General features: G+C 38.3%; 2 protein-coding genes and 1 long non-coding RNA gene across 4 annotated transcripts; all 3 read right to left on the bottom strand.

Annotated features, from left to right (window-relative positions):
* Window positions 1-40,774: 40,774 nt before the first annotated feature.
* LOC307157842 lies at window positions 40,775-42,573 on the bottom strand. Its single transcript, XR_013821099.1, has 3 exons — window positions 42,506-42,573; window positions 40,964-41,052; window positions 40,775-40,861 (listed from the first exon to the last, which is right to left on the bottom strand). It is a non-coding gene; the product is annotated as an uncharacterized lncRNA (long non-coding RNA).
* Window positions 42,574-75,408: 32,835 nt separating this feature from the next.
* LOC307156781 (membrane-spanning 4-domains subfamily A member 12-like) lies at window positions 75,409-131,234 on the bottom strand. 2 transcript variants are annotated; one of them, XM_079868320.1, is made up of 7 exons: window positions 131,176-131,234; window positions 130,441-130,621; window positions 78,085-78,207; window positions 77,924-77,980; window positions 77,167-77,283; window positions 76,717-76,854; window positions 75,409-76,519 (listed from the first exon to the last, which is right to left on the bottom strand). In XM_079868320.1, exons 2-7 carry the CDS (start codon window positions 130,606-130,608, stop codon window positions 76,511-76,513), a joined length of 612 nt encoding a protein of 203 aa, XP_079724446.1. In that variant the 5' UTR covers window positions 130,609-130,621; window positions 131,176-131,234; the 3' UTR covers window positions 75,409-76,510. The 2 variants fall into 2 exon arrangements, with proteins under 2 accessions (XP_079724446.1, XP_079724445.1); XM_079868319.1 differs by lacking the exons at window positions 130,441-130,621; window positions 131,176-131,234 and adding exons at window positions 78,404-78,584; window positions 79,206-79,280.
* Window positions 128,565-129,942, bottom strand: LOC307156782 (uncharacterized protein). Its single transcript, XM_079868321.1, has 4 exons — window positions 129,912-129,942; window positions 129,102-129,290; window positions 128,852-128,989; window positions 128,565-128,661 (listed from the first exon to the last, which is right to left on the bottom strand). The coding sequence occupies exons 2-4, from the start codon at window positions 129,270-129,272 to the stop codon at window positions 128,653-128,655; spliced, it is 318 nt and encodes a 105-aa protein (XP_079724447.1). The 5' UTR covers window positions 129,273-129,290; window positions 129,912-129,942; the 3' UTR covers window positions 128,565-128,652.
* Window positions 131,235-144,179: the final 12,945 nt, after the last annotated feature.

Here is a 144,179-nt window from a genome sequence, read left to right as displayed (position 1 = left end):
TTCTGTCCCAAAATGATGGTGTGACGTATCCTCCTGCTTTTTTAAAAGGGTATATACAAATCCTTGTTCTTTCCTAGTGGGTGTAAAGTGTATCACGTAGACTACACCACTGGTATATACATATATATAGGACTAGTTGGACCCGATAATTCCTTACACAGGGTGGCCATGGGAAATTAGTTTTCCTAATAAAAGACTTTAGAAGTATTAAATTGTCTTAAATTCAGATTCGATGGGTCTTAAATATTTTTGGTCACATTACCGCAAAAATTTCTCCAGTCTGACGGACCCAATGACTGTTTACGATCATTGGACAGACTGAAGATTTTTTTTTCTTCTCGCGCTGCGGTAGTTACTGCGTCATCAGAGAGAGTTGAGGTACCAGGTCGAATGGTAATGTTAGCTGTAATGGGTAAATGCAAGTTTAACGAGAAATGGCTCGAGAATGACGAGTTCTCGTGGTGGTTAAAGCCGGTGCCTGGAAATGTATACGAGGCAAACTGCGCCGTTTGTCGAAGATGTTTTAAACTGGGTACAATGGGAATCAAGGTATTTGAAAATTCATTTTCTCCTTCAAAATAACTGTATTTCTCTAGCTCTTTGGCTGCTATCAGTTTTGATTTCTTGGGGGCTGTTTACACCTGGCCACCTGGCCACTTCATGTTTTCTGTGATGGGATAGCTATCGGATCGTGAAGAGACCAGGTGTAAATGTCCTCCAAAACGCATTCGAGACAGATTTGAATCCGATCGCTCAAACCACTTCAGGAGGAGGTCTGGGCCGCATTCCAGACGAAACTGGACAAGTGTAAATGTATCTGGTTGTTGAAACCACATATGTAAATTGTACTCCTCCCAAAAATGGAGCCAAATAACAGAGCCTGTTATAGGCTATAATGTCATGTTATAGCTAGATATGACGACGCTACTGCAATACGCATCGCCGCAGATGAGCAGCTGAGCATCTATTCATTAAGCCAACGTGCAAACTATCGCAAATCAAAGTGAAAGTCGCAGACGCTTAACACACAATCATCATCATTAAAGTAAAGAAACGAAATGATCTTACCAGGGCTGTTGCCGCCCTCTCTTATTGCGGTTTTTTTATTTTTAAATTTTAGCTGATGATCAATAAAATGCAGCTCATATCTGTTGCTTTCGGTGACGTGCACTCCATTAAATCTGCATATAGCGCGGGAATTGAAGAACGGATTTAAATCCGTTTAGCAAAAACACATTTATGTGACCAGGTGTAAATGGAATCGTTTTGATAAATCAGATAGCTATCTGATCTGAGAAAACGCATGAAGAGGCCAGGTGTAAACAACCCCTTGGATATTGTCTGCTTTGCTGATATGAAAAGCTCACTGTATATTGTAATAATAAATAGCATATGTGACAGTAATGATATTTTGTGATATGTGATGATTTATATATATATATATGGGGGTGCATCAAATTTGAATGGGAAATTTTAATTTCAAAATATCAATTTGGCTGGCATTGCATTTTGTTCCAATTAACATAAAAATTACTTTTGCAAAGTTTTGAGGAATTCCATTGAGATTTAGGGGTGCCACCTAACATATGAACTTTGGCGAAATTTCGACAAATGTGCAATTTTGCCAAAAGGTTGACCTGGAAATGTTGAGTACAGTGAACTTTTATACAGTAACATGTTCTATAGGGTTATCAAAGTAAAAGTTGTTTGTTTGCCCTTTGGGCAACTTGGGCATTTCTCAGAATTCAACTTTCTAGATTCTTCATTCATTTGTCCTATAGACAAAATGATTGGAGGTCAATGGGACATGTTCACGTGGCCTTACCCTGAATTTTGTGCAGCAATTTTGTGCAGCAGTGATGGATGTCGGACACACATATAAAGTTTAATTGACTTTATTGTTAAACAAAAGGGGCGATACTGGTTTGTTAAAAGAACAAAGAACTCTCTAGTGGCTAACTCACTGGCAACTAACAGGGCCTAATGGTAAGAGCTGACACTAACTAAACTTCAAACTTAATTGCTCAGTCTGTGCCAGAGTCTGCTCCACTGAGCAACATCACCAGGGAGAAAGAGAGAGGAAATGGAACCTGAACTCTGAACCTAGCCAGTGCGTCTCCCCCCAGATATGTCTCCCCACCCGCCACCCAAGAGTAACCGTCCTATTCAGGTATTAGCTTGCGTTTGCAGCGGCGAAGGTTTGGCTGTTGGTTGCAGTCATGTTCAACTGCTTGCAGTACATTCTGCAGGTGCTGCTCCTTCCTTGCCACTGCGACGAAGTCGGATGTGAGCTTGACGCCACGCTCGGCACAGTCATTGACCACGTTCATTGCACGTACATTGACCTCACTTTTTTTGAACGCAGCATTGGTCGCCCATTCCTTCACATCAAGAGACATAAATTCTGGATCAACGTGCAGCTGGTGCATCCCAAACCAGCAATCCTTATTGATGAGGTCAGCCAAGCTGGTGGTAGGCAAGAGGGTGGGGAAGTTTGGCTTGCCAAAGCGCTGCTCAGGGATGTGCATGGGGAGATCAGCGGGCTTGTGCTCCAAGATTGCTCTGATAAGTGCACGCTTGTCATCATTGGGCACCTTGCTGCTGAAGAGAGCCAGGGGTAGCATCTCACCTGTCAGGTACCAGTGATGCCTCTCCAGCGCCTTGATCACTGATGCTGCAATGTCCTCATCTACAGCCTTGTGTGCCTGCAGGAGGTGGTAGAGTGTCAGGTCATTCCAGACTGCATCTACAGCTTTTTCGCAGGTCAACCACCACTTTGCATAGATGTGTGTAATGAAAATGGCAAATGCCCGAATCTTCAGCACCTGCTGTCGTGTGGTGATTGTGCCCTGGGGAAGCAACGCATGTGCTGCTCCATCAAAGCCAGCTTGAGAGTATAGAGCAGCTTGGCCATCCATCGTGCCTTGTGGAGCGCTCCCGGTCATTGGAAGTTCACTGCAGTCTGCTCTTCACCATCTGCATCCAGAAACACAAGACACAGCTGCACAAACTCATGGTAGTCACCTCGCTTATGGTCAGTGACTTCTTTTGCGCACCTGACAAGTTCAGCACGTAAATTGCCCAGGAGTGGTTGCTCGGTGTTGTCAGGAGTGTAGCGGGACCATTGGCTGCTGGATTCTTGTGGTAACAGGTTCCATTTCTCTCTCAGACGTGTGAACAAGGTAACCTCTGGCGAGCGTGATGACTCCACCTTCAGGTCTGTGAAAACCTGGTTCAGGAGGACCTCACCAATGTGGTGCCGGCACCCAGACCAAAGCAGTGGTCGGCCCAGTGAGAGCTGTATGGCAATGCAGGCTGCTGTGAGATGGCCGGTGTTTGACGTAGTGGTGTCAAATGCCATGTTGACAACCTGGTCAGTGCAGCACCAGTCCTGCAGCAACTTGCATGTTAACCGGGAATCACTCCAGGTTACGCATTAGTCTGCTTCTTATACGCCGGGACACTAGGGGTGGGGATCTCTAGGCACCTCACGATTCGATTCGATTACGATTCAAAGGATAACGATTATCGATTATTAACGATTTTTTTTTTTTTTTTACTCACTTGGGACTTTTAAAGCAAAGTATTTATGATGACCCATAACGAACTTACTTCCATCTTCCTATATTATTTTATTATTAAAACAAATGGAAGTAATTTGGCAAATCAACTGTAAGGTTACATTTGCCAGCATATGTCCCAACATTGCAAAGAACCAACAGGAAAATAAAAGTGTGCCTGTACTAGCAGCGTACTTGTAGTAAATTAATACAAACTTCAGCATATTCTGAATCTCTAGCATTTAATAATAGACTTCTAACCAACATCCTCTTGTTATTTCCAATGAGCAATATAATACTTCAGACAAAAAACATTTTGCTGTAGCAAATTCACAAACAGTTTTTGTTCAAAAATATAGAATTATGTACCAGCAGCTTTCATGCTTGTGGACTTATGCATATTATGAATAATTAGTAACATACAAAGTCCCTCTTATACACAACTAAATAATAAAGAGTTATGACTTGAAATGTTTGCTGTATACCACAATCAAAAACAGCTTATACAAAAAAGTGAATGAACATCTGCAGAGAGCACAGTCAAAATGTAACTTTTTGTGACTGGCATTGCACATATTGCGGGGCAGTATAACGTACGTATAACAGATCGGTTTACAGTATATTGATGTGAAAACTAAACAATACAGAAAGCAGCTCTCATACAAAAAATACTAAATAGGTAACAATGAAATTGCCAATTTTCCATACGTTAGCTTTTAACGAAGAGGGTGCCGTTCGAGTTTGGCGCTCAGCCATCATGCGTCTGTTATGTGCGCGACTCTGTTATGTGCATGCCACAGACTGTCCGTGCACTGCACGTCCGCTTTAGTTCCGCCTTTTGCGTTCCGTCAATATTACGTTATTAGAAAAAAATGTGTTTTTTTTAGAAAATCGATTTTTGACATTTGTGAATCGATTCAGAATCGTCCACATCCGCATCGCGATGCATCTAAGAATCGATTTTTTCCCCCACCCCTACGGGACACCAAGCAGTTTCAGCCGCTCTGCATCTCCAACTACCACTGTAAGATGCTCCTCCAACTGGCAGCCTGTTGCATTGGTGACATCTTCAACCTTGTAGCCAGTGACACGACACTTGGTCGGCTAAGGATGTCATGTGGAATGAAGACATTTGTTTCAGTCTTCTTATGCTTGTGGGATGGTTCGCCCTCAGATGGTGGATAGACTGTGTTAGTATCTTCCTCTGACTCCTCATCACTCTCCGACTCCAAGCTGGACATTGCCGTCATCTCCTCCAGCTCCTTTTCACAGCGGGACTGCCTGGCTGCTGCGGCAGCTTGACGCTCCTCTCGCCGCTTCACCTTGAGCTGCAGCTTTTTGTCCAATACACCAAATGTGGCCACTCTGTCAGTCTTCATGCTGGCCAAGAAAGCTAGGTCTTCTGGGTTATCAATCAGCTTTTCAACATTTGGAGGCCACAGCGGAAATGTGGCATCAAGTCTACACTCCATTTTCTCCAATTGTTTCGCTGTAGTCTCACTGGAGCGCTTGGCCTGGGAGATTTTCCGCAGCTTGTTGTTAATATTGACTAAGTCTACCATCTTGTGGTACGCACGCTTGTCGCTCACCATTGGGATGTTGGCTTTCTTGTAAAATGGCCGCACCTGCTCCAGGACAACCTTGGCTGCCTCGACAGATATGATAGTAATATGTAATAAAACATACTCAACACAGAAAGATCACCTCAAACAGAAAGATCACCTAAGTTTTCTTGAGCTGTAGTATTGTTTACCTCAGATCTCCATGGCGACCATTGAGCACTGTTAACCACTTTATCCAACAAAAACAGATGTGCGGTGGCACCCCTAAATCATCACATACTGGTTGTTTCTACATATATTGGAACACTTTTAGCACCCAGCCATATCAAAATTCAAGAATTGTGTTTTTTGATGCACCCTATATATTAGGGGTGTAACAATACATTGATATGGATCGATGCATCGATCAAATGTCTAACGATACGATGCATCCAATCATTATTTGGACAATCTAGATGGCAGTTATAGGTTTGGTATTTTATTCATGATCGTATAACATTTATATTCTGGATATACAAAAAATAGAAACTATTGATGATTTATGTACTAAAGTCTAAACTGAATCAAACATATACAGATCTGGCCTTTAAAAACGCGCGTTTTCTCCCGCGGCATTCGGCAATTCGTCTCGTAGAGTCTCGCAGAATTCTGCAAGTGCTTTCGGGGGGCGCTACTTACAAATTCCCTCAATGTGTTTCGCTTCACAGAATATCCACCAGGTGGCGCATAAAAAACAACTTTACGTTAGATTTTTTCTTTTACTTCATTACGTCACGATTGTGAGAAAACATCCACAATAAAATATAAATTATAAATAGTAATAGACACAAATATTTACAGTAGGCTACTGTATTATACAGACATTTGAAAATATTTGTAAATGCAAAAGGTTCATTAAGACAAGAAGGGGTATTGGACAACGTTTACGAATTTTGATATGCTTTGTCATTGCTGTGGTTTCCAGGAGATGAGTGCATGCAGAATATTTAACATTGCTTTTATTAAAACAGCAAAGTGACGTTCTTGCCAGTAGCGCATAACTTTTTTGTACAACTATTAAGATGATTGTGCATGCAATGCGCATTTATATAAGTGCAACAGAGAATTTAGTGTGAGCATAATACACGTGACTCTGCCTGTAAAAACCCAGCAGTATTTTTTATATATATACACAAAATCATCCTAACATAATGCAATTAAATAATGCGACTTACCCAGATTCTTAATTCGTGAAAATATTTCTTGTGTGATTGTTCTTGTGCAGATATTTCTTGTGAGGTAATGTTGCAGCTCAACGCGTAGCATTTATATTTTGGGCGCATCTGATTTGCCATTACATTATTAATAAATATTTTAATTGAACTGTCTTAATGCATTAAGCATAAAGATTTTTCCACGTTAGTCTCAGAATGTCCGGGGTTGGTTTGAGGTCTTGCCGACAGTTTGTAAATCTTCTAAATATTCATATTCACAAATTCCATACAAAGGGTGATCAACAGTTATGACTTCTAAAATAAAATAAAAATGACCAGATAAGAGGTATCTGATTGACAGTTTGACAGATGTTGTTTTAAAAAAATAATTACAACATTATGGGGAAGTGGTATTAAATATTCGGTAACACATAGCCTAATACAATTATTTTAAGTATGCATTTTGTTCAGTTTTGCTTTTACAAAATGTTCCCTGTTTTTTATATAATTAATTTAATCTGAGATGTGCGTTATATCGCTTTTTGATCATTATTTGTGTTGTCGAATTTTGACACAGTTTCATTACTTGTTCATAATAATTTGATTCATAATTATGTCGTTTTTTTCTAAAAGTAAAAGTAAAAAAACTAAAAGTTTTTCTAAAAGCAATATTCTAAAGAGATACAAAGACAGTGTACGTGTACCCACCAGATTTCGCCATGAGTCATTTTGTACCCACCACTTTTAACTTCCGTTGACCGTTTTCAGTGGTTATGAGGAGCAATATGAGAGAAAATTTTTGTAATCATTGTCTGACACAACAAAAAAAAAATATAATATTCATTTTATTTTAATTTTCGTGTTCGCATTTATGAGGGAAAAAACAACGTGTCAGTTAACGGTTATGGACGTGAGCGCTCTAAAAGCGGCACTAAAAGACTGCTTTAAAACTTTCACAGAGACCTTAAACAGAACAGCTGCCTTTCTTTAAATCGAATTTCGTTTTGTATTAATTATGTCTTAATTTTAATCAATGTTTCGTGAACCAATTGCCTGGATTTAAGAAGTAAATATAGCAGACAATCACGACACCGGCGCCGGCGATATCTCATAAATGAACCGAAACTCAGCGTGTAATGCACATTCACATTTACAGTGTATTTAGACACATTTAGACGCATTCATAATCATTACTTTTACCGGTTCTTTGTGGCAAGCTTTATGCGTGCGGTCGTGCGCTTGAGTGCGGCTATATTATAGTAAATGCTCATTACTTAAAACAAAGCATAAGCCTCTTCCTGGCATGCAATGGAATCTACAATGTCAGTTGGTTATATCAACATATGTCAAATTAAGTTACGCGATATCAACAAATTAAGCTATAAACATTAATTTGAAATAACTTAAAGCGTATGTATAGTATATTTGCTTAAATAGCATTTAAACAAAGGAACTGCAAGGGATTAAAACCCCGCCCACACGCTGGTGAAAACTGGAAAAACCGGTTTTCTTTTGATTCCCTGAGAGGAGATCGATTAGCATTGGGGGTTGAATCGGCAGACCTGGGGGGTGGGTGGTTGTAATTTCTTGACTCTGTGCAATTGGTAGCAGCTAAAACAAGCAGCTAAAACAAAGACTGTGCAATTAATTACATTTTGGAAATAACTTTCTTCATGTCGTTTTATTTATACACTGTAAAACTTTTTTTTTTTTTTTTTTTTTTGAATTTGTAAATATTAAATATGTTTTACAAACAATTGGTTTACAAACTCTTGGAGGTTTGTGGTTACCATCATTCAGAAGAGTGGTGCTTGTGTTTAGACTTGTGTTTTACGTGATTAAATCAGGAAGATTACATTGGTTTCTGTCCACACGGAGATGCATTTAAGACGATTTAATCAGGAAATGGAGGCACCGGCGCGATATAACTTGCATTGCTCGTGAACTGAGCTCGTCTCATAAATGAACCGAAACTCTGAAATGTATCTAGAAAGCTTGAAATGTCCACTTTTAAACAAAACAATTCAAAACGAAAAGAAACAGACAACTCTCTTTTGTAAGTGTGCATTTCTCTCTATAGGCACGTTCACAATATCTGCGAAGATGACGAGTCAGCATTGTCAACATCTTTGACTGACACATAAAACACTAGTTGATTAGTAAACAATTAAAATGTCTCCTTGCTATATTTGACACATGATTACTTTTGCCAGTTCTTTGTGGCAAGCTTTATGCATCCGTTAACTATCGAATATCGTGACTCATATTTTGTACCAGACCATTTATGGTTGTTCATATTGTTCAACAAAGTTCTTGATAAAAAAAAGAAAAGAAAAAAAAGAAGCTACTGTGCCTAATATTATTGTTGTATAGCGCGCAAGGTTTATGCGCATGCTTTAAGTCTTCTCCGTTTTTAGTGTATGTCTGTGGCAGAATTACAGTGCCTGGTCTGGTATGTATACTAGGCTACATCGTTTTGAGTCGGTTTCAGTGGTTTAGTGTGTACGCAGATATTTCTTGAGACGACGCCATGTTTTTATGTTTTTATGCACTTTTACTCTTTTAGTTTTGTTGCAATTTCACCAAAAGCTTATAATTAGGAAATACACACAACACGCTAAACTTGTATTCTCTATATGTTAAAAATGTTGTAAAAAATACGTATTATTCTTATATAATAAGAATAACAATATGATACATTTATATTGCACTCGAAATGATTTAGATATGGAAAGAGGAATTCTTCTCAACTACCACCAATAAAGTTTTAAAATTCTTCTTTAGAAAATATTATATTTTGATGATTCTGCAAGTTCAGCAGACAGTGAGGTTCGGGTTTGTTCCGATCAGAGCTCGTGAGTGGAGAGCGCATTTCTGAATATTCCGCTCCGCTCGTTCATTCCGCTCAGGGTCCACGGCCTCGCTCAACACAGATGTCCTGTTGCCTGGTTCGAAAATATGTGGAATACGGGCTGCTTTCGACTAAAAGTTTTTTTTTTTGTAGTCGACTAGTATACTAGGCTAGTTGTTCATTTAAGTAATTCGTGGACAAATCGCCCCTTTATATTAATTTAATTAGCCTACTTATGGATCATGAGCGTTTACGTAATATAGCCGCACTCAAGCGCACGACCGCACGCATAAAGCTTGCCACAAAGAACCGGTAAAAGTAATGATTATGAATGCGTCTAAATGTGTCTAAATACACTGTAAATGTGAATGTGCATTACACGCTGAGTTTCGGTTCATTTATGAGATATCGCCCGGCGCCTCCAATGTCGTGATTGTCTGCTATTTACTTCTTAAATCCAGGCAATTGGTTCACGAAACATTGATTAAAATTAAGATATAATTAATACAAAACGAAATTCAATTTAAAGAAAGGCAGCTGTTCTGTTTGAGGTCTCTGTGAAAGTTTTAAAGCAGACTTTTATTGCCGCTTTTAGAGCGCTCACGTCCATAACCGTTAACTGACACGTTGTTTTTTCCCTCATAAATGCGAACACGAAAATTAAAATAAAATGAATATTATATATTTTTTTGTTGTGTCAGACAATGATTACAAAATTTTTCTCTCATATTGCTCCTCATAACCACTGAAAACGGTCAACGGAAGTTAAAAGTGGTGGGTACAAAATGACTCATGACGAAATCTGGTGGGTACACGTACAATGTCTTTGTATCTCTTTAGAATATTGCTTTTAGAAAAAACTTTGTTTTTTTTACTTTTAGAAAAAAATGACATAATTATGAATCAAATTATTATGAACAAATAATGAAACTGTGTCAAAATTCGACAACACAAAGAATGATCAAAAAGCGATATAACGCACATCTCAGATTAAATTAATTAAGCTCCTCATAACCACTGAAAACGGTAAAAAAAAAATCGAACCAAAAGTCAAATTAATATGGACTGAAGTTAAAAGTGGTGGGTACAAAATGACTCATGACGAAATCTGGTGGGTGCGTACCCACCGTCCCCACCGAAATCGACGCCTATAAGGGAAACATGATAGTATAAAAAGTACTGTGTGTAATGCAGAAAAGCGCATTACAACCATGTTAAAACTATTTAAAACGTTAAGATGCAAAAATGAACTAAATGTAAAATTAGATAATGATATTGCGCAAATGATCTCGGTCTCTTTAAAGGTCTTCGCAAATTATTGTGTTATAAGACTCAGTTATCATAGCCTACATCACGTCTCTTCTACTGTAAGTACACAGGAAAAAAAAATAAGACAAATGATGCGCGTTTGAGTCGGATTTTTATGAAGAATATGTGACTGTTTATGTAACTGGCAAAAGAAAACATTGTATTCGTCATACTTCGTCAACTCAGTATGGCCACATGAAACACGACTGCCATCTACAGGTTTTAGTATTTCCTGCGTCCAACACCTAATCCCCCATCTGCACGATCCCGCAGAATTTCGGAAGTGCTTGTGGCATTCTTTTCTCTGAGACGCGCATTTTTAAAGGCCACATCTGTATGTCACTGTGTGACAAAAACTAGAGAAAAGACCAAAGTCCTTGTGAATGCAGTGTTGTTGTGGAGACCTCCAGTGGACACCCGTCTCTATTGCACTGCGAATCTGTTGCCATGGCAGCAAGGCCAATTGCCCGATTGACAGCAGGTGTGGAGTAATTACAGAGAGTGTTGTGAGAGGGACACATATTCAGATGGGGCTTTAAAAATAGAGAGGAAGCAGACTGTCGTGTGGTTCTCCTCCCATGAGATACTGTGTTTGTCGGCGGGCTGTTTTGTATTTGAGGCTGGGCTGTGAAGCGGGCGAAGATTGAAGCTGAGAAGTGGAAAGAAGAGAGTGAAGTATTTATCAACGAAAACCCAAGGAATATCGTCAGCAGTGGGGAAGACGTAAAGTGATGAGTATCGGATTCGTTGTTTATATGCACTAACACTGAAGTGGTTTTGAGAGTTTGGAAAGTGTGTGGCACGAGTGAACTAGTACACCGAGTGAATTGTTGATCTGTCTCCAACTTTTGTCCGCTCCTCGCTGAATGTGACGATCGCTGCACCCGTTTTCTGCTGTCTCTGGAGAGAAGCTGAGCCCTTGTGAGAGACTAGAGTCGATCTGGTGGGAGAAAGACCGGTGGGTGAGTGCTGGCCCGAATGCACGGTGTGCGAGTGGAATGCAGTGCCTGAAGTGACGATTCACACGGTTTGTGTTATGGAGTGAAGTTCATCGTGTGGAGAAGTAATAGTAGTCTGCTGTGCACTCTCTCCTTACAGTCTTTCACTCGCCGTCTCCAAGGGAGGTTTTGATATATCAAGCGCCCAACTTACCATTTTGAGATAGCCCGGCTCTGTTAATGCTGAATGTTTTATATGCTGTTGAACTGTTAAACCCTGCTACATTGTTACAGTATACAGCTGAAGTGGAGTGTCTCGCTTAAAGCATCCTCCCCGCCTGGTGGTCTCCACACGCTCCTAACGAAAGCCGCTGCCCTGTTCAGAGCGAGAGAAGGTATTGCAGCTGAATGTTTCATCTACGATTGAACTGTTAAACCCTGCTACATTGTTACAGTGTACAGCTGAAGTGGAGTGTCTCGCTTAAAGCATCCTCCCCGCCTGGTGGTCTCCACACGCTCCTAACGAAAGCCGCTGCCCTGTTCAGAACGAGAGAAGGTATTGCAGCTGAATGTTTCATCTACGGTTGAACTGTTAAACCCTGCTACATTGTTACAGTGTACAGCTGAAGCGGAGCGTCTCGCTTAAAGCAGGGGTTCTCAAACTATGTGGAGATAGGGACCCCTCATAGGGCAGAAAAAATTCCAAGGACCCCCTCATAACCGCAACACAAATGTAATAGCTAAATCGTGTGTGTGTGTGTGTGTGTGTGTGTGTGTGTAAGGACTGATTTTCCTGCTAAAACAAAACGCACCCTGCAATAAAGCCATAAAATGCACCCTGGACAGCAGATAGCAAAGACAGAGCACAGAACCTTGTCCTGCCCAAACTTATCTCCTTGTCCCTTTGTTTGACTTCAACTCATCCCCCCTCTCCCTCCTCTTCTCCCTCCTCAAGTCACTGAAAGTTAAATTAAGAATGTCTATATATCGCATATGGTGTATCTTGTGAATGTGTTGTTTTTCCTTTTCATGTTTGGTATCATTTTAAGTGTCTCAGTGCGATTGGTAAAATGGTCTTAATTTCATTGCAGTCATTGGTTTAATGAGAAAGATTGAGAACTTAGGAGAATCTTGTTTCTCCTCTCTGGCTGATATCTCTTTACAATATCTCAAGAAACCAGGTGCTACCCCCCTGGGGTACATGGATTGGCCCAAACAACTCTAAACAACATTTGTATAACCCCCTTCTGTTCTGGTCTGGTATTTAAGGTGAGGGGACAGAGCAATCTTTGGGAATCTTTTACCAGGATCATCCCCCACACAGTAATGCATGTCAGTATTTTCCTGTTGGAAAATCCTGACACATTACTGTGTGTCTTTGTCAGGAGAACATTGCTTACTTTTAGAGTCCTCTTTGAGTAAATGATGTCATGTATTTTCTGAATTGGCTTTTAATCATTTACTTCTGTAATTGGCATGATACATTTTTACCTGACAAATAAATGTTACATCTTGATTTATTCTGAAGTATTCTGAAATCATTATTTTAATATATTAAGGAGGCTGGTGCTACCGCAAATCTTAGTTAAGGTAGGTCAAACTAAAGGCACATGTATGAACGGAGCAGTAGGCACGTCATCTTAAGACCTTGTGATTTCTGTCTATCACTGGTTTAGCAAGTTGTATGGAAGTGGCTAAATAAAACTACACTCTCTAGTTCGAGTGAGCAGTAGGCAACCGACTTTAGGGGTATTAGCAAACCCTACATCCTCTGACTGAAATCAGAATTAACTGGTTTGTGTCCGTGAGAAACACGATTTGGCCGACGTGATCTCTAAGCGGCATTCGGGTCCATAATGAATTAATAACTGAAAGTATGGGATACTCAGAGTAATCAAAGATCTAAATTAATTCATAATCAATATTTATGATTATTTTCTAATCAGAAATACGATCTAAATTTGATTATCATTTGAAATTGGAGTCAGATTACGCATAGAGCTAAAGTAATACTAAAACTAAGTTCCAATAAATTAAGTGAACTTCACTGGATAGCTGAAAAGACATACACGCTTTAAACCTTCGCCAGGCCGTTGGATTCCGTCGTTGGGCCAATGGATGGTCCTTACAGTGTGTGTGTGTGTGTGTGTGTGTGAGATAGAGAGAGAGAGAGAGAGAGAGAGAGAGAGAGAAAGATGGGAAAGGTGCAGGGGCGGCGCCAGGGGCGTTTCTATGTTTTAAAAAAATCAGGGGCTGAGCCCGAAACATCAGGGGCAGGGGCAGGGGCAGGGGCTGGGGCTGGGGGTGGGTTACAAGATAACATGATTCGATAGAGAGAATAATGTATATAGTAGGTCTATATGCAGTGGGCAGCCACACCAGCCCACATTACCTCACAGACACATACGCGAATTCAAATGTGAGGTAGTTAGTGGGGTTTGGGGGCATGCTCCCCCGAGAAAATTTTGATTTCTCGGACCTACATATGTGCATTTTAAGGTGTTTGAAGGCCAAAAAAATTGGATAACAATAGCTTTAAAAGCATGTCAGTGGGCAGTAGCATAAATTATTTGTCAAGCAGATAACAGATTCTTAAACATGAGAATGAGAATAAATGTTGAAATGAATGATCCTGATCCACAGTACAAAATGTAAATGCAGAATGTTTCTGCTTATTGTTGACAACATATTCCAAACAGGAATGGCCTTAAATGAGAAATATTTTAAGGATTATTTTGCAGATGTTACATTTCAATCAAACACCAGTGCAATCTTTTGTTTGTTTATTTTATAAATATATATTTATACTTATATTTTGCTTATAGTTTCTGTAATTAGCAAAGAACATCTGTGTTAAATGTGAATACATTGTAATAATGTTAATCAAGCTGACTAAATCACGACTGTGCAGCAGTTCACACTCACAATAAAAATACAATATAATTTAAAACAAAGACAAGCTCATTATACAAAGGAAATATTACAGATCTAGACAAATTGGGTTGCTTATAGTTAAAAGAATGTAAAGAACGATCATTTAGGCTAGATGTATTTTTCACGTTTTTGGTCACAAAATAGTTTTTTTATGACACGAGTCAGTTTTGATGACTTTGCAATATTGATAAAATGTTAGAATATTAATAATGAAAAATGACGCAGTTTTAATCTCCCTTTTGGTTATTTCAATTCTTAATTGACGACAGAACACAACGTTACATGCTCGTTGTAGTTTCTTTTGCGTGATACAGGGCGCGCTGCATTTGCGCTTGAAATTGAAGAGTGCACGCTGCGAGCACACGGCTGATACGACAGGAAAGTTTTACTGACATATAGCCTGACAACATCTGGTCTGACAGAGGACTGTGCGGCGGTGCTGACTGCGTTATTTATTCTTTTTTTTTTAATTGCTGTGAGATTGTTTGCTGTTGCGCAAATCCTGGAGATATTCTAGGATAGGCTGAAATCACTCACTTGGTGCGTCTGAGACAGATTTCAACAATCACTAGTCAGAGACAGCAGCAAAGCCAAAGCACAATGAAATAAGGCAACTTATGATTTCGGGGGTTTACATAGGCTATTGTCCAGTTTCATTTTTGTCAGTCAACTTTTCAAAAAAAGTCGGCTAAGGTTCGGGGCTACACTCAAAACATTCGGGGCTGAAGCTCCGGCAAAATCATTAACGCATGTGCTGAGGGGGTGCTAGATCATTGACAGGATATATATATATATATATATATAAACTATTAAAGGAGAACTCCGGTCAATTTTAACATTGAGCTCATTTTTTTGTACATTTGGAGTGCTGTCAATACAGAGAACAATGACAAAAATCGGTGTTGCCTACACAGAGTTATTCTATTTTTAAAATTTGCACCCTGTTAACTTCAATGTGGCAAGTACTAAACCTGCTTTTAGCCTCTTAACATCCTTGATGTGTCATTACAAGTGCACAGAAAATGTGAGTGATTCCTTCTGAGTGAACACGAGTGAGTCTGACTGCAGTAGATGTGAAAGAAATGTATAAAAATGTTATTTAAGCCAGCGCAAATACCTTTGTTTACATCCTGTTTTTCGGTTGAAGTCCAAAGTAGTCGATTGCAGAGTTCACACGCATAGGTTTAATACCTATGATCACGCGCGTGAACTCGGCAATCGACTACTCTGTCTGTAGAATAAAGGGGAGAGAAAAGTCAGGAGCATTTAAGAGCGGACCGCCACACAGAGCAGCCTTTATCTGAGTGAAAGCCTGCTGACACTGCTCCGTCCACTGGACCATATCTGGTGCCTCCTTTTTAGTTAAATCAGTCAGCGGGCTGGCGGTGTCCGAAAAATTAGGTACAAACCTTCTATAATAACCCGCCAGCCCCAGCTAACCTCCTTTTTGGTCTTGGGTCTTGGGTGCTGGGTTTTGGACAAGTCGCAACTGCTGCTGTCTTGTCAATTTGTGGACGCACCTGTCCATGACCCAAGTGAAAGCCCAGATATTTTACTTCCACCCGCCCAATTGCACACTTCTTCGGATTGGCCGTGAGCCCAGCTCTTCTCAGGGTCTTCAGGACAGCTCGCAAATGCTGCATATGTCGCTGCCAATCACCACTATAGATGATGATATCATCCAGGTATGCAGCGGCATATGCAGCATGCGGCCGGAGAATTCTGTCCATCAGACGCTGAAAGGTTGCCGGAGCCCCGAACAATCCGAACGGAAGAGTAACAAATTGGTGTGATCCGAACGGCGTTGTGAAAGCTGTTTTTTCTTTGGTCATGGGAGACAAGGGGATCTGCCAATAACCCTTAGTTAAGTCCAGTGTCGAATAAAAATGAGCAGTACCTAGTCGATCAAGCAATTCGTCAACCCTAGGCATTGGATATGCGTCGAATTTCGACACAGCATTCACTTTTCTGTAATCCACACAGAACCGTACTGAGCCGTCCGTTTTAGGAACTAAAACTATCGGGCTCGCCCAGTCACTGTTGGATTCTTCTATCACTCCCATTTCTAGCATCGCTTCTAATTCAGTTTGAACTACTTTTTTCTTGTGTTCTGGTAATCTATACGGCCGGCTGCGAACAACCACGCCCGGCTCCGTCTCAACATGGTGCTGAATGAGATTCGTTCGACCAGGCAGGGGCGAAAACACATCAGCAAAATCTGCTTGTATTGATTTTATATCAGTGAGCTGCAAGGGCGAGAGGTGGTCTCCTCCAGGGGCCAGAGCGAGAGATTGAGATTTTGAACTCACTTCTGGACCGAGATCCTCCTCCCCACTCACTACCGTTGCCAGCATCACTGATTCTGCCTCAGACCATTTTTTTAGCAGGTTGAGGTGATATATTTGATGTGCTCCGCCCCTATCCGTTCGAGCTACCTCATAGTTGAGATCACCAACTCGCCGTGTGACCTCGAAGGGTCCTTGCCACTTCGCGAGTAATTTTGAACTAGAAGTAGGGAGTAATACAAGCACTTTATCTCCCGGTGAAAATTGACGCAGTCTAAGACCCCCTGTTGTACAACCGACTCTGTTTGTCCTGTGCCTGCAACAAATTCTCCATTGATAGCCGCCCCAAAGTGTGGAGTTTTGTTCTCAGGTCCATGACATATTGAATTTCGTTTTTGCTATTAGAAGGTCCGTCCTCCCAAGTCTCTCTAAGGACATCTAACACCCCACGGGGCTGACGTCCATAGAGAAGCTCGAAGGGGGAAAACCCCGTGGAGGCTTGCGGGACCTCCCGTACAGCGAACAAGAGGGGTTCTAGCCACTTATCCCAATTTTTGGCGTCTTCATGTACAAACTTACGAATCATTGATTTTAACGTGCGGTTAAACCGTTCGACCAAGCTGTCCGTTTGTGGGTGATAGACGCTGGTTCGAATCGATTTAATAACTCATAAAGCTTGCGAATAGTACGTGACATAAACGCCGTGCCCTGATCGGTGAGAATTTCTTTCGGAATTCCCACCCGGGAGATTAGTTGAAACAATGCGCTCGCCACACTCTTAGCGGAAATAGTGCGGAGCGGCACTGCTTCAGGATACCGCGTTGCATAATCCACCATGACCAATGCAAAGCGATGTCCTCGCGCTGACCGTTCTAATGGCCCGATGAGGTCCATACCAATTCGCTCGAAGGGGACCTGCATTAATGGTAGGGGGCACAATGGTGCTTTTGGGGTGGCCGGTGGATTCACCAACTGACATTCACGACAAGACGCGCACCACCTGCGCACATTCTCGTGAATGCCCGGCCAAAAGAACCGGGCCATGAGACGGTTTAGTGTAGCTGTTTGTCCTAAATGCCCAGCCATTGGATTACAATGAGCCGCCTGGAAAAGCATTTCCCGACGGCTTTTAGGTATCAGTAACTGGGTTGTATCTTGCTTTGTCTGGGCGTCTTGGGTCACCCGATACAACTTATCTTTTAAAATTGAAAAATAAGGATAGGAGAGCGGTTGATCAGGATGAAGAAGCTGACCGTCGATAGAACGAACCTGATCAAAGGCATTTTTCAGCGTTTCATCCTGGGACTGTTCCAGGGGAAAATCATCATGCTCAGGGAGGATGTTTTGCTCCAGAGCACTCTGTTCCCCCGAAACAGGCTCCAGAGGTTCCGGCTCAGCTTCTCCCAACTGTGCAACCGCTATTCTACTCTCATCTCTTTTCCCCCAAGAGGCATCCGAACATAAATACCCCAATAATTTATTAAATGAGGGCCAATTAGTACCCTAAATTATCGGATGCCGGAGGTGCGGATTAACTGCCACCTCTATTCTATGCTTTTCTCCCCTGAATTGAATATCCACAGGCAAAATAGGATAATTCACCGCTTCCCCGTGCACACACCGAACCTTAACCATGCGGCTATTATCCAATGCTCTAGGTTGAATCAGGCTTTGATGAATGGAGGATTAGTTACATCCTGAATCCACCAAAGCCTGATATGTACCCCCCTTGATACTCACTGGTATTTGATATAGGCCAGCTTGATCGAGGGCAGCCTGTGGCGCGTCGGGGACCCGGATCAATGTCCCCACCTCCATCACCGGACATCGGTCAATGAAATGTCCTGGGTCCCCACAGCGCCAACAGGCCGGCCCAGACTTTACCGCCGCCCTGGCGGCAGGAAGCGGGTCAAGCGATTGGCGTGGAGAGAGCGGTGATGGACTTGGCGGTGTGAAGAATCCCGTGGTCGAGCTCCCTCCCCTGGGAGGAGCCCTGGGTGCAGCTGTTGGCTCCGCCGAATAGCCCGTTCTCCACCTGGGCGCTGGCTTCGGCGGGAGCCCTCTACGGGACCTAGGAAGGGGAACAGGTTTGGAGAGATAGGGGGAAGGGGGAGAGAGAGAGAGATGCAGATGGTAATGGGTCGCCGACCCCTGGGCATGCCACCATCTGGTCCTCTGCCAGCTGGATGGCCTGGTTCAGCGACGTCGGGCGGTGGCACTGGACCCACTGCGCAGTCTTCCTAGGCAGCCTGGCCACGAACTGCTCCAGTACCACACGATCGATCACATTCTCGACGTCGCTTCTGTCAGCCATCAACCATTTGCGGCAGGAGTGCCGGAGCTGTTGTGCCATCACGAAGGGTCGGCCGGACTCTTCCAGGGTGAGGGTCCTGAACCGCTGTCGATGTTGCTCTGGGGTCCGACCGACCCGCTGGAGGATGGCACGCTTGAGGTCCCGGTAGACCAGGAGATTTTGGACTGGCAGTTGGTGGGCGGCTATCTGCGCTTCTCCTGATAGCAGAGGAATAAACCGCATTGGCCAGTCCTCGGTGGGCCATCCCCGATCCTCTGCCGATTTCTCGAATAAATCCAAGACGTGTTACAGACAAGCGAGACAAGTGACGTGCCCCCACGGAAGAAAATTTAGAAAAATAACCCCTGAAATGATGACTTCTTTATTGAATATTGTGGAAACTAATTGATACATTTAGATAAATATATTTCATACATTGTAGCATATTATAATACAACTTATTAGGCCTATATATTTATAGAACAGCAAAGTAGGCCTAATCAATATACAAGACTGAACCACATAGATGTGAAATATAAAGGCTATCATGATCATTTTGCCAGCAATGAACCATGGATTTGTTTACTTTATAATACGTTTTATTTTTAACTTAAACAAATACAACATATAACATTCAAAACTCATCGGCTTAGACTGCATTTGAAGAAAAATAAACACAACAGTATTCCCTCACGCATTCCAGCCATGGGTAGTCATTTTCCCATTCAATTCTATATTTTTGTGCTCTTTTCTTTATCGCCGGCTGCTCGGAGGTAGTCATTTTTACATTTCCCGCTGTTGTCACTTGTCGTCATCGTTGCTACGATACGTGACTCACAATGACTGAAACGACCAATTAAAAGAGCATTCTCTGATGATGTTCAAAGATGTTAAAAACGCTACGCTGATCATAGACAAACAGAGGGAGAAATTAGTATCTACCGCACCGTCGTTTGTTTTTTTCCCCTTATATATTAGAAGCTATGTGTCTGTAATGGATTTGCACTGAATTGATTATCAAAAATACGGAACAAAGTGCGTTCCGTATCAGTTCAATACGGAACAAGACTTTTATGTGTCAAATACGGAACGATTCCGTATTATACGGAACGGTTGGCAACACTACCCACAGTTTATTTTGAGAAATGCTTCTCCATTTCTTCAATCATACAGTCAATAATTGGGTAGTAAATGTGGCTTCCTCACGGTCCATCTCCACATGCTGTCCAACTGTAGATGTTTTGACACAACCCTGCAATGTTAGATAGCTCTGTCATTTTGCTTTGGGAGTGGCATGTCTGAGGAAATGCTGCAATTGTCACGTTTTGATAATCTCATTTGTTGATTAGTTGATTAGCAAGCTCGACATGTTCAATTGAATATTGATTTAGAATGTAACGAGAGGAAAATTTCAGAAGCAAACAAAGCCAATTCTCAGAACAATTCCTAAGCATGAGCGCATGGGGAACTGGGTTATTAAACAAAACAAACACAAACTAACTATTTACAGGCTATTTTTATCTATCTATTTGTTTTGTTTTTTAAATTATATTTTATTGATTGTTCTTTTACAATTGTATATGGTCAATATAACGGAACATTACTACGAGTTGGCAGTGAGTTGATGTCTGTGGTTTCATCACTGTAAAGACAGAAACGTTTTTTTTGTTTTTTTTTCAGATCACCTGTGGCCCTGCATTACATCAAGCATGCTCTCTAGTAACTCATTCTGAATGTTTTTTTTTTTTTTTTTTAAGATGATACATGATACAAAGTCTTGTATTAGTCTTGTAACAAATACTCACTTACTGTTTCTGTATGTAATAAGCAGACAGGAGCTGAGTCCATATGCGTCTTTATTTAGCGTACGCCATAACACAACTGCCCTTTGCCCGCTCAGCCCTACGCAAATCCACACGGTTGCGCCTGTATAATGTGCCATCCACATCCACTACGTAAGACCGCGGATTCACTTTCCCAGACACTGGCCTCTCCGCCACCGTCCGTGCGATCTCCCGGCAGTGGTTTCATTCTGATGTGTTCGCCGACATTAAGCTCTGGGAGGTCTCTCGCTCTCGCATCGTAATGGAATTTTGCCATCCGCCGTTTCCACCTGAGTTTCTCCGGAACTCCTTCAACCACCTTGGGGTAAAGCAAGCTGTTTGTCATGGGAAGTCCCGTCCTAAGTCTGTGGGACATGAGTCGCTGTGCCGGACTGCTGTCCAATCCCTCCGTGGGCGTGTTTCGCCAGTGTAGCACTGCTAACCATGGATCTGTTCCGTCGAGTTTAGCCCTCTTACAGAGTGATTAACAATCTTCACTGCAGATTCGGCCTTTCCGTTAGATTTTGGGTGCTGGGGTGAAGATGTAACATGTATGATCCCCCACTGGGCAGCAAATTTTCTGAACTGTTCACAAGCAAATTGCGGCCCGTTGTCTGTAATCACTTGATCTGGCTGGCCGCAACGCGCAAACTGCACTTTGCAACGTGTAATGACTGTGTCCGCCGTCAGATCTGGCAACTGATCAATTTCCCAGTAATCTGAGTAGTGGTCCACTATGATCAGAAATTCTCTGCCACCGTACGCATACAAGTCCATACTAACCATTTGCCAGGGACGCACAGGGATTTCGTGGGACATCATCATTTCCTTTTGCTGATTGTGCGCATACTCGTTACACGCAGGACAGTTAGCCACGTAATCATTTATCTCTCCTCTCATGTTGGGCCAGAACAGCGTTTCCCTCGCTTGTCTGTAACAGGCTTCTCCTCCAATATGCGTGGCGTGAATGCGATTGAGCATTGCTGCTCTCAATGCCTTTGGTATAATGGCACACTGACCTCTATAAAGCACACCATTCTGAATGTTCAGTTCATCTCTGAATGGCCAATACTCGCGCACCGAGAGTGATACGTTTTCTTTACGCTCAGGCCAGCCAGCTAACACGATCTTTGCCAGCTCCTGCAATGCGTTGTCAGCTCTGGTCTCAGTTACGATTTGGCGGAGACTGACGTCTGTCACGTTGAGGTGTAGGGCTTGGTCTATGAATGAGAGCACGCCCTCGGCGCTGTCCATGGTACTCACAGTATGTTGTTGTGGTCCGGGATCGTTGGACGCATGTTTGTCGAGCGCTGCCCTGCTCAGCGTATCACTTATAAACATCTCTGGACCAGGTTTGTACATGACATTGAGGTTGTAGTTTTGAAGCTGTAACAACATACTTTGGAGGCGTTTGGGAGCACTCAAAATTGGCTTCTTGAAGATTGTCACAAGGGGTTTATGGTAGGTTTCAGCAGTTATTGTCTCTATGCCGTACAGGTAGTGATGGAACCTCTGACATGCGAACACGATACTCAAGCATTCCTTCTCAATTTGGGCATAATTTTGTTCAGTTCTCGTAAGCGCCCGAGAGGCGAAAGCCACAGGTTGTCCTTGCTGCAACAGACAGCAGCCCAAACCGTTCTTGCTGGCGTCGCTTTGAATTGTCACCGGCTTGTGTATGTCGTAATATTTCAAAACGGGCGTGTTCGTAACCATACGTTTTATTTCTTGAACCGCCTCGTCGTGTTTAGGGAGCCAATGCCACGCTTCCTCTTTGTCCAGAAGCCTGCGAAGCGGCTCGCATACCTCTGAGAGCCGTGGGAGAAACCTGGCCAGATACGTTACGAATCCAATGAAACGCTGAACTGCTTTTACATCCTGTGGTGTCTTCATTGCCAGGACTGCTTTCGTCTTTTCTGGGTCAATTCGTAATCCTTCCGCTGATAGTATGTGCCCATGAAAATGTACCGCTTTGAGTTTGAATTGCACCTTTTTTTCGCTCAGCCGGAGTTTCACAGCTCTGCATCGCTCCATCAGAGCGCGGAGATTTCTGTCGTGATCGAACTCGGCCTCTGCCTCTGCAATTGTCATTAAGCTGCTTTCATTATCCAGTTTGCAGTGTAGAAATGCATCTCGAACGTCCACCAGCGTGAACAGACGTGCTTTGGGTAGCTTATACAGAACGTCTTCCAGTGTTGGCATATGGTAGTGCGATCTTTGCAGTGCTTGATTAAGGTGTTTTGGATCTATGCATATTCCTACTTTGTCTGGCTTGGCTATAACTACCATGTTGCTGATCCATGGTGTGGGTTCCGTGACATTTGTGATGTGTCCGTCTCTCATGTATTTATTCAGCTGTTCTTTAACTCTGGCTTTCAAGGTCACTGGCACGTTCCGTGGTGCGCATTGCACAGGCGACACGCTGCTATTGAGCACAAAGCAGACCTCTCCTGGGACTGACTCGACTGGGTCTTTAAACACGTCTTTGAAATTGTTAGTTAACCGTTGCTTTGTGAGAGGCATGTCGGAGTATGCAATCAGTCTATGAAGCTCTTCTGGGATGGTAAATTTCATGAGTCCCAGCCGCTCACGTGTCACCCGAGAGTAACGGCTCTTGATCGGCTTCAACCACTTCAAAAACTAGCTTGTGTTTGGTGCTCTTTATAGTGCATTCTGTGTGAAATCGCCCCAGGGAAAGCATTGTGGCACCAGAATACAATTTGAGACTTGTTGTGCTCGGATGCAGGGGGCTTTCTGGATCCAGTTTCTCTTTGGTTATCCGGCTCATAACGTTACAAGTTGCTCCCGTATCTAGCTGACAGGCCTGCTTTCTTTTATTAAGTGTCAGGTTAACGAACCATCTTGGACCTGGGGACTTTACTGTGTCAATGCATTCCTCAGCCGCAAACAGTCGACCCTCGCTGTAGGGCCCTTGCTCATCCTGACCATCATCCATCAATACATTCACTCTGTCTGACCTGTCGGCTCTCTGACGGGCTCTACAAACCTTAGCGAAATGATTCAATACACCACATGATCGACAAGTCTTTCCATATGCGGGACACTGATCTCTGCGTTTCTTGTGACCACCCCCACAATACTTGCAGTTCACAGTTCTAAGCATTTGCTCCTTACTCACTTCACCGTCCCTACGTTTCAGTCTTTGTGCTTGTGCAATATTCACAGTGTCACTGACTGTGTTGTCCATAGCTTTTACACGTTGTTCCGTCGCTTCTGCCAGTCGGCATATTTCGACAGACTGTGACAAAGTCAGCTGACGTTCACGCAACAAGCGCCGCCTGGTGTTTTCATTGTCAATGCCCAGGACAAGTCTATCACGAATCATTTCGTCTTTGAGCTCCCTGTATTCACAGGTTGATGCTCGTTCCCGCAGCCTCGTGAGAAAACTGTCTATAGGCTCGTCCACCTCCTGCTTGCAACAACCGAACATGTACCTTTCGTAGATCACATTTTTCGCAGGCTTGAAGTAGTCCCCCAACGCATCCAGTATGGCTTTCGGGTCCTTCGTTTGTTCCTCGCTCAACACAATGTTATGACTGTAGATATGCCGACATTCATTACCCATTAATCGCCACAGTGCAGCCACTCTCACCTCTTTGGGCTTCTCGATAAGCCCAGTAGCTAGTTCATAGTCCTCGAATTCCGCCCTGAAATTGTCCCAATTTTTGGATATGTCCCCTGACATCCGCATGCCCTCAGGGGCAGGAATACTGTTTAAAGCCATGTTCAGGATCGAGTGTGCACTTCTAACACCATGTTTCTGTATGTAATAAGCAGACAGGAGCTGAGTCCATACAGATGTGGCCTTTAAAAACGCGCGTTTTCTCCCGCGGCATTCGGCAATTCATCTCGCTGAGTCTCGCAGAATTCTGCAAGTGCTTTCGGGGGGCGCTACTTACAAATTCCCTCAATGTGTTTTGCTTCACAGAATATCCACCAGGTGGCGCATAAAAAAACAACACACTCAAATCCTTACAAGATTTCTCTTAAAACACTCAAAGGGGTAATGGACAACGTTTACGAATTTTTATATATGCTTTGTCATCGCTGTGGTTTCCAGGAGATGAGTGCATGTAAAATATTTAACATTGCTTTTATTAAAACAGCAAAGTGACGTTCTTGCCAGCGCATAACTTTTTTGTAGGCTACAGCTATTAAGATGATTGTGCGTGCAATGCGCATTTATATAAGTGCAACAGAGAATTTAGTGTGAGCATAATACACGTGACTGCCTGTAAAAACCCAGCAGTATTTTATTTTATTTTATACACAAAATCATTCTAACATAATGAAAGGCTTAAATAATGCGACTTACCCAGATTCTTAATTCGTGCAGATATTTCTTGTGTGATTGTTCTTGTGCAGATATTTCTTGTGAGGTAATGTTGCAGCACAACGCGTTGCATTTATATTTTGGGCGCATCTGATTGCCATTACATTTTTTATAAATATTTTAATTGAACTGTCTTAATGCATTAAGCATAAAGCTTTTTCCACGTTAGTCTCAGAATGTCCGGGGTTGGCTTGAGGTCTTGCCGACAGGTTGTAAATCTTTTAAATATTCATATTCACAAAATCCATATAAAGGGTGATCAACAGTTATGACTTCTAAAATAAAATAAAAATGACCAGATAAGAGGTATCTGATTGACAGTTTGACAGATGTTGTTTTTAAAATTAATTATATCATTATGGGGAAGTGGTATTAAACATTTGGTAAAACATAATACAATTATTTTAATTACGCATTTTGTTCGGTTTTGCTTTTACAAAATGTTCCCTGTTTTTTATACAATTAATTTAACCTGAGATGTGCGTTATATCGCCTTGAATTTTGACAGTTTCATTGTTTGTTCTAGCCTGGCTAACGTCAGACCAAGTCTCATTGAGACTTGGTCTGGGAACTACGTGTGCATTTTCTCGTATTTGAGGCGTGGTTTACGAATGCCCAGAGACGTTTATTGGGCGCTATGAATGTCTATCAAATGCGCCTGTATGTAGCTCATAGCCAATCGCTTCAATTATACCAGATGACGTATGTAGAGTGAGAGAAATTTGACGAGGAAAAAGACGATGGGTCAAAGATTTATTTGTACACGATGGCGTTTAGCGAATATTACCGTTTGTGCAAGATAAACATGAGGGTAGAAGGTAAGGTCGAGTCTGATATAAACAAACTGCTTCGGTGTCGTCATCATCTTGCTGCTCCCTCCCCGTTCTGTGATTGGTTCCCTTTTTCAGGGGAAAATTTGTTCCATGGTGTCCAGACTGCCTAGCAGCGTGAATGAAATCGCGCTGCGAGCAAGGCAGTATGGGGAAACCCAGGCTATGTTTGTTCATAATAATTTGATTCATAATTGTCATTTTTTCTAAAAGTAGCAATATTTTAAAGAGATAAAAAGACAGAGAAATGACAGAGAAATTATGTTAGTCTGGTCACATATGGCCAGATCAATTAATCTATTGCAGAAATACAAGACAAAGTACCCACCATGGGTGCGTTTCCGAAAGCATCGTTGGCCAACTATGGTCGCAAGTTCATCGCAATGTCCATTGAACTCTATTGGTAACGACGGAACTTGCGACCATAGTTGGCCAACGATGCTTTCGGGAAACGCACCCCAGATTTCCTCATGAGTCATTTTGTACCCACCACTTAACTTCCATCCATATTAATTTGACTTTTGGTTCGATTTTTTTAACCGTTTTCAGTGGTTATGTCGAGCAATATGAGAGAGAAATTTGGTAATCATTGTCTGACCCAACAAAAAAAACATTATACTATTAATTTTATTTTATTTTTCGTGTCGGCATTTATGAGGGAAAAAACAACGTATCAGTTCTCGGTTATGGACGTGAGCGCTCTGAAAGCGGCACTAACTGACTGCTTTAAAACTTTCACAGAGACCTCAAACAGAACAGCTGCCTTTCTTTAAATTGAATTTCGTTTTGTATTAATTATATTATCATTATCCTGTAGGCTATAAGTAATTCAATTAATATAAAGCGGCGATTTGTCCACAAATGACTTAAATTAACAACTAGCCTACTAGTCGACTAGGAAAAAAACCTTTATTCCACATATTTTCGAACCAGGCAACAGGACATCTGGGTTGAGCGAGCGACCCTGCGGAATGAACGAGCGACCCTGCGGAATGAACGAGCGGAGCGGAATATTCAGAAATGCGTTCTCTACTCACGAGCTCTGGGGTGCGTTTCCCGAAAGCATCGTTGGCCAACTATGGTCGCAAGTTCATCGCAATGTCCATTGAACTCTATTGGTAACGACGGAACTTGCGACCATAGTTGGCCAACGATGGCCCACCCAAAACTTAAAAAAATAAAATAAAAACTTTTACTATATTCTAATTTTGTCAATAATTATAAAAAAAAAATCGCCAATAAGCTCATAATTTGTGCTAAAATAGTGTTTAGTTTTAAAAACCATTTAAAAAAGCTGGTTATATTTTGATGTTTCTGCGCAAGTTCAGCAGACGGTGAGGTTCGGGTTTGTTCCGATGGGAACAAATAATTAATTTGTTAATTATTTAATTAATAAAGTAGATTTACTTTATTAATTAAAGCAGCACTGTCCTGGTACAGCATAATATTTTTTTTCCATTTCAATGAGATCCAAATAATCAAATTAATAATAAAAATAAAAAAAAACTTTAATTATTTTTTTATGTAGGAGTTAAATTTTTTATGTTAAAAATTGGAGTAGGATTTACTTAAATAAAAGCTAGGAAACAATTTTCACTCAGAAAATGCTAGTTAATTGAAACAAAATTATCAGCAGCTTTAACTTTATTACTTTTTTTATTCTTATTCACTCTTTGTTTTAGCGATGTTTATATATACTATATTTTTGCATTTTGTTAAACTGTCCTGCACTAAAAAGAAACCAATGTAATCTTCCTGATTTAATCACGTAAAACACAAGTCTAAACACAAGCACCACTCTTCTGAATGATGCTAACTTTACTTACAAATTCAAAAAAATATTTTTTACAGTGTATAAATAAAACGACATGAAGGAAGTTAATTCCAAAATGTAATTTCACAGTCTTTGTTTTAGCTGCTTGTTTTAGCTGCCACAGAGTCAAGAAAGTACAAACCCCCCAACCCCCCAGTCTGCCAATTCTTTGCCAACCCCCAATGCTAATCGATCTCCTCTCAGGGAATCAAAAGAAAACCGGTTTTTCCAGTTTTCACCAGCGTGTGGGCGGGGTTTTAATCCCTTGCAATTCCTTTGTTTAAATGCTATTTAAGCAAATATACTACATACGCTTTAAGTTATTTCAAATTAATGTTTATAACTTATAAAAATAAGTTGATATCGCGTAACTTAATTTGACATGTTGATATAACCAACTGCCATTATTATTATGGATGAATTAAATTTATTTACAGCACATGCTGTTTTATTGATCATTGGAAACTCTGCTGTTTGCTTGCACTTATGCTTAGTTTCATACCATGTAAAGGGAAACATGATAATATAAAAAGTACTGTACAGTAATGCAGAAAAGCGCATCACAACCATGTTAAAGCTATTAAAAACGTTCAGATGCAAAAAGGAACTAAATGTAAAATTAGATAAACTAGTTAATGATATTGTGCAAATGCTCTCGGTCTCTTTAAAGGTATTCGCGAATTATTGTGTTATAAGACTCAGTTTGAGCAGAAATGAGTGAGAAACACCCATGAAACACCTCATATGTGCTGTAAGTAAGGGTCTTTCCTTGCCATTAAATGCTTGGATAACAAGAATACGTTTCCTTCCATTAATAATAATAATAATGTCTAGTGCGGTACGTGGCTGTAGCAGCGTTTCCATTACAGATTTGCGCAAATGTTTTGCACTAATATCTAAATATCGATAAAAAAACTATTGCGAAATGACGGCGTTTCCATTAACCGATGTTATGCGACTAAAACATCCTTTTTTATGGACTAAAAAGTCATTAAAAAAATCACGGCAACGGACGTTGGTTATAATATCACAGCCACCGCATTTTAAAACCGCGGTTCCTTTTTCGATTTTTCATTTTTTCCAAAAAACGAAAAACAAGAATTCAGTTTGATTTTTCGTTCTGAGGTAGAAAAATGTATAAACAGCTGGAATATTCGATTTCTACACGTGGGCGGGAATGAACCGTTTTCTCATTTTTCTACTTTGAATATTAAATTAAAAACGACTGAACGAATGATACACGGATTCATAGGCTAATTATTGTTTCTTTTATGAATTTAATAAAGAATTCTGTCTCGTATTCTGTCCAAACGATCCATGTAGGCTACTTTTGAGTCCATTTGTTTTTCCTTTTTTAACCCCTAATTGAAAAACGAAAAATGAATGGTTGTTGTCTTTTTAAAACGCAAAGTTGAACACCAAAATTTTAATTTGAACTGGCTACACCAACTGCTGCGCAAAAAAGTAAATATCGACGAATTTTCAGATTTTTGTTTATGACTTTTTGCCCCTTTATTAAACATTTAAAATATTCACAAATTAATATGGAAAATATGTCGATTTTACTGGTTTCTAAGGCCAAATTAGAAATGATTGTCTTTCCCGCAGTGCTGAATGAGAAGAGCAATTAATATTATTAATAAACTATTGTTTTCTAAGTGTCGGCTAAAATCACATCTCCATCTCCGCTGTTAAGCAGATGCACTTTTAGAGAGAAATACACCTTTCATACGCATTACATAATGAGAAGGTATTAGCTTTCGATTCGAATTTGTTCGTTTTAAACTGGACATTTCAAGCTTTAGCCTACATAGGCTATATTTTGTTTCAGTTCTCGCGCTCCAGTTTACGGAGATCATGAAAGTGCGTCTGATTGTTTCTTTTATTTAACAAAAGCACAGCGTTTTCTTGTTATTGTGAGTTTACACAAATAAAAGTAGTTGAGAATAATGTATTTTCTGTATGACCAGAAATGATAGAGTATTTTAAGTTGTCTCCACTGTTGATAGGAAAATGCAAGTGTTCGTGCCCGCGCCTCCGTGCCATGCAGTGCGCGCTCCGCTTTGTTCCTTTTTTGCATAAAAGCGTCTTCTAAATATAGCCTTTTAAATGTTATAATAAAATAATATAAAATTATTATTATTTGTGTAGCTATATGTGACCGGAGCAGTATCTTTGGTGATGCAACTCAATTCAGATAGCCTGACTACGCCACCTTGGGAATTACACCCAAGGAAATATAAAAAAGGAACCCAGGTTCGGTGGTGCAGAGAAAAGTCAGAGTCGTGTAATTCAGCAAACAAATAAATAATTTTATTTGTGAGGAAAATACTCTACTGGCATCATTTATTCATAGTGTAAGTCACTGACAAGTTTATTATAAGAATAGGATATATCAGTTGTTAGAAGAACATTCCTCTCCACATAGCTGATTCAAACACGGAGTCACATTAAACAAACATCACAAAAGAAATTCCCCACAAAATAAAACAAGAAAATAATTAATACAAAAAAAAAAAGAATATAAACGGCAAGGCTAAAGTTTACTTTAGGGGTGGCAAGCTAGCTGTAAACGATTGTGCTTTCAACCATTTATGTGTGCACGGCAAACCAAATAAGTCGAGGTGCTCAAACCCTGGTACTCCAACCTCACAACAAATGTGTTCACCCAGGTGACTAGCCTCCCCCTCGGTACACTCAGCCTTGACTCAAACCAAAAGAAAACAGAAATTAGTGGGTGCAATACATACAACAATCACAATCACATCAGACACAAATATGATGGACCAAATCAGTTGGTGCACGGATAATATTACATCCTACCTCGTCGAGGACCACGAAATACTCAACAGGACTGGTGTTAAATAGACACTACACGCTGATATACAATTGCACCACACGGCCACTATGGCCCAACTCACACTGGTCGAACCAACGTCATTAACAAAATAACCCAAACCATAAAATAAAAACAAAACACACAGAAACTGATATCAAGTCACGAAAAACAAAGGAAATAACCTAATCATGAAAAACAGCAGCACGACCTGAGTTAATCACGTGGTATGCGGGAGACACACGAGAATCACACACATCTCACGAACCACACATAACGTTATCACGAAGTCAGGATGCACTCACGAATGTCCAGCTTAAAGCCCTCAATGAGCACTTGACGCAACTCCCAGGGAACGCCGCTGAGACGGCAACAGCCATCACTCAACTAACGTGACACCAATAACGAGAAGAGGGGCGGGTATGACAAAGCCTACGTTCAAGGGCTTCCAATCTACGCACTTAAATACACCGGCACTGATTACCTCATCCTCCCACTCCCATATAAGGGTAATGACGCAAAGAAAAGGAAAGGGGAAATCCCCTACTGCTACATATACATGGACTTCAAACACACCGCGTCTTCTAAGTGAAGTGACTGTAAATGCCCAAAAACTGTTTCATTGCAGTTTTGCGAAATATTCCTTTTTCGAATTGCCTAAAAAACCACCTCATGAGAGCGTAAACACTTTGTGATAAATGGGAGTTTTTGCGAAATTGGCGTGTTTCCATTAAGCGTATTTTCAATTCGCAATTTCAATTTGCGCAATTTGAAGGGTAATGGAAACGCGGCTTGTGGTATATAAAACGTCCGTTGCCATGATTTTTGGAATGACTTATCGTGAAAGGAAAAAAATGACGCTGTAGTCGCATAACATCAGTTAATGGAAACGCCGTCATTTCGCAATAGTTTTTTATCGATAGGCCTATTTAAAAAATAAAAAAAAATAAAAAGTTTTGCACAAATCTGTAATGGAAACGCGCCTAGTATGGCCTACATGAAACATGACTGCCATCTACAGGTTTTAGTAATTCCTGCGTCCAACACCTAATCCCCCTTCTGTAGGATCCTGCAGAATTTCGGAAGTGCTCGTGGCATTCTTCTCTCTGAGACGCGCATTTTTAAAGGCCACATCTGTATGCGTCTTTATTTAGCGTACGCCATAACACAACTGCCCGCAAACTGGGACCAACAACGTCACAACAGGATACAAACCCATATATGGTATTTCCCTGTAACACTTACCACGCATAACTATAATTATAGGTACCCTTAAAAACAGTGGTGTGTTCAAGATGTTCCTGCATGATAGTGTCAAGGGAAGCAACAAGATCCACAAGACCTCTAAAATCACTTGGATTGTCTGAGGTTTCTGTCTCATCATGCCCTCTAAGATTTCACGCACACCAATGCTGTAGCTCTTATCTAACTGTGCTGGTATATTAGCTTGTCCAAGCATGGCTAGTTTCATTACACAGCTAAGATGGGCTTTGCTAGATTAGTGTTTTTTTTGCCTTTTCAGAGAAGCGCTTTAAATCACACACACCTACGCTACTCCACACATCCCCCGTCCTACTGTTAAAAAAAACAAAAAACGGAAAAGCAAGCATGGGAAACAGAAAACTTTATTCTGTTTAGCACAACCAGACAGCAAAGACTTTTTGTCGTACCATGACCTGGAAAAAGTCCTCTTGAACAACTCACTATTGTGCTTTCTTTGTTGTGAACTGATAATCTCTCAAAAGATTTCTGTAACAGAAACTCGGGATGATATGTGCCACTCGCCATCTTCACAGTCTGATGCGTTTGCTTAACTGACACAGACTCATACGCTTTGCTGAAGCGTAAAAACAGGGATATGTTATAAAACACCATACAAATCATATTTGCCCATATGGCTCTCAATTACAGCATGCTGCATTTCCATTTTTCTCCACAGATTTACATTGGAAAAATGCGAGGCGCTGTTGAAATTGTGAGGGCTCCGAGACCTGCTTCCCCTGCTTTGTGCGAGAAATGCGCTTTATTTCAACATATCCACCTTAAAGCAAAGCACATCTGATGCACATTTATTTGATCTTCATTTTCTAGAACTTCATTTTCGAGAGTTTAAGAACCTTGCTGTATTTTTGTGCAATTAATTAAGTGAAAGTACACCTTACTTACCTTACTCTTAGTCCCACAAAAGTGACTTGAATGCACCTGCCGTTGTAAACACGACTTCCCACCTCGTAAATATGAACTTTCAAGGAGGACTTGAAAGCACCAATTTATTCAACCGATTCGCCCAAAAAGCTGAATCATTTAGTAACAAAAGACTGCTTTCTTTGAAACTATTTTCGTTGTTCAAATAGAACAAAAACAGTCAAGGTGTAACTTAATATTAACTACTTGTTTATTTAATTAAAATCAATGTAACATTTGCAATCATGACAATATTTGTCAAAACAGCTCCATTGGTCGTGTTATATTCCTTAACTATATCATGTTATAAATAAAACTCAACATTTTGCTGAGGCACAACTCTGCAGTACTGATTAGACTTGTCACATTTAATGTTGCTCTATGCAGTGTAAGGACCTGACTGGTTTCTTTTCAAATCTAAAAACCCATTTGAAAGAGGCACAGCAGTAACTTGTCCAACAATGCAAAAAGGCACGTCACAGATACTCATTCTCATCTTCGTTTTCATGGACTCTTAGTTTGTTTTCATTAATCACATGTGTTCCTTTGTTTGAATTTCCAGCCACTCATCAGTTTCCATGGACACTAAACATTATCACAGCTGTTTGTCATTTAGTTAATCATGTGTATTTAGTTCCTCTTGTTCAGTGTTAGTCCGATCACAGTTGTGTTGTGTGTTGCCCAGCCTATTAATTGTATTAGTATTTTTTTTTTTTATTAAACTTCATATTGGAAACATATTCTTCTTCATGGTATTTTATTTTATTTTATTAAACTTCATATTGGGAACATATTCTTCTTCATGGTCGTCTTCTGTTTGCCAGCAACCACATTCGTGACAGCACACTGTCAAGCGTTATCAAGATGTCATAAAGTAAAGACAGAGCACAGTCTAATTGAATTATTGTTCAGGGAACAAGTGAGAGGCAAGGAAACACTCAGGAGTCTATGATCCACTCTGAGGACAGGTGTGAAAATACTATAGATGAGATTTGCCCTGAACATGTAGATGACGTTTCTACAAAATCTGGCCCTGTTTTATCTTAAATTGCAGGTAAAGTTGTTGCTTACTACATCTGTTAAGCATTCATTGAAGGACTACAGGAAATCAGGTATTCTACTTGGAGTCCCTAAGACAGACATAGAAAGAGTGGTAGATGAGATTAAAGTGGATGAACTTTTGCACACTTGCAACACTAAGATTTTGAAAACAGATCAGAGGAAAACAGTTTCAACAAAGCTTCAACTACACTGTTCCCATTTGTTTAGGGAACAGTGAAGCAGGAAATTGTTTTGCCTCATGATCGATCAACCACTGACCATATACAACTTGTTCGCCTTTGCAGAGAACAAGATTTTAAGTTCTTTGGACAAGACTTGATGATGGGACAATTGCTAAAGGATCTCAAAGACCTCGAGGTGAAGATAGGGAAAGCAATTGTGTGTGCCACTGCCAGAGATAATCTAGGCTCACATTCTATTGGGGTTTTTGTTGAAAATTTCAGCAACAGTTCCTTCTTTTGCAGATTCTGTGCAATTGATAGACCAACATTTGTGGCAGACCCACTTGCCAAGCAGGATTGTGCAGTCATATAACGGTAATGTCCAAGCAGATGATTTGCACTAGAAAAAACAAGGGTGAAATATGATTTTCTGTTCAATGAGTTATCACATTACCATGTCTGCCAGCCTGGCTTGTCTCCATGCATTTGGCATTATCTTTTTGTATGTGTAACTGAATAGAAGGATAAATCAATTCAGGTACCTAGGCAATGATGCACATGATAAGCAATGTGAGATACATCCTGGGAGTGATATTCTTTGAGGGCATGCTGATCAGAACTGGTGTTTCCTGAGATTGCTGCTAGTGTTAATAGTTGATAAAATAAGAGACCCAGCTGATAATGATGTGTGGTAACTTGTTCTGCAACATATGGTAGAGTTAATTTGTGCACCTGCCATATCTTCTGGACAGATCACCTACTTAAAGGTAATAAGGACTACAGTCTAGAGTGACTGGAACTGTCTTGGCTGGCTCTGGAGTGACTAAAGCTGACTTAACAGACAACTAGAGTTAACTTGAGTGACTCAAGGATAATTAGAGCAGACTTGACAGACTCTTGGACTCATTAAACTTTCAACTGTCCTGTGCATATGTGTTTGTGCTGTATGGTATTATTAATAATCCATAAATCACAGTTATTAGTTATGTGGAGACACATTTAGATGTGTTTTTACTAGCCTAGTCCCAGACTAACATGATGGTGCCGCAGTGTTCGGACGCCGTCCAGGTCGCTCCGCTAAGATTTTGCTTTTACTTACTATTTTACTCTCTTTTTCTTCCTCTTTTTACACGCATAACGTCTGCACTGATTAGAACTTTACAAGTTCAATAAAAACATTGTCATTTTTTTGTCAGAAAACAAATTCCATCTGCATTACAAAGGAGGTATTATAATCTGCTGAACATTATTTTGTTACACTCATCAAAATGGAAGTTTGTCAGTGACAGCTTGTAGTTAAATGACTATCCTAAAAGACATTTTCAATTACTAAAATGTGAATGTAATTATTTAAAAACTGAAATAAGACAGTACCTTCATGATGGTAGGAGGTACAGTCTTGTGACCTTGTGAAACCCTGAAATCATGGTGCTTCTGCTGTGGAATACTTGTATACGGTGTATAGCAGTCACAGACGATGCAGGTGTACTGCTTAGGCAAACAGTCTTTGCACTTGACCACTGCCTTCTTTGCCTTACACTCCGAACGCAACTGTAGCTTGATATGCTCGGTTGCAAGTGTAATGGAGGCCAGCTAGCAAGAGCTGTGCAGGTAAACCTCACTCTCCTGATCTCAAGAGGCGCACTAGCGACTGACGCTAGAGGCTGCAGCCTTTAGCATTCTTGTTAGCGCACCTGACTCCCATGCCGAGGCGCAGATTCGAATCCTGTTTGCACCAGGTTGAATAGAACTGGAGGGATAAACAAGCCTGTTGCTAATTTAACCCATATGAAAAAAAACCTGTATGGTTCATATATAGCAACCATATAGCTTCTTTACTTAAATCGGCCAGAATTACCTTCTGTGTTTCATGCAAGTAAATACATGTCCTATACAAAATCAGACCGATATGGCCACTTTCATACTAAAAAGCACACATAGGATTTTTTTGTGTCACATATGAATACTGTAAAAAGTCTTAAGTCTGGAACACACCAAGCCGACGCCGACGAACTAGCACTGATGAAAGCCAACTGTGTTGTCGCCTCGCATCGGGGTAAAAAGCATCACTTGAACACACCGAGAGAACTACTGCCGACTGTTAGCTAGAATGCGCATTCTGCGCTTGAGTGTAAATGAGACAACTGTCTATTTCTGCAGATATATTCATCTATATTCGTCATTCAAAAAGGGAAACCGACTGAGAACACACTGAGCACACTTAGTCGGCTGACGCACAAAAACTGCCTTACATGACAACAATATGCAACTGTGTATGGTATTAGTAGAAAATAAATAGTAGAAAAAAAATTGTGTCATTTGTTTATATGTATTTCATACAGATTTTATGTTTTTTATAGGGAAATGGTGTGTCTGCTTGTAAAGCTTTGTTTCCACCTAATTCCTGATACTACAGCAATAATATTACTATGTCTCTACATATAATTATCATACATGATTTCAGTAAATATTACAATATCTCTGCAATAATCAAATTGTACAGTAATACTCTGTGGCAATCCCTTTCCACCTTCCATTGATGTTGACAAACACTGAGGCTTCAGGGCCATCTTCACTTCATTTATCAGATTTGGTAGATCTAGCAACAAAAATATAACAAAATAAGAAATGATAAAGCTTATTATATCCCTATGTGTATATGGTCATGCAAGCTGATGAATTCAATGACAATGATGCGTTTTACAAAGCCATGTCATACCAAATGTTACAGAGGTTGAATAAGTATATATTTATATATATTAGGGGTGTAACGATACACATATTCGTATTGAACCGTTCGGTACAAGGCTTTAGGTTCGTTACGCATTACAAACCGAACGGTTCTTTGGACCATTTTTCCTGCCGACCAAAATTACGTTATTTCAAATGTAGGCGCGTGCGGCAAGCGTGCTCATAATGTAAGAGACGCTGGCGCGACCACAACATTGCCCAACATCAAATGACAAGTTGCAATGAAAGCGGAACGAGACTGCGCTACTCCTTATTTTGTGCGTCATCAGTTTGGACCAATGCAGCGCGAGCCGATCTTGATCAAGCGACACTGTTACTACCATAGACTGTAAAAAATATGGACAAAGCGTCTGTGACGTCACCCATAGACTTTCTGAAGAACGGGTTTGAAGCCGTTTATGGGGGGTATGGGCGGCGCCATCTTGGAAAATCCTAACCCCGCCCACCTTCTAACGCAACGCACGTCACTCAGCTCGCTCTGCTACTCCGGTTATTTCTGTGTATATTTTAGGCAACGAAATATGTTATAAAACACCATACTAACTCTTTTCGTTTTCATTTAAAGAAATCTTAAACATTATAGCCACACAAATGTGGTTCAGGCAACGCGTATTGATTATATTCACTGCACATAACGTTTGCCTATTTATGAAAAAAACTAAATATAAAACACAAACCTGCCTCTTTTCATTTTAAATATAATATAAACATAAACATTTTATGGTCCAGGCAATATGTGCATTTTTACTAAACAACAGATTTTGCAGTAAACAACATTACAGATCATCTTCGTTGTATTAAAATTTAAAATGACAAAACTCAACCCAGTCTCTTTTTGTTAAATTTCAGTTTTATCAATATTAGCCATTATAAAAGTATAAGTAAAAGGTATAAGAAGCTATACAAATAAAGCAAACAATTCAGTCAAACATACAAAGTCAGTGCTCTAGTCTAACCATACAACGGTAAAGTTAAATTTATGAAACTTCCCCTCAGCCAAAACGATTGCCCAGGGAAAAAATTATAGATTCACGAGACCAAAAAACGCCCATTAGATATACACAAGACGAATTATATCTCATGTTTAACCACTACAGAGACGCCAGAGTCCGCGGCATTGGCGGCAAACCTAGCCGAGGAAAGGCTGCTCCAGGCGGGGTACATGAACGCCGAGCGCCCGGTCATCGCTGGATCAACTGGATAAAATTTTCATAAATCTTTAAATAAACCACAGATTTGAGCTTTAAACAACTACATTCTCGCCTGAAAAACTCTTAAAACTACATTTCATGATACAGAAACAGTAGTATTATATGTCAACTGTATTAAAAAATGGCGCTTCTTATGTTGTCATTCTCCGTGGCGCTGCCTTGTCAGCTGTCAATCAAGCTGTCAATCAAAGTTAACCACGCCCTTATTGTCATACATTTTATATCTAAATACGATCTAAACTAACGAGTTAGAAAAAAATTCACCCCCCTCACAGTTGTCAGGCACTCGGAAGCTATCGAAAAATACAATAAAAGTCCATGGGACCAACCTGTAAAAACATGAATTCATGCTGTGAAAATGGACATTTTAACATGGGGGCTATGGACATTTGCTCCCTTTTGGGACCTCCCTCTAGCGGATTTTCGATGTATTGCAGTTTTTCGCACTTCCGGGTAGGCTTCATTTTTCAGATCAGAATGTTGCCGCTTGGTTACTACACAGCGCTAAGAGATCCAGTACAGAACGCATGTGAATTCACCACTTAAGTAATGACATCGCTGCGAGATATAGTGAGAAGCATTCACATTTCTCCGTTATTAACGGATTAAACAGCGCTGACGTGGAAACCAGGAAGAAACATTGTGCTTTCGTGTAATGTCGGTTTTATTTCGACATTATGAATAAAATTGCTGCCCTCAAATGTAAATCTGAAATAATATAAACCTTTGTTTATTACTACTACAATATATTTTTTATAAGGAGCTGTTTTTGTTTTATATGCTCCTAAGAAGAGTCAAGTATAGCTCCATCATTGCTCAAAGTAAAAAATTATCATACTTTATGATGTTAGTTTTAATGAAAAAAATTAAAATCAAGGAAATTTCTCTGGCATTAGGCTACTTTCTTTTTGCTGTTTCGAAAACGTACCGAACCGTGACACCAGTGTATCGTATCGAACCGAACCGTGAATTTTGTGAACCGTTACACCCCTAATATATATATATATATATATATATATATAAATAATTACTCCAATAAAAATATATATATATATATATACCCAGCTAGCAAAAAATGTGCGGGCCGAAAGCGTCGAGCGCTCGGTTTTAACGCGGCCCGATTAAGGCTAAAGAGACTCGGCCGAGCGCTCGGTTTTAATGCGGCCCGATTGCGGAAACCCGAGTGAGAGGACGTAAGCTCGCCTCCAATCCCGTTCCTCATTTGGGCTTATTTGAACTTTGAACTATGATTTCCATTCATATCAGGTTAATACTAAAATTGCTTAGCAGCCGTTATTTATGCAAGATAAACAGAAAGTAAAACAGCACAAGGAAGACAGGTTTCATGTTTAATGCATTTTTTATTGGACCACACTACAAAAATAGGATAAACACACTTTTTAATAACAGATTTGAATAGAATAGAAATAATATCACAGCATTAATGTAGAATCAAGGAGTTCAAAACCATTTTCCAATATCAACATTTTTAACTTTGAAACATTTAATTCTGGCCCACTGCGTGTCTACGCACACACACTTTTTAATAACAGATTTGAATTGAAAAGAATAGAATAGAACAGAATAGAATAGAAATAATATCACAGCATTAATGTAGAATCAAGGAGTTCAAATACCATTTTCCAATATCAACATTTTTAACTTTGAAACATTTAATTCTGGCCCACCGCGTTTTTGAGTTGTCTACGTTGTCTGCCTGTTCGCCCTCTGGCTTCGGCCACCATCCCTATCAGAGGCTAAGCCACAGACACCTGGTGATGCGCAGCTCTGTTTCCTCTTCTGTAGAATGTTTGGTCAGGGCATTGCGGCGGACTGCATCTGAGAAAAACACAAGATAGAAGAGGGCAGCATGACCACGTGATGTTACTCAGCAACCACCAAAACTTAATTTGGATGCAGGGCTCTACACTTACATTTCTTTTTAATTTAAAAAGTTTAGGAGCACAGTCAAAAATTTAGGAGCACCTTCTGATCAATGACAAATTAACCTACCCATTATAAGGCGATATTTGATAAAAATTACTTGCCGGGGCATTTTTTTTTTAAAAAGCGCATATTCTTAACTAAATCACAGCCTTTGTGATTTCATGATAGCACTATGCTATATTATGATTGTAAATGGTTTTAAATAGATCGCGTAGCCTTAGAAAACGGTGTGAAATAATGTTATTCATGGATTCTCGTCTGTGGAATGCGCCACTTCCAGTATTTTGCCGGTTACTCAACACGGGTAAATTGCAATTGAGGATTTTTTTAAATCGAGTGCTCGACTTTAATCGAGGAATCGTTACAGCCCTAGTTTCAATGGAGGGTGCACCCATAGAACCTGATCAGGTCAGTCGCACTGGTGCTCCTAAATACTTTGTCACTGTCACAGCCAGTAAATAAATAAATAAATAAATAAATAAATAGGTTACACTGTAGAGCCCTGGGATGTAACCACAGTGCAGTTATCCAGCACTGACACTCACCCAGAACCACACTTTTAATGAGTCTCGCCAGCGAAGTGTTCATTGCTCTTTTCAGGACCCACCCCACAGTGTCTTTAAGAGTCATGCCTCCAACCATTCCAAGGAGAACAGTCTGAAACAAAGACATGTAGGCTACCTCATTAGTTATTTAAGGAATATAGCATGAGTGAGAGTAGGGACTGACTTTTAGGAATGATCTGATTAATGCATAATTTAACTCACCAAATTCTTCTTCTCCTCTGGATTCTTTAACGTCTCCTCCAAACATTGTAGCTCCTCAATAGTTGAAAGTGGGAGCCCAAAATGTGTTGGGTCTGGAATGAAGTCTGGAACTGCTGGAGATTTGTAGGAGCTGCATCAGGATGAGCAACTGCTGCTCTCTGATAGAATCAAGCTGGATGAGGATCTCCTTAGCAATTGCTATAAGACACAAGAAAAAGCAGGCATAACAGATTAGTAGCAAAACATTGTCCGTAGATATGTCAGAGTAAACCGAGAGAGATCACTTTGTAGAATTCCTACCTGTAGGCACAGCCTCCCGAGAAGACCTGTTTTTTGTGTCTTCCATGGTGTTGCTTTCCATGGTTGTGTTGACATTTCTGCCTTTATAACTGAGGGGATTATAATCAGAGGAAGGTTAAGTTTAAAATAAAAATGTTGAATGTAATATATTTTTCTCCTGGTCCTTATTTTAAATAGGTCATAAAAAATATCAATATTATCGACCGATATGAAACGCTTACATCATGATACAGTTTTCAGTCATATCGCCCAGCCCTAGGGTAGCTAATAAACTTTTCAAACCTGCCTGTACAGACCGCATTTAGCCAAAGGTAATGTTGATGTTAGCTATAAAGTGCGATTTCAGTTTGCGCCATAAAAGTACAACTAGAGGCCAATTCACACCGCAGACAAACGCCAGCAAACACCAACAAAAAAAAGTCACCAACAAAAGTTGGTCGTTGTATTCAGAATGTTATGAAAAATAAGTGTCCTGTTCACACTGCCCCAACAGACACAGACAAACTCAAGCACCCACGGAAAAACACGAGATATTCATTCATTTTAACCAATACAAGTAAAAGATTGCAGCTTTCAGACACAACTTTCTTCTCGTTTTATATTTTGTTAAATGTCGAGAGTGCATCTGTTACAGGCTCCTGTGCAAAAGGCCATTAAATGCACTTCACGACGTCATACACAGCGTCCACAAAATGGCGGACGGTCTGCACATAGATCTTAACAACCCAGAACATTAATACACAAAATATTTGCAGCATGAACATATGTTGTATCATAGCTGTAAAACCAGGAGCAAACGTGTCAGCGTAATCATAATCCCCAGCAACTGTGAGGTCGCCGGCGCAGCTGCTCCTCTACCGTTATAAGAGTCCTCAGTTCATTTTCATAATAAGAGTCCCGATCTCACTCAGCAACAGACATGACCCAGCTTTCAGCAGACCAAAGTCCCAAATCATTCCTCTATTTACATAAGTAAAATAAATATTTTCTTACAGGATCAAAATGTGCACATACTTTAGGACAAAACGTGTTTGTTGGTGTTAGTCTGTGCGGTATGAATTGGCCTTAAGCCAGCTAACATTTGTTCCACTTTATTTTCTTCCACAGATCAAAGACTGTGCTCGTAAATATTATTCACGTAAATTGCATTCAATAAAAATGGTGTCTAGCCTAGCAACTAATTCTTTGCCAACTAGCAGAACGAAAATATGAGCTGCTAGCGCAAAAACAGCGCAGCTAACGTTAGTCAATGTTAGCTTCGTTCGCGCCAGTAGCTTTCATATTACCCCCATTTGCACTACTTTACTCAGACAAAAATTTGCTATTGTTGTCCTAATTAATAGAATTCGAGTTCTGAATTCTTTCTTTTCGTTTCATATAGGGAAGCACTGTCAAATGAACATGAACAAGGTTTAAACGGATCGATAATAATCAACATTTAATCAGCAACAGTTCGAAATATGTAGGTCGACGTAACTCGATTGAAACTATGCTCAGCGTGAAATGTTGATGCTTTTTAAGGAAATTGAACACAAGACTTACCTCAAGTTCACTGTAATGACGCAGGATCGAAAAGGGATGATTTTAAGTCAGGCGTTGAGTTTTATCTCACCGAAAGTTGTGCACACGTCTTGCGTGCTGACGCTTGCTGCAGCAACTGTTGAAATCGGCTTCATACCGGTAAACGCATCTGAGCCGAGCGCCCAGAGTTTAACCGTCACTGCTGGTAAACATTTGAAATAGCCAGTAAAATGAATTTTAGACTCAGTGTTAATTTTAGACTACCCAACTACTCAGCCGATGCACGACTGCAATCACCGTGACTGTGCGAGTGATGTCAAGCGCCCATGCATGTTTAAAATACACGTAAAGAATCTTCATGACAACTAAATATTTTTGCTATGGTTATAAATATTAAAAATTGCTCTGTGCAAAATGACTCTATTATTATTATTATTATTTACCGCAGATATTTTGTTTTGGACAACGACATTCGACGAGTATAACATCCTAAGATACAGTCAGGAATTTACGTCAATTTTAAAATAATTTTTATGTTAATTATTGCTACATTAAAACCATCCTTGATTTAACCTAAGCCGAGTCATTTCCAGAAGTGGTCCAGATCATACAGCAGAGCCGAGTTACCAGTTACGGTGAACATGAATCGGCCCAGTGCTTTACAGCCGTAACAAAAATGCATGTGCCAGAGCGAGCTGCGGGCCACAATCGGCCCGGTTAACACACGCCGATGCCGAGTCTGAGCCGCAGGCGCCGCGGGGCAGCCGAGCTCGGGCCGATTATACATGCTATCTGGGTATATCGTCGCTGTCCGATGAAAACCGCGTATGTCCATTTTGCCGATTTTGAGATTTTTCGACGGATAGAATGTGCAAGTTCATTTCTGTATACAGTATGCTCCACATATCTAAATGACCAATGAAAAGTTGTGAAATCATGTCATCTGATTTTCACGTATATCCATTTGGTGTCAAAGCTGTCAATCACGCTGCGTATCTCCCGCCCTGTGGAGGCATCTCGCGGTCTAAGTGTCTCTGGAAGCTCAGCATTGGATAACCAAATAACTCTGTGAGGTAAAGTATCAGCAAACGTTTGTTTTTGACAACTGTTCAAGTTTATTATATATTCGCAATATATTCACAACTGTTATTTACCGGTAAATGGTCTAGACTAAGTAATTGTCACTGTTTATTGTGGAGATGTTAACGCACGGGTCTGTTATCTTAAGCAATACTTTTAAGGTAGTCTAATATTTGTCTGACTAATAAATTACTGACACAGTAAAGGGTAGATTTAAATAAAGAATAACGAATTTTAAATAAATAAAAACAAAATTTAAATAAAGAAAAATGACATTTAAATAAATAAAAAACGAAAATTAAATAAAGAAAAAAACGAAATTTAAATAAAGAAAAACGAAATTAAGTTAAATTAAAAACGAGATTAATTTAGATTGATAACGGGTAAAAAGGCTAATAGCCTACATGTTGGGTCCGTGTACTTTTTCGTTCATTCATTATTCTATTTAGGAATGAAAGATGAAATTTAAAAAAAAGGGTGCAGCTTGTTTTTTTGTTTAAAAGAAAAAAACAGAAATGGCTGTATTTTTTGTACATAGCATAGCCTACTTTGTTATGATTTTAGTATTATAATGATTAATAAATGCAGCACAATTATCCATGAACTTGATTTGTAGCCTTTCAACTTGTGTGTGCAAAATGCAGAATTAAATGAATGTGCAGCAATTTGTACAAATAGAGTCTGTAGGTCTACTATATTGTTGAAAGTATGAAAAGTGAACAGCACGAGTAATAGGATGCAAAATTTGAGATGGGTCAGACATGATTTTGACCACTTCATTAAGTTTTGTAGAAAGCCTTTCTTTAAAGTGAATTTCATTTTGTATAAATTGTATCTTAATTTTAATCAATTTTTCATCAACCAATTGCCTTGATTGGATTTAATAAATAAGAAGGAAATATATAGCAGACAATATAATCATGGAGGCGCCCACGCGGTCACTTGCATTGCACGTTAACTGGAGCTCATCTCATCCTAACTTAACGAAACTCAGTGTATGCCTCACACAGACATGAGAAAGAAATCAAATACACACAGCTTGAAAAGTATTTAAACAAAATAATTCAAAACGAAAAGAAAAAGGCTACTCTCTGATTATGTGATCATAGCCTAGCCTATTTTGTGAATTGTTCATTTCCGGTTGGCACACATTTTGCTTGCCCTTACAAAAGTGCCGCTCTAGGCAATTGCCTAGTTCGCCTATATGGACGCGCTGGCCCTGGGGTCAGCAATGAGTGTATTGATTCATTGTCCCTTCATAGTTTGCAAGAGACATTTAATAAACTGAGCGTATTTAATAAACTGAGACGTAGGCTATTTAATAAACGGAGCGTAGCCTATTCATCTGTCAATATGAAACACGACTTGGCCATTCTAATTAATGATCGGAAGAACGCATATCGACCACTGTTACTGTAAAATATGCACGTATGTCCATTTAAACTCGATTTTGGTCAAATGTGGATTATATCATTACACTGGCAACAATATGGTTACATTTAAAGATGCCGTACCAAGTATGACAATGCTACGTTCAACTGCTTTTGAAATTACGGTGTTTTTTTCACTTCCTGAAAAGTAACCGTTTTGGACATACGTGAGTTTCATTGGGCAGCGACGATATATATATATAAATATATAGGCCTATATATATATATATATATATATATATAACATACTATTTTTGTCAAAAATAAAGTCATCAACTAAGATGTTAGCTGTTCCAGTGTTGGCTATATTCAAACTAATGAATATATATGATAAAATGTAGGCCTATAATCATTTTTTTACAAAGAAAGAGTAAAGAGTTTACACTTGAAATATTGTTGAAATTGTAATTATTGTTGTAATTGTAACCTTTTTAATAAAATAGCAAAATAAATTTACAAGATAGATGTAAGCAAAATCTTAAATGGTCAATATAAGTCTTCTTCTAAATATATCTTTTTTCCTTGCATTCATTCTTGTGGCTGAAGTGTCACACCTGAATGAATGGCTCATTATGCAGAGTCATTACGCATACTGGGTGGGACATTGTATTCTCAGGTGTAAACCACTCCTCGTTCACGCCCCCCTCGCATATTGGCTTTCCAAGCAAAACCTGTCTTATAAAACAATACATTGATTTAAATTGTGTGTGAACGATTAGGCAGGATGATTTTCACATCATTTTGAAGCCAGAACTCGAAGCGACAACATTGATTAGTCAAAAGTCTTGTGGACACATATTTAGTATGAGTTTTGTGGTCTTATTTCAGCAACTTTCATTTTTATTTTTTTCAATAACCACACATAAACATTATTCTCTTAAAAATTCAAACATATACATGCATGTTGCTTGCATATTATGGTAGCCCTGTTTGTGCTATATTGAGTGAATTTACACCTCTGCCATTAACATGTTTATAAATAACTGAAAAAAGCACAAATGTCAGAGCATGTCAGAACACCTCCAGGGCCCAGAAAACCCCTCAGACCCCAGAGGGTTAAACTTGTCGTCAATGTCCAGACTTTAGATAAGCTGAACTGATGATGGTGATGAGATGAGTATAAATCCACAAAGTTATTTGAGAGCGTGGTAATACCCAGATCCCTACTTCTCGCTTCCCGGAGATGTGTAGTGGATCATCCAAACGATGCTCATATAATGACCATAGTGAAATACAACAACAAGAGTGGTATGGTCCAATAGTGATATAAGTGAACTGATATATATAATGAAAAGTCCTTTCTACAAAATAAAGCAAAATAGCTAACAAGACTAGACGCTAACAAGACTAGACTAGCAGCAAGACTTGACGACAGAGCGCACAAGAACAAGCGAATACCTATTCCGTGCGCTCACAACAGATGACAGACACACAGCAGGGCTGTCACTTTACGTTCGAAAATCGATTGCACAACTGATTGGACCAACCAACACAAGTTTCGAAAACGAAAATAGGGAATCGATTTTAACGGCCTTCTCTCGGAGCGCGTCCAGCTCGTCACGATACACCCGCAGCGAACACGCGTCACACAGTAACTGCAGGCTCTGACAAACACACATAACAGCAAACTACAGCCTACTTCTGCATAATGTTTCTCTTTTTACTACAAAAATGTGAATTCTGCCGGTATTCAGACAGTCTCATGCATACAGATACAGATTCGGGCTACGGTCTACAATCGCCTACGTAGGCGAAATTTGTTTGACATTTCTAATAGTAAACACAGCCATGTTGAAGCCTGCAGTAATGTTTTTCATTGATGTTATGGCAGTCCACTCTGCTTATTGTTTTTCGAGAATGTTGCACTCCTGTTTGTCATTGTGCACGAAACTTCACGCCAATAAATCATCAGAAATATTGCTGACTTGTGCGTGTATCAAGCGCCCTCTTTACGTTTGTCCTTTACCTACCTCAAGTTAATTGAGACAATTAATTAATCAGAATTGATCATTATGAGTTAGTATTAATATTTGTTTGTCCTTTACCTACCTCAAGTTAATTGAGACAATTAATTATTCAGAATTGATCATTATGAGTTAGTATTAATATTTATCCTTTGAGCTAATTTGTTACATTGGCGTTTAAAATGGAAATGTCTTTAGACATGGATAATCGATTTTACAATCGATTCAATGAACACTTATGTATCAAAAATCGAACAGGATTTTTTCACATTTAGTGACAGCCCTAACACACAGAGCATGAATGTCCGAATCCTGACACAGAACCGAAACCAAACTAGACCGAAATGCCAGGATCAGAACACCACACTCCGATGGAGAGGAGGAGCGCTGACACTAAAACCCTGCCCTCTGTTCAATTTTCCGTTTCACTTGGAAATACGTCACAACACTGGAGAAAAGTCATTTGCAACTTCCGGTTCACGCAGACTTTAAAGGGGACATATCATGCTAAATCCACTTTTTTAGCCCTTAAATGCATTTTGTTGTATATTTTTAGTGTTTAGAAGTATAGAAAATTTGAAATTAGTCTCTTCAGGTGTTTCGTTGATATCTTTATATTCTGTTTTGGCCTTATTTTTCAACCTGTTCCGATTTTTCTATTCTCTATGACGTTTTGTGAACAATTACGTCACAGTATTTGCAGCGGAACTGCCAAATTAGGACATCGACTACCGGCTCAACACTTCGAGCAATCCGCCATTGTTATTTCTCGCTTACGATTTTGTAGTCCAAGCTCAAAGATGCAGAACTTACGAGAGGGTAAGTCAAAATGTTCGGTTGTTGGATGTAGTAACCCACACGCTTCATTACACCGTTTCCCAGCATCAGAACCTCTTCGAAGTGCCTGGTTGAGTTTTATTTTTAACGGAAATGTACCCGTAAAGTTATTTTTGTGTGCGTGAACGCGAAGCACTTCCAGGATAACTACTTCAGCAACAACAGGGTTTTTCCTGCATTGAACTTGTTTTAGCGCCCGCCAGAGCGATTTTTTTTGTCCTCTCTCTCTCTCTCTCTCTCTCTCTCTCTCTCTCTCTCTCTCTCTCTCTCTCTCTCTCTCTCTCTTCTGAGCCAGGCGAAAGTGTAAACAAGACTTCACCGTCTCCAAACTAGGCGCTGTCTTGCTTTCTCTCCCTCGCACATATTAATAAAAATAAATCGACACGGTGGTATAAGGTCGGAATACCAAAGTTTCATGTGGAGCATTCGGAGATATTTTTTCCTGAATTACCGTGTGAATTGTGCTAATTAAGTTGCCTTATCTTTTCTGAAAAGCGTTCCGGGCATTAAGGCGAGACACGGCAGGCAAAAAAATCGATTTTTCATGCAGTGGTCAGTTTTGAGATTTTGGGCTAGTTTACTCCTTCAATATGTGTTCTTTCAAACTGCTATAAATAAAACTTTGAAAATATACATTAAGATGTTTATTTTATTACATTTTGTTGACTTGCAGCAGTACGTTTCCCCCGAATTTACCAGGAAGTTAGCATTCCAACGCGTCATGCTGAGATCCGTCTGTTCACTGAAGTCTGTCATGACTAGGGATGGGTATCGTTAAGGTTTTAACGGTATTACTACTCTTACCGATACTCCTTATCGATCCGGTACTTTAACGGTATTCTTATCGGTTCTTTTTGTTATATTAAAAAAAGGAAAAAAAAATAATCTAGAACATAATTAATATTGCTTTATATTTTGAAATGTTAAATAAATATCTATAGCAAAAGAAAAAGCAATGCTTTAACAAAACAAATAAAACATGTATGTTATGCAGAAGGGTGCAAGCTTTTGTGTTTTATATTCAGACGACATAGGACACCAAAAACACAGTACAAACACATGGTCAAACAAAAAAAAAAAGTATACAATAAAACAGATATACAAATTATATACCCAGTGCTTTAATTTCAGTAATGTCTACTGACATTACTGTTCAGGAGTAATATGGGCTAAAAAGACATCTAATAAAGTCAGCTGTAAAATAACACTGCATAGTTTATCATAGATAGATTAAAGCTTATAAAAGCCAAAATTATTCATTCAAGAGCTGCGACTGATTTTCTCTTTGCCTTTTGTTGTTTGATTCACATTAATGGAGCAATCGTCAGCAGGATTATTAGACTGCTGCCTCTTTAAGACCAAATGCAGATCTAATCATTATTACGCATCATATTTTCTCCCAACTATTTACGTCCATTTAAGACATAAACTGTATTTAAGTGAATAAACTGTTTAAGTGAATCTCCAAGACGGCTATTTTGACATATTTGTGTGTATATTTAATCGTTTAGATGCGCACACGAAGCCCAAAATATACGTTGCTTGTCTCGTTGCGGTGCGTTTCGGAGCGCGCGCCGCATTTGGAACAGCGTCTATTGATTTTAATATCAAACGCGTCCCACAGTTTAGCAACAGTATAGACTACATTTTACAACAATCACGATCGTGCAGATTCTGACGTTACGTTTGGGTTTTAGGGAGAAATGACAGCGCACCGCCGTGAAGTTAAGGAAGTTGCGCTGGAGAGAATGTGGCTTTAGTTTTTAATGGTTATATCTCAAATATCTTCTTTTTATAATCATTGAAAGCCAAAATCTAAATCTAAAATAAAATTAGTTTAATATCAAAGATCTAAAGTGTAACCGTTTGAATGTTTAGTTCTGTCCTCATCGTCACTCATTAAGCAGGGCTGTTGTGTTGTGCGCGCCGTGGCTCCGCGTGAAAGATCGCTCTCTCTCTCTTCAGCAAAAATGCATCACAGACAAATGGTTCAATATTATTATGTATAAAAGTGGCTGGCGAGATTAAATTTGCAAGATAATAATTTCTTAATAGCAATAATAAATAGCGTGTGTAGCCTACTTAATTTCTCCATTACCGACAGCAGAACCGATAACGTCCGAGCTTATCGATCCAGCGGTCTTTCATAATTCAGCACCGGGGCCCGTTTAATACTGGGTTTCGGTACCCATCCCTAGTCATGACCGGCATCGCTGTAAAGCTCTGAATCTCATGCACAACGCTATGTAACCCAAATATGGGCATTTCCTTTCTATCAGTCACAAATCGTTAATGTCCAAAGGGGGGTTTAAAGCTAATGACGAAAACTCATTGGCTACAGCTGGTTTCTGCTAACGTGATTCGCTCAGACGCATCACGTGGCATACTCTGACACTTCTGTGTTTACCTCAGCGCGGGACCTCCGAAAATGCCGGTAACACCGCAACTTTCAAAGAAAAAAAAAGCAGCAATTGCGCTTTGCAAGATGTGTGAAGGGAAAACAATCCGATGTATTAGCTGAAAAACCATCAGGAAGCAGTACATCTGACCGTAAGCTGTCGTTAGGGGGGTTTAATGACAGTGCCGCTGACTGTGCAACACAGCAGTGGCTGATTATGCATGTCGCACGTCTGAATGAATGAATAATTTATCTCTTGTGCCCTAATTGTGCTGCATCAGATCTAATTATTAACATTGATCCAGTGAACCATGGATTTTGTAGCAGTCTGCTTCTAGAGTGCAGTAATTGCAAAGGAGAGAGTGGGTATAGGCGAAGCGTCTACACATGCACACGGCTGCATAGCGAGACGAGAGGTGATGTCGCGTTTGACGTGAATGTCCGCATGGTGCTTTTGGCACATGAATTAGGGATGGGATATGCTGCACTGAGGAAGGTCAGCAAGGTGTTGGGGATCCCTTCCCTTCACCTGAAAACATACCAGAGGCATGACAAGAGAGTGACAGGTAGGCTTTGGAAACAGGGATGGGACAGGGATGTTGATTTTGGATGTCTAATGACCTGTAACATTTATCATAGTGTTGGTGTAACAGTGAACATATTTTCATGGATGGAACAAAGATGGATTCGTAACAGTAGAATAAAATGAGAGAGAGAGAGAGAGAGAGAGAGACACACACACACACACACACTCACACACACACACATTAACAGTAGGCTGTATCACACACACGCACAATTATGGATCTGTTGTAATAGTAAAACATTATAGGAAGGCTACATATTCTTTATAGTAATTTTATTTTATTTTAGCTTGTCCAATTGGCTGCTATAACTGCATGGTCTACTCCCTGGTTCTTTCCAAAAGAAATTGGGATTTTGCCACTCAAGTGTTTCAATAAACTCAACAAAAAAGGAGCAGTTCTTGACACAACATGCATTTTTATTTTAGTGGCGGAAATTGACAGAGGATTGGAGTCACTGCACAAGACTAGGGAGCAGATCCGGCAGGATGTTGATCCAGAGTTAGCTGAGTTGCTGAGGGAGGATGCTGATGCTGTAATTAACATTGGTGTCTCTTTTGATGGCACCTGGCAAAAAAGAGGCTTCACTTCCCATTATGGCATTGGCATTTGCATTGATATTCTAACAGGACTGGTCATTGACTTTGAGGTATTATCCTCTTACTGTCATGCATGTGTCCTAAAGCAAAGTGCCAAGAATGAGGGGAAGATTACTGTGGAGGAATTTGACAGCTGGAGGGAGACGCACACTGACTGTGCAAAGAATTTCACAGGGTCTAGTAAGGCAATGGAGCAGGAGGCAGCAACGAGGATGTGGGGTAGATCAGTCAGTCGCCACCAGCTGCGGTACACTGAGATGCTCTCAGATGGGGATAGCTCAGCTTTTAAGGAAGTACTGTCACTGAACCCATACCCTGGGCATGAGGTTGTAAAGCTTGAATGCATAAACCATGCTCACAAGCGAATGGGCACAGCGCTCAGAAAATTTTGTGCTGAGCGCAAATTGGGAGGCAAGGGTTTGGGGAAACTGACCGCAAATAAATGCAAAACACTGCAAAATTATTACAGGGGGGCATTTTTTAATAACCAGGGTTCACTGGATACAATGAAAGCAGAGATATGGGCAGGCCTTCTCCACTGCATGTCAACAGACGAAACACCATTGCATACTAGGTGCAATCCATCTTGGTGTTGGTATCGGAGGGCAGAAGACAAAGATGAGACCCCTGAAAGCCACACTCGACATGCTGCAAATTACCTATCCCATGAGGTGGGCCAGAAACTTCTCCCCATCTATCACCGCATGTCAAGCGACAGCTTGCTGCAAAGAATGCAGCATGGTGGCACGCAAAATGCAAACGAGTGCCTTAATTCAGTGATATGGGCTCGCTGCCCAAAAACTGTTTTTGTGGGCAAGAACAGGGTCGAGGCAGCGGCAAGCATGGCCATCTCCTCTTTTAATGAGGGTGCCTCAGCTATGCTTAATGTGATGGCAAACTTATGGCTGGAGAGCACACTTATTACTGTGAACACCATCAAGCAGGCAGACCTGCTCAGGGTGTCCAAAGCAAACGCCATTCAGTCCGCAAGTGCAAAACGCAAACGAAAACTTGTGAGCACAGACAAGAAAGTGAAAAGGCACCAGCAAGAGATGTCAGAGGGACCTACATATGGTGCTGGAATGGATAATTAGAGTTTATGAAGCTGTGACAGCTACTGTTGGTCTTGTTCTGTGTACATACAACTGTCTAGCATGGGTTTTGTTGGCAACTTTGTGCATGATACGCCAATGTTAATTAATTGAGTTACTGCAGTTGTAGGCCATATATGTCTGCCATGTTATTAAATAATCAGTTTTCATGAGCTTGTAATATTATATATTATTATTACTAAGGGCCTGAGAATTTATTCTGTTTTTGAGCAATTTTTTCCAATAGAAATGTATTAAATTCCCCTATTTAAATCTTTAAATGCCGTTTTCTCAAAATCAGTTTTTTGTCATTCTTCAGTATAAACATCTCAGCCTATGTAGCACCTGTGTACACCAAACTTTCCAGTTATACACTTAGCAGTATTCTGAAGATATTTTCAGAGGGATTTGTTAATAAATCATTCCTGGCCTGATTTATGTGATATTTTAATTAAAAAAATATGGCGAAAATCGATTTTTTAAGGCTATGGACAGTATATTTTGATTTCCAAGGTAATGAAAGCATATATCCTGAAATCCCTCTGAGTTTTTATTTTCATCTTGTGTGTAAACAAAATGAAAAAAGAATTTTGCACTTGGCTTTATCATATGTTCAGATCTATCTACGGAAAATATATGCAAAATCACGCATATTTAATTAGATAATGCCTAATTTGCATAATTAAACATACAAATTTCAAAAACTTGTAATACATTTTTTTTATATACTTGTATAAGTAATCAACTGAGGAAGTTTCTTGGTGATATCTATTATTTTAAAATTTTACCCTATTCACCTGTAGTGTCTCGCCTTAAGCTGACATAAAACATAACTTTAATAAAACTAAAAAACTATCCAATGATGAAATGTTTTCTGTGTTGACACAAATCTTGGATGTCCAAAAGTTTCTGTGCCGCTAGATAATCGTATCTCTGCTATCAAACTACAAAAATGGCCGAACGGGGTGGAGTTGAATCGGGTGTCTCCTCTACAACCTGGAGAGGGGGCGGGGTATGACGTGTCTCATTTGCATTTAAAAAGACCGCACCAAAACAAGTTGCTCTCAGACGCACATCAGAAAAGGGTTAGAAAAGGGGCCTGTGGAGCTATAATAATGAGGAATTCAGACCCAAGCATTGCAGTTCTGCTTTATATAGACCACAAATGTATGATTTATATGTAAAAAGGAATGATTTAAAAGCATGATATGACTCCTTTAATGTGAAGAAAAAGTCATTTAGTACATCTGGGATGGCATGAAGGTGAGTAAAGGATGAGAGAATTTTCATTTTTTGGTTGGAGTATCTGTTTAGACTTGTGTATACTTCATTACAATGTACACAGTCATTGCTTTTTTACATTTACTGTAACAAGAACTGTTCAAATGATCATTGCATAATTTAAAATATATATGAATTTTACAAGAATTTTGTATATTATGTACTTGTGCATTTTTAGTACTATATGTGTATTATAAGAATACTGAGGTCGGACTGTCACAACATCCAAGACTTTCACTTTCATACTTATGTATAGTGACAATAAAGAATATAATGAAATATCCTTGAAGGTGAAGAATAACAAATTTTAAGAATCTATTTCAAATATGTTTTAGATCTGCTGATCCTACTCCCTTACATAACATCACATAAGAAAACTAAGAGTTGAACTGTGTGTGAATGTTACATAGTCTTAGTTCATGTGTTGTTTATACCATTTGGGGGGTACCATTATCTCAGTTGGGGGTAATTGCCTCTATTGTCTTTAGATGATTAGATTCAGTAGTCATCCCTAAAGGCTGTGTGTAAGTTCAGCACCTTTAAGGACAGCCCACTGAAATGCCTATAAAGAAACCATGTAAAGTTACGTTAGTTAGATTTTGGAAGAACTGCAGCAACGTCAACGCAAAGTCCTCAATAAAGAATAACTTCTTGAACGTGATCCCAATTTCTCCTGGTTCTTGCTTCGATGAAGAAAAAGTTTCTAACAATTTGATGCCGTGTGACCCGGATGGAGAAAAAGGAAACTCAAAGAACTTCAAGCTCAAAGATCTGAATCTTGAAACTTCAAGCTCAACAAAAGATCTGACAAAGATTGCCAGACTGAATCTTTCCAGCTTCCTCCAGATTGAAAACTTCAAGCTCCAAAAAGATCTCAAAGCCTGACTGAGTTCCAGACTGAATCTTGAAACTTCAAGCTCAAAGATCTCAACAAAGTTGACTGAGTTCCAGACGAATGTTTTCTGTACAACCAACGATTTGGTGAGTTTCACTCTATTCAAAGAACCGATGCAGACCAGTGCAACTTTGTTTTCCTCTGCGCCGACAGAGAAGAAGTTAACAAACAGCTGCAGGGTTTTGTTAACTAAGTTATCCTCTAAAGTTGTCTTTTAGAGAGGAAATTTATCCTCTGTTTTTCAGGCAGGGAAGATTTGCGTAAAGTGCTAGTAATTTGTGTTATCCTTTGCTCTGGGCAAGGAAGGTTAACCCTCTGGGGTCTGCGGTGTTTTCTGGGCCCTGGAGGTGTTCTGACATGCTCTGACATTTGTGCTTATTTCTGTTACTTGTGACATTTTCATGGCTAAAGTCTAATTACACTGTATTCAGCACAAACTCTGCTACAATAATATATCAGCAGAATGTGTGTAAAAGTTTGTAGTTTTGAGATAATGACATTTATGCGTGGTTTGTGAAAATACAAAAAAAAAATTCTCACTGAAATAAGGTCATGAAACCCATACTGATTATTTCTTCACAAGACTTTTGAAAATTGTATGACGTAGCCTAGAATATTTGCTCTAAAACTATGTGAAAATCACCCTGACTGCTCATTCAGATAAGACAATATATTGATTTAAAATTTTTACGACATGTTTTGTGCGACAAAGCTTTACGGGAGCTCATTAATATGTAAGCTTTTCACACCTGAGAAAGACAAAGACCCTCCCCTAACGGCCCTATTAGGAGCTATCAGGCCCTATCATTCTGAGCAACCTTGCACAAAGAATGAGGAGATTTAAAAAATAATGGCTTTTAGATTGTTTGATTTATTTACAACACAACATAATCCAAAGATACACAACAAATGACAAATAAGCACTCATTGAAACCAATGATCCAAAGACAGAGACCTTTGTGCCATTCCTAAAATCATTGTACATACCTTTCATTTCCAACACTGCATGAAAAGACTCAAATCCGGCAAAATACGGGCATGGTAAACTCCTGTGTAATTTGATGTTTGCCAGATGTATGTGGGAAAAAGCGAATCAGAGTAACATGGAACAGTATATTTCCAGATAAACCCGGAAACCTCACATATGCGGACATATACAGGAATCCGTGAAATTTCACGGACATATACAGCTGAAACACTGCTGGGTGTGAGAGGACTGACAACTGTTAGGTGTGAAGACCTTTCATATGTTAATGACTGACACTAACACAGTGCTGGCTGTTCTCAGAGGGAGGGGTGGCCAGGGAGGACTTCAGGGTTATATTATCTCTGGACTACTAGGTTAGGCTACAGCAAACAAGCTTTTTGTACAGAAAAATAAATAAATTCTTAAGGCCCTGAAACACAAAACCGACGTCAAAGAACTAGCAATGACTAAAGCCGACTCTAGGGTTGGCTCACGTCGCCTGTGTCAGGGCCTTAAAACCACTGAATGAAAAAGAGTCTCTTAATCAAATATTTTTTATAAAAACAGGACAAAATAAACACCCAGTCTGAACATATACGTTCACAAAAACATCTGAATATTTAATGAAATAAACAAAGGAATTTAATTGGTGCTGGAAAAAATTAATCGCATCCAAAATAAAAGTTTGTGTTTGCATAATATATGTGTGTGTACTGTGTATAAGTATTTTGTATGTATAAATGCACACATATGCATGTTTTTATTTAAGAAATATTTGCATGTATATACTGTATATACATTTATACATAATTTATATTATATATAAATATAAATAATTTATATATAAATAAATACAAAATCTTAAATATATACATGCATATGTGTGTATTTATATATACAAAATAATTATACACAGTACACGCACATATATTATGCAAACACAAACTTTTATTTTGGATGCGATTAATCACGATTAATTTTTTCCCAGCCATAAATTTAATGGAACAAATAAAGAAAAATAAACCAAACATTTCAGAATATCTCAAATTTTATTGTGAAGTTTTACAAATTGCAGACAACAACATTTGTCACCTTTTTCACAATTGGCTTTTAGCTTGCTTAGTTGGGGACATTTAATTTAATATTCAACAATATTATTGATCTGCCTGCGTTGACACTATTATATGAGATCTGAACTGAGCTGGACGATGATATCACGGTTTTCTCCAAAGTGGCTATATATATATATATATATACTAGGGCTGTCAATCGATAAAAATTTTTTATCGCGATTAATCGCATATTGTCATGAGTTAACTCACGATTAATCGCATTTAATCGCACATTTTTGTAATTGTTCTAAATGTACCTTAAATTAATAATTTTCAAGTTTGTAATACTCTAATCAACGTGGGCATGGATAAATATAGATGCTTAATGCAAATGTATGTTTATTATTGAAACCATAGTCAATATAGAGCATAAGGACGAGACATGTTTCAAAGGTCACAGATGTTCTTCAAAGAACTTGTTCATGTCTATTAGACACGTAGAAAGAACAAAAAAATGCCAGGTTACCATTACTTCTCTTTCTTTGCACTGAGCAATTTACTAACACAAACATGTTTAGATTTTTGCATGACAGGGCAGCTCTTCTGAAAATACTAAATGTACATTTATTATTTATTAGCCTATTACATTGTAGTTTGTCTCTCTCTGTGCCCATTTTGATGAAGCTAAATTCTCAATAAAACTGTTTTCATTGGTATATTTTACTGTTTCTGTTGTCAAACAACGGAATGAATTTGAAATGGTGACTGAAACGTGACCCATTAAGACATAACCAGCTCGCCCTTCCAAGATGTTAAGTTAATCTGCACAAAAATTCTGATAATCGAGCCGTCGTCTGGTGAAATCAAATTCACATAAGATAAAGACAATATCTGTGCTCTGATTTCGGCTATACTTGTAAAAATAGAAAAGCAACATACAGTAGCTGCTGTTTGTGTTTCAGTAGGTTGAAGGGGGGTGCTGCGGGGGCTGCAGTCCCCTCGTCATAGCATCAGCACCCCCAAGTGGGGGGCTGTGAACTAACATAATATTGTACTTTAAAAACGTGAAATAAAAATAAATAAATGGACAGCGTTAACTAACTCTCTTATGCCTAATGAAGTGAGTGTTCAAGCTACGGAGAAAATGAAATAAAGTTTTAATTTGTCATGCTTTGTTCCGATCAGAGCACGTGAGCGGAGAGCGCATTTCTGAATATTCCGCTCGCTCGCTCATTCCGCTCAGGGTCGCTCGCTCAACCCAGAATGGTTCAAAAATACGTGGAATAAGGGCTGCCTCCGACTAAAGTTTTTTTTCTAGTCGACTAGTAGTTGTTTATTTAAGTCATTAGTGTACAAATCGCCCCTTTATATTAATTTTATTACTTAAATAGTCTATATACACAGGATAATGAGCGTGTAGCCTGTACATAATATAGCCGCACTCAAGCGCACGGCCACATGCATAAAGATTGCCACAAAGAACCGGCAAAATTATGAATGTGTCAAAAATAGCAAGGAGACATTTAATTGTTTATTAATAAACTGGTGTTTTCTGTGATGCTGCAAAGATGGAGTTGGCGATGCAGACTCGCCATGAACGCCAGAGAGAAATGCATGTGAAATACACATTCCATTTGGATTATATAATCAGAGAATAGCCTATTTCTTTTCGTTTTGAATATTTTCGTTTAAAAGTAGACTTTTCAAGCTTTCTATAATAGATAGCCTATATTTCTAAAATCTGTGATGCACAAGCTGAGTTTCGGCGCCCTCCAGTTCACGTGCAATGCAAGTGATCGTGTCGGCGCCTTATTACATTGTCTGCTATATATTTGCGTCTTATTTATTAAATAGCCTACAGGCAATTGGTTGATAAAACATTGATCAAAATTAAGATACAATTTATACAAAACGAAAATCTTTTAAAAATAGTCTTTCTACAAAACAAAACTCAATGAAGCGGTAAAAATCATGTCTTACCCACTCCATGTCTCCAGATATATTGCACATCTCATGATGTATCTTTATCTTTCTCATGCTGCATATGCTCACTTTCATAATCAACATTGATTAAATTAAAAAATAGCATTATCCTTTTATATTTAAACATAAATATGAAACTAAATGTTTTCTTTAATGGCTACAACACATATACAGTACAGAGAAATTTCATGTCTTGTCGTTGGCCACAACATAATGACGTCACATATTTTCCAACCCAGCCCCCAGCCCGCAGCCCCCCCTCCATGAAACAGCTTCCAGCGCGCCTGGCAACATAATATCTGTGCTTAAAGGAGAACTCCGGTCAATTTTAACATTGAGCTAATTTTTTTGTACATTTGGAGTGCTGTCAATACAGAGAACAACGACACAAATCGGTGTTGCCTACACCGAGTTATTCTATTTTTAAAATTTGCACCCTGTTGACTTCAATGGGGCAAGTACTAAACCTGCTTTTAGCCTCTTAACATCCTTGATGTGTCATTACAAGTGCACAGAAAATGTGAATGATTCCTTCTGAGTGAACACGAGTGAGTCTGACTGCAGTAGATGTGAAAGAAATGTATAAAAATGATGTTATTTAAGCCAGCGCAAATACCTTTGTTTACATCCTGTTTTTCGGTTGAAGTCCAAAGTAGTCGATTGCCGAGTTCACGCGCGTGATCATAGGTATTAAACCTATGCATGTGAACTCTGCAATCGACTACTTTGGACTTCAACCGAAAAACAGGATGTAAACAAAGGTATTTGCGCTGGCTTAAATAACATCATTTTTATACATTTCTTTCACATCTACTGCAGTCAGACTCACTCGTGTTCACTCAGAAGGAATCACTCACATTTTCTGTGCACTTGTAATGACACATCAAGGATGTTAAGAGGCTAAAAGCAGGTTTAGTACTTGCCCCATTGAAGTCAACAGGGTGCAAATTTTAAAAATAGAATAACTCGGTGTAGGCAACACCGATTTTTGTCGTTGTTCTCTGTATTGACAGCACTCCAAATGTACAAAAAAATGAGCTCAATGTTAAAATTGACCGGAGTTCTCCTTTAACTGAGTTAAAGCGCTGCTCCTCCGCGTGAGACGCAGAGAGAGAGAAAGCGAGCGAGCGAGAGAGAGAGGGGCGCGCGCGTGCTGAGAGAGCAGTACCGGCGGTACCGGTAGATTCTCAGAAACTAAATAAGGTTTGGGCGCTTTGTTGAAGGGAAAAAATCGCTAAAGGGGTCTGCAATGTCGCTAAGTTAGCAACACTGTGTATCTCCATTTCTCCAACTAGGGGTTGGGCCACGGGTCAAACAGAAAATACGCGCTGCGTTAATCGCACGTTAAAAAAATTAGTGCCGTTAATATGATTTTGCGTTAACGCGTTATTAACGCGCTAACTTTGACAGCCCTAATATATACACATTTAAATGTATTTATTTATTTATACAACAAAATGAATCACCACTGAACTGACTTAAGCTGGACTGTGAAGCTATTTTCTTCTAGAAACAAACTTTCTTGCATTATTTTCCTGTTATCTCTGTAAAGCTACTTTGAAACAATCTGTATTGTAAAAAGCGCTGTATAAATAAAGGTGACTTGATATTTATTAAAAAGGTAGAAGGAACCTGAGCTTTTCTACTCCACTGAATTGAAGACCGAGGTCACTACAGTTAAAATCTCTTGCTGAGTTAATCCACCTTTAAACTATTAATGTCTATGAACAAATATGTATTTTTATGTTTGTGTGCCTCAGCATTTCTGAGTGAACACCGCTGGTTTACTCACTATTTTAAAGTGTACTGTCGATCACGTGATATGACGTCATGACGTGCAGCCCTTACTGACGTTACCTGAAAAATCTATCCAAGATGGCTACCCTCTCGAGCTATGTGGTATCAAGCATGAAACAACTTGTAAGTAAACCAAAACACTTCAAAACTACTTTGCTTGTTGTAATATTGTAAGAATATCATATTACACGTGATATTTGACTGTTAGACGAGGCTATTTTTAAGTTGCAAGCGCGGTGCCGCGGGCGCGATTGCCGTCAGTCCGCCTGCTAGTTACAGAATATCCTGTGTAAGTTACTGTTAATGTCGTGGCAGGGCAATAATGTTAACGTTAGTCAATAACTCTTTTCAGCAAGCGATAGTCCTTCTGTTTTTGAGTGTGTTGCTGCTGTTTGTGTTAAGCACCCTGCTCTGGCAAGTTCAATGTGATGTTATTCCTACATGCACCCAAATGAGCTAGTGGCTAACGTTAGCAGTTATGTTAACTTTTACTCAAACAAAGTTAAGGTTATGGACATAATAGTTACCGAATGAACTATGCAAGTTTTTATTAAACCTTTACAAACGTCTTTTTTATTATAGGTTTAAGTGGAAGGAGTGCAGTGAGCATCCCCAAAATCAAGGTGACTCAAATGTTAATTTAGGCTGTAACTATTTTTCACCATTTCTTTTATTTGGAGCCTAATTCATTAGCATCAATCAAACGTCTCTTAAAAATTAAATCTCTTGCTGTCTGTTTTTGTGTGCATGTGCAGACCTACATTGTCACCAGAGAGCAACTTTATTGGTAAGTTACATTCAGTTGAAATTTTGTATCATTAATTTGTAAAGAGGTTGATTGCATAATTTGACTGGTTTCATATTGATTGTTTTATCTGTGCAGGTGAAGGACTTCTTGGGGAAATGGCCGGCTCTTCAGATTGAATCACAGGTAAAACAGACTCACTTCTCTTTTCTGCCACTCTTCACACATATTTCTATGCCAAATTTTTAATATGTATCACATTCAAATGGAACAGCAAATGCCACTATTCACTGTGTGTAATAACTATCACTTTGCATGTGACCATGTTGCTCAACAATGTATTTTAAAGGAGCTGTATGTAAGAAATGTATTTCAATTAATCATAAAATGGCCCTGATATGTCACTAGACATTAAGAAATCATGTTCATTTCAAATATTTATATCACTGACAACAGTAGTACGGCCAGGATATTGTCATTTAAAAAGTGAAGTTGCAGCCCTCAACTGATGTTGATGTTGATATTTTAGTGTCTGTGTTTATCCCGAGGTTTTCCTGCAGCCTGCCGGATCCAGGCCGTATCCAGATCTGACGAAGGACCTTCGCCTGGACCGATGACAACGCAGTGCTGAAGTGCCAACTAGTCTCTCCCTATGGAGGATCCCACTACCACTCTACAGATAAGGCGTTGTCGGGAAAATTCGTCTCGCGGTCCTACCCCAAAGCAACAAATAAAATAAAATTCCTTATCAAAATTTATAAGGAAAGACAAGTACTTTGTTTAGGCTTGGCTTGTAGGGAATTCCAAACCTGCGTATATTCAAACGCACATAACTATAGAACCCATTCTAAATGCGCATGTGAACGCCATCAGTGTTTCTCACAGGTTCGCGTTTAAAGTCTGTGTAGAGAGAATGGTGTCGTCTTAGCGGCCCCTAATTTAATAACAAATGATCATTGCGACGGAAGCAAATCAATTAAAACTAACTTTAGATGGAAATAACTTAACTCTGCTGTAAAGCCGAAACAATCTCTGTTACCTTAAATTATACGCTTATCTCTGTAAAGCTGCTTTGAGACAATCTACATTGTTAAAAGCGCTATATAAATGAAGATGACTTGACTTGACTAGATGTTGTCATGTTGTGTTTTGGCCTGATGCCCCACCCTCCACCTATCTACCAATCACAAAGTCAGTTGTGTTTCAGCATTCGGGTTGCCAGCTCTGCTCTAGTTACCACAGCTGCAGCTACAAACGTGTCAGCCTACGTTCCTGCTGGATCCTGCAGCCTATCTGGCAACCTCGAGTCAGGGGGGAGGGGGAAGGGGAGGGGATACACGCTCTACAGTAATTTGAAAGTGATTGCAGTACCAGTTTTGGCCACAATCTTACATACGGTTCCTTTAACTGAACATGTTGCATCACAAATGTGTTTTCTGTTGCAAATCGAGTATTAGTCTTTTTATATAATTATTTTTGTTTGTTTTTGTAGCTTTGTGCTGAGTTCCAACGCATCACAAACGTCAACATACGGAACCAGTTCTATGCTGTGCTTGACCAACATACACCTGCACTGGTGGCCTTGTATAGGCAGAAGGCGGCACGAACCGGTAAGATATCAGAGGCGCTGCGTGACATCTTAAAGATTTATGAACTGATATGTTTTGTCTCTTATGTTTACTGTGATGGCCAACTTATTCAAACTGAAAATTCAGTTTTGTGGTTCTTGCAGATTGTGAATCCACTTAAACGCTTTTTAATTTCAAACTTTACAGGAATCTGTAAGGTGCCTCCATAATTCAGAGAACAACCCACACAAATACGATCCACAAACCGGGTAAGACTGCGTATTGTATACTGTAAATGTTAGTTTAATCTAATACTATATGGATTTGAAATACCAAAACTGAATTTCATTAATGATGCCTGCAACTTTTTCCCCCAGAATAAATTCATCACATAACCTGGCTGTGACCACTTATCTCTTCAAAGAATTAAGGACAACTTTTACAGACGTTGACCCTGATCTTAAAGATGTTGTAATCATTTTAATGTCCTCTGTTTTACTTAGTTTTATTGGCATTACATTTATTTATGATTTATTTAACAGGTTGCAAGACGTATTTTGAGACTTTGTGGAGGAAGTATTCTTTGGCTCAGCCTGAAAAGGCCCAGAAAAGAAACACTATGAAGAACATTGCAAAGAACCGTCAAAGAAAGAGACGGGTAAGTTAAGAAACTGGTTAAGCAGGGTTTTTTTTTTTTTTTTCTTCAGAATGTAACTATCCTCCTCTCTGTGTTTTAGTGGTTAAATTACTGTCATGTTTTGCAGTTGCTGGAGACCAGATCCAGTGTTGTACAAACCAACACAGAAAGGGAACTGTGGAAGACTGCAAAAATAGAACTGATGTCTGATGAAGATGCTATTGTTGATGGAAGGCCAGTGTGGATGCTGAGGTCTCCACCAAACAGAACCACAGAGTTATCTACTCTCTGCCAGGTACTACAAACCAGACTAGAGGCTGACCCACGCTACGTCACACCACCAGTGCAGCATGGCAGTTTAAAAAATGAATATTTACATACATTTTATATACACTTTAATTTCTATATTTCTTATTTATTGATCTCGTTTTATATTGTATACTTTGTATATTTGTTCCTTTTTGATGTGCATGTTGCTTATCTCCACGTTTTGTATTTTATTCCTTTACACCTTTGTTCACATTTCTTTTCCCCCATTCATTTTAATGTATGTTTATAATGTTCTTTGGAATGTTCATGTTATATTTGTTTTTGTTCCTTTACATTTTCATCCCTTCAAATATTTTTGTTCCCCCATTCCTTTTTAATGCTTGTTTATAATGCTCTTTTAATGGTCCTGTCTGCCTCGCTGCCTGCTGTGAGTGTGTTTGTGTGCTTCGGTGCGGTAAGCTCCGTCTTAGCCTTATATTTCTTTGCTTTGAACCATCATTTTACTACCATTTCTAGTTGTTTATACTACTACATTTTACCCAACATCTCAGATTAACCTGACATCGCTAGCTTTTGTTATTAGTACTACTAGCACAAAACGCTAGTAATTCGCTAGCCTGTTAACGCGCCACCCGTGCGCTCAGCTATTTTATTTATTTATTTTTCTCTCGCGCGTCCGCGCCTTTGAGTTCATAAAAAGCTCAGGTGAGTAAGAATCAGTCAACAAACACGGTGAGTAATGTCTTGTCCTGTTATTGTCACTTGCACTTCATGTCACATGTTTAGTATAGCCTTCTCTGTCGACAATATAGGATTTATATGTGATAAATGTAAGGAGACAGTTAGGTTGACAGAGAAGATTTCAGAATTAGAAACACGCATCCAAACTTTAATTGAGGATAGTAAGAGTGCTAGTGCTTTAGATGTTTTGGATGCGCATAGAATAGTGAACACTTTACATGGCGTGGTTCCGGCTGAAGTAGAGCCTGTGCAGCCGGGCAAATGGGTGACAGTGAGGGATCGCTCTAGTCGCGGATCTAAAAACCACTCTTCCGTCCCGATTACCATAACAAATCGATTTGCCCCGCTCAGTGAAACACCCACTGAGAATGATTGTGCCCTAGTTATTGGCGATTCTATTACACGGAACGTGAAAATAGAGACACCAACCACCATAGTCACATGTTTGCCGGGAGCCAGAGCGCCTGACATCAAAGCAAATTTAAAAGTGCTGGCTAATGCTAATCGTAAATTCTCTAAGATCATTATTCATGTCGGCACTAATGATGTTCGACTCCGCCAGTCGGAGATCACCAAAATTAATATTAAAGAGGTGTGTGAACTTGCAAGTACGATGTCAAGGACTGTAATTTGCTCTGGCCCCCTTCCTGTTCGCAGGAGTGATGAGATAGTTAGTAGATTGTGTTCGCTTAACGGTTGGCTGTCTCGGTGGTGTCCGACAATAGACAATTGGAAAAGTTTTTGGGGCAAACCTGACCTGTTGAAAAGAGATGGTATTCATCCCTCCTGGGATGGTGCTGCTCTTCTCTCTAGTAATATGGCTCATAGTCTTAGAGCTCAAACATGACAATCTGGGGCTCAGGTCAGGAAGCAGACAGACTGGCTTAACCGACTGTCTGCTAGCGGCCTCGCGTCACCCAGGTCAGATAAATCCTATCACATAGAGCCTCTTTCACCTAGCTATCATCATATAGAGACTGTGTCTGTTCCCCGAATTTGGAAATCCAAAAAACGTTTAAACCCAACTAAGGTTAAAAATTTAATTGATGTTCAACAAATAAAAAACAGCTATAATACAGATGAGCAAATGCTAAAGCTTGGGTTGCTGAATATTCGATCGCTTACTTCAAAAGCACTCGTTGTTAACGATATGATTTCAGATAATAACCTAGATGTGCTGTGTTTGACAGAAACCTGGCTAAAACCAAACGATTACATTACTTTAAATGAATCAACCCCGCAAGATTACTGTTATAAACATGAGCCTCGTCTGAAACGCAAAGGGGGTGGTGTTACTGTAATATATAGTAATAGTTTCAAAACCACTAAGAAATCAAGTTTTAAATATAATTCTTTTGAAGCATTGGTGCTTAATGTAACAATATATAGTGTAAACGATAAATCACGTTTGAGATTTGTGCTGGCTACTGTATACAGGCCACCAGGGCACCATACAGACTTTATCAAAGAATTTGCGGACTTTCTATCAGAATTAATATTGACTGCAGATAAAATACTAATTGTTGGTGATTTTAATATACACATCGATAATGAAAAAGATGCATTGGGATTGGCATTTAAAGACATTGTAAATTCAATTGGAGTTAGACAACACGTGTCAGGACCTACTCATCGTCGTAATCATACTCTAGATCTAATATTATCACACGGAATAGATGTGGATGCCGTTGAAATTCTGCAGCAGAGTGATGACATCTCAGATCATTACCTAGTCTCGTGTAATTTGCATTTAGCCAAGGCTGCAAAGCCGACTCCGTGTTACAAATATGTGAGACCTATCACTTCTGCTACTAAAGATTGCTTTATTAATAATCTTCCTAATCAGTTTCATCATCTCAGCATCTCAGATAGCTTAGAAGAACTAGATATTACAACAGAAACGTTTAACTCTCTCTTTTCCAGCACTTTAGACACAGTTGCTCCGTTGCGCTTAAAGAAGATTAAAGAAAATAGTCCAACGCCGTGGTACAACGAGCACACTCGGGCCCTTAAGAGAGCAGCCAGAAAAATGGAGCGCAACTGGAAGAAAACAAAACTAGAGGTATTTCGCATTTCATGGAAAGAGAGCTCAATTACTTACAGAGAGGCTTTAAAAGCTGCTAGATCTGCTTATTTTTCAACCCTATTAGAAGAAAATAAACATAATCCTAGGTATTTATTTGAAACGGTGGCTAAACTAACGAAAAATAAAGCTTCAAGCACCAAAGTTTCCAAGCAACACAGCAGTAATGACTTTATGAACTTCTTCACTTATAAGATTGATAATATCAGGGACAAAATTATAACTATGCAACCGTCTACTACAGTATCACATCAGGCAGTGCATTGTAGTCTCCCTGAGGAAAAATTTGATTCATTCGTTGCTATAGGAGAGGAAGAATTTACTAAACTCATTAAATCATCTAAATCTACAACATGTATGTTAGACCCTATACCGACTAAGCTACTGAAAGAAATACTTCCAGAGGTCATAGATCCTCTTCTTAATATCATTAATTCATCTTTGTCTCTAGGATACGTACCAAAAAACTTTAAGCTGGCTATGATTAAACCGCTTGTTAAAAAAACGCAACTTGATCCTACAGAATTAGTCAATTACAGGCCGATCTCGAATCTACCTTTTCTGTCAAAGATATTAGAAAAGGCAGTATCTTCACAACTGTGTTCCTTTCTTGAAAGAAATGATATCTGCGAGGATTTCCAGTCAGGATTTAGACCGTACCATAGTACCGAGACAGCTCTCGTTAGAGTCACAAATGATTTGCTCTTATCATCCGATCGTGGTTGTATCTCTCTATTAGTGTTACTCGATCTTAGTGCTGCATTTGACACCATTGACCACAACGTTCTTTTAAATAGATTAGAACATTATGTTGGCATTACGGGAAATGCACTAGCATGGTTTAAATCATACTTATCTGACCGTTATCAGTTTGTAGCAGTAAATGATGAGATGTCTCATCGATCACAAGTTCAGTATGGTGTACCACAAGGCTCAGTACTAGGACCGCTGCTGTTCACTCTGTACATGCTACCATTAGGAGATATCATTAGGAAACATGGAATTAGCTTTCACTTTTATGCCGACGATACTCAGCTCTATATTTCTTCAAAACCTAACGAAACTTATCAATTCACAAAATTTACGGAATGCATAGCGGATATAAAAAATTGGATGACTTGTAATTTCCTACTTCTAAATTCTGAAAAAACAGAGTTTCTAATTATTGGACAAAAAACTTCCTCACGTAATAACCTAGAATACTGTCTAACACTTGATGGCTGCTCTGTTAAGTCTTCGTCGTCGGTTAGGAACCTGGGTGTGCTCTTTGATACCAATCTTTCATTTGAAAGTCACGTGTCTAGTATCTGTAAAACTGCATTTTTCCATCTTAAGAATATATCTAAATTACGCCATATGCTCTCATTGATAAATGCGGAACAATTAGTCCATGCGTTCATGACCTCAAGGCTAGATTATTGTAATGCTCTACTGGGTGGTTGCCCTGCACGCTTAATAAACAAACTACAGCTGGTTCAAAACGCAGCAGCTCGAGTTCTTACCAGAACCAGGAAGTATGACCATATTAGCCCAGTTCTGTCAAAACTGCATTGGCTCCCTATTAAACATCGCATCAATTTTAAAATATTGCTGATTACTTACAAAGCACTGAATGGTTTAGCTCCGCAGTACTTGAGCGAGCTCTTAACGCATTATAGTCTATTGCGATCTCAAAATTCCGGCCAGTTGATAATACCTAGAATATCTAAATCGACTGCTGGCGGTAGATCCTTCTCCTATTTAGCACCAAAACTCTGGAACAGTCTTCCTACCATTGTCCGGGAAGCAGACACACTCTGTCAGTTCAAAGCCAGATTAAAGACACATCTCTTTGACCTAGCTTTCACATAATACATTATAGACTTCTATAATTTAATGTTAGGCTGCATATAGTAGGTCAGCCGGAACCGGGAACACTTCCCAAAAATCCTGATGTACTCGTCACATCATGAGAAGAATGGCATCTACGCTAATTTTAGTGTCTGTGTTTATCCCGAGGTTTTCCTGCAGCCTGCCGGATCCAGGCCGTATCCAGATCTGACGAAGGACCTTCGCCTGGACCGATGACAACGCAGTGCTGAAGTGCCAACTAGTCTCTCCCTATGGAGGATCCCACTACCACTCTACAGATAAGGCGTTGTCGGGAAAATTCGTCTCGCGTTCCTACCCCAAAGCAACAAATAAAATAAAATTCTTTATCAAAATTTATAAGGAAAGACAAGTATTTTGTTTAGGCTTGGCTTGTAGGGAATTCCAAACCTGCGTATATTCAAACGCACATAACTATAGAACCCATTCTAAATGCTCATGTGAACGCCATCAGCGTTTCTCACAGGTTCGCGTTTAAAGTCTGTGTAGAGAGAATGGTGTCGTCTTAGCGGCCCCTAATTTAATAACAAATGATCATTGCGACGGAAGCAAATCAATCAAAACTAACTTTAGATGGAAATAACTTAACTCTGCTGTAAAGCCGAAACAATCTCTGTTACCTTAAATTATACGCTTATCTCTGTAAAGCTGCTTTGAGACAATCTACATTGTTAAAAGCGCTATATAAATGAAGATGACTTGACTTGACTTGACTCTTTGGAATGTTTTATTTACCTTAATAAAAATGTCAGACTTTTTCATTGTTCTTTGTGTGTGTTTTTAAAATTATATTTGAATGTATTTAAAATTGGGGTAAGGGGGGTTTAGTGTATACTGAGCAATATCTGCATAGCTGGCCTATAACCAATCAAATCACTGTGCGATAAGGCCTAGGGTGGGCTTTGTTCTAAAAGTAACCAATCAAATCACTTTCCTGGGTTTTCAATGTGTCCTGTCCTCCAATAGTGGTCTGGGTAATGGGAGTGGTTTTAAAAGAAAAGAACCAATAGGGGGGAAGGCCAAAAGGTGCACAAAGGTGTGAAAATGTTCTCTTGAAAAAAACTTTGATGGGATTACTTGCCATGGCAACAAATGGCTGTAGCACGGAAGTATACGTCCACAACATACATCCGATTTGGTATCATTTCGGATGTATACGGATATATACAGACCCATGGAATTTGAGCTATCCGGCCAGTATACTCCTGGATTCTTCCGAATTTCAGCAGTGTATACAGGAGTATACTGGTCCGGATACACCTCTTTTCATGCAGTGCAAGGTGTTTGATTTTCACTTTACCAGGTTCATGTACAGAGACTCATGTGAATGTTGAAGTCAGCAGGAGTGGCATCTGGGCCCTGAAAAAAAAAAAAAGTGAACATACTGATATCAAGAGAAAGGCCTGCACGATTTTGGGAATACATTTTAGATTTTTCTGGTTAAAATTGCTTTTTAAAATTCACAGAATACACACACACACACACACACACACACACACACACACACACACACACACACACACAGAAATGTTTCCAACATATAATATAATGAACACCAGGTTTGTTGTGCCTTGTAGGCATAGGCTATGCGCAGTGCTGCATAAAATAATAATAACAATAACCATAGCAGCCTATAAATCTTCCAAAATATTTCAGTAACAACTAAGCTAGAGAAAAATATATTGATTATCATGTTACTTCAAATGTTTCCATTCGTTATGATGATATGAAATGAGATAATAGTAAAAACATGAAGCCGTTTGGTGCGTTTTGCTTTTCGAATGTATCAAATATGATACATTCAAACGTGATCGCGCTCAAATATAAAACATTATGGTTACCATATACATATCTACGTTTGAGCAGATATCCACAAACACAGTAACAGTAAACACGGGTCTAAATATTATAATTTTCACCATATATCTAGCAACAGTTCAACTGCAATGTGAAATTTATGCAACAATAACAAACTAATATGTAAGAATTTCTTACCTTACATCTTTCTTGTCTTCAAATCGCATTCTTCTTCTTCTGAGGTAGCCTAAATCCAATGTAAGCTCACGGTGCGCCTTTCAAACTCGACCAAAAGCAGAGACTTGTGAAATGTTTTGGTGTTCTGTTTTTGAGGTAATGAGCGCGTTCGCGTTCCATGTGGAGATTTGCATGTGAATATCTTTTGGGCGTGGGCGTGTTCAAATTAAAAATAATTAGGAAGCGTTTGAGAAGCTGGACATCTTGTTGGTTTTATACAAATTACTTAAACAGCATATTTGTTTTCAGTTTGAAACCAATCATTTAACAGTACACACTTAAATGTTTATGAAGGTATATGGCTCATAAATGTGTGACAAGTATTCGCTGAGTTTTGTTTCAGTTTATAGACGTGCTTAAGAAAAAAAAGTTCACCGCGACGGAGAGGCAGAACGCACACCCTGTTTATTTTCTTTATTTTACAAAAGCACAATGTTTTGATTTGATTGTAAATGGACACATACAAAAGTAGAAATATCACAGATTCTTTTTTTATATTTCTTTTTTCTGTATGACCATAAATGACAGAGTAATTTAAGTTTATAGTTCTACAATGTGAAGAAAATCCAGCAAAACGCGGGGGCGCGTTTGCCGACCTCAGAGGGTTAACAATAGTTGATCTGTGTTAACGTGTACCCTCTGTTGATCAGAGAAGCTTTAATGTTTTTGATTGTGTGGTAACAAAGAAACTCACAAAATGGTTAGAAGGAATGCTAGATTGATTCCAACAACTGAGAAAGCTGGCCTAGCTACACCTTTATGGTCAGGTAGGGAATTCAAGTCTTTGTTATCAGAGCACATGGACTCCATCGTAACTGAATTGGTCAGATTGAATTTGACAAAGAAATTTGGCATTGATGCAGACAAAGTATGGTCAATTGAAGATTGCAAGAAAGCGTTGGGTGCATGTATCAGGATGAAAAATGTGAAAGGCATTATCTGTTGTCACAGAGAATTTAGCTTATCCATTGCACAAGAACAAGCTCAGTGTATTGCTAAGTTAAAAGAACAGAACAAACAATTGCAGACTCACGTGTCCTGTCTCAAGACAAAGGTGGGCCATAACAAAGCCTCAACCAAATGTGATTTAGAAGACCAAGAGTCAGATGAAAGCTATCCTGATATACAGTCTTTCTATAGAATAGAGGACAATGTCAATGTAAATGCAGTTGAAGTGTATGGAGCAAGACAAAAGGCTCAGAATAGGGAAAAAGGGGTTGATCCAGTTCCATCAGCAACCCCCATACAAGCAGTCAAAACATCTTTAGGTCCTAAAGATATAGAGCAGTGTTACTCATTGCGCGGCTCGCGAGCCTCATGCGGCTCGCCAAGCTTTAATTTGTGGCTCGCATGGCGGTAAATATAATACGTTGATATGATAATGCATTCACTAGAGATATTTCATAAAACCATTAATAACAAGTAGGGCTTTAACATAACCCTTTAAAAACTAAAAGTGTCAGCTCTATTACAAATAATTTCGATCGGATTGAAAGGGGTGGTTTATCGAGAGAACGTGAAAAAATGATTGACTGAAAACCGAAACTGAAAGGACGACGTATATGACGCGCCGAACGAGCTGTTCTCCTGATGAATAAAGTGTCACATAAATGAGTGTCCTGTCATTCTATAATTCTCCTTTCACTCAGCATCTGTGAAGTGAAGCAGGACAACGGCTCACCAGTCCTTGTTTCAGATTATCATACAGACGACTGGTTTTGGGCATTTTTACTGCGTGATAAATACAAACAGCACGGCACAACGGTTCATATGTTCATATTCCGATTTGAATCTTTTGACTTATAAACACGCACATCAACCCGATCATGTATCACATCACGATGTTTAGCGTTCATGTAAACTACAATACATTCAGATTCATCAATCGGAATGAATTCAGTCCGACTTTGAAACAAAAGTTGTGCATGTAAATATCCAGTCTCTGCAGAGATGCCAGTTATATGGCGGTCTTTCCAGCTCTTAACGCTGCATGTGCTCTTGGTTGGTTAGATAGGCCTACAAGATGGACTAATGTAGAAAAAAAAATAACTTAAGGTCATTCTGGGATGAATATTTTCTGGAAATCCCTTTTTTTTTGTTTTCTTTTTTTTTTTCATTAAAGGAAATCATCTTGTCTCAGTTACAAATTTGACTGATAAATCATAAATAATGTTGTTTTTTTTCACCCTTTTGTATTTATTGCATTGCATATTGTATTGTTCAGGGGTGACAGATTTATAGGCAGACATGGTATTTATGACTGGATGTAACTTTTTATACTTTGCGGTAAAATGGCTCTCCTACTGACTTTGTCCTATCAGTGCGGCTCGCATGAAAAATATAGTGAAGACCACTGATATAGAGAGACTATCCCAGAGTTTACCCTCAGCATGCACAAATTTTTCTGAATTTAGAAGAGCATTGATGAGCAAAATGCGTCTCTATGACATGTCGTTGGCATAAGTCACACAACTGATGTCACAAATTCTAACTGAATCTGAATTCAATGATTCTGAAAGTGCTGTAAACAATTCTGAACTGCAACTGGCCAGTAAAGATGAATTGAGAGAGGGAGTTCTGAAAGTGTTAAAGAACATTGTTGGACCGAACGTGGACTGGTCAAAGCTCACTAGTTGTTTACAGAAGAAGGGTGAAACTGTGTGTGAGTACACAGAAAGATTTTGCCAGACCGCTGCAGCTTACAGCGGGATTGCTGACACTTCAGAGAAGGTGCTAGATCATAATGGTCCACTAGTCCGAACATGGTTTGATGGACTTTTACCAGAATACAGAAATGCACTACCATTCTTAGATCTTACATGGTCCAATAGAACCCTGCAAAACAACTTGGACAGGTTAGCTACTTGGGAAAGAGACTCTGATGTCAAGGCAAGAGTAAAAATTGCAGCAGCATCCTTTAAGGTCAATTCAGAGAAACAGAAACTCAAATGTCCTAAGAGAGAGGGCAGCTGTAATTACTGTGGTAAATCTGGGCATTGGATGAGAGAGTGTAGGAAAAACAAAAATAACTTTAAAGAAGATAATAAGGTTACGCAGCTTCTGCTCAGCCTGCTTGATACTCTGAAGCAGCCCCTCCCCTCCTCATTAAACTCGTGGAGCAACTTGATAAGGTGTTAACCATTTAGGCTGTGAGTGCTTAATTTCCCCAGTAACTCACAACAAAGATGAAAGACTTATTTTTGTTTAATAGAACAAAAGGAAAGTGACTGTCTCAGCCTTTCTTTGGGAGACATTAAGTAAGACTCACAGCCTTAAATGTTATACCACAGAATATTGCAGTCAGACACCCATCCTCTGTTATGATGTTTATTAGGACTGATGTTTCACTGGAGAATGGAAATGTGCCAATTTTTCTCACACACTGTACAGTGTGCACACCACATACAGGGACAGAATAGGACACACAGACCAGTAAGGAGCTCATGGAAGAACCGACGTGCAACAGGCCTCGGGGGTCAGCCATGTGGTGAAGATTTCCTCATAGGTTTCCCCCTCTCAGTAGTTTATCCCCACCTAACTGGTCCATAGGTGTCAAATCAATTAAGAAATAGGGAAAGAATGAAACAACAACAGCAGACTCTGAAAACGCTACAACCCTAGTGTTTAAACAAATACTGCTACAACCCTAGTGTTTGAACAAATACTGCTCTGTCGTCTTTTGTTTTTCTTTCTTACTCTGTGTAGATACAACTTGATGCCTGTATCCTGAGGCCCATATTCAACGACCGCATCACCTGCGTATGAAGCCACAACCTCAAGAGAACAACTAGACCCACTGACGAGCCAACTATCACAAAAGAAAAAAAAATACACAACGCAGAGACTCACATACGAATCCTTCAGTCATCCATCGACATGATCAAGACTACAAGCCTGCACCATTACATGAGTGCTGCACCGGGTTATTGTCGGGTTAACCAACAAGCAATCTTGATCTTTCAACAAAATTACACCCGATGACTGAAGATAATTCTTCATGGTTCGGAAACTTCTGTGTCAACATGCAATTACAGAAAATAAACACAGATCATGCTATGTGCCTGTAACTATCACACGTTACAAGAATGAACTTGCTATGTGCCTGTAACTTTTTCAAGTTACAAGAATTTACTTTTAAGTGTCTAAATTTGTATTTTGTGAGAGTTTTTAAGAACTCTCAAACGGGGGACTGAAGAATAACAAATTTTAAGAATCTATTTCAAATATGTTTTAGATCTGCTGATCCTACTCCCTTACATAACATCACATAAGAAAACTAAGAGTTGAACTGTGTGTGAATGTTACATAGTCTTAGTTCTCATGACCATGTGTTGTTTATACCATTTGGGGGGTACCATTATCTCAGTTGGGGGTAATTGCCTCTATTGTCTTTAGATGATTAGATTCAGTAGTCATCCCTAAAGGCTGTGTGTAAGTTCAGCACCTTTAAGGACAGCCCACTGAAATGCCTATAAAGAAACCATGTAAAGTTACGTTAGTTAGATTTTGGAAGAACTGCAGCAACGTCAACGCAAAGTCCTCAATAAAGAATAACTTCTTGAACGTGATCCCAATTTCTCCTGGTTCTTGCTTCGATGAAGAAAAAGTTTCTAACAAAGGTCTGTACCATCTGACTGCAAGCCACCATCTGGTTGCAATTTTCATATTGTTTGAATTCTTCAGAATAAAGTGATCATTAATTGTGATGGTGTAAGTACATGTGCTAACAATGGGCAACGTGATGGCCAGGGTTGCTAACTTTGATTATCAGGTTAGATTGAGACTTTCTTGATGGCTGAAAATATACCACACATGTATATGACACTAGTGTTCTCTTTAAATTGTTACATCACAATCTAATCAAAGCCTACAATGCATTAAAAAATAACATTTACTACAAATAAACTTCAGAAGTGTAAATGAAAACTCAGGAATCTGCATTTGTATGTACAGTTCAGCGAAAGAAAAAAGAGAAAACAGTAAAACATGCAGTGTATTAAAAACAAAGTCCAATTTTTTGTCTGCGATTTATTTTTTCCTGGTTTCAAAGACATTTTATGAAGTTTCAATTTATATTTTCATTCATTTCTTGAAAAGTTCGTTCAATTTTAAAGGCACAAAAATAATCCCATAGAAAGAAGGAGAAACATTTTACGGAAATGGTGCGGCCGCGCTTTCCACGCGTTTTTAGACGCGATATGTGAACGGCCCTGTAAAGTGGTATCGGGTAAATTCTATCGGGAAAGTTTTACGAGTACGAGTGCATGAGCACAGTATCGGACCAACACCTGAGTACTGGTATCGGTATCGGTGCATCACTACTACCAACTGTATGTTTCCAATAACCATGGTATAAATATTGGTTTTATACCTGCAAACTATGCCCCTGTTTCTGAGTGAACTATCCTTTTAATAACATGGCCTGCCATCCTAGTTATGGTTGTCCAACGCTATCTCACGAACAGTTCGTACAAATTGAGTAAAAGGTGGCTAATTTGTACGATTTGTCTAAACCCCAGTGATGGGTAGGTTTAAGGGCAGGGTCAGGTGTAGGTAATTCATACAAATTCATACGAATTGGGGAACTCATATGAATTCGTACGATTTTTGCTAAATTAGCCACCTCATAAAATTCGTACGATCGGGCCGTGAGATCGGGTTGGGTTGTCACAACACCGCTACCAAAACCATTTAATTTGTTTAGTGAAACATTGGTCACTGGTGGCTTTGCAGATACTGAGACCAGATATAGAGACTGAATTGACTACAAACATTTACCAATGATGCATTTTCTTTTCATGCACAACTCATTGTTCATTAAACTGAAACCTGGTTTTAAGTTGGTTAGACAATTAAAATAAAATTGTATGTCTTTGTTGTCATTTTTATTTTATTTTTGCTTAAAAGAAAAAAAGACACACCAGAGACACAAACGTGTCTTTGTGTCAACAAGCATTAAACAAGTCATTTGATGCACTTTCAATTTTCAATTCTCTTTTTTTCTGTTCAGTTCCTGTAACACTTGAACAGATTGAAAAATAATAATAAGGAAGCTTGCTTAGAAGAAAATATAAGAGATATTCCTTGCAATGTTTAGATGGTAGGATCTCCTCACTGTGACTCAGTATCCCTGGGAAGTAACAGACAAAATATGTTAGTACACAAGAAACTAACAAGATCCACACACCATAAAGACTGTTTTATGGGATATGTTTTGATAAACAATGAAGTGAACACTGTTACACAATTCAATAATTTAGCAGTTGAAAAAAGGATGTAGTGTACAATGAAGCATCATTTACCTGGTAAATCAAGTAAATCATTTACCTGGTTCAGTGCCACATTGACCACTGTAGAGTCGGTGTTGCTGGTGGCTTTGCAGGCAAATCCTGAGATACAGATGGAGATGATGAACTGAAGGATGGAGAACACCAGCAATATCCCACTGGTCCCCAGATCATAGATCTAAAAAATATTCAATGTGATCATATGAAAGTAGTTTCACATATAATAGTCCATCAATTATACTGAATGAGTTTCTAAATATTATATTGCATTATACTGAGGCATGGCTTTTGAACACTTGAAACATAGCAGACAAGTCGCATGGACTACTTTGTAATTTTTATGATACTTTTATCGTGCCTTTGCATCATTTTGAAGAATTAAATCTCCAGTCCCTGGTTATTATAATTGTATGGAAAAGAGAGACCATCAGTCTTTATTTGTACAAATAACTTTAATTATGACACAGTTGTAATTGTAATTTTGTAATACCTCGGCATGTGAACTTGGATACCACATTGATATTGCTCTTAACTCTATGGACATCAGAACAATGGCTATCCCTGCAGTTATGGCACTGATCACATTCATTCCGAGAGAGGCTTTCACCTACAGAAAAAAATATTGAAAAGTGACAGTAATACTACTTGTAAAAACACCCTGAACTCAGTTTTCAACTCTGTAAACTGATGAGTCATATGTCTTGATCTTTCAAGTTTCAGACCATGTGGTCTGAAGAGAGCTTACCATGGAAAGTGTTGTGGTTGTAGAAGTTTTTTTTTTTTATTGTTTTATTTCTTTGTTGATGCCAAAATGTATGATGATTGCAAAATATGTTTTGTGAAAAGAAATAGTTTTAATTCAAAACATGTAAATATAAAGATGTTATGTTTGTTTTTTGTTGTTGTTTGGTGTTAAGGGATGAAAATAAAATCCCAATGGCCCTTTTAGCCCCAATTGTACCCTACTGCATGCAACCTTTAATCAAATAACAGATGACTGAAAGTGCTCACAGAAACTTATAACTGTTGAATACCACACAAGTTAGGTCAGTTGTGCACCTGAAGTGGACCCTTCTAATTAGAGGTCCAGTTTATTAAATATTTGGACTGATACTACATTTTGAAAGCTTGTAATGGTCTAAATTGCACAACAATTACTTGAGTAATATACATTAGAAACAATAAATACATACACTACTATTGACAAAAGAAGAGTTATCCCCACAGATTTAAGCAAATGTACGTACCACACACAAATTAAGTTTATTCTGCGCTGCAACAGACAGAGATCCAGCACTGATGTACTGAGAGAAAAACACAGGACATTTCAAGCTCATTCTGGTAAATAAAATCAGTTAAAAGCAAGTAATTAAAATAATTAAAAGCAAAACAATTAATTTAAACTTACAATAAGAGATCCCCAGTAGGTTATGCCACTAATAACAAGAATAACTGGGAAATGGTTGTCGAGATAGCTGGTGCGTACGATGCCAAACAAGAAACAAACTACTCCGATCATTATTTGGACAGTCTAGAGTGGGCAGAAATGGGTCAAGTGTTTATATTTTTGCATGATGGCATATCATTCATGTTTAGACACACACACACACACACACAACTAATCTATATTAATGTTATTATGAATCTGTTCATTTTATCACAGATGGAAATGAGACACAAAAAATATTCCACAAATCATACTAATAATTCATCATTCAGTGCATTACCCCCAATGCCTTTGGTTGTGCTTTGAAAAATCCAGTGAGAGCCGTATTGTGATATACTCCTCTGGTCTGCTGTCCATCATCACAAATAACAGCATTTTGTGCCACCTGTGGATTTACTTGGATGACAACTGTAGCTTTATCAGTTGAGATGACCTTGCTGGTTTCCATTATAAGTTTTCACCTGTAATTAATTATTTACATTCTGCAGTTCACAACTCTTAAGTTTGCCTCTTTTTTTTTTTTTTGCATTTCATGAACAATACAATATTTATATGTAAAGCATTAGCTAATGCCCTTGTCCAGAGTGATATAAAACTGAGACTGCCATTTTTTTTACACTGTAATAAATAAAGTAAAAGTACAAAAAGCATTGCACAATTAAAAATGTTGTCACTATAATATATACTCGTATCACAAACACTTGATTTTCTGAGATAAAGAGTTAAGATATACGTATAGAGTATTTTTTTGACAAAGATGCCTTTGGAGTTTCTCCTCTCTTCTGAAAGATCAGAGGATAAAATCTACATTCTTCACAAATATTTTGCCTGATTGTATCTATTGTAGCCTAATATCCAAAAAAATAACAAAACTTGAAGAAATGGAAAAATGTAATGTTATGAACCAAAGTATATCAATAAATAAGCAACAACAAGCAACACTAAAACTATCACTGGTGTAAAAAAAATGACAAAAGTCAAAAGATTATAATTTTTTATAATTGATGTATATCAACATGTGTATATATACACACACATATATATATATATATAGATGTTAACTGATGCATAAAATATTTTACCTGATATGAAATGAGAGGTTGAAGTGGATGTCTGATCGCTCTTATGGCGTATCTTTGTGTTTGTGGACTGTGAAGAACCACTGAGGGAGGAGCTTACGGTACAGTACAGTAAAAAGCTGTACAGTTATGTTAAGGGCTACACATCCAACACAGTCCATTGGTTAAAAGTCAAAAATGGTTCACAAGTTCTTTTTTTTTTCTTTTTTTCACTTTCTACCTCATATATACATGTCATGGGGGACCTTAGGTAACCAATGTAATATTTTCATCTCTTTTCAACCATTTCTGCCAGTATGAAGACATTCTTTTAGTTTGTTTTCTTAATGAAAAAGACAGATATTCCATATTGTACACATCATTTACAATTTCTTGCCATTCGTATACCGATGGGGGATCTTCTTTGAGCCATTTCCTAGTAATGGCCTTCTTACTAGTTGCTAGTAATATATTAAAAAGATATATGTCCTCCTTTGTTATTTCTGAAAGAATGATGCACAAGTACATTGTTTTAAAGTCACATACCACATTCAACCCCATTATTACATTCATCTCTCTATTCAGATCCTGCCAATAGGTATGAATTATGTTACAGTCCCAAAAGATGTGAAAATGGTCAGCCATTACATATCTGCATTTTCTCCAGCAGTCACTTTTCTTTCAAGTCTTTCAATGCTTTCAATGCTTCCATCGTCGTATTATATGTAACTGGGCCGTTCTCCAGAAAGACTTTCAGTTTTGCAGGTGGTGGCGTTTGGAACTTGATACCTTTCTCTTTGAGAATTTTCCTGATCGGTGCGAATGCCTTTATTTTCTGTTGGATCTCAGGTGGATAATATTGGTCAAAGAAAATCCTTTTTCCTTTTCAGTGCACTTCTTTCTTAAGGCTGCGTTCACACTGCAGGGCTTACTGCTCAATTCCGATTTTTTTTAAAAAATCGATTTTTTTTGCAAGGCCGTTCACATTTCCAATTAAATGCGCCCTTTTGTGATCTCCTGTGTGAACGTGAACGTGAAATGACCCAGAAGTGATCCGCATGCGCAGAAGAGTACTCAGCGGTCAACAATGTCACTTGTTGTTTGCGGAAGTAGCTAAACATGGATGTCAACAGTGGAGCTCGTTTAGCGATATTAAAGTTATTTTCCCAACGGAGCCAGCACAATTACAATCTTCTCGTGTTTATCTTCTCATTCCCGCCTACTTCAACGCAGAATTATGACGTTTGTCGCGTATATATGACGTGCGGGTCGGATACATGCGACCTGGCCGTTCAGACTGAAGTCGCATTTCAAAAGATCGGATATGTATCGGATTTGGACCACATACCCAAGTGGCCTGGGTCGCATTTCAAAAGATCGGATCTGTGTCATTCAGACTGTCATGAAAAGATCAGATACAGGTCGCATAGGGGCAAAAAAATCGGAATTGGGTCGTTTCAGCCTGCAGTGTGAACGTAGCCTTACTCCATGCAGAGTGGAGAACGAAGTTGTTCGTCTTATATTCCAGAAAAAATACCACTACCGATCTGGGGTACGCATCCGTGGGTTGCTTGGATCCGAGTGCTCTGTGACACCGCTGAATTTTGAGGTCCAGGTCACTAAGTGAAACTCCGTTTTTAATGATCGATTCCACAAATTCTTGGGCATTATTCCCTTCACATCCTTCCGGAATTCTGGATTTCATCTGCGTTTTCCTCTAAATGTGCCACTCACTGCTCTGCTTCATTAATCCTCTCTGCTGTGGCGCTTAGGTCTATGACTAGCCCGTTTTACTTTTGGTTGACTTCTTGCTTAAGATTGCACAATTGTTCTTTCATGTCTTTTGCAAGAGAATCTCGGAAGGCCGTTTAGTTCAGTTTTAATATCCACATGAAGTCATCTCTTCTGTTGCTTTAGTTGTGATTTAATCATAGTCTTTTTTGCTTTGTCCCCTCCATGTTGTTTAGTTTCAGTTTTGTTAGATTAACACCAGACCATCTGGGAGCACTTACACTAAGCTGCTACATGTGTCGGTGGCATTCCGGAAGTCTTACACTTTATTTTGACAGCCAACTTTAGACATTCTATTAACTATAAGTAACTTTGAACTGAAAATAGATAAGGATTTTTTTAAGTTAAGCTTAACTGATAAAATGTAATATAATATGTATGTAATGTATATAATATAATGTAGATGTCAGACAACTTCAGCTGAATGACCTAGTTTCACACCGAAAAAAAAAAAAAAAAAAGGCAGTTTACCATTGTGGTTGCTTTATATTTACTTTCCATTCTGCTAGCTGTACCTTTGTTCTTGTCATTTGTAGAGATTGCTTTATCTGACATAAGACAGCAGTACTGCAGTAACTTACAGTAACATATAATAAGACACACAAAAAAATAAATAAAAGTGAATGTCTTTGTGTCACCAATCATGTCATTTATTTTCAGTACTAGAGCATAAAAATAAAGTAAATTTAGTTGTTTTTTATTGTAAATAAAATGCATAAAGTTTTCAGTTTGCTCCACTGTATCACAACAAACAAGATACAACACACACAAAAAATGCAAAACCAGGACAGATTCATTCAAAATCTTGAATCTGAAAATACATGACAAAACATTGGGCCACTGAACTTTCTTCATGTAGAAGTGCAATAAGCAGGCCCGGGGGGGGTAATCGGGAGAATCGGGAGAATTCCCGGTGGGCCGCTTCACTTTTGGGCCGGTCGAGGAAATAAAAAAAATATATATATTATTTTATTTTTTCACATTTGTCACGTTAGTAACATTACACGTTCCGCATTCTGACACCGCAGCGCGCAGCCTCTGCATGGGTTGTACCATGTGAGGGTAGTGATGTGTCGTTCATGAACGATTCGTTCATTTTGAACGAATCTTTAATATGACTCGGGACTACCGAGTTGTCTCGGAGAGTGATTCGTTCATTTTGTGTTGACCGCGCATGCGCATTACGCAACATATGGGTCAGTGACTCGTCAGTGTCTGACTCTGATCTGTCTGCTTGGCCGGAAACAGAAAAGATTAGTTCATCTTTCGAGTCTCGAGTTCGGGTTCGGGTCCGAGTCTCGAGTTCTTCCTGTCAGTCCCATAGAGGCTATGCTGTCAGTAGCGGAAACAGAAATGATTAGTTCATCTCTCGAGTCTTCGGGTTCGAGTCCGAGTCTTTCGTTCTTCCTGTCAGTCCCATAGAGGCTATGCTGTCAGTAGCGGAAACAGAAATGATTAGTTCATCTCTCGAGTCTTCGGGTTCGAGTCCGAGTCTTTCGTTCTTCCTGTCAGTCCCATAGAGGCTATGCTGTCAGTAGCGGAAACAGAAATGATTAGTTCATCTCTCGAGTCTTCGGGTTTGAGTCCTTCGTTCTTTTGTCACGTGACTTGTCACCATATAGAACACTAATTCACAACCTTTTTACAAACAAGCGCGTAGTTATTTTTTTTTTATTAATTTTGTTTTTTACTCTTACAGTTACGTGATGCGTTTCTGTTCTCAAGATTATTTTCTATAACATTGAATGTGATATTTAAGAGTTGGTTAATGCAAAGCTTTATCCATATGATAGTGTCACAGTTTAGAGAGAGAGAACCCAGGCGCAGAATGAACAGTGAGCAAACAGTTTATTATGGACAATTCGTACAGATGAGGATACTCAGAACACCACATTTAGCAGGCGGGCGACCAGGACATCAAACAACGGAGAGGATGAGTGGTGTTAATGTTGAGTGGAAGCCAAACGGGAACCAGAATGAAGATAACTCCAAACGATCTCAGAGGTTGTCAATTTCTGTGGAAACTTAATGCACACATGGAACACAGACAACACACCAAAACGAACCAGCAAAGACAAGAGGAAAAGAAGCACAATATAAAGGGACTAGAACACATAAGGATCAGGTGAGCACAATTAATGAAAGGGACCAAAGCACATGAGGATCAGGTGAGCACAATTAGTGAAATGAGGGCAAGACGAGAACTAAACAATGGGGCGTGGTAACAGAAAACAAGGAGGCAGGACAAGAGGAGCACATGGCAAACACAAACAAAGACAGAGCCATGTGCTCAGACACAAAACCAACAAGGAAACATTAAACAATGACAAAGCAAACAAGACAGTAAGAGCAGGATCCTGACAGATAGGGGAAACCACTTTGATGAGACTTGTATACAGTGGATTATAATTTTCAGTTAATATCATAAACATATACAAATATGGGAAATATATTGACTATTCAAATCTAACTTCACAAATTCAAGTCAATTAGACTATTACTAATTTTGTATCATCTGTATTTTATTTTTCTCTATTGAGTTGTTATATTATTTTGTTGTCCTTGTGTTATTAATGAATAAAAATCAGTTTAAAAAATTGAAATGAAGTGTTTTGTATTTTGGATTCATGTATATTTTTGAGTCATTCACTATGTTTTTTGTCCATAATAAATCACCTAAAAAGTTTGAAACCTACACCTTTGTACATAGCTTATTATAACACTGTACACATTCTTGACTGGTTGTTTATTGTTTTTTTATTGTTGTTTTTTTGCCAACAAAGCTTTAAAACACATTGGATAACCATCCAAAAAGGAATTAAATCAAATTAAATAAAAATAAATACAAATTAAAAGAACACTATAAAGCCACAGAGCATAATAACCATAACCATATAACTTAAATCACAATATAAAGCCTAAAAACAATATTTCACAACAAGCCAGGCTTTTCAAATAAATGAATAATTGTAAAACACACTGTGGCTATATTTTAGGGCCTGCTTTAAGGCATGTTTGCATTAAAAAAAACAAGCTCCCGGACCTTGGCTGGGATAATCTGCCCCATCTTAGAAAATACTCTTTCCGATGGTACAGATGTGGCCACGATGCAAAGTCTAGCCTTCATGACCTCAGAAAGGCTTTTATAAACAGCTGAACATCTCCTCCACCATGCCAGATGGTCCGATGTGCGGGGTAAGAGTGGCTCCGCAAGGTAGGCCCGCATCTCCACCATAGCATCTGATGTAGTTGAAGTGGTAGCAGAAGGCCTCAAGCTTGCTACCCTCTCATCGAAGTCTTCCCAAAACATGGCCCCTGCACTGGAAGACGCACCATAATCTGGAGGATGCTCCTCTTCAGTGTGAGTTGGGTTAATAGCTGCTGCAGCTGCTGTAACCCTTTTCACTGTGTCTTCGGCTGCCTGGTGGTTGACAAAGGCTTGCTTTTTGAACCTTGGATCCAAGCAAGTTGCATCCCCAAGCTTCTCAATGAGCTCCACTCTGCCAAATCTTCTAGTCATTTCTGACATCAGGGTGTCCACTAGTTTTTTTTCAGGCGCAAAGCTGGAGGGATTCCTTTGATTCTGGGCAACAATCCTCTGAAGACCTCTAGTCATCAATATGATTTTGGAGGCAGTCACAAACCTACAAAAATGTACAATTGTTTACATACTGTACATATGACAAAGCCAAAATCAGTATTACACATACTAGAAATACATGCATGATTAAGAGATATAGAGTTTAAAATGTGGTTTTGATATGAATGTTAATCAAAAAAAAATTTATTTAAAAATACTTACTTTTCTGCACTCACTTCGGTAGTGACCTCCTCAAAAGGATGAATGATATCCACAATTTCTCTGCACATTTCCCATTCATCTGGCGACAAGGTTGGCAGAGATGCATTAGTGAGAGCCATTTTGGAGATGATTGGCTCTTTGATGTCAATAAATCTTTTCAACATATAAAATGTTGAATTCCACCTTGTGGCCACGTCTTGTTTTAAGCGCAGCTGCTCTTGACACATTTGTTTTTGCTTGGCCTTCAGCTTATCTGAAGCAACTGTGCTTCTATGGAAGAACTCAACCGTTGTCTTGACCTTTTGCAATATTGCTTGGACCTCTTTCAGTGCAGCTCTCACAATAAGGTTCAGCAAATGTGCAAAACAGGGTATGTGATCCCAGTGTAGGTGGTCTTTCAGGGCTGAAACGATGTTGCTGGCATTGTCTGTGACACAGGCTACAATTTTGTCAACCACACCCCATTCATTGGTAACCCTGGTCAGCTCACTTGCCAGGTGAGCAGCAGTGTGTCTGTCAGTCAAGACAAAGCAGTCCAGGAGATAGGAGGTCATCTGAAAGTCCTCTATGAAATGATAAGTCACAGCCATGTAACTTGTGGTAGTCACAGAGGTCCAGCAGTCTGTTGTAAGACATACGCTAGATGCACTCTTGATTTTGTCCATGATGTCTGCTCTTAACTTTTCATACAGCCTAGGCATTACAGTTTTTGTAAGTGTTTTTCTGCTAGGTAGGCTGTATGATTGGTCCAGAAGAAATGAGTATTCCTTAAAGCCCTTATCCTCCACTATAGAAAAGGGCTGAAAGTCGCAAGCAATCATTTTGACCAGAGCCTCATCTAGTTTGTTCTGTCTTAATGGATCCATTGGTCGTGTTATGAAACTGCTCATAGAGGTTTGCTGTTGTGGCCTCCTTGACCTAACTGCTCCTTGGATGGTGGTGGGTGCTGCTGGTATACTGGATTCTGCTGATGAGGTGCCAGCCAAAGAAGTCGAATATCCAGCTGAAGAGGTGCTGGTGGTGGAAACAGCTCCAGCTGCTGCAGAGCCACCATCTTCAATCTCTGTTCTAAGTTGGATGTGAGGTTTTCAGGTGTCTTCTCAAATTTGAAGTGCTTCCTCCTTTGGTGGAAAAAAATTTCTTGCAGATGTTGCATTTTGCCTCAATGGCCGAAGTTGCCACAAAATGAGTCCAAACATCACTCCTTTTTCTAGAGCTCATCCTGATCTGTCTGAGTCTCTTCTCTGCTCTTCACCTTGTGCAAAACAACGGGGGATGGGATGGGCGTGTCACTGTCCCCTTGGAGACAGCTTTGAGAGACAGTTGCAATATAACTCAGCCATTGGCTAAACCCTTGTTTGACACACACACATGTTGGATGATTGGTTGATTGCTCAGCCAATGGTTGAGTTATGTACTTGCCGGCTTTTTTTATCATTCAAATTTGGCTGGGTGGCTAAAAACACATTTTTCTGTGGTGTGACAAACTCAGAACACATACTTAATTTTGACTTTACAGGGACTTTAAGACTCAACAACTAATCAATTAAACATTTCAGTTTCTTATAATTCTTCTTCTTATTTTTTACAAATGTAATCAACATTTTCACAAGTACTATATGTGTTGGGCTATTTAACATGTAATTTTAATTATATTCTGCTGAAATGAACGAAATGAACGAAATGACTCGAAAAAAAGATTTGTTCATTTTGCTGAACGAGACTCAAAGATCCGAGTCAGTAAAATGATCCGAATTTCCCACTACTAGAGTTCTCCCCTCCCCTCCTATAGAGTTGGTTGGGTCCATAGTCCGTCTTTTCCAAAACGTTTTCTCAGGTAGGCTACCGCGGCACCGCCGGCGCCTACCGATAGCTGGGCCGGCCCTACCGTAACGGTACGCGTCAGGGAGGATGGGAGGAGAAGAGGCCAGGAGGTATGGAAGCTTGTTTCCGCCACAGAATAAAACATTTTGTCACGATCCACACACAAAAAAGGAAAAGGGAAAATCCAAGTGCAGTATGTAATGTTTATTTCATGTATGTAAACGTCCAGGCAGGGGTCAAAAATCCAAAAAGCAGACCAAAACATAAAACAATAAACAGGAACAAAGCAGAACAGACCTCACGAGTGGTGTGATGAGTAACAAGGACACCGTAACACATACTAAACAGACAGGGTTATATACACAGGGAAAACAAGCTAAACAAGATAACAAGGGGGTGTGGTAAACTGAAACACCTGTGAAGACTAATCAACATAACGGGGAACAACTGAACATGACAAGACACATGGCAGGATCACATGACAAGCAGGGAATAATATGACAGATACTAACAAGGAACAAGACACAAAACCCACACCGTGACATAACCTCCCCTCTACGGAGCGGCTACCAGACGCTACAAGACGTGACAGACCAAACAAAAATCCAGGCGGGAGGTGGAGTGGTGGAGGATCAGGGGGAGGGAAGGGGGGCCAGGTCCATGGAGGGAAACGGGGACAGGGAGTGACAGTTCATCTGGCGGCCAGGGCGGAGCAGACAGTCCCTCGGGCGGCCAGGGCGGAGACTTTCCCTCGGGCGGCCAGGCCGGAGACTTTCCCTCGGGCGGCCAGGGCGGAGACTTTCCCTCGGGCGGTCAGGGCGGAGACTCTCCCTCGGGCGGCCAGGGCACAGGAACAGACACCACCGGCTCAGGAACAGACGACACCGGCTCAGGAACAGGAACAGACACCACCGGCTCAGGAACTGGAACAGACACCACCGGCTCAGGAACAGGTACAGACACCACCGGCTCAGGAACAGGAACAGACACCACCGGCTCAGGAACTGGAACAGACACCACCGGCTCAGGAACTGGAACAGACACCACCGGCTCAGGAACTGGAACAGACACCACCGGCTCAGGAACAGGTACAGACACCACCGGCTCAGGAACAGGAACAGACACCACCGGCTCAGGAACTGGAACAGACACCACCGGCTCAGGAACTGGAACAGACACCACCGGCTCAGGAACTGGAACAGACCCCAACGGCTCAGGAACTGGAACAGACACCACCGGCTCACAGGCTCGGCAGTCGTGACGTGAACAGCCTCGGCGGCGGCCATCTTGTCCGAAGACACAGGCTCGGCAGGCGTGATGTGAACACTCTCAGCGGCGGCCATCTTGTCCGAAAACCCAGGCTCTGCAGGCATGACGTGAACAGGCTTGGCGGCGGCCATCTTGTCCGAAGACACAGGCTCGGCAGGCGTGACGTGAACAGGCTTGGCGGTGGCCATCTTGTCCGAAGACACAGGCTCGGCAGGCGTGACGTGAACAGGCTCAGCGACGGCCATCTTGTCCGAAGACACAGGCTCGGCAGACGTGACGTGAATAGTCTCTGGCTGGGCAGACGGGACGTGAATACTCCTGGGAAACTCTAGGATCTTGAATAGCGTCGAAAAATAATCCAAGAGTTTTTCAGCCGCTATGGCAACAGCGGGCTGCTCGAGCACGGCCTCCTGGATGACAGCGGGCTGTTCGGGCACGGCCTCCGGGACGACAGCGGGCTGTTCAGGGACAACCATCGGAACTGGGACCACCGGAACTGGGACCACCGGAACTGGGACCACCGGCACTGGGACCACCGGCACTGGGACCACCGGCACTGGGACCACCGGCACTGGGACCACCGGCACTGGGACCACCGGAACTGGGACCACCGGAACTGGGCTGGAAACCACCAACCCAGGGTCGAAGAGGGGCCAGAGTGGAGAGTGGTGTTGGTCTCTCCCACGTCCACCTCCTCTACTGCGGCCTCCACGGGTCCCTCGAAAAATGACCAATCGGGTCCCCTCAAAACCTTGCCCCCTCTCCTGCTCGGTGGCTGGGAAAGAGGCACTGGTAAACATACTGCTGGATCAAAAGCTGACGGTGTCCTTCTGTCACGATCCACACACACAAAAAAGGAAATGGGAAAATCCAAGTGCAGTATGTAATGTTTATTTTAAGGGGTAATCCAAATCATAAACGTCCAGGCAGGGGTCAAAAATCCAAAAAGCAGACCAAAACATAAAACAATAAACAGGAACAAAGCAGAACAGACCTCACGAGTGGTGTGATGAGTAACAAGGACACCGTAACACATACTAAACAGACAGGGTTATATACACAGGGAAAACAAGCTAAACAAGATAACAAGGGGGTGTGGTAAACTGAAACACCTGTGAAGACTAATCAACATAACGGGGAACAACTGAACATGACAAGACACATGGCAGGATCACATGACAAGCAGGGAATAATATGACAGACACTAACAAGGAACAAGACACAAAACCCACACTGTGACACATTTTAAAAGATAATTGCGACTTTTTATCTCACAATTGCGAGTTTACATCTCGCAATTCTGACTTTATTTCTCAGAATTGCGAGATATAAAGTCAGAATTGCGTGAAATAAAGTCGCAATTGCGTGTTATAAAGTCAGAATTGCGAGATATAGAGTCAGAATTGTGTGAAATAAAGTCGCAATTGCTTCTTATAAAGTCAGAATTGCGATATATAAAGTCAGAACTGTGTGAAATAAAGTCGCAATTGCGTGTTATAAAGTCAGAATTGCGAGATATAAAGTCAGAATTGCGTGATATAAAGTCGCAATTGCGTGTTATAAAGTCAGAATTGTGAGATATAGAGTCAGAACTGTGTGAAATAAAGTCGCAATTGCGTGTTATAAAGTCAGAATTGCAAGATATAAAGTCAGAATTGTGTGAAATAAAGTCGCAATTGCTTCTTATAAAGTCTAAGTGAATTATTATTTAACCTTTACATTATTTGTTGAACCATGGTATTAATACAAACTACACAATAAGAGCTGAACTGTTGCTTCATTTATCCAATTTGGAATCTTGGGTGAATTTGGAGCATGTGGGGGGGCTGAGTGACCTCAGAATGACCTAAAAATATAATTTTAATATCTAAAAAACCGAAGCAGCACAAACAAAACTTTTTACAGCACAAACCAGCACAAACCGAGCACAAACGATTGAGCATATTTTGGGTGAATTTGAAGCATGTGGGGGGGCTGGTGACGTCATCAACAATAATTTAATGTATAATATTTTAAAACCCAACGCAGCACAAACGTAAATTTTACCGGCACAAACCAGCACAAACGAACAAGACAATTTTGGGTGAATTTGGAGCATGTGGGGGGCTGAGTGTCCTCAGAATGACCACCTAATATTATTTTAATATCTAAAAAACCAAAGCAGCACAAACGAAACTTTTTACAGCACAAAACAGCACAAACGGAGCACAAACGATTGCGTCTATTTTGGGTGAATTTGGAGAATGTGGGGGGGCTGGTGATGTCATCGTCTATAATTCAATTTCTGATATTTTAAAACCCGACACAGCACAAACGAAAATTTTACCGGCACAAACCAGCACAAACGAAGCACAAACGAACTAGACTATTTTGGGTGAATTTGGAGCATGTGGGGGGGCTGAGTGACCTCAGAATGACCTAAAAATATTCTTTTAATATCTAAAAAACCAAAACAGCACAAACGAAAATTTTTACAGCACAAACGGAGCACAAACGATTGAGCATAGTTTGACGACGTTTCGCGTTGAGTGGGGGGCCAACTTCACGCAGGTCAAATACCTTAATCTGCTAGTGGAGTTTTAGTGGAGGGGCAATCATTCTTTAAAAAATATTTATTAAACTTAATTAAATTATACTTTCTAAATTAAAATAACTATTGATTGTTATGACGCAAATGTGGGTCACTTTACATACAAATTAAGCCATTACATTTAAGATTTTGGCTTTCATCACTACTTATCTTTGTCTTTCTTCAGAAAAAAATATTAACAACATAAAGATTTGAGCTGGAGGAGTAACCAAAATTTGGTTGATTTGACATGAAATGACCCAATAGCAATAATAGCATCACCACCACTAAATCATTTACCTGGTTTAGTGCCACATTAACCACTGTTAAGTTTGGGGAACAAAGAGAAATCTTTTCCTGCTGTCCTGGCATCGCTGGTATGAGATTAGATAGGCACAAAAAGGGAAAGGGGGGTGACATCTCCTTTAGCCATCTCGGCACCATGACTGTGTTTTATGACTTACTAATGGTTCGATGGGGAATCGTTCCGAACTGTGGAATGCGGTGTTGGGTTCATTTAATGAAATGGACTGTTCACGGGTAATCCTACAGTAATGATACAATAATGATTATGACACATGAGTTGTACCAAGCTATAAGCAAATTGGCTGATAACAAAGCAAGGGGTTTAGATCATATCTCTGCTGAACATCTTAAATGTGGAAGTAAGAGGTTAGCTCTCCTTTTAGCTCTTTGTTTTTCTGGTTTTGTGATTCATGGTGTTTTACCAGATTTAATGTTGTCTGTTTTGTTAGTACCAGGTATTAAGGACAAAGCTGGTATGGTGGGTGGTTTAGATAATTACAGGCCCATAGCGGTAGCCAGTATTTTGTCTAAAGTTATAGAGAAGATTGTGCTGGATAGGATAAATGTGTTTATTAACTCTACAGATAACCAGTTTGGTTTTAAAGCTAAACACAGTACCGATCTGTGCATTTATGCCTTAAAGGAAATAGTAAATAAGAGATAAAAACTCATAAGTTCTTAAGTGTTTTATTGATGCATCTAAAGCTTTTGATCGAAATAACCATGAAAAAATATTTTTTTTAAATGAGACAAAGAGGGGTGCCAGAATATATTGTGAGAATTCTGGCTTATTGGTATGCCCACCAGATGATGCAAGTAAAATGGGGCAATAAAGTCTCTGCATCTTTTGGGGTCAGCAATGGTGTGCGACAAGGAGGAATTTTGTCCCCTGTTCTTTTTAATCTTTACATGGATGACTTATCTAAATGCCTGAAGGCCTGTAAAACTGGTTTCATGGTTGGGAATATCTTAGTGAACCACATTATGTATGCAGATGATCTTGTGGTTTTTAGCCCTAGTAGTGCTGGTCTTCAACAGCTTCTAACCATGTGTTCTGTTCTTGAGCATATTTTATATAATGCTAGTAAGAGTGTTGTGATGATTTGCAGAACGAAGGAGGACAAGACTTTAAATTTTCCTGTTTTTAAATTGTCTGATAAGGATCTTGTTGTGTGTGCGAAAGTAAAATATCTTGGACATTGTATAACAGAGCATATGACAGATGATGAGGACATTGAACGGCAACGTTGCATGTTGTATATGCAGGCTAATATACTTTTGCGTAAGTTTAGCTCGTGTTCAGACAAAGTGATGACGTCGCTGTTCATATTGTACACCACTTTATACTGCCCAGTTGTGGACAAATTATAGAACATCCGGCTTACAGAGGCTTTACGTAGTATACAGGCCCGGAGTGGGTAATCGGGAGAATCGGGAGTATTCCCGGTGGGCCGCTTCACTTTTGGGCCGGTCGAGGAATTTTTTTGTTGTTGTTGGTTTTTTTTTGTTTTTGTTTTTTTTTTACATTTCAATGTCACATTAGTTACATTAGGATACACACGTTCCGCATTCTGCCACCACAGCGCGCAACTCAGCATGGGTTGTACCATGTGAGGGAGTTCTCCCCTCCCCTCCTATAGAAATGGTTGGGTCCATAGCCCGTCTTTTCAAAACGTTTTCTCAGGGACGCTACCGCGGCTCCGCCGGCGCCTACTGATAGCTGGGCCGGCCGTAACGGTACGCGTCAGGGAGGATGGATGGGAGGAAGAGGCCAGGAGGTATGCAGCTTTGTTTCCGCCACAGAATAAAACATTTTAAAAGATAATTGCGACTTTTTATCTCGAGTTTACATCTCGTAATTCTGACTTTTTTTCTCAGAATTGCGAGATATAAAGTCAGAATTGCCTGAAATAAAGTCGCAATTGCGTGTTATAAAGAATTGTGAGATATAGAGTCAGAATTGCGTGATATAAAGTCGCAATTGCTTCTTATAAAGTCAGAATTGCAAGATATAAAATCAGAACTGCGCGTGAAATAAAGTCGCAATTGCTTATAAAGTCAGAACTGCAATATATAGAGTCAGAATTGTGTGAAATAAAGTCGCAATTGCTTATAAAGTCAGAACTGCAAGATATAGAGTCAGAATTGTGTGATATAAAGTCATAAAACGTGTTATAAAGTCAGAATTGCGAAATATAAAGTCAGAATTGTGTGAAATAAAGTCGCAATTGCTTATAAAGTCAGAACTGCAAGATATAAAGTGTGATGTAAAGTCACAATTGCTTATAAAGTCAGAACTGCCAGATATAGAGTCAGAATTGTGTGATATAAAATCATAAAACGTGTTATAAAGTCAGAATTGCAAATTATAAAGTCAGAATTGTGTGAAATAAAGTCGCAATTGCTTATAAAGTCAGAACTGCAAGATATAAAGTCAGAATTGTGTGATATAAAGTAGCAATTGCGTGTTATAAAGTCAGAATTGCGAAATATAAAGTCAGAATTGTGTGAAAAAGTTGCAATTGCTTCTTATGCTTCTTATAAAGTCTAAGTGAATTATTATTTAACCTTTACATTATTTGTTAACCCATGGTATTAATACTAACTACACAATAGTACGAGCTGAACTGTTGCTTCATTTATCCAATTTAAAAAAAGTGCTAATTTGGAATTCCACCATGGAAAAAGTGGGCCGGTCTTGGGCCTGAAACTCCCGGGCTGAAAAGTGGCCCCACTCCGGCCCTGGTAGTATACGATGAATTTTATTAAGGAGACCTAGATGGCATAGTGAAAGTGAGATGTTTGTAAGTGTGGAAGTTAACATATTTAAAGCTGTGTTGCGGAAACTAATGTACAAATTTATCTGCCAACTTAATGATTCTAAAAATGAGATTAGATCAAATATAAGGTTTAGCACTACACGATATCAGTCTAAATTGTGGAAATACTGGTACTCTTGTATTTTTGTAATGCATTGATGATGTTTTTTTTGTTTTTTGTTTTTTTATTGTTGTTGTGTTATATGTTGGGTGTGTTTTAAAAATTGGACCCTGAGTCTGTAATAAAGTTTGATTGAATAAGATCGATGGAAATTCATTTAAACAAATACTGTTTTGTTGAGCCAACTTAATACATTTTCCTCTTAATTTAAGTTCATTGAACAAACGTTTTTTTAGTGAAGAGCACCAACAAAGTGTCTGTGTTCAAAACACAAACAAATTTTAAATGATTAAATATTAATACAATTTGCGATACAAAGACTATTTAATACACCACATTATAATAAGCAAAAAGGGACAAAGCTCTATAAGGAAAGGTTTCTAGATGTGAACTGAACAGAAATCTAGCATTACTGCAGATCAAACAGTAGAGCATGGAACTATCCATTTTAAGGTTCTGGGTTCAATTCCCTGGTAATGTGGTAATGTGGTAATGTCACTCTTACAAGAACAGACAACAACAGCAGACTACCCTAGTTTCAAACCAATCAGGTTAAAAGCAGTTTATCATGGTGCATTTGTGGTTGCCTTATATTTCCTATTCAGCCTGCTAGCTGTCCCTTTTGTTGTTTTCGGTTTGTACTCTACAGATCTTTAACTTGTGCACACTTTTTTAACTTTGTCATATTAATAAAATGTTCCTTTCTAGTTTTCAGTATTGACCAAATTGGATTCCCTTTAATAACAAACACAAGATTTGAGCTACACACTATGTCCTAGTTTGATCAATATCTATACTTTTAAGGTATCAAAACCATTTACTCGGTTTACTGAGAACAGGTGTAGAGGAAGAAACTGACCACAAACACATACCAATGACAGAAGTGTGTGCATGTTTGTGTGTACAGGTTTGGCTATACTTGTTGTGAGGGCCAAACGTCTTCGCTTATATAGAGAAATATAATGATAACCAACTAGTGATGAAAATTTACTGGTCTTCACTAGCTTAAAAGGGCTTATAAATTGCCCAAAACATGTTTTTACAGCCTGGCCTACATTAATATGTAACATTTACAGGTGCAAAAGTAAAACATACATTTTTATGTTTGATCCCAGATGCTGAAAGGTACAATATAGACATATTGACAACATTTAAACGTAAATATTATTATGTATTAACAGCAAAATAAATATAAAATATTTACAAATCTTAGTGTCTTAAAATATCATACAAATATTTGTATAATTGGCCTTTTTTATATTTTATATAAATACATGTATTTTATAGATTCATTTTAGATCCCTTGACCCTACCCTCAAACCTAAACATAACCATTTTATAGAAAATATAAAAGGAATATATACAACATAATGGACAGAAATGTGTAGGAAAATGACACTTTTAGTAACAATATAGAAATAAAAGGATATTTTGAGCTGCTATACCCATAACCATCTTTTAAAAATATGTAAAGTTATAAAGAAAAAAATTACAGACAGACAAGTAGAATCCCAATAATTTATTTATTGCAAAAATGAATTGCAAAAAGCAGCACCAAAAGCAGTCCAAATGATGATGTGTTGCAGTTGCACTCCTCCCTGGCGATATATAATAGTTTTGTATGAGGTACTGAGCAGAATTTAAGTAACTATTTGCTGAAAATCTGGCATGTTGCAATCTGATGAAGAGAGAGCCATTTAGAGTTCGATATTACTGCCGTAAAACGTGTCCCAATGGTTCCTGTGGTGCATCATCGCTGAATAAAATCTTGAATTTAGGTCTGTTCCTTATAAACGAATGGATTGTGGAATGGAAAGATGTGGATTACAGCAAGCAAATATAATTGGTTAATTTTGTGAATTTATGTTGCATTTTTGGCGTATTTTATGGTTGTATTGTCAGTCGCAGCATAGGACTATATTGAGAAAACACCTTTTATGTCCCACGGCAAACAAAATAAATAGTAGATGAATAAACTTTAAATGTGACTTTAAAAAAACAATGTCATTGATATGACTGAATACAATAAAATCAATCTAATGCATCTGTTAAGAGTGTTGAAGTAACAACTGTTAACAACGGCAAAAACTTCACCTTTACGTCTTCCACGATTTCATAACTGTTTAGTGCAAGCTGATAGTTTAAATAAACATCTTCAGTACCACCAATGACCCCCTAGCGGTCAGTGAAAATTGAAAACATTTTTATGATATCGCTCGTTGTCTAATAGACAACAGAACTTGACGCTGGTGTCTCCGCTGCCTTGCTCGAGCTCCTCTTCTCTGTACCAAGCGCTTACATAAGGTAGGAACAATAAAAAAGATCACAAAGGGAAACATTTTGTTGAAGAACCAGCGAGAATCTGTTACTTCAAAGGCGGTAAAAGGTAGCTTGCGTCGATGGTGCAAAACACAAATCGCGCGAGCCAAATCAATAAACATCATGACACGTAAATGTTTTGAAAAGAGAAACTTTTATTATATTTCACATAAGTATAAACATATTGTTAGACAGGTAGGTAACACAATATTGTTTTTTTATATAATTATTTTTATATAATTAATATTTGGCTGAATGCAAACAGAACAGCCAAGCATTCAAATTATTTTTCAGAATGTACTTTATATAACAGTGGTGACTATTCTGTCGCCGGAAATTGCGAATCATCAGTGTCTCAAAGTGTAGTAAGCCAGCACCCGACTTCATGTACAGATATACTGATTCATGACTTCAGGAGCTAGGGAGCTGATTGAGAAGCACCCCATGTCACTACTCGATCCATACTGGAAACATGATTTGTACTGCGCATGTGCGAAAAAAAACTTATTTATTGAAGAGAATCACGAGTAAAGAATTATTTCAGTTATGGATTGGGTAGTGTCAAACAGCAACTGCTGTAAATTGTTTCAACATACTTCAGACAGGAAGTAGACGCATATTTGCATATGCACAGTACAAATCGTGTTTCCGGTATGGATCGATTAGTGACAGTCCATGGAAAACAAAACTGAAACAAGACTGCATTTAACATTACCCCCCTCCCTCCCATCCAAAAAGGTGTGTCCTCCTGCCATAAAAGTCCAACAGAAGAGTGAGAGAGGGGTCTCTGGGGGAGAACGAGGAGCCGGCAGAAGGAGACACCAAGGATGAGGTAGGAGACTATGGAGGGAGGAGCCAGGGAGAGACCCTTATCAGAGCCATATGGAACTGTAATGCGGTCAAGACCTGTCTGGAACTACTTTAGCTGTGCGTTTCCCTGGAAATAATTGCACACCTTAGAACGTTTGTCAACCAATCAGATTCAAGCATTCAACAGCCCCGTAGTATAAGTAAAAAATAAACAAATGTTTTTTGAACATTAAAAGCATGTTAACCTATTATATTGCACCCAATAACAAATAATTAACTAAATAGCATCATATGACCACTTTAATTTTAGCCAATAAAAAAATTCATTGAGATTCGGGAACCTCTGATTGGTGGATCTCACATTGGTTACCAGCAGGTTATATGCTGGCTTCACGTGCTATTAGAAATTTCCTGCTTCCCACTTCTGAAATTGTTATTATAAGCTTGTTGCATTCAAGTGTTTGTTGTCAGAAAGAACAGGAATTGTCACAATTACCAGCTGGAGTGCCCTTGATAGCCACCAGGGGACACTCCATCCCAGACTAGTGCCACTCTGTCATGGACTTTAGTCCCCATAATCCTTTGTCAGCACTCATTGTTTTCAGATGTGTCGAGGCTGCACTGGCACAACAAATCCGATCTTTTACTCACATCTGACACAGATCGGAATTGGTTGACCATGTGTAAACACAAAAATCAGCATGAGATCCGATTTTGTCACATCCGATCTGAGCCACTTCCAAGTGTGGTTTTAAATCAGATACATATCCGATATCTGGACATCCGACCTACGTCTAAACACGCATATTCAATTCCCCTTTGAATTCCAAGCCACCACAAGGCGAGGACGACACGTTTATTCACAAAGATAGCTTTTTAATGTTGTATTATGAGGCAGACATGCCTGTATGCGCAAAACAACAAAAAAAAAAAAAAACATTGGATCTGATCAAACCATTGGATCTGTGCATAAAGACTTGGAGTGTAAATGCAGATATTAGTTCCCGCCCAATATAATTTTCGGTGATCGTTTTACTTATGTATGACCTTTGCCTGTTTTTGAATTTTGATTGTGGAGAACCCCTTTCAATAAATACTGCGTTTTGGATCCTCAACCTTTGTGTCTCCGAGCAGTGTATGACGAATCAGGGAGACACCAGGTTTATTCTTACCTATTTCTTGGGGTTTTCTTATTAAAGCCAAAATGTATTGAAGATGTTTAATTCTGAATAAAATTAAGCCTCCAATTCATTAACATCGCCATGTATGAAACATAGAACAATGACGATGATATTCCTATTTGTAAATATACACTACTTTTATGACATGACAAGGTGATGTAGCTGTTGTGGAAAAAAACAATAAAGCATAGCTACCAGTCACAGCAAAAGTCATTCTCCCCTCCACTACGTTTAAAGTTTATGGCCCGCCAAATTCAGGAACTTACCAAAATTATCCCTGAGCTTCCCAGTAGTAAATACGACTTGAGAGAGCGTTTCACTTCCAATTTTCAACCAGGAAACTCATCTTTATGCTAATTCCAATAGCATGTGAATACAGCAGGTATACACACAATTCTGTTATATGTCATTATAACATAACCTGACACAAAAGCTTGTGGTTTTTTTTTGTTTGTTGTTTTTTTTTACAAAATGACAAATTGCATTTTAAGTAATTAAAGGGTTAGTTCAGCCAAAAATGAAAATTCTGTCAGTAATTACTCACCCTCATGTTGTTCCAAACCCGTAAGACTTTCGTTCATCTTCGGAACACAAATTAAGATATTTTTGATTAAATCTGAGAGCTGGATCACTCCTCCATATGCTTCTATGGGATCAAAACTTGACGGCATAAACGTTAGTAAAGATATCGTTAAAATAGCCCAAGTGACTACAGTTTATCAAGCGACGAGAATACTTTTTGTGCGCAAACCCCCCTCCCTTTATTTACTAAAAAAGTCCAAGTGACTACAGTGGCTCAACCATAAGTTTATCAAGCGACGAGAATACTTTTTGTGCGCAAACCCCCCCCAAAATAACGACTTTATTCAACTATTCATTTTCTTCTGTGTGGGCCTTTGAGTGAATTTACGTAGTGTAACAGCGCAGCGCTTCTGTGTTGTACGTCACCACGTAGGCTCACTATTGGCCGACGCTGGTCATGTGTGCGATGCGTGAGCCTACGTGGTGACATACAACACAGAAGCGCTGCGCTGTTACACTACGTAAATTCACTCAAAGGCCCACACAGAAGAAAATGAATAGTTGAATAAAGTCGTTATTTTGGGGGGGGGGGGGGTTGCGCACAAAAAGTATTCTCGTCGCTTGATAAACTTATGGTTGAGCCACTGTAGTCACTTGGACTTTTTTAAACATTGTCGTTAATAACATTTCTGGGCCGGCAAGTTTCAATCCCATAGAAGCCTAAGGAGGAGTGAGACAGCTCTAAGATTTAATCAAAAATATCTTAATTTGTGTTCCGAAGATGAACGAAAGTCTTACGGGGTTGGAACAACATGAGAGTGAGTAATTACTGACAGAACTTTAATTTTTGGGTCAACTAACCCTTTAACATTAAAATCATCAGGTACATCATCAAGAGAGTGACTTGCGACAACAGTCATGATGTTTATTTACAGAGCACATTTAAACACACAACCGAGGTTGCCCAAAGTGCTATTCAAAGGATAAAAAAACACAATGAATAAAAAAAGACAAAGAAGTAAAAAAAAAATAACTAAATAAATAAGCAATCAAGGGAAATCCAGGATAACATACTAAGGAGTGTTAAAAGCCAGGGAGAATAAATATGTCTTGAGGTCATGGAAATATATTTTTATAAAGAAAGTTTTTTTGTTTGGTTGGTGATGTGTTTGGTCGGTAATGTGAAGTCTGTGTGTTTCACTTCACGAGACACGAAAACCTTTTTATTTTGTAATGAATTCATCGAGCACATGAAGAAAATACTTTAATAATTTATCTTGATGCTCCCCCAACAGACATTTGACTGACTATATGTAATTTTGCAACTACGTCAACTTATTGGACTTTCCCGACCACTAACATCTAACCTAACAGTCTACTTCAGTCTACCAATACTAATGAAATTTACTTGACATGAAGTTGACAAGTTACTTATAGTTAGTAGAATGTCTAAAGTGGACCATCAAAATAAAGTGTAACCTTTTTTTCTGTTAATTTCCTGTAGCACTAGAAAATGAAAACTTGCTTGAGTAATCAGAAGCAATAATATGCCATATTAATTCCTTGCAAGTTGCAAACTTTAGATGGTAGGATCTCCTCACTGTGACTCAGTTTCCCTGGAAGTAACAGACAAAATATGTTAGTACACAAGAGACTAACAAGATCCACACACCATAAAGAGTGTTTTATTGGTATACTGTGATAAATAACCAAGTGAAGAGCCCACTGCAACCCAATTAAACAGTCTAGCAGTTGGGAAAAGGCTGTAGTGTACAATGAAGCATGTTGTGATTGACATATAAGTAGTTCCTGTATTGTTTTCATACAGTCTTATCTGCATTTTCTTTAAATACAGGAGTAAATGAGATATGTTCTGTAGCATAACTATATTGTAACAATACAAAATCAAAGATAGTTTATTGAAAATTGTACAGTTTAGACCATTGTAGACCTATAGTTTCAGACCACTGAAGTTAAAGACAGTTTACAATTGAACATATTCTGGTCACTTTATACAGTATTTCCTTTTCATTCTGTTAGCTTTACCTTTGTGATTGTGGCTTACATAATAACTATTGGTTGTTGGGTTAAAAATATTTAATACCAGCACCATAAATCATTTACCTGGTTTAGTGCCACATTGACCACTGTAGAGTCGGTGTTATTGGTGACTTTGCAGGCAAATCCTGAGATACAGATTGAGATGATGAACTGAAGGATGGAGAACACCAGCAATATCCCACTGGTCCCCAGATCATATCTCTAAAAAATATTCAACATGATCATATGAAAGTAGTTTCACAAATAATATCCCATCAATTATATTAAAGGTATAGTTCACTTTGAAATAAAATTTTGGTATGTTTTAGCTTACCTCAAGGGCATCCAAGATTTAGGTGTCTTTTTTTCCGCAGTAGTTTCAGTTTTGATATTTTTAGGTCACCGTTCTTGTCTGTCAGTCAAATAATGCAGGTCTATGGTCACTGTCTCAAAGAGCAAGCACAGAGTCCAAATTAAAACAATTCCACATCGTCCAAATTAAACAATTCCCCATCGTAAGTACACATTGATGGCCTAAGACACGAAACGAGCGGTTTGTGTGAGAAAACGAACAGTATTTATATCGTTGTTACCTCTTGAACACAGCCGCGTCCAAATGATCTGAGGGCGCGGGCGGGTATAGATATATACACTAGATGTCGCCTTGGCTACGGTTTCGTTCCAATGAACTGCAGTAGCGAAGGCGACATCTAGTGTATATATCTATAACCGCCCGCGCCCTCAGATCATTTGGACGCGGCTGTGTTCAAGAGGTAACAACGATATAAATACTGTTCGTTTTCTCACACAAACTGCTCGTTTCGTGTCTTAGGCAAACAATCTGTTACAGTAATTTCCTATTATCTATGCAAAAGCTGCTTTGCAACCATATTGTTAAAAGCGCTATATGAAGACGACTTGACTAGAAATCGAATATTCAAGCTGTTTATTAAATTTTCTACCTCAGAACGAAAAACGTTTTTAGAAATATTGTTTATAAAACGAAAAGGAACTCTTTTCTAATTTTCTACTTTAAATATTAAATCAAAAAACGACTGAACGAAAGATACACTGATTCAATTACACTACAAATTGCATTTTGAATAAAAAAATTCAAACCTTTATCTAAAAGTTATATTTTTTATTGCAGGATGAATTGGATAAAACCGCACGTGTGTGGGATGCACATGTAATAAGACCTTCAAAGAACGATTGAGTGCCAAGTGGTAGACCCAATGTGATGTACTTATTCCCAGAGCTCTATAGAACGGAGAACTACATGTCGCCGGTGGACACAGGAGACCTACAGCTGTGCAAGACAGAATGCACATTTCGATCGTCTATACCATGTGACAGTGATGTCTATGAGATTTGTAATACTATTATGACAGAAGAACATTTTGACCAATACTATTATGACAGAAGAACATTTTGACCAATACTATTATGACGGAAGAACATTTTGACCTTCCAAAGGACTCGTACCGAGCAATAGACTTATACTTGCATCTAAGGAATGAGTTATTGACCTTATTGTAACCTAAAGGATATCTGATACCCAAATGGGTAACACTTTATAATAACTGCACACTATTAATCATTAGTTAAGCATTAGTAAACAGTTAATTCATCATTTATAAAGAATTAATTGACATTAATAAGCAGTTTATAAATAAGTTATAAATGATTTATTCTTGATTTATAAGCATATCTATAATGTGTTTAATAATTATATTTTCATAATTTATTAATGATCAATTTATCATTTTTAAATGAAGTATTGCATTATTTACAAAGCAGTTATTTAGGAGTTGTCAGTGATTTATAAGATCACTTAGAAAGTGTAAGTAAATGATTAATAAATTATTTAAATGTTCATTCATACATATTATTCAGACATATAGTAATAGTTTGTGTGTTTATAAATGCTTTATTAACATGTATTTCTACAGTAATTCAGGGTTAATTCAGGTAGTTATAAAGCATTTAGTAGTGGTCAGTTAACTATTTTTGTGAGCTCATCTAAAGTGAGGACTAGTTATGCCTTGTAAAGCATTTACAAAGGAGATTTAAAGGCTGTTAATATTTCTATGTTCTGCATCACTGTGTGTGTTTGTTTCCTTTTTCTGTTTAGAAGAAAACTGAGTCTTTAAATCTCCTTTATAAATGCTTTACAAGGCATAACTAGTCCTCACTTTAGATGAGCTCACAAACATAGTTAACTGACCACTGCTAAATGCTTTATAACTACCTGAATTTACTACTTATTTACACTAAAGTGATCTTATGAACCACTGACAACTCCTAAATAACTGCTTTGTAAATAATGCAATACTTCATTTAGAAATGATAAATTGATCATTAATAAATTATGAAAATACATTAAACACATTATAGATATGCTTATAAATCAAGAATAAAGCATTTATAGTTGTATTTATAAACTGCTTACTAATGTCTATTAATGCTTTATAAATGAGAATTAACTGTTTACTAATGCTTAACTAATGATTAATAGCGTGCAGTTATTATAAAGTGTTACCCCCAAAGGCTAAATTTAAAACATAGTCTTTTTTCAGACTTTCTTCTGTGGAACTCAAAAATGTTTTGCAGAATGTTCATTGAACAGTCATCAGCATCCTTTGTCATCATTTGCTTTCATATTTTTCATACAATGGTTGTAAATGGATACTGAGGCTGCCAATGCCTAATATTCTGCGTAACATCTTTTGTGTTCCTCAGAAGAAGGTCCTCCTGGTTTTGGAACAAGTTTGAATATTTTCACTTTCTTGTTAACTATCCCTTTAATATTTTGTACTTTTTTATGTTAATATGTTGTTTCCCCTCTATGTTGGCATTGTAATTAGAATCAAATGCAAAACAGTAAGGGGTTTAGAACACAGTTGAGGTAATTTTATTGATTATTATACTTTAACACAGACAATGTACTGATGACATCATCTAACAATATTTACAAACATGGCTACTCAAACTAACCATGTTTTTCTGCATTACAATAAATTGTAAAAAAAGGAAACAAAGCGAAAGAAAAAATGGCAAGATATATTGAATGAATTAAAATTACAGTGCATAAGAAACTGTTTTATTTCTTGCATTATAATTGAATAAGAATAGATTTTCATTACTGGTGTTTACCTGAAATGTAAAAACATTTTTTTGTTTATAAAACATTTCTAAAGCTTTGCATAACAAGCTTAGCTCCCCCACAACCCAACAGGGGTGAAACAGTATGATTTACAATATATCTTCTCCATGTCTAAGTCGAACAGTCGAACACTAAACAGCTCTCAAACACATTTAACAGGGTATTTCATATTTATATTTAAATAATTGCTTCTGACTTGTAACAATGATGAACACAAACTATAAACTTGTGTGAACAGCTATTCTAGACATACTTTCTAATTTCAGTTCAATTGAATGTATTTTATTTAGTATAAAACTCAAATTTGATCCTGTCTCTTTAGAATGAAAATTGAAACTAACTTTAAGACCTTAAAACATAATTTATAACCACTTCAATTAATTTCAAAAATTCTAAATTAAGTTGCAAAAAAATAATAATCATAAAAAAGCAATAAAAAAACAGTATAACCAGTGGTGTAAATAAAATAAAATAAACCTTTACTTAGTCCATCTCAGTTCAGTTGATTCAGTTACAGAATGTCCATTGCAAAGCAATCTCCACTTAGGACATTGTCAAACTCTGCACGAAATTCAGGGTAAGAGTTGTATGTACACGGCAAGTCGAGAACTGCTCCACATGTATGTGCAACAGGCCTGCGTCCAAGACCACACAATCCATTAAACATGACTTCAATTTTGTCTTTACACATGACAGTAGAGCCAGTACAGAATCGTAGGAAAGTCTCCAGCTTTCTTTGGTCTAGGTTTTTCACGTAGCGCTGCAGATGATTAAGGGTCAGCTGCTCTTGTTGGTTCAAGAAATCTTTTGTTGGCTTTATCATTTGTGACACTTTCTTGTTTGTAGCTTTCTTTGACTCGTATGCTTCCAGTATGCTTTCTCTGTTTAGATTCAGAATGCCACTCGGCATCCTTGCTGAATTCGTCTGGTCTGACTCAGTTCATCATTGATTGGGAGAGAACAGTTCAAACTTACTGGCTGTGGAAATCAGTGGGCGTGTCTCATTATTCTATCAGCAAAACGCCGTAAAATAACGCGCGCTCTGTGCAACCAAAACGGCGTTTTTTACGGCGTCATATGGCGAGATGAACGGCGTAAAACGCGGCGCTTTCCATGCACACTAAAACGCCGTCAAATACGGCGTCATTGACGTATTTCGCGCGTCTTTTACGGCGTTTCTAATTACAACGGCGTATTTTACGGCGTCCAATACGGTTTAAAACGCCGTATTTGACGGCGTTTGGCTTTAAACGCGATTAATCTATGGCGTATTTCTGAGCCTCTTGGCTTGCCATAGCAGATTTCAAATGTAGGCGCGTGTTTTTCCAGGCGCGTCTATGTCGATGGTTACATAGCAACGACAGACGCCACGAGAGAGCTTGTGGAAAGGAGAAAGCGGTGCGAACTGCGATCTTCATGATGACGAGGAAGTATCAGCAAAGAATTAATTGATTTCTAGCCCTTGCATTAGCTTTAGATATATTTATGGAGATGAGAAATGAAATAAAAAGCCGTCATTAATATCAGTCCGTCAGAAAAGCAGTTCTAGGCTTATTCTTGGCTGGATAACTCTTAGCAGGTTTAAAAAGCCCTTTTAAAATTAAATATGAATGCAGTTTTGGATTAAATAAAAGTACAGTCAAGTCAAATAAAACACGCTTTATCTCCTGTATAGTTTGGTAACACTACAATAATACCATTCATTAACATTACTTAATGCGTTATCTACAACAACACATTGAGTGAACAATATATTTTTACAACATCAATTAATGTTTGTGAATGTTATTTAATACAAACACACTGGTCATGTTTGTTCATTTCATTCATTGTGCATTAAATAATGTTAACATAAATAATGTTAACTTTTGATTTTAAAAATGTTTTTTTAAATTAACCCCAAGGAGAATAATTGTGACAGTATATAACTATTATTTATTGTTACTAGGTCATTTTATCTAATGTAGATAATAAAATAATACTACAGTTTCTATCTTTGTAACCGTGATATAAACTTTAATATATGTAAATTTAATCTAAATTAAGCTTTGGTACCGAAATTGGTACCGAGAACCGTGGATTTTCAGTGGTATTGGTACCGAATACTGAAATTTTGGTACCGTGACAACACTAGTAGCCTAGCTCTGTTAGCTCGGTAATTTAGACAATAGGCTGTTGACAGAGTAACGTTAACATAGGTAATGGCTGTTATGTTATTTTCTTTTCAATGACGTTCCTTGTTACATGTTCATTGCTGGATTTATGGAAAAACATCAACCAATATTGCATATCTATAATTATTATAATGGATATAATTAAAGAATACTTACACTATAACGTAAATTAGAAGTGTAACTGGATTTTTACACCTATTTTGAATTTTACTCGAATACAAATACAAATACTTTTCCCCCCTCAACAAATACAAATACAAATACAGATACAAATACCGGCTGCTTTGCACACCCCTAGTGTGCGTGCATCATCGTCCCTTTGAACGCAAGAGTGTGTATTTGTGTGTGTGCATCATCCTCCCTTTTAACGCAAGTGTGTGTGTGTGTGTGTGTGTGTGTGTGCATCATCCTCCCTTTTAACGCAAGTGTGTGTGTGTGTGTGCATCATCCTCCCTTTTAACGCAAGTGTGTGTGTGTGTGTGTGTGTGTGTGTGCATCATCCTCCCTTTTAACGCAAGTGTGTGTGTGTCTGCGCATCATCCTCCCTTTGAACGCAAGAGTGTGTTTGTGTTTGCGCATCATCCTCTCTTTGAACGCAAAAGTGAGTGTGTGTGTGTGTGTGCATCCTCCTCCCTTTGAACGCAAGAGAGAGTGTGTGAGTGTGTGTGTGTGTGTGTGTGTGTGTGTGTGTGTGTGTGTGTGTGTGTGTGCATCATCCTCCCTTTGAACACAAGTGTGTTTGTGTGTGTGTGCATCATCCTCCATTTGAACGCTAGTGTGAGTGTGTGTATCATCCTCCCTTTGAACGCAAGAGAGAGAGAGAGAGAGAGAGTGAGAGTGTGTGTGTCATCCTCTCTTTGAACGCAAGAGAGTGTGTGTGTGTGAGTGCATCATCCTCCCTTTGAACGCAAGAGAGAGAGAGAGAGAGAGAGAGTGAGAGTGTGTGTGTCATCCTCCCTTTGAACGCAAGTGTGTGTGTGTGCATCATCCTCCCTTTGAACGCAAGTGTGTGTGTTTGTGTCTGTGTGCATGCATCATCCTCCCTTTGAACACAAGAGTGTGTGTTTGTTTGTGTGCATCATCCTCCCTTTTAACGCAAGTGTGTGTGTGTGTGTGTGTGTGTGTGTGCATCATCCTCCCTTTGAACGCAAGTGTGTGTGTGTGTGTGTGTGTGTGCATCATCCTCCCTTTGAACGCAAGTGTGTTTGTGTGTGTGTGCATCATCCTCCATTTGAACGCTAGTGTGTGTGTGTGAGTGTGTGTATCATCCTCCCTTTGAACGCAAGAGAGAGAGAGAGAGAGTGAGAGTGTGTCTGTGTGTGTGTGTGTGTGTGTGTGTGTGTGTGTGTGTATCATCCTCCCTTTGAACGCAAGAGTGTGAGTGTGAGTGTGTGTGTGTTTCTTAACTGTAGGGCCCATCATTACGAAGTTATGCCATTGAACTCAGTCATTTAATTCTAAGTTTGTTAAGTTATATAATCAACAACTTACCATTCTCGGCTCTCTTTCCAATTCATGAGCAAAATCTGAGGACGAGTCTGATGAATTCCCTAAGTCCGTTTCCATCGTGCACAAGTACAGGCGTAGCATTTTGACTTTACTCTGTTCATAGAGTTCATTAACAGTAATATCTAATGGAATTGTGGTCTTACTGAAATCACGCATTTCAAAAGTATAGTTTTCAACGGGGCCTTTTGACGAAACCCCTTTAGGAAAAAACAAATCCTTCCCCATTGCCATCAATTCATCAACTTTCGTGTTCTTCTTAACCGTCACATGTCGCGTTCCTCCTCCATGTCTTGTCTGAATTTGGTGAAATTCTTGTTTATGACAATGAAGCCACCCAATTTCCAGGCGTCTAGTCTCTTTGGAAGCGTGTTTATTACCAATTCCTGAAAGTTTGTTTAATAAAGCCCCGTCATTTGTAGATGTACTGGCACCTCTTTGCATCTTGTCTCGTAATCTATGTAGAACAGTGGACTTGGTAGAATCACATGCAGCGAGTTTTTGACGGCAAAATGCCCTGACTGCTAGTCGATCCCCATATCTGATGACATATCTTGCCAGTTCGTCTTCAGTCATGATCGCAATGACACTTATGTTAATCTAAAAGAAAATGTCAGGTATAAATACATTTGCAACAAACGTATGCGAGTGTCTTGACAAGGCCTCATGGATAATTATAATTATTGTTACACAATTTAGCCTACCTTATCCTCTTTTAGTTTCTCAATTGAATCTTGAGGAATATCTCGTGACCTCAAAAAGTCAATAAATTCGTCTTCCATGTTGCGCTCTTATGATAAATAAGCTCCGTACATCATCCGTGTTTCCACATTTGTATTAATGACGCTATCACGCAAACCGGAAATTGCACGCGATAGTTTCTCGTGCGCACGCGATAGTTTCCCGTGCCCACGCGAAAGTTTCCTGTGCGCACGCGAAAGTTTCTCGTGCGCACGCGAAAGTCCTTTTTTTTTTTTTTTTTTGCACAGGTCCCCTCAGGGGCTCCGTAGCAAACGGAGTATGTGTGAAACGGGCGTAATTGTTGGCATTTATGGTGAGAAGAACACCAAGAAAGAAGATAATCACTCCAATCATTATTTGGACAATCTAGATGGCAGTTATAGGTTTGGTGTTTTATTCATGATCGTATAACATTTATGTCTAGATATACAAAAAAATAGAAACTATTGATGATTTATATTAAAGTCTAAACTTAATCAAATACATATCTTTGCACTATGGGTCATTCTATAATTAGGGGTACATTTCAGATCAACAAAAAAGTGAAGAAATCAGTGTGCTTTTCTGCAAAATAGTTGTTTCCATAATATACCCCCATATTGTTCCAAATTCATTAGTTGCCAAGCTTAAGCTCAAATTACTTTCTAAATATTTAAATGAAAATAAATATTCAATTCATTGTTTTGTCAACTGTGTTACAGACAAAAGTGGTGTCATAGAAGACATAAATGAAGTACTACACATATGATAAAACATTTGTTTGAAAGTTCTTGAGTCAAGTCAAGTCAAGTTTATTTATATAGCGCTTTTCACAACATAGGTTGTATCAAAGCAGCTTCACAGTAATAAATTAAAACAATACATCAATGTTTGTTTCTAGTGGAACGTCCACGTTTGGTAATGCTGATCAATAGTATCGTTGATTGATTAATTAAATTAAATATCCCCAAATATCCCCAACTGAGCAAGCCAAAGGCAACAGTGGCAAGGAACCGAAAAACTCTATTGAGTCTATTCACCAGGGGTTTTGAGGTTGTATGTCTAACTGATTTAAAAATATATACATTTTAAACTGAATAACAGATATTCTTTGGTATACTATCATCAAGGATGGATATTTTTTCAACATAATTCTCCATTACACTGAATTTAGAGTTATTCAACGTCTTTATGTAATACTGTTCACTCTAGAGATGTCCTTATTATAATTTTTATAAATTTTTAGCCTACAATTAAATATTTATGACACAATATAACACAATTGACAGATAAAGTTACACAGTTGACAGGAGTAACACGGTTGTCAGGATGCATTAGGAGAAACAGAGAAACCTTTCTTTAAAATAAAACCTTTTTATTTTGACAAGTGTCAGCAACAAGTAATTAATTAACTTTCTTGAAACAATGGAGAAAACAAACAAAAACTTAAAAAAAATGCTGTTAATACTACATTAGTCTCATTCACAAAACAGTCCTTTCCAACTCATCCTACTTATAGTCTATTTCATCTTCCAGTTTCTTTTGTCCTTTAGTGTTTCTTTTGATTTCCGACAGTTCACATTTCTTTTTTTTTGTAATTGAAGTCTTTATTTTTTTTTTTTAAACATTTTTAACAAAATAAAACCAAAACACCCATAACAAAAAAAAAAAAAAAAAAAAAAAAACAGCTTCCAAACACATGATTAATTCACATTTACCTTTACATTTTGGGCCTGTTATCAATAACCACTACAGACATACACACATATAAAAATAAAAAAGGTACAATAAAATCAAATTATAGAGTGCCTATACATGTAACACCACAAAAATAATAGACTTAACAAAAGAGAAGCGCACTAAACAATAAAAAAAAATCCATCAATCTCAGTCAAAAACCCGTCCCCAAGATTTGTCAAAACCCTCCATATCATCATTAATCCTGGCCAAGAATTTTTCATATGACACAATTTTCAGCATATTTTCCTTCCACCTGTTAAACTCTGGAGGAGATGGATCCTTCCACACACTGAGAATCACTCGGGCAGCTGTAATCACCCCCACCTTTATAACCACAAAATCATATTTCAAAACTCCCGGTAACACAGACTGATCCCCTAATAAGCACAATCTTGGTGACATGGGTATTGTCAAGCCGATCCACCTTCCTATACTGTCCAGTACTCTTTGCCAAAAGGGGTAAACTGTCCCACATTCCCAAATAGCATGCAGAAATGTCCCTGGATCTGAGCTGCATTTCCAGCATATATTATTAGGCATAATTCCCATTCTGTGAAGTTTAGAAGGAGTGAAATACCATCTATGTATTAATTTGTACTGAGTAAATTTACCCCTGGCCTCTCTTATATATTTATTGGAATGTGACAGAACTTTGCACCAATCTTCTTTACTAATGACACAACTCAGATCTCTCTGCCAAATGGTCCTCAAATTTTCACATATCTCTTTTTTTAAATTGTTAAATAATTTGTAGAAAACAGCTGCTCTATGTGCTATACCTGACAATTTTAAAAACTCCACCACTGCATTTGTGCTTTGAGTAAATTTCCCTTTGGTAATACAATCCCTTATTTGTAAATATTTCCAAAAATTATTTTCCCTAGTCAGACCATATTTTTGGGTTATTTCAACAAAGGACATAAACACTCCCTCTGAATAAAGATCGCTTATCCTGTGTATGCCTTTGACAAGCCATTCATTCCAATATACAGTTTTTTTCCCAATCTGTGCAGCAGAGTTGTTCCATAACGAGGCATAGGGTTGTCTTAAATGAGATGCTCCACAAATCTTGTGTACCTCTACCCATACAGCTTTAGAATACATGAGTACCGGGTTATGATGAAAGTCCTGTCCATTATTAGCTGATCCCTGTGAGAGAACATCCATGGGCGTAAAAGGGCTCACTAATTCCTGTTCAATCTTGATCCAGCTCAGTTCAGAGTCCAACCCTGTCCAGTGTTTGACCAGTCTTGACATTTCAAATGCTAAATTATACAGTTTCACATTTGGAAGAGCCATTCCCCCAATGTCTCTAGAGGCCCACATTTTCTTTATATTAACTCTTGGCTTCTTCTTGTTCCACAGAAAATCTTTAATTATCTTCTCAAATTGACTAAATATATGTGAAGGAATTCTTACAGGTAACATCATGGAAACATAATTGAACTGCGGGGCCACCACCATTTTAATCACATTAATTTTATCCCATAATGTAAGATTCAATTTTCCCCATTTATCCAGATTTGTTTTTATTTTTAGGAGGAGAGGTTCCATATTTGAAAGCATAATGTCTTCTAAGTTTGGGTTTAATAATATTCCTAAATACTTCATACCTGAAGGTAAACACTTGAAATTGAATATAGTAATATACCTAGAATGGCATGATGCTGAAAGCGGCATGCCTTCCGATTTGTACCAATTTATTTTATAACCTGACAACCTTGAATATGACTCAACACATGTGAGCAACGCCGGTAGAGATTGCATGGGATCAGTTAACACTGCTAAGATGTCGTCGGCATACAGAAACAGCTTGTGTTCCGTACCCCCTGCGTGAACACCTCTGATATCTGTATTAGCGCGAATAGCTAGAGCCAGTGGTTCCAAAAATATCGTGAAGAGCAGTGGGGACAAAGAACACCCTTGACGGGTCCCGCGTGAGAGATGGAAAAAGTCTGACACCAATCCATTTGTCAAAACTGCTGCCCTCGGACAGGAATATATAGTTTTCACCCAGCTACAAAATCCAGGCCCGATCCCGAACCTTAAAAGGGCTGCCATAAGAAAGCCCCATTCTACCCGGTCAAAGGCCTTCTCCGCATCAAGGGAGAAGGCCGCCACCGGATCTAGACTAGATTTACTTTTGTGTATAAGATGGATAAGTCTTCTCATATTATCACCCGAACACCTATTCTTAATAAAACCAACTTGATCCCCATTGATAATGTCTGGCAATATCTTATCCAAGCGGGAGGCTAAAACCTTAGTCAGAATCTTACAATCAACTCCTAGAAGGCTTACTGGTTGGTAATTCGTTGGATCTGAAATATCCCTATCCTTTTTAGGAATAAGGGAGATTAGTGCATCATTAAATGTACCTGGTAAGGAGCCTATTTCTAGTGCCTCAAGATAAACTTTATGCAAGACTGGAGCCAAAATATCAATATATTTCTTATAATATTCAATCGGGAAGCCATCCAAACCTGGCGACTTCCCATTTTTCATTGATGAAATAGCAGCTCTGACCTCTTCTTCCGTTATAGGTGCATCCAGCTTTGTTTTTTGTTCACCAGAGAGAGTTGGTAATTGTAGACCTGAGAAAAATGTCTCCATCTCCTCCTCATTAAACGCACCAGCAGAAGTATACAAATCTTGATAGAATGATTTGAAAATTGAATTTATTTCCTTTGATGAGGTTACCCCTTGGTTATCTTTTTTAATCATTGATATATTGTTTAGGTTATCTTGCTGCTTCAGTTGTCTCGCTAATAATCTACCATTCTTTTCACCACCTTCATAAAATTTTGTTCTAAGCCTAAATAAGGCATATTCAGCCTTTTTATTATAAACATCATTTAACTGATATTTTAATTTACAAATAGTCTGGTATTTATCATTTGAATCGACAGTTCACATTTCTGAGATCTTGGACCATATGTCTGTCGATCTCCACATGATCTCGACGTGAGGTCACAAAAGTTGGAGGAGGAATCATCCTGATGACGTCATCATGCAAATACCATAGGACATAATCCTGTGTTGGCCAGAAAAAGCGGTTGACTCCAATCCGGTGCATACATTTGACTTCGACATGCGTTTCAGTCACCTCTTGAATAATGCCAGGATAAATATCGTCATCATATTTGAGAGAACACCACTTGCCAATGATGTCTGAGTTTTGCCATGAAATTTCAGGCAGGTCTTCACTGTTATTCCTCTGTGTGGGTGCTGTTGCCTGAACCTCAAAGGTAAACATTTTGGTGTCATCACATTGACACTCCAGGGTCTGTCTCGTTGAGCAAAGGCAGCTCACATCTCGGTAACTGATTTTTCTTGGGGTAACTGTTACCACTTGGTGAATGCGCATGGTTGATGGTACCACCGGGTGAGTTCTGAGAGTTCTGCTTCTCAGCAGCAGATAACCTCATTTCCCTAAAACAAGATTAAGAGCACTTTATAGTTTTTCAACCTTGCTTAATAGGGATCACATTAAATAAATGTCAGCAGAAACCCACCATTCCAAACCATGAAATCATATAAAAATGAACCATACTTCATGAAATCCTTGTTTGTTGATACATGTATATTTCTGGAGATAATATAGATTTTGCTGAAAAGCTATGGAATGCTCCTTTAATCATATGTAGTAAAGTCTAGTTAGAGTGTAATGATTTATTCAGTGTAATAAATAGATAATATAAGTGTTAAGATTAGTTAAATTTATCCCTTAATGTGAATCACATGTTTTTATAAAATAACTATTACTATGTAATTACACTTGTTCATATTTTACCATGTCATTCCTGTGTAATAACAATAGTTGTACAATAGTAACAACCCAGCCAACATTGTCAACTGTGTTAATCCCTGTCAACTGTGTTACACTTGATGGGTAACACAGTTGACAAGTGTCGTGGAAATTCTTTCTCAATTTTAAATAATAATTTGAAGACAGCTGGAAATTTCAAAAGTTATAAAGATCTTTATTTCTTGCAAGAAAAGCTGTTCACACATCAGTCAGAGTCTGATATGAGAAGCGCGCTGACTTCTCCTTTTTGCCCAGCTTATATACACAAAACTCATCACACTTATTCTAACACCCCATGGTTATACGCACACACTTACACACATATGTCATTAAAACAATTGAATATATATTTTCCAATGCAACACCTTTGCTTTTAGTGCAAGCGAGCTTATCTGTATTTAGAAAGAACAAACTGTCCTTTCTGCAAATGTCATTTTGACCTCGTTCTTCAGCAGTAAGGAAGAAGATGATATGCAACTTGCAGTTTCTTTAACACCATGTATGGTATAAGCTGGCTAGAATAAAAATTTCCATTACATTCCACCCCTTTTTCATATCTTGAAAACAAAATAAACAGAAATACATTTTTAAGAAATTAAACAGAAATAAATGAAACACTCTTTCATTTGAAAATCATCCATCATCATAGTTGCCTGGTTTGACCTTTCCTATAACAATTTCATTAGTCAAATTCATGAATATTTACATCATCATTTTCCACAATTATATCTTCATGAGCATCGACATTAGCATTACCTTCATTGGCATCATCCAAAATTATATCATTAGGCCATTCCAAATCAACCTATTATAAGTCAGTGACTTTAATACCACCTAATATCTCTAATCATACCATGTTCCATCTTTTACTTTATAATACCTGTCAAATATTCCTTTAATTAGCATCCTAAGTTGTAATTAAAATACCACCTGTTTCCAATGTTACCACATACACATACCATCTTCTCATCTTCTTCATCTTCTTTCCAACATTCTATCTTCAAGCAATCTAATTCTATTTTCAGTAAAAAACTAAACATACCATAGTACATTGCCTTTTAACTTTGAATCAAGTTTCATTATCCTTTTGCTAAATTTCGAATCACATTGATCTATTAGGCCTTTAACAGGCTGATACTGCTGATTAACCATTTTTCTTAACCTTATTTTTAATTCAAGTAGGCAATTGTTTTACTTAGTCAGATCTATTTAAGGATCTGTGTAATAAAATCTAACCAAAAAATATAATCTTTTCATTTTTATCTTTAACACAAATATCAATAATTGTATTATTTTGTTTCAAACAATGTCATTATTTTTAAAATTATCTCTCGCCCAGCTGTTGCCATGATAATAGCTTTAGCTGCTGATGTGCCATTTAATCATTAATTACCTATCCTAAAATCCTATTTTTCCAGAATTAACTGATGGACATAACATGTCCTGCCTCTATTTGTTGGCAATGCGGAATAGTTCATAATGGATCCATTGATCCAGATCATAAAATCTGTAACTTAATTTTGAATTAAGAAAGCTTTTTAGAATTTTGCTTTATGAGCAAATATTCTATTTCACTGAAATGTCTTAACTGTTTAGATTCATTTTAGTTTAAATTTAACATGTTTGGGTTACATTGTTCTTGGTCTTGGTTTTAACTTTGTGCCCCCTACATTATTTTTTTATTTATTTTTTTTTAAACGTTGAAGACCTTTTTCAACAAAGCAAGTCCATATTTCATTTCTGGCTAAATAAGCAAGCACTGTTACTGTATTTCTAGATAGACTAGACCCGCAGTCACCTCTCAGATATCAAATACAGACATTAGACAATACATGAAAGGAACATTTCATTAATCACACTGGTACCTTCTTTAACTAATAATAATCCAGAAATTAAATATGTTTCTCAAAATCAATCTCCTTTTGAAAGTTTCTCTTCTGCTATTTTAACAAATGGAAACACCTAAAAAATATTTTATTAATTAATTAATTAATCGCTATATGGTTTACCCAATTATCTATTCGGACCTAGTCCGGCAAAGTAACTTATCCTCTCTTATTAGAGAACAACTATTACAACTATTACATTTTTGCACTAATTTTACTCAACAGTATTTATATTTGCGTATTTAAATTTTTTCCCTCGTGTGGTCACCACGCACTATATTCACTGTGTCAATTCTTCCCCCAGCGTGGCCACCACGCACCTGCCTATATTCGTCAATATAGGACTTTCAAAATGCCTGCATCCGTCGATGTAGGTCTTTCCCAAACAAGTGCCTCTGTAATGTTTGAAAATTACTATCAGGCTTATTTCAAACAAGCACCCGTTTGGTGTTTGAGAAATTACTATCAGCCTTATTCTCAAACTCTGGCCCTTTTGGGAAAACAATTAACACATGGCATTCGAGAAATTACTTTCAGGCTTATTCTCAAACCCTGTTTGGAAATTACTTTCAGGCTTATTCCAAAACCCTGACCCTTTTAGGAAAAATATTCAATACGCAAATAATTTTCTTATTTACTACGTAAATAATTTTCTCTCACCGTCTTTTGATGACCTTGTGAGTTCAATTCTAGGAGTGCGTTCACCTCGGTCGTCGTGATGAGAAGAACAATTCTCTCTCCTTAAGATTGAGGATATTGAGCTGCAGAGTATGGTCTCTCGGGATGATCAGTCAATTGTTCCCCTCAGTCACGCCGATCGTCGGTTTACTGCATCCCATCCTAGTCGCCATTTGTCGTGGAAATTCTTTCTCAACTTTAAATAATAATTTGAGGACAGCTGGAAATTTCAAAAGTTATAAAGATCTTTATTTCTTGCAAGAAAGGCTGTTCACACATCAGTCAGAGTCTGATATGAGAAGCGCGCCGACTTCTCCTTTTTGCCCAGCTTATATACACAAAACTCATCACACTTATTCTAACACCCCATGGTTATACGCACACACTTACACACATATGTCATTAAAACAATTTAATATATATTTTCCAATGCAACACCTTTGCTTTTAGTGCAAGCGAGCTTATCTGTATTTAGAAAGAACAAACTGTCCTTTCTGCAAATGTCATTTTGACATCGTTCTTCAGCAGTAAGGAAGAAGATGATATGCAACTTGCAGTTTCTTTAACACCATGTATGGTATAAGCTGGCTAGAATAAAAATTTCCATTACACAAGTAACACTTGACATTTCTTCCATTTTAGGGCCTTGTGCTAACTGTAGACCTTGAACATGCCCCCACATTACCTTGATCAACTTGTGTTTTTATACATTTTCTCTACATTTTTGTAAATATAATATCTAAGGTAAGTACACAAGACCATGTTGATAACACAGTTGATGAGCAATTAATCTACTCTATGTGTAGACAATAATAATGATTAAAAAAGGAAGAGGAGTAGAAACTTAGTACACTGTATTTAAAATTCCCGCCACTGAAGGACGTGACATCACATGATGTTGGACATGTGACTTTGGGACAAACCATTGCTGATTTACAGTATAGGGGTTTTGTCAATGGCTAACTGTTAATAATTTAATAGATATAAATGAGTGAATTAGTTTTTAAAATACATTTGCCTTGTTTTAATGATTATTTTTTTAACAAATAATGATGAAAATAATATACAAAAACATGTATTGTAGTGTTAATTTGAAAGGCAAAACTTGACTTTTAGCAAATCGGACCACACAAAAACGGCAATTTCCAGTACAGCATATGCATTTTCTCCTAATTAACTTATGGAACTGGTTTACTTTTCTGCATGAAATAAAGAGAAATGTGCCCAAATATAAAAGTGATCATTGCTTGAAGTGAATATTCAGTAAAAATTATAAATAAAACCCATGGACTTGAAATGTACCCCTAATTATAGAATGACCCATATAACAAGAGATTTCTTTTATTTTTTTAAAAATCTAGAAGAAATTAAAATACTAAGAACTTCCAAAACCATATATATCATTATAATTAAGCTTTAAATGCATTACCCCCAATGCCTTTGGTTGTGCCTTGAAAAATACTTTAAGAGCAGCATTGTAACTTGTTCCTCTGGCCTGCTGTCCATCAAGAAAAATAACACTGTCCTGCTCCGCCTGTGGATTTACTGGATGATCACTGTAGCTTTGTCAGTTGAGATGGCCTCAATGGTTTCCAGCTTAAAATTGGTCTGATGTAGCCAACATAAACCTTGGCAAAGAGGATGCTTTCTTCATCCAAAAAGTTGCTGCTTTAGGGGTTAAGTGCTTGGATTTCTTTCATGATCCCACAGTTTAATTTTGAGAAATGCTTCTCCATTTCTTCAATCATACAGTCAGTAATTGGGTAGTAAATGTGGCTTCCTCACGGTCCATCTCCACATGCTGTCCAACTGTAGATGTTTTGACACAACCCTGCAATGTTAGATAGCTGTCATTTTGCTTTGGGAGTGGCATGTCTGAGGAAATGCTGCAATCACATTTTGATAATCTCATTTGTTGATTTTTTAAATAAATTGATTAGCAAGCTCGACATGTTCAATTGAATATTGATTTAGAATGTTACGAGAGGAAAATTTCAGAAGCAAACAAAGCCAATTCGCATTTCAAGGTCATTCGCGAAATGACCGCTAGGTGCTATTGTGCAAAACAGCAGCAATTGCCGCATTTTTAAATGTAAGTGGGGTTTATGTCAATTAACAGTAAGGATGAAATACTACAACTATGGTAAACAGAATAGAAAAAAAAAATTATTACAGAAAAATAGCCTATATAACAACAACATAGCCTATATTTCATATTGTAGACGTCGGTGGGCAACAGAAGTCTATTCCCCGGGGGAGCAGCACGATAAAAAAAACAAAACAAAAAAAAACAAGAATAACAAACAAAAATAAATTGGGTGCAATGAAGCTGATTATTTTTACTATTCTATTGAGGAATTAGACGAATGAAGAGTGTTAATTTGTGGCCGAGTGGAAGAACTTAGCTTTCGATCATTTTAGATAACACAGGTTCAAGTCCCGAACAAACATGGACTAGTTACCTACTGTAATTTTTATATTAGTAATGCATTTTATATTATTAATGCAGAGAGATTTGTCTAGTTCTAAAACTCTGTTAAACCATATAGTTTTCTTGCTTATATTTATAAAATAAAATTACTATGCATTTATATTAGGGCTGTCAAAAGATTAATCGCGATTAATCGCATCCAAAATAAAAGTTTGTGTTTAAATAATATATGTGTGTACTGTGTATAATTAAATTTGTACATATAAATACACACACATGCTTGTATATATTTAAGAAAAATTTGTAATTTATATATATAAAAAAAAAATGTATATATAATATAAATTATATATAAATATATACAGTATATGTATGCAAAGTTTTCTTAAATATATACATGCATGTGTGTGTATTTATATATACAAAATAATTATACACAGTACACACACATATATTATGTAAACACAAACTTTTATTTTGGATGCGATTAATCGCGATTAATCTTTTGACAGCCCTAATTTATATATAGATATACATTTATATAGTTTTTATAAACATGGTTTTAAGCGGTGCGATTTGCCAGGGGGGACGGTGATTTCCTTCTGGTCTAAACATCCCTGCTTCTGCTGAATTATTCCCCCCAGCTATTATTAGCTATCATGTGAACGCATGATTGAAAGGACAAGGCAATAGTGAAAATCTTGCTCAAATTAAATGTAAATCGCCCTGAATTAAAATGTAAAAACAGATAAATTTATTTGTTGAAATGTTGCGATATTGTTCCATTTAAGTTCATAATTATTCTATAAATGTTATTTAGTTTAACAGTAGCACCAGAAGCACTGTGGTAAAAAAAAATGCTTTATTCACAAATCGCATGCACCCTGGTTGTAAGGATCCAAAGATCCCTGTGGAATTTAATATTGAGTTGAACATTTTGTTCATGACAAACAAATGAACATGCGTTTAAAGATTGTATTTAGTATTGCTTGGAAAAAACTGGCCTAAACCGAAGTAGCGTTTTAATTCTTCAATTATTAAAATAATGAAATATTTAGTTAATAAACTTTTATGACAGAATTACTACATGTAGCCTAAACTATTTAATTCCTTCATTATCAACACGTTAACCTAACGGTAATGTCTAAAATAGCGATTTAAGTGTGAATTGCGACTTCTCTTTGTTTTAAGTCAGTCTCAAACTCAGTTAGCCTGTGGGGGGTTTGGGGGGGACAGTTCAGTGTCTTTATCGTGAGGGTGCAGGAGTGTTAATCGCCCCTCTTTCATATGGAGAGTGTTGGCTAGCCAACCTGATGATATAGAGCAGGCAAAATTCCTTTCAAGATAAATCTCTCGATGTGTCCAAATGTAGGCCCTATAGCCTATTGTAGTTTTATTTATTGTATTTAAAGGTTTTTCACACAAAATTTCAATTAGAGTGTTCAACCCAGTTGTTTCAACTAGTTTTGTAGAGTTTTAGAATGTTTTAGCAGTGTGTATGATTGTTAACAATCTAGCATTATATAAACATGAACTGTTGACGAAACGCATTCATGCCAAGAAACGAATGGGAGTGAGCAGCAGACACAGAGCTCTTTAATTCACGATCAACCTCGTTTTATTGTAAGGCGAATTCAACTAGGCATTCTGTGTCTTTGAAGTAACAAAGGCTAAATAATTTGTTACAGTTTTTTTTTTTTTTTCATTTGTGTGGATGACACACAATAATAAACATAATTATTATTAGCTTGTATGATGTGTTTGTACCCTGAAATGTTTAATTTAGAGATAGACCCAGCGCACGCAGTGAGGGAGACAAAAGAAACTTTCTAAAAAGAGATCCAGCGTGTCCGTGAGCGAGAGGCAAAGAATTTGAAATGTCGCAAGAATAAGATTATGTATTTCTTATTTTGCATCGCAAAGGGAATAAACTCTAAACCAGTGTTTATCAACCCTGCTCCTGAAGGACCCCCAACACTGCACGTTTTCACACCTGATTCAACTCATCAGCTCATTAACCCATGTGATAATGAGCTGATGAATTGAATCAGGTGTGTTTGATTAGGGAGACAAAGAAAAACGTGCAGTGTTGGGGGTCCTTCAGGACAGGTTTGAAGAACACTGCTCTAAACTCATTGTAACACGGTCCGTGCACTTTTTGATCATTTCATTTCCTGTTTGGAATAAAATAACGAGAAATTAAAACCAGCTCGTTTATTCGTTTTTTAGTGTAGTTTAAAAAACGAAAATTTAGATTTTGGCTCGGTTTTTCATTTTTCGTTTGTGGGTTACAAATCGGTTTATGGGTTACAAATCGGGTCCGTGTACTTTTTCGTTCATTCATTATTCTATTTCGGAATGAAAGATGAAATTTAAAAAAGGGTGCAGCTTTGTTTTTTGTTTAAAAGAAAAAAGCAGAAATGGCTATATTTTGTTTTCCAAATGTAATGTTGTCATCAAATAATTGTATTAGAAAATTGGACGACATTTCCGATCGTTTTTTAATTTGTAATATCAATCAATCAATCAATCAATAGCGCCTTTACAACAACCAGAAAGGTGCACAAAGCGCTTTCCATAAAACATAAAAAAGGCAGCAGGATATAAAAATAGCAAATTAAAGCTAATTTAAGCAGTTAAAACAAAGTAACTAACACAAAGACTAAAAACACAAAACAAGTGGTTACATGTTGAAAGCCTTCCTGAAAAGAAACGTTTTTAACTGCGATTTAAAAACACTAAACACAGTTACGTTACGAAGGGGAGTAGGTAAGGCATTCCACAAAGTAGGTCCCTGGATGGCAAAAGAGCGGCCTCCAAACTTTTTGCATCTAAACTTAGGGATAATCAAAGAGGTGTTCTGAGAGGAGCGGAGGGTTCTGGCAGGTTGGTATACAGTGACCAGCTCGGAAAGGTATGCCGGGGCCAGACCATTGATGGCCTTAAAAACAAACATCAGAACCTTATACTCCACCCTAAACCGTACCGGGAGCCAGTGAAGTGAGCAGAGGACGGGGGTGATGTGTGAATGTTTATGGGTATTGGTAAGGAGACGCGCTGCTGCGTTTTGAACCATCTGAAGACGGTTGAGAAGTGATTGGTTAAGCCCAGTGTAGAGGGCATTACAGTAATCTAGCCTTGAGCTGATAAAGGCATGAATGGCTTTTTCTAGATCAGCACGGGACATGAATGATTTCACCTTACTAATGAGCCTTAGCTGGAAAAAGCCAATCTTAACGACTGCACCAATTTGTTTGTCAAAATGCAATCTATTGTCGAAAGCAACACCCAGGTTACGAACAGTGGATGCAAATTGGGGCGTGAAAGGGCCAAAACTGTAAGAGCTGCAAGGTGAGTCTGGGGTGAACAGTATGTACTCGGTCTTACCTTCATTTAACCTGTTAAGCCTCACCAGTGCGTCGGCGCACTGAAGCATTTTTTTTTTTATTTAGTTAAAAATTACTATCAGATTTAATGTTATACATTGACAAACTATACATCATTAAAAAGATATAAGACTCAAGTTTCAGTATTTGACCACTATTGTATTCTGAAAAACTTATAGTGACAGTTATGTCTTAATTTGTGTCAGGAGTTATGAAATGAAAAAATGAGTCGATACCTTTAATATGAATTATGCGCGTCAACCGCTTTCATTCATAAAAAACTCCCGTGCTGTCGTCATGACAGCGATACACAAAACAACGTCCCTCAGGGCTTTAGCTCAAAAATGTGCAGATTTGGAGAAATATTGATATATTTTCATAGGTTTTCATCAGATTTCTATAGACAGGAATAATATTTATTGAATTTATGCCCAAATGCGTCGATGTAATCATTATGAGCGCTGGATACTGTGATGTATTGTGTTTTCAATCCATACCAACAGCCTGAGGGTGCTACATGCACAATAATAGTCCATATATAGAACATGAAGAAGAGGCATGATCATGTGACATTCCAGGAAGTCTCGAACACATTCAAAGCTATCAAAGATCGCTGTAACATGTTTTGAAGACAATAAACATGATTGAAATGATATTTGGTTTACCTGTGTTCTTCGAGTAATGTCAGGTATTTCCATAATAATAGATTATATTTATAATGTAATGCTAATCGATATAGACTTTATCATTGTGCAGAATAAAATATATATATATATATTTTCTGTCTGATTTTTTTATCTGAAGCGAAATTATATCACAGAAGATTATTTAAAACACTCGACTTGCGTTATAAATTAAGTTTGGAGCACAAACATTGTTTTAATCTCATAAATTGTCGTGTATTGATGGTGTGCTAAGCTAACATGCTAGCTAGCCCTAGGTGCACCTGCCACATATAGCAGTTATCCTTTTATGTTTTTTTTCTAAATATGCTTACTGAAATTCAAGCAGGGCATTTGATCCAGTTTTTAAATGTTAAGTGAGAACTTTGATAAAAGAAATTAGGGATTGAAACCCTATGAATAGCCTGTGAATAGCCAGTCGTTAGTAACTATAATGCAGACAAAAGAAATGCATATTTCGAGCCATAACCAGGCTGGAGAGGTGTGAATGTGTGCAGGGGGAGACTGAGACTGAATGGGGCTCGTTTGCACCACAAAACAATAGAGACAATATACTGAATTGATGTTTAGAAGATGGCAATAAACATCAGAAGCATTTTAAAGTAGCAAATCAAAATAAAGTCATTGACATGGTCTTGAAAAACATTTAACTAAATACAGAGTTTTGGACTTATTATCTTCAGATTTTAAATATAAAATGTTTAGACATGTGGCCTTAGCTGTAGTGCATTTCTAGATTGATCCAGTGCCAACTTCAATTTTATTTTCATGAGGATGTTTCATAAAAATTAATTTCTAATAACTTTACAAAACTTTGAAGCTATTTATAACAATTTTTTTCATTATGACAATAATTAATTCTACATTTACAATAAACTGCCAGGTGTCAGCTTTCAAATGAGATCATACTTGTGCTTTTAGTACAAAGGGTTCATGAACTGTATCTGTTTAAGTTTGGGTATGTCATTTCTGGGGATTTTTCAAAAGTGGCGTTGCAGCTTAACAGGTTAACTTTGCAATCAATCCGTGGTTCAGCAGAGGCTGATACAGTGCCTTGCGAAAGTATTCGGCCCCCTTGAACTTTTCGACCTTTTGCCACATTTCAGGCTTCAAACATAAAGATATAAAACTGTAATTTTTTGTGAAGAATCAACAACAAGTGGGACACAATCATGAAGTGGAAAGAAATTTATTGGATATTTCAATCTTTTTTAACAAATAAAAAACTGAAAAATTGGGCGTGCAAAATTATTTAGCCCCTTTACTTTCAGTGCAGCAAACTCTCTCCAGAAGTTCAGTGAGGATCTCTGAATGATCCAATGTTGACCTAAATAACTAATTATTATAAATAGAATCCACCTGTGTGTAATCAAGTGTCCGTATAAATGCACCTGCTCTGTGATAGTCTCAGAGGTCCGTTTAAAGCACAGAGAGCATCATGAAGAACAAGGAACACACCAGGCAGGTCCGAGATACTGTTGTGGAGAAGTTTAAAGCCGGATTTGGATACAGAAAGATTTCCCAAGCTTTAAACATCCCAAGGAGCACTGTGCAAGCGATAATATTGAAATGGAAGGAGTATCAGACCACTGCAAATCTACCAAGACCCGGCCGTCCCTCTAAACTTTCAGCTCATACAAGGAGAAGACTGATCAGAGATGCAGCCAAGAGGCCCATGATCACTCTGGATGAACTGCAGAGATCTACAGCTGAGGTGGGAGACTCTGTCCATAGGACAACAATCAGTCGTATACTGCACAAATCTGGCCTTTATGGAAGAGTGGCAAGAAGAAAGCCATTTCTTAAAGATATCCATAAAAAGTGTCGTATAAAGTTTGCCACAAGCCACCTGGGAGACACACCAAACAGGTGGAAGAAGGTGCTCTGGTCAGATGAAACCAAAATCGAACTTTTTGGCAACAATGCAAAACGTTATGTTTGGCGTAAAAGCAACACAGCTCATCACCCTGAACACACCATCCCCACTGTCAAACATGGTGGTGGCAGCATCATGGTTTGGGCCTGCTTTTCTTCAGCAGGGACAGGGAAGATGGTTAAAATTGATGGGAAGATGGATGGAGCCAAATACAGGACCATTCTGGAAGAAAACCTGATGGAGTCTGCAAAAGACCTGAGACTGGGACGGAGATTTGTCTTCCAACAAGACAATGATCCAAAACATAAAGCAAAATCTACAATGGAATGGTTCACAAATAAACATATCCAGGTGTTAGAATGGCCAAGTCAAAGTCCAGACCTGAATCCAATCGAGAATCTGTGGAAAGAACTGAAAACTGCTGTTCACAAACGCTCCCCATCCAACCTCACTGAGCTCGAGCTGTTTTGCAAGGAGGAATGGGCAAAAATTTCAGTCTCTCGATGTGAAAAACTGATAGAGACATACCCAAAGCGACTTACAGCTGTAATCACAGCAAAAGGTGGCGCTACAAAGTATTAACTTAAGGGGGCTAAATAATTTTGCACGCCCAATTTTTCAGTTTTTTATTTGTTAAAAAAGTTTGAAATATCCAATAAATTTCGTTCCACTTCATGATTGTGTCCCACTTGTTGTTGATTCTTCACAAAAAATTACAGTTTTATATCTTTATGTTTGAAGCCTGAAATGTGGCAAAAGGTCGAAAAGTTCAAGGGGGCCGAATACTTTCGCAAGGCACTGTATATGACAATAGATGACATTGCGGCTAATTTATCTGATCCTGTCCATTAGCTTTGATCCATGTACGGCTTTTCAGAATGTCACCAAGTACAAATATTTATGTAATATTTCAGCGCGAAAACTCTAGCTAGCTAGCTGGGAACAATGAAAAGGGTCCAGAGCAGCATATCATCATATTTTACAGGACCGTCACAAAAAAAAAAAAAAAAAAAAAAACTAAAACTGCAAATGAGAATGTTACTACAGGTACGATGGACGGCAACTCCCAACTTCAGCAGAACTCACAGTCCCAGGTTGACTCAAATGAACAAGGACCACAGTGTCGGGAAAGATAAGCTATTAGATTAAAAATATTGCGTTGGGCTACTTCATGAGTTAATAAGAAAAAAGATTTTACAATTCCTGCAAATGCAGTGATGAAGTTCATGTTCTCATGATTTATTTTTATGAATAAAAATGTTTCAAAACATCCCCCCCTCTGTTTTTTTCTCAAATCGCACCCTGTATATATATGTATATGTATATGTATATGTATATATATATATATATTGGCTAGCCTATATATATAAGTAGCGATAGTTCATTCTAAGTTTACTCAAGTGGAAGAATGTGACTAATAAACTTAGGCCTACTAACACAATGCATTATATTTTGAAAAAGAAGTAGATTATCTTAATATCAAAACCTTAAATTTTCTCTGGACTCAAAGATAAATACATGTCTGACCGTGTCGGACATAAATAGGTTACATGTCCGACATCTAGTGTATATCTATGACTTCGCACGATGGTGTAATTTACTTCCGGGTAAGGATCAGTCAAATGAAATACAATAAACGTACAAATAAATATTACAAATTAAAAAACGATCGGAAATGCCGTCCAATTTTTTAATACTATTATTTGATGACAACAATACATTTGTAAAACAAAATACAGCCATTTCTGCTTTTTTTCTTTTAAACAAAAAACAAAGCCGCACCCTTTTTTAAATTTCATCTTTCATTCCGAAATAGAATAATGAATGAACGAAAAAGTACACGGACCAAATCGGTTTATGGGTTCGATATTTCATTTGCACATGTGGGCGGCGCTGAAACGGCCCTTTCATCTGATTGGTCAAAACGCTCCGCCTTCTGTCTACGAGCTTTTCTTTCTGTCAGGCAGAATAAGAGTCAGTACGAGTGTGGCACTGACAAATGCACTTCATAATGCCTGAAACCACCACTCACTGTTAACTACGCACAATATTTGAAGCAGAAATATGTTGCTGGTCACGTAATTCGTGCTGCTGCGACTTGCAAGCGACCCCAATACAGTGCAAATAGTTAAAATATCTCTTTGGATAAAAGGGAAGTGGAAATAAAAATCAATAATAGGCTGAACTGTACCATGATAATATGTCCGTAACATGTACCACTCTCGTCTTTTATTTACATCAAAAGGCAGGTAGGCGTGTGTGACATATGTAGGCTATAAATAATTATGAAAATTAAATAGAAATAAAGTTTATGTTTATGGATTTAAGCATGTGTAGCCTACTCCGTTCACACAAAAAGAAAGAGACAGAAAAGAGAGAAGCAAGAATCAGTGAACGTACATTAATACTGACAAAATTAGCAGGGTTTGGGATTAATTAAAATCATGTCGGTTGAAGAGCACAGCATACCTTTAAAATGTTATTAGTTTTATTATAAAACTAATACAATTTTATTACATTCTGAATTGGTCTAACTGGGAGCTCTCACTGGGAGCTCCCTCTGCTGTCCATAAGGTGCCTCTGCGCACCAGCCATTTCAAACCCAGCCTCCAGTATTTGGGCCACGCCTCCTTATTTGCATACACTCCTCAATCCTCAATGCCCAATCCTAAATCCCCATATTCCCAATCCTAAATCCTAAATGGCTAAATGATTAAAAGCCCAATCCTAAATACCAAATTCCCAATCCTAAATCCCTAAATGCCCAATCCTAAATCCTAAATGGCTAAATGACCAAATGCCCAATCCTAAATACAAAATGCCCTATCCTAAATACCAAATGCCCAATCCTAAATACCAAATGCCCAATCCTAAATACCAAATTCTTTTTCGACTTAGACTTTTAGTTTCAAATTTAGACTTTTAGTTTTCGTTTAAGACTTTTAGTTTTCAATCTGACCCAATAATCCCTCCATATCAATGAGCCGCGGCACGGCCGCAGATTACGCGATAGAGGGAATAAACTGACACTTCTCAAAGTCTGTGATTTAACGCCTCTTAACGATAAAAGGCAGCAAATACACACCCGCAATTTTAAGTATTATTCTGGTTGAGTACCAACTGTAATTAATTAATAGCCTGATTTACAGTTGGCACTCAACCAGAATATCTGAGACAAAGGCTATCTGAGAGGAGAGTCTGAGACAGAGAAGTCGCAATTCAGACTTCGCTATTCTAGACATTAATAAAGTGTTGATAAAGAAGGAATTAAATTATGTAGGCTACATTTAGTAATATTTCTTAATATTTATAAAAAAATTACAATTGCCCATGTTTGTTCGGGATTTGAACCCCGTGTCATCTAAATGATTGACACCTAAGTTCTATCACTCCTCCACGAATTTACTCACTGAGACATGCCCAGAAGTTCGTCTCATTCTGCAATAGAATAGTAAAAAATAATCAGCGTCATTGCACCCAATTTATTTTCACTGACTGCGAAATATGATGGTTTTCTGGTGTATTTTTTGTTTCACGATGCTCCCCCGAGGAATAGGCTTCTGTTGTCCTCTGACCTCTGAAATATAGGCTATATTTGGCGTCTCTATTTTAAACTTTTGATTCTATTTTTCTGGTCTAAAAAAACATTTCATAAAATTTTTGCTAAATTAGCCACCTCGTAAAATTCGTATAAATTGCCCTGAGATCGGGTTGGGTTGTCACAACACCGCTACCAAAACCATTTAATTTGTTTAGTGAAACATTGGTCACTGGTTGCAGGTGGCTTTGCAGATACTGAGACCAGATATAGAGACTGAATTGACCACAAACATTTACCAATGATGCATTTTCTTTTCATGCACAAATAATTGTTCATTAAACTGAAACCTGGTTTCAAGTTGGTTAGACAATTAAAATAAAATTGTATGTCTTTGTTGTCATTTTTATTTTATTTTAGCTTAAAACAAAAATAAAAATAAAAACAAAAATTCAGATATATAAATTCCTTGCAATGTTTAGATGGTAGGATCTCCTCACTGTGACTCAGTATCCCTGGAAGTAACAGACAAGATATGTAAGTATACAAGAGACTAACAAGATCCACATACCATAAGGACTTTTTATGGGATACATTTTGATAAACAATGAAGTGAAAAGCTACACAACACTGTTACACAATTCAATAATTTAGCTGTAGAAAAAAGGATGTAGTGTACAATGAAGCATGTCGTAAATCATTTACCTGGTTCAGTGCCACATTGACCACTGTAGAGTCGGTGTTGCAGGTGGCTTTGCAGGCAAATCCTGAGATACAGATTGAGATGATGAACTGAAGGATGGTGAACACCAGAAATATTCCACTGATCCCCAGATTATAGCTCTAAAAAATATTCAACGTGATCATATGAAAGTAGTTTCACATATAATATTCCATTAATTATACTGAATGAGTTTCTAAATATTATATTGTTTTTTTATTGAACATTTAGTACCTTTGAATTCAAACAGATTTCCTTGAGAGAACTGTAGTCATGACTATAATCATGACCATAGTTATGACTGTAGTCATTGTAGCATCTTTGATAGAACCATGAGCTGTTCATGATGTCCGGGATCATCAGAAGAATGGCAAGTCCTGCAGTTATGGCACTGATCACATTCATTCCAAGAGAGGCTTTCACCTACAGAAAAAAATGTGAAAAGTGACAGTAATACTACTTATAAAAACATTAATTCTGTAAACTGATGAGTCAGATGTCTTGATCTTTCAAGTTTCAGACCATGTGGTCTGAAGAGAGCTTACCATGGAAAGTGTTGTGGTTGTAGAAGATCTGTGGATTTTTTTTAAAAATTGTTTTTTTTTCTTTGATGGTGCCAAAATGTATGATGATTGCAAAATATGTTTTGTGAAAAGAAATAGTTTTAATTCAAAACATGTAAATATAAAGGTAGCAAAATCTAGATTCAAGAAAGTGATATGTTGGTTTTTGTTGTTGTTTGGTGAATGAAAATAAAATCCCAATGGCTCTTTAGCCACAATTGTACCCAACTGCATGCAGTCTTTACTCAAATAACAGATATATCACACAAATTAGGTCAGTTGTGCACCTGAAGCAGCTTCTAATTAGAGGTCCAGTTTATTAAATATCTGGACTGATACTACATTTTAAAAGCTTGTAATGGTCTAAATTGCACAACAATTACTTGAGTAATGTGTAGTGTATACATTAGAAACAATATATACATACACTACTATTGATAAAAGAAGAGTTATCCCCACAGATTTAAGCAAATGTACGTACCACACACAAATTAAGTTTATTCTGCGCTGCAACAGACAGAGATCCAGCACTGATGTACTGAGAAAGAAACACAGGACATTTCAAGCTCATTCTGGTAATTAAAAGCAAGCAAGTAATTAAAATCATTAAAAGCAAAACAATTAATTGAAACTTACAATAAGGGATCCCCAGTAGGTTATGCCACTAATGACAAGAATACCTGGGAAATAATGGTTGTCGAGAAAGCTGGTGCGTACAATGCCAAACAAGAAAAAAAACACTCCAATCATTATTTGGACAGTCTAGAGAGGGCAGAAATGGGTCAAGTGTTTATATTTTTGCATGATGGCATATCATTCATGGTTAGACACACACAAATAATCTATATTCATGTTTTATGCACTATACAGTCTAAAGGCAATCAGACCAACACAAACATATTAACTTGAGAACATATGACAACAACTTTTAATTTTCTGTTCATTTTTATCACAGATGAAAATGAGACACTAAAAATATTCCACAAATCATAATTATAATTCATCATTACCCCCAATGCCTTTGGTTGTGCTTTGAAAAATCCAGTCAGAGCCGTATTGTGATATACTCCTCTGGTCTGCTGTCCATCATCACAAATAACAGCATTTTGTACCACCTGTGGATTTACTTGGATGACAACTGTAGCTTTATCAGTTGAGATGACCTTGTTGGTTTCCATTATAAGTTTTCACCTGTAATTAAGCGTTCAAATTCTGCAGTTCACAACTTACTTAAGGTTGCTTTTTTTGTGTTTGATGTACAGTACAATATTTATATGAAAAGCATTAGCTAATGCCTTTGTGACCTATAAAACTGTGATACTGCCAGTGTTTTTTACATTATAATAAAAAAGTTTATATCACAATCGTTTGATTTTCTGAGTTAAACAGTTAAGATATACGTATAGAGTATGTTTGACAAGGATGCCTTTGAAGTTTCTCCTCTCTTCTGAAAGATCAGAGGATAAAATCTACATTATTCACAAATATTTTGCCTGATTGTATATTTTGTAGCCTACTGTCCAAACAAATTACAAAACTTGAAGAAATTGATATATTGAATTTTATGAACAAAGTATATCAATAAATGAGCAACAACGAGCAACACTAAAACTATCACTGGTGTGAAAAATCACAAAGTCAAAATATGATAATTATTTATAATGTATATCAACGTGTCTGTGCATAAATACAGACATTATAACAAAAAATTGTATAGATGTTAACTGATGCATAAAATATTTTACCTGAAATGAGATGAGCGGTTGAAGTAGATGTCTGATCGCTCTTATGGCGTATCTTTTTGTTTGTGGACTGTGAAGAACCGCTGAGGAGGAGCTTGCTTTAAATGAGTTTGCTTTATACTTAGACTATAGGATTATGTTGATGCATTTCCTCCTCAAATTCAAAGGGCTTAGGGTTATACATTATTTTGTAAGTCAACTTTAGACATTCTACCAACAATGAGTAACTTTGAATGAGTATTGAACTGAGTATGATTTGTAAGCTGTTTTCCTCATGGGGACCAAAACATGTCCCCACAAGGACAAGGATTTTGGATATTACCATATTTGTAGAGACATTTTATTCCCATGACTTAGAGAACATCTGAACCACACACACACACACACACACACACACACACACACACACAAACAAACAAACTTGTTTTATATCTTTCCATAGACTTCCCATAGATGTAATGATTTTTATACTGTACAAACGGTATATTCTATCCCCTTAACACTAACCCTACTCCTAAACTGACCCATCACAGAAAATTTTCTGCATATTTACATTTTCAAAAAACATCACTTGGTTTGATTGATTAATAAGCAGTTTTCCTCATGGGGCCAGACCAAATGGCCCCACAATGTAAAAAAAAACATAACATTTTACTGTCTTTTTGGGGACATTTGGTCCTCTCAATGTAGGTTAAACAAGAACACACACACACACACACACACACACACACACACACACACACACAATAACTCAATTATGTAGATAACCCATAATAATGTAGATAGTCAGACAACTACAGCTGAATGACATAGTTTCACACCAATGAGACAAAAGGCAGTTTACCATTGTGGTCGCTTTATATTTACTTTCCATTCTGCTAGCTGCACCTCTTGTCATTTGTAGAAATTGCTTTATCTGACATGAGAAGTCAGCAGTACTGCAGTAACTGACAGAGACACACAAAAGACATAAAAGTGCATGTCTTTGTGTCAGCAATCATGTCATTTGATTTTCAGTACAAAGTGCATAAAAGTAAAATATAATAAAGTTGTTTCTTTATTGTAAATAAAATGCATGAAGTTTTCTGTTTGCTCCACTGTATCACAACAAAATAAAAATAAATACGCTGATCCACTTGTCCGTGTGACACTTCTGTCGCGCCGCTCTCCACTATATTCCAATGGGTGACGTCAAGCGACTTTGATGTGCCTGCAAAGCATTCCGGGAAGGCGGCGCTTCATGCTGCGCGTCAAAAAGCTGGCCGATGCCCATCTTTATGCAAATGAATTCCGTTAAAAGCGACGCGACTATCCAATAAAAGTAGAGCATATGGAGACGGAGGGAAGTCTCTCGCAGGTCCTCTGTTCTAATACGCTACATTTCCCTACATTACATTTCAGTCAAAACCACGGCCATAGCGGTAAACGCCCATCAACGTACCAATGTGGGGAGGCGTCACGACAGCACGCGACAGTCGTGTCGGACAAGTGGATCAGCGCCGTCACGCATGGCGACGACGTCACAGATACTGATAGGCAGACTGAATCAAGTAACGTTTAATGCCTTTATCATTAAAAGTTCTAAGAAAAAACATCCATATAAAGTCTGACGTGCTTAAATCCAATGCATTATTTCCTAGTATCGATACAATCGATTCATTGCCTTTTAAAACGATATTAGATCGATATATACTACCGGTCAAAAGTTTTAGATCAGTAAGATTTTTAATGTTTTTAAAAGAAGTATCTTTTGCTCACCAAGGCTGCATTTATTTGATTAAAAATACAAACAAAAATAGGGCTGGGCGATATATCGCACGACATTGTTAGGCGCATCTTGTCAGTAAAGCCGGTTCCTTGATTAGTAGTAAATCGCCATCACCTGCTTTCAGATGGAGCGGCATTCACTACAAAGAGCCGTAGTTAACTGACAAGCTGAGCCATATCGCATTAATTATCGCAGGCGATACGTGCGCGATATTAATGCGATATGGCTCAGCTTGTCAGTTAACTACGGCTCTGTGTACAGTTAAGTGTAATTTATTCCTGTGATCAAAGCTGAATTTTCAGCATCATTACTCCAGTCTTCAGTGTCACATGATCCTTCAGAAATCATTCTAATATGATGATTTGATGATCAAGAAACATTTCTGATTATTATCAATGTTGAAAACAGTTTTTTACATTTTTATTTCATGATGCTATGATGAAAAGAAAGTTCAAAAGAACAGCATTTATCTGAAATCTAAAGCTTTTGTAACATTAACACCACCGTTCAAAAGTTTGGGGGCAGTAAGAATTTTAATTTTATTTTTGGGGGAAGGAAATAAAATAAATCATTTACTTTTATTCATCGAGGATGAGTTAAACTGATCAAAAGTTACAGTAAAGACATTTATAATGTTAGAAAATATTCTATTTTAAATAAATGCTGTTCTTTTGAACTTTCTATTCAAAGAATTTTGAAAAAAAAAATTTTACACAACTGTTTTCAACATTGAAAATAATAATGAATGTTTCTTGAGCATCAAATCATCATGTTAGAATGATTTCTGAAGGATCATGTGACACTGAAGACTGGAGTAATGATGTTGAAAATTCAGCTTTGATCACAGGAATAAATTACAGTTTAAAATATATTAAAATAGAAAACAGTCATTTTAAATTGTCATAATATTTCACAATATTACTGTTTTTATTGTTTTTTATCAAATAATTGCAGCCTTGGTGAGCAGAAGAGACTTCTTTTAAAAACATAAAATCTTACTGACCCCGATCTAAAACTTTTGACCAGTAGTGTATGTCGTCCGGAAAGCCAACTTGCCGAGCACAGATTGATGTAGTTGGATCATAGGAATATAAATCGATACATCGATGTAGTTGATGAATCGTTACACCCCTAAAATGCATGAATGCTGAAAAGAAACAAAAATTCCCAAAACTGAAGTGTGGATTTGTCAAACTGCTTTAGCAACAGCTTAGCAGAGGCCCTGACTAACAACCGCTTATGTGCGCTCAAGTCACATCCATCAGACCTACAAAAAAAGAGAAAAAACTATTTGAACCACAAATACAACAAATCAATCAAAACAGATTGCTTTATATTTTCCTTTACATTCTGCTAGTTTTAGTGGAAGGGCATCATTCTTTAAAAAAATCGACTTCAACAGAAAGGTCTTTCTAAATTAAAATAACTATTGATTGTTCTGATAAAACTGATTGCCAAGCATGTAATAGACTCATTCCGTGTCAACTGAACCAGAGGCCCCACGGCTAAAAATGTTGATTTTGATCAAATAAAAAATTGTGGTGAAACAAATACATAAATTAATAAGTTTAAATGTCATGAATGTATATTTACAGAGTAGTTAAATATGAAAATGACAATTTTCACCTGAGATTTGGTGACAAATTACAGGGGGTAAAATGACTTTAGAAAGATGGCAGCATCATTATTTTATTTTCACACAGAGATTGGTAGGTTTGTTAGTTAAATCTGCTGACTTTAGCATTCTTTGTTTAATTATATGCCAACGGGGACTTGAGTTTTTTGCCCCAAGTTTGCATGCCTGTAACTCAAGAATGATTAAAGATATCTTAATATCCTTTTAGATTTTGGTTCTTAACAAACTTTTCTTTTGGTATCTTCATTGTAAAGGCTCTATATGATTTAATCCCAGAGATATGGAGATCTTAATGTGGCTCCATGAGTAAATTGTTCAATTGTACACATTTTTTAGTGGTCAAAAACCAAATGTGGGCCACTTTGCATACAAATATAGCCATTTCATTTAATATTTTGCCTTTCATCACTATTTATGTTTGTCTTTCTTCAGAAAAAATATTAACAAAATAAAAAATTTGATCTGGGGGAGTTTCCAAAATTTGATTGATTTGACATGGAATGACAAAATAGCAATAATCACCACCACTAAATCATTTACCTAGTTTAATGCCACATTGACCACTGTAGAGTCGGTGTTGCAGGTGGCTTTGCAGGCAAATCCTGAGATACAGATTGAGATGATGAACTGAGGAATGGTGAACACCAGCAATATCCCAATGATCCGCAATCTCTGTAAAACATTCAACATCCCCATTTATAAAAGTAGTTACATAGATAACATGTTGTATAACTATATTGATTGAGTTTCTAAAAAAATATATATATTGAAGCAGGGATCATTTTGAGCTAATTATGAGAGTGTCAACAATGAAAAAATATATTTAAGTGTTGTTAGTGGGTCACGCTCAACCAAACCTCCTATGAGCTGTTTTTTTTTTTTTTTTTTTTTTTTAATAAGTGTTGAAAATAAAATATAAACTACTTTTATAAATGTATTGTCCTTAGTCATTGTAATTGTATGTAAAAGAGTGACCAGTAAAGTTTTCAGAATTTTTCCATTTTGTTCTATGGAGGAAATAAAGTAATATACTGGTTTGGAATCATATGAGGGTGGTTAAACGACAGAATTTAAATTTGAGTGAACTGTCCCTTTAAGTAAATAACAGAGCAATTTATTACAAATTATTACACATTATACATTAATACAAAAAATTGCACACTGTGCATACCTCGGCATGTGAACTTGGATCCCACCTTGATAATACTCTTAACTCTATGGACATCAGAAGAATGGCAAGTCCTGCAGTTATGGCACTGAACACATTCATTCCAAGAGAGGCTTTCACCTACAATAAAATAATGCACTTGTTTCAGAAAATTTCTCTGAGAAAAGAGGTGATTTAAAGTGCACAGTCATAACTAATAATGTGGAAATGCATCAAAAACAATGTGATAAAAGAAAAGTTATAATGTGCTGAATTTAGTGGGGGATACTGTATGTACATACGACACATGGATTAAGTTTTTTCTGCGCAGCAACATTCAGAGATCCACCACTAATGTACTGAAAAAGAAACAAAGGACATGTCAGGTCCATTCTATTAAATTAAAATGAGGTAATAAAGCAAAACCATTAATTGAAACTTACAATAATTGATCCCCAGTAGGTTATGCCACTATAGACAATAATTGCAGTGTAATTGTTGGCATTTATGGTGAGTAGAACACCAAGAAAGAAGATAATCACTCCAATCATTATTTGGACAATCTAGATGGCAGATATAGGTTTGGTGTTTTATTCATGATCGTATAACATATATTTCTGGATATACAAAAAATAGAAACTATTGATGATTTATGTACTAGAGTCTAAATTGAATCAAACACATATCTTTTCACTTGAGGGCATATAACAAGAGATTTCTTTTATTTTTTAAAGATCTAGAAGAAATAAAATTCTAAAAACTCCCAAAACCATATATATCATTATAATTAAGCTTTAAATGCATTACCCCCAATGCCTTTGGTTGTGCCTTGAAAAATCCTTTAAGAGCAGCATTGTAACTTGTTCCTCTGGCCTGCTGTCCATCAAGAAAAATTACACTGTCCTGCTCCGCCTGTGGATTTACTTGGATGATAACTGTAGCTTTGTCAGTTGAGATGACCTCAATGGTTTCCATTCTAAGAAAAGTTTTGGATTTCACCTGTAATAAGCATGTTCATGTTAATCTTATTCATCAATAAATATTTGATTGTCTGTGATAAATACAGTTAATTTACATGTATGCATTATTTTTGACATTAAGTTTGTCCTCTTTTCTCAAAGATAAGAAATACTCATTTAAATTGTAAAACATTTGATTTTGAAATGGGCTATATTATTATGATTCTTGTCGCCTAATGTCAAAATAAATGACAAAACATTTAAGTTTAGTTATAAATGAACAATAGCAATAAATGAACAACTTACACTGAAATAATCACTGTTGCGAAAGATATTATTCAAAACATTATTTCAATTAATGTATCAAAATTATATATAAACACAATCTTAAGAAAAGAACATAGAAAATATCTTATAAACTTAATTAAGTTATAACAATTAACATCTAAGTTTTACCTGAAATTAGCTTTTTTTGGATGTCTAGTAGCACTTTTGATGTATCTGTGTGTGTGTGTGTGTGTGTGTGTGTGGACTCTTTGAAGAACAGTTAAGGAGGGGCTAGAACGTTTCCGTTTGTAGAATTGAAAATAATCTTGACTGTTTTTCTACCCCCTCTTTCTACCACAATGACCATTTGGAGTTCCCAAAGACACAGATAGTGATCAGGGCCTGTAGGCCAGTATATTTGTACTTTGGGGGTCGATGAATTGTCACACCTTTAGTATGGTGGGGAAGTTGTAATTATCTGATTGGTCAGTTTGAATGTCTCACATTTGGGTTTTAGTCACATGGTCAGGGAAAGGATAAAAGAAGATTGGAACTGTTGCTCTGTCTCTTTTGATGCTCTGGCTCTCTTATTCTCTGGGTCCCTTTCTTGGGGCTCTCTCTCGTTACCTCCTCTTTCCTCTCTCTCTGGTTACATTTTTCATATATGCTAGGTACAATTAATAAAATAAGTTATCATCATCTTATACATCTATTTTGTAACTATTTTAAGTGTAACCATAACCATATTTTGTCATTAAACCTTTTCAATTACAACTAATGTGCCAGCTAGTTTTGATTTGGTATTGACTTTGAAGTGCTACATATTGCAATACAATATCGTCTCTCTCTATAGCAACGCTCTCCCACATATTAAGCTATTGCAACTGTGCTTATTTCCGTTGTTGGTATAAGTAGCAGTGGGTGGAATAGACAAGAAATGTACAGTTTTTTACCATCTTGCTAATAATGTTTCTTTAGTCATTGGGCAGTCTTGCAGCTTGAACCACTGCAGGAAATCCACCCTTACGCTGATGGCCGCCTTCCTTTTAAAATATAAAGCGCTTTACATGTAGTTGAAAAATAAACTACAAGGGAGAATAATTCATGACCACTGAAGAAGGACAAAAATATTTATGTCTCTGTTGGCTAAATAATAAAGAATGCATATGTATATTCCGATGCGACTTGCACAGGCAGTTAATAATAATAATAATATTAATAACAATAAGGCTGGAGGTTTAATGATAGTGTAAAACTACTGTGTATATATATATATATATATATATATACAGTGAGGAAAATAAGTATTTGAACACCCTGCTATTTTGCAAGTTCTCCCACTTAGAAATCATGGAGGGGTCTGAAATTGTCATCGTAGGTGCATGTCCACTCTGAGAGACATAATCTAAAAAAAAAAAAAATCCAGAAATCACAATGTATGATTTTTTAACTATTTATTTGTATGATACAGCTGCAAATAAGTATTTGAACACCTGAGAAAATCAATGTTAATATTTGGTACAGTAGCCTTTGTTTGCAATTACAGAGGTCAAACGTTTCCTGTAGTTTTTCACCAGGTTTGCACACACTGCATGAGGGATTTTGGCCCACTCCTCCACACAGATCTTCTCTAGATCAGTCAGGTTTCTGGGCTGTCGCTGAGAAACACGGAGTTTGAGCTCCCTCCAAAGATTCTCTATTGGGTTTAGGTCTGGAGACTGGCTAGGCCACGCCAGAACCTTGATATGCTTCTTACAGAGCCACTCCTTGGTTATCCTGGCTGTGTGCTTCGGGTCATTGTCATGTTGGAAGACCCAGCCTCGACCCATCTTCAATGCTCTAACTGAGGGAAGGAGGTTGCTCCAATACATGGCCCTGGTCATCCTCTCCTTAATACAGTGCAGTCGCCCTGTCCCATGTGCAGAAAAACACCCCCAAAGCATGATGCTACCACCCCCATGCTTCACAGTAGGGATGGTGTTCTTGGGATGGTACTCATCATTCTTCTTCCTCCAAACACGTTTAGTGGAATTATGACCAAAAAGTTCTATTTTGGTCTCATCTGACCACATGACTTTCTCCCATGACTCCTCTGGATCATCCAAATGGTCATTGGCAAACTTAAGACGGGCCTTGACATGTGCTGGTTTAAGCAGGGGAACCTTCCGTGCCATGCATGATTTCAAACCATGACGTCTTAGTGTATTACCAACAGTAACCTTGGAAACGGTGGTCCCAGCTCTTTTCAGGTCATTGACCAGCTCCTCCCGTGTAGTTCTGGGCTGATTTCTCACCTTTCTTAGGATCATTGAGACCCCACGAGGTGAGATCTTGCATGGAGCCCCAGTACGAGGGAGATTGACAGTCATGTTTAGCTTCTTCCATTTTCTAATGATTGCTCCAACAGTGGACCTTTTTTCACCAAGCTGCTTGGCAATTTCCCCGTAGCCCTTTCCAGCCTTGTGGAGGTGTACAATTTTGTCTCTAGTGTCTTTGGACAGCTCTTTGGTCTTGGCCATGTTAGTAGTTGGATTCTTACTGATTGTATGGGGTGGACATGTGTCTTTATGCAGCTAACGACCTCAAACAGGTGCATCTAATTTAGGATAATAAATGGAGTGGAGGTGGACATTTTAAAGGCAGACTAACAGGTCTTTGAGGGTCAGGATTATTTTTTTTTTAGATTATGTCTCTCACAGTGGACATGTACCTACGATGACAATTTCAGACCCCTCCATGATTTCCAAGTGGGAGAACTTGCAAAATAGCAGAGTGTTCAAATACTCATTTTCCTCACTGTATATAATGAATATGTATATTTGGGTGAATATGTGCTAGTCCTCATAATGCCTAAGTTCACCAGTAGATTTAAATGAGCACATTATTTTACTGAATATTCGCCTTATTTTTAACGTAAATACGGACACAGCCAGCTGACGTTTTTTTGTGCGAGCCTTCCGGTCAGGCACTTCCGGTCACTGGCTAGTAAATCACTGTAGCGGTTAATCAAACAATTATTCATAACAACTAACTCATCGTAATGGCTTCGATGAAGACCGGGATTGTTTGTGCAGTTAGAGTTTGTCATAATAACTGGTACAAAAGAAAGATTTACTTGGAGCAGGAGTGTTTTAATCATCGAATGCGTACGAGAGCTGAATGTAATTGCGAGGCGCCCTACGACTTTTACCCCCTGCCGAAGAATGAGGAATCCCTTCGCCTGTGGTTAAAAGCTTTAAATTTGAAGAAATCACCGTATGTTTGTTCTTTTCATTTCATGAACACAAGACCTGATCTGGCAAATAGATGTTTTAGTAATGAAAATTATATACATAAAAAAATCTTGAACTCAAACTTGACTTTTGACCACTATTTTAAAGTTACTGTACTCTGTCTTTGTATCAACACCTATAAAATCTAGTGATCATGGCATTTATTTTGTATGATTTACAATTATTTATAGCCATCTACTTATTGCTATCCTTTGCAATGCTTTGGTTGCATTCTGATGGCATTATTAATACATTTGACATGACAAAATACCTCCATAGATATATCAGTCCAGCATTGGCTTGACCGTGTTTAGGGCGATGCTGAAGTTTTGGCACTCTGCCAGCTCGATGCATGAGTGTTTCAACCAGGTCCGGTACCCGAATTGGGTGAGGCGGGGCTTTAGTTCTTTAGGAAGCAAGGAAACGGAAGTGCCGCACAAAAACGGAAATTGGACCCATATTTACTTCCGCGTTCGAAAATAAGGTGACCTCAGCGTTTGTAATGTCTGCACAAAGGGAAGCTGTGCGAAGATTAGACTTTGGAGAAAACTGTTGATTTTATACTTGAACAATTTAAGTATCATTAATATTAAAAATTAGTATTACCCTAGCAGTGCTTAATTTGTAAAGTGGGAGGTCCCGGAGCGCTGAGGGGGGGTGGATCCGGCGACTCAAAACGGGGGTTGGAGGTAACGGAACAAAAAAAAATAAATTTACACGGCCTACGTAGCTTCTCTGCAGGGGCAGCGCCAGAGAATTTTTAACGCATGTGCTGAGGGGGTGCTAGATCATTGACAGGGGGAGCTGCGCAAAACTTGTCCACTAAATATTTAATATTCAGTTATGTTAATGATCACAATTAAAGTTTTAATTTTATTAAATTGAACAAGCGCAACATTCAGCATTCAATCAAATATTCTAAAAGATGTAGGCTATTATTAATAATAATGTTATTTCAACACAATATCTCGTTATTTCGACATAACGTGTGCGTGCAACAAGCAAGATGTGCATTTGTAAATCCGGTGACGCGTGTATTGATTTTTATTAATAAACAAGTGTTTTCTCTGACAGTGCCGACTCGGCTGCAAAGATGAAGTTGACGATCGCCATCTCCGTAGTGAACGCACCTATAGAGAGAAAAGCACATAAATAGGTCTAATGGATTACATAATCAGAGTAGCCTTTTTCTTTTTTCGTTTTGAATTATTTCGTTTAAAGACATTTCAAGCTTTGTGTATTTGATGTATTTTTCATGTCTGTGCGAGGCATACACTGAGTTTCGTTAAGTTAGGATGAGATGCGCTCCAGTTAACCTGCAATGCAAGTGACCGCGCGGGCACCTTCATGATTGTCTGTTATATTTGCTTCTTATTCATTAAATCCAGGCAATTGGTTGATGAAAAATTTATTAAAATTAAGATACAATTTATACAAAACGAAATTCACTTTAAAGAAAGCCTTTCTACAAAACAAAACTTGATGAAGTGGTCAAAATCATGTCTGACCCGCTCCATGTCTCATATTGCGTATCCTATCTTACTCGGTCGTGCTGTTCACTTTTCATAAATCAACATAAATGAAAAAAAATAAAATAAATAACATTATAATATTTTAACAAATATGAAACTAAATGCACTTTTTTAATGGCTACAACAGTATAGTACAACAGTATAGTATTTGTACAAATTACTGCACATTCATTTAATTCTGAATTTTGCACACAAGTTGAAAGGCATTTGTTCAAATCAAAGTTCACAGATAATTGTGCGTGCATTTATTAATCATTATGATACTAAAATCATAACAAAGTAGGCTATGCTATGTACAAAAAATCAGATGAGCCCAGAATATGAACGCAATTACACGTTAAGCATTTTCCTCCCATAGAAAACCATTAATAAGAACGCTTAATGTGGCTTAATGCAGATTAGAATGTCCCCTTATTTTGTCGAAATAACGAGATATTATGTCGATACTAGGCTACTGCTGTGTCCACCGTGGTCTCCACATTCTTGATCAGCGGAAACGATTTTTGCTTGTTTGGGATCTGACTGGCCAGCGTATTTGAGAAAGTTAAGCAAACTTTTCTGTCTTTTTGACATTTTTCCCCTGAGTGAAACGATCGAGGCTAACAGCAATCTCAAGTAGTACAACAAGCGTGCAAGTCATGTGTCACAAATATTGAACACTACACAACAGTAATTTTATTTTTTTCATTTAGGCAATTAATTTTCCATAGTGACACAGGAGGTGCCGGATCCAATAAAAAAGGTTCCGGATCCAATGTCGGAGGTGACGGAACATGTTCCGGCGTGTTCCGGCTCAAATTAAGCCCTGTACCCCAGAATGAATTGCATTGCTATCCCACCCCAAAACACAATAACAACAACGATAAATGCTGACCAATACAAATATTACTTTTTACTAAAAATGATATAATTCAATAAAACAAACAAAATGTAATGTATGTCATATGACATAGCTATGCATGAATACACTCTAGATGTGTATATAGTGAACATATCTACATTTTCAGTCAAACAATTAATTAATGCATTAATTAAATAATTATATTTTATTTACTGACAACAATAAGAAATATGAATAAATTAGTAAAAGAATGAATGAAAGTCACCATCACACAATAAACAAATGCATATCACAAGTCAACACATTAAACAAAGCTTTATTCAAACTACAATCATGTATGTAGGGTGCAGGCGCTGAACCCCACATCCTACTGCCATCTCAACACAGCGGTTCCCGTTCTGCGGCTTTATTCTGATGAATCAGCTGACCGCCAGAGATGAGCCGTGCCTTAGTGCCGGAGGTTGTTGCGTGCTGTGGGTAGGTAGAGTGATGGAGGGTCTCATAAGGGCAGGTCGAGTGATGGAGGGTCTCGTAAGAGCAGGTGGAGTGATGGAGGTTCTTGTAAGGGCAGGTGGAGTGATGGAGGGTGGAGTGATGGAGGGTCTCGTAAGGGCAGGTGGAGTGATGGAGGGTGGAGTGATGGAGGGTCTCGTAAGGGCAGGTGGAGTGATGGAGGGTCTCATAAGGGCTGGTGGAGTGATGGAGGGTCTCGTAAGGACAGGTGGAGTGATGGAGGTTGGAGTGATGGAGGGTCTCGTAAGGACAGGTGGAGTGATGGAGGGTCTCGTAAGGGCTGGTGGAGTGATGGAGGGTCTCGTAAGGGCAGGTGGAGTGATGGAGGGTCTCGTAAGGGCTGGTGGAGTGATGGAGGGTCTCATAAGGGCAGGTGGAGTGATGGAGGGTCTCGTAAGGGCTGGTGGAGTGATGGAGGGTCTCGTAAGGGGAGGTGGAGTGATGGAGGGTGGAGTGATGGAGGGTCTCGTAAGGGCAGGTGGAGTGATGGAGGGTCTCGTAAGGACAGGTGGAGTGATGGAGGGTCTCGTAAGGGCTGGTGGAGTGATGGAGGGTCTCGTAAGGGCAGGTGGAGTGATGGAGGGTCTCGTAAGGGGAGGTGGAGTGATGGAGGGTGGAGTGATGGAGGGTCTCGTAAGGGCAGGTGGAGTGATGGAGGGTCTCGTAAGGGGAGGTGGAGTGATGGAGGGTGGAGTGATGGAGGGTCTCGTAAGGGCAGGTGGAGTGATGGAGGGTCTCGTAAGGACTGGTGGAGTGATGGAGGGTCTCGTAAGGGCAGGTGGAGTGATGGAGGGTCTCGTAAGGACAGGTGGAGTGATGGAGGGTCTCGTAAGGGCTGGTGGAGTGATGGAGGGTCTCGTAAGGGCAGGTGGAGTGATGGAGGGTCTCGTAAGGGCTGGTGGAGTGATGGAGGGTCTCGTAAGGACTGGTGGAGTGATGGAGGGTCTAGTAAGGGCAGGTGGAGTGATGGAGGGTCTCGTAAGGGCAGTTGGAGTGATGGAGGGTGGAGTGATGGAGGGTCTCGTAAGGGCTGGTGGAGTGTTGGAGGGTCTCGTAAGGGCTGGTGGAGTGA

The sequence above is a fragment of the Squalius cephalus genome (genome assembly GCF_949319135.1).
Source record: "Squalius cephalus genome assembly, chromosome: 4".
NCBI classification, from domain to species: domain Eukaryota; kingdom Metazoa; phylum Chordata; class Actinopteri; order Cypriniformes; family Leuciscidae; genus Squalius; species Squalius cephalus.
This window is presented reverse-complemented; position numbering and strand designations above follow the sequence as displayed.

What these genes read in the sequence shown, in the direction of transcription:
- LOC307156782 (XM_079868321.1), bottom strand. Translation starts at nt 129,272, where the DNA reads ATGAATGTGATCAGTGCCATAACTGCAGGACTTGCCATTCTTCTGATG. An exon ending in AAATCTGTTTGAATTCAAAG is followed by an intron (nt 128,990 to 129,101) that starts GTACTAAATGTT and finishes AATATTTTTTAG; the next exon opens with AGCTATAATCTGGGGATCAG.
- LOC307156781 (XM_079868320.1), bottom strand. Translation starts at nt 130,608, where the DNA reads ATGGAAACCAACAAGGTCATCTCAACTGATAAAGCTACAGTTGTCATC. An exon ending in CACAACCAAAGGCATTGGGG is followed by an intron (nt 78,208 to 130,440) that starts GTAATGATGAAT and finishes TGCCCACTCTAG; the next exon opens with ACTGTCCAAATAATGATCGG. An exon ending in CCTACTGGGGATCTCTTATT is followed by an intron (nt 77,981 to 78,084) that starts GTAAGTTTAAAT and finishes TTTTTCTCTCAG; the next exon opens with TACATCAGTGCTGGATCTCT.